The 144,179-nt window shown below is 44.3% G+C and overlaps 2 protein-coding genes and 1 long non-coding RNA gene across 8 annotated transcripts in view; all 3 read left to right on the forward strand.

Annotated features, from left to right (window-relative positions):
- Positions 1-15,629: 15,629 nt before the first annotated feature.
- Positions 15,630-25,053, forward strand: 9930111H07Rik (RIKEN cDNA 9930111H07 gene). The gene is made up of 4 exons (NR_108086.1): positions 15,630-15,678; positions 17,860-17,910; positions 21,802-21,888; positions 24,420-25,053. It is a non-coding gene; the product is annotated as an RIKEN cDNA 9930111H07 gene (long non-coding RNA).
- An 8,746-nt stretch (positions 25,054-33,799) lies between these two features.
- Cab39 (calcium binding protein 39) lies at positions 33,800-91,936 on the forward strand. Of its 6 annotated transcripts, none has more exons than NM_001355046.1 (10): positions 33,800-34,180; positions 35,716-35,832; positions 58,716-58,872; positions 75,682-75,846; positions 77,645-77,763; positions 82,557-82,725; positions 84,952-85,011; positions 87,769-87,834; positions 88,636-88,779; positions 89,392-91,936. In NM_001355046.1, the coding sequence occupies exons 3-10, from the start codon at positions 58,759-58,761 to the stop codon at positions 89,578-89,580; spliced, it is 1,026 nt and encodes a 341-aa protein (NP_001341975.1). In that variant the 5' UTR covers positions 33,800-34,180; positions 35,716-35,832; positions 58,716-58,758; the 3' UTR covers positions 89,581-91,936. The 6 variants fall into 6 exon arrangements, with proteins under 6 accessions (NP_001341975.1, NP_598542.3, XP_011246209.1 ...); XM_030243907.1 differs by lacking the exon at positions 33,800-34,180 and adding an exon at positions 34,258-35,333 and having other exon boundaries at positions 89,392-91,819; NM_001355047.1 differs by lacking the exon at positions 33,800-34,180 and adding an exon at positions 34,376-34,600.
- A 42,932-nt stretch (positions 91,937-134,868) lies between these two features.
- The window catches only part of Itm2c (integral membrane protein 2C), a 14,189-nt gene continuing 4,878 nt past the window's right edge, over positions 134,869-144,179 (forward strand). Inside the window, exons 1-2 of the mRNA NM_022417.3 lie at positions 134,869-135,148; positions 143,369-143,509. Coding sequence (NP_071862.2) covers positions 135,023-135,148; positions 143,369-143,509 — 267 coding nt within the window. The 5' untranslated portion in view covers positions 134,869-135,022. The remainder of the gene's footprint in view (positions 135,149-143,368; positions 143,510-144,179) is intronic.

Consider the following 144,179-nt stretch of genomic DNA (forward strand, 5'->3'; position numbering starts at 1 on the left):
GAGAGGAGAGGAGAGGAGAGGAGAGGAGAGGAGAGGAGAGGAGAGAAGAGAAGAGAAGAGAAGAGAAGAGAAGAGAAGAGAAGAGAAGAGAAGAGAAGAGAAGAGAAGAGAAGAGAAGAGAAGAGAAGAGAAGAAGAGAAGAAGAAGAGAATCAGAAACCCACTTGTTTCTACACCCCTAAGGTCTCTGTGAGTTCATATGAGCTTTGCTCTTGTTGGTGCAGAGGCCTTGCTTTCCTGGTGTCCTCCATCCCTCCTGGCTCTTACACTCTTTCTGTATCCTCTTCCATGGGGTTCCCTGACCACTGAGGGGAGGGAGTTGACAGAGATATCCCATTTCCAGCTGAGCATTCCAAGGCCTCTCACTCTCTAAATAAGGCCTGGCTCTGAGTCTCTGTGTTTGTTTCCATCTTCTGCAAAAGGAAGAAGCTTCTCTGATGATGGCTGAGCAAGGCACAGATTTATGAATATATATATATGATATGTACTTATAAATATATATGCATATTCATATATATTTATATTTTCATATATTTGAATATCATTAGGAGTCAATTTGTCACTACATTTTTGCTGTTCTTGTAGTTTTAGACCAGTGGCATTTGGTTTTTATTTTATCTTAGGTCCCTGGGATATCTAGCCTCTGGTCTTGGTCACTCCAAGTTTCAGGTATGGCTTCATCTCCTGGAGAGGACCTTAAGACAACTCAGACACTGGTTGGTCACTCCCACAAGCTTTGTGCCACCATTGCCCTAGCACATTTTGTAGACAGAACACTATTGTAGATCAAAGGGTTTGTAGCTGGCTTGGTGTTTACAATTCTCTTTTAGTGGCACGCAGAGTACCTTCCTATACCAAAGATGCTAGAAGGTCGGGGTGAAGGCTCTAAGTATGTGGGAAGCCACATGTGCCGTTGCAGAGTGGCGCTGACAACTGCTGGCCACCACGCATAAGTTTGGACAAACAACCAATGTGTACATATGCAGTAAAGTTTTTTGCAAAGACACTGCCTGGCCCGGGCATGATAATGAGGCTTTGAGAGTATAACCAATAAGACGTGAGACATGCAAATGAGGTATGATAATGAGGCTCTGTGAGGTACAGAGAGTAGCCAATCAGATGAGAAACATGCAAATGAGGCTTAGTGCATAACCAATCCGGGTGTGAGACATGCCTCTCCTAAGCCTATATAAGCAGCACCAGTTCTGGGCTCGGGGTCTCTTCGCCTCTGCAATCAAGCTCTCCCAATAAATGTGTGCAGACAGATCCTGTTGCAGCGTCATTCTTGCTGGTCGAGTCCAGCGCACTCAAGATATGTAGGCACCAGCTTGACTTCTCCATGTTCAAGAGTTGTATGGGTGCTGTCATCAGCAATGGAGCCTCGCTGTCAGTTTGTGGAAAGCAACCTGTACTCTTGATAACAACCTGGGTTGTTTTGGGCTTCCCATGAGACCCCTTTGACCAACAACTCAATTCGTAACTAAAGGTACTGGAAGCTTTGTTTGTTGACAAGAGATGGCCAGTTGGAAAGCTGTCTCCCCAATTGTTTGCTGATTTCACTTAGAAAGCTTTGTGTATATATTTTAGGAAGTTTCTGCTGTATTAGGCTTCCATGCTACCCCTCAAATGGCCCTGAATTTTAGCTGTCTCTCCATATCTTCTAGTTCCAGCCCTCCCCCATTCATCCACCCATAACTATCTATTCTGTATTCTTTTTATAACAAGAGGTATCTGTCCCCTCTAGTCCTTTACACTATACTTATGACCCTCCGTGGTTCTACAAATTATAGCTTAGATATCATTGACTTAGCAGCTAATATCCACATGTAATCAAATATCTACCATATTTGTCTTTCTGAGTCTGGGCTACCTTACTCAGGATTTTTTTTTTTTTTTACATATAGTTCCATCCATTTACCTGTAAATTTCATGATGTCTTTTTTTTTAAAGCTAAGTAGTGTTCCAGTGTGTAAAAGTACATTTTTAAAATCCATTCTTTGTTGAGTGACATCTAAGTTCTTTCCAATTATTATCAACAGAGAAGCAATGAACACAAGCAAGCAAGCGTCTTTGTGGTAGGATGAAGCATCTTTTGGGTATTTGCCCAAGAGCGGTATAGCTGGATCTTGAGGTAGAGCAATGCTCAGCTTCCTGGGGAAACGCCATGCTGATTTCCATAGTGGCTGTACCAGTTTGCACTCCCACCAGCAATGCATGAGCTGTCGCTTGTTCTGCTGATCTTAGCCATTCTGACACACATCAGCAGATCTTTAGAGACTTGACATTGACATCCTCCTTCAGGGACTGCCCCTCTGTTTCCATGTTGGCTGGGGCAGGGTAAAGCAGGGCCTCAGATAATCTAAAAATTAAAACCAGAGGCAGAGAGGGGATCCCCCAAGGTGGAAAATAGAAAATGGGGCTTTTATTAGGTGGCTGGAATGCTTCAGTGTTGGAAGAGCAAAAGAGTATGAAGAGCTATAAAACTGTACATGAAAAGATCTCTTTGGTCCATGCAAAAGAGGGAATGGGAGTACCCAGGCTAAAGCCCTGAAGGACCAACCAGAGCCAAGCGAGGTAGCACAAGCTTATGGGCTAGCAACTTGGGAAGTAGAGGCAGGAAGATCAGAAGCTTAAGGTTGTTTTCAGATACGTAGCAACTTGGAGCCAGCCTGGAGATCCCATCTTTAAAATAATAAACAAAACACCAGCATTAGTGATGGGGTACTCTTTGCTTTTCCTTTCCGGTTTAATCAATTTCCCTGCCTTCTTATTTGCAGAAGAAAAGAAAAAATGAAAACTAGGGTGTATCAAATGCTCCCTATTTTTGCTCAGTACCCTGTCCATCAGTGTTGGCTGTCTTCTCTCTCTAGCTGTATTTAAGGATTTCAAGAGTGAGCTGTAGACACTGGGACACGTCAGCGCCAAATATTCCGGCTGCCTCTCCTAAGAATCGTGCACTTCTACATAACCACAAAGCCACAGAGTCGGTGGTGGATATTTGAATTAAAAAAACAAAAAAACAAAACTTTCTAAGTAGTATTTCTTCTAAATAAAGACACTTTGCATGACTAAAAAAATAAAGGAGGGTCAGGGATTGGAGCTAAACCACACTAACCCAAACCCAGATCTTCTCTGAAAAACTTCTAAACTGGGTTCTCCTCGGAAGAAAACAAATGACTCTTCAGCTCTGCCTAGCATCTCCCAAGGAAGCTTCTAGAACAATTCATATTAAACAGCAAGCCCCCCAGGCACATACTTAGGCGTCCCACAATGGTGTTATGAGAGTTTTTCCATATGTGGGGGATCCTCACAAAGTAGGTGCTTACTAAATCCACATAAAAACTTAGCCTTTGTGGCAGCAGAAAAGTCCCAAAAATCTATGTCATCTGTGTCTGCTCGAGGCTAGCTCATCTTGAACAAACTCAAACTCAGCCTCAAAAAGATGGTGTTACTTAAGACAGGTCTTCTAGCCCCATCAAGGCCCTAACTCTAGCTGATCTGTGAAGGCTTCCCTGGCCTATCCTCCCAGTTTGCCTTCTGATACACATTTCTAGTTTATTTGTGCCTAGTGTATTAGTTCTTTTCTTGTTAAAATAACTAAGATATCAGAGGCTCAGTGTTGTATAAACAGAAGTTTGTGTAGCTTTAGAGTCCCAGAGCTTGCCTCTGAAAAGGATCATCTGGCTGTCCCATAACGCTGTAGGTGCCACCAGGGTGGGCCACCAGGGTGGGCAGAGAGCAGTCAGTGGCAAGGCAGGAAACAACCGGGCTTGAGGGGCTGGGCTTGCGCCTTACTGCAGTTCCATCCATGCAGGAGTGACCTAAACACCCACTACTGGCTTCCACCACTCCAGCATCACTACCAAGCACAGGCAAAACCACAAGACTAACCTATATCCAAACCACAGCAGCAATATCAGATCTCAGCTCCTGCTTGTCCACTGCTTTCCTCTGTGGGCTCCCCAACCGCAGCCTAAGCCCCGCCTCTTTTCATCCTGCCACGGAGCTTACAGAGTGTTGGTTGGTTCTAGACCGGGGCAATGACTGCAGCTTCTGCTGCTGTTGTTTCTCTCTCCTTCTCCTCCTTCCTCTTCTTTCTCCTCTTTCTGCTTGGTTTGGTTTGGTTTTTCCAGACAAGGTTTCTCTGTGTAGTCCTGGAACTCACTCTGTAGACCAGGCTGGCCTCGAACTCACAGAGATCTGCCTGCCTCTGCCTCCTGAGTACTGGGATTAAGAGCACCACCAGAGCCCACCCTGGCTTCAGTCTTCTGAAAGTCAGAATTACTCCAGAAGCCACTCTTGGAGTGGCAGGCACTGAGCTAAACACCTTTCAGACATAAACTAAACATAATCTTCATAAAAGATCATAATGCATATATGTATGGTCCCTAATTTACAGATAGAAGTGCTGGGACTTCTCAGAGATGAGCCAAAGTCACACAAGTTATGGTCAGTAGCTCCCAGTCGTATCTGCTTTCAGAGTAGTAGAGATGGACTGCAGGGCAAAGGGAGCCTGTGAGGGTTACTAAGCAAGTTAGTGGAGGTCAGGGAGAATATGGCACAAGGAGCCAGCCGTGATGGCCATGAACTCTACACTCCCCACCCCCGCCTCCACCCCCACCCCCACCCCCCAGACAGTGCCACCACTGAGCAGAAGACTCAATTTTCTCTTCCAGCCTTCTCCTTGGATGCCCTGTAAGCACTCAAGGACCTAGACAGGTAAAAAGAAATGTAATGTATTTATCCTTCTTCTTCCCCCACTATGCAGATGTCCAGACGGCAGAGTCTGGGGAATGCCACAGCCCCGCCATTAGCATCCCGTTGGTCTTTCTGCTGACTGAGACCAACTGTGAGGAAGGCACCTGCTCTTGCCCGCTAGAGATGTGTCCTGATATCCTGGCATTGTCTCCAGGGGAATAGGTTTGTTTTTTTTTCCCCCTACAACAGATGACCAGAGAAAGATAGATACCTCACATTCTTCCATAATACATAAGACAGCTGTGTGAGTTCCAGAGGGAGGCCAGAAATGGTGTGCTTGGGGTTGCTGGTTTCTTTAGAAAGGAGAGGAAATGAAGGGCTGACTTTAATAAGTTCCTTAATTGAGTTTGAAGAGCTCATGATGCAGAAAATATAGGAAGAAGAAACCAAGAAAGCTTGGTTCTTCTCAAATGATCAGAGGAAACTTTTTGTTTCTTTTAGGAAATCAAAATGCTGTGCTTGTGTGTGCAGGATGGATGAGTGGGAAAATGTACTTGCTCTGACCTAAGATCTCACATAGCCCATGCTGACCCTTACCTTGCTATGGAGCCAAGGATAATCTTGAACTGATCTTCTGTCTCCACTCTATCCATGCTAGGGTTGCATGCAAGGACCTGGTGTGACTTGGTGCGCACAATGCTGGGGCCCTGAATTCTAAGCCCTAGTATTGGATTTCCACCAGAGACTGGGGCCTGTCATCATGGTCCCGGCAGTTGACTGAGGAGTAAGGTCTCTTCAGGGGCCTTATAGGTCATATGAATGCTAGGTATGCAGTCTTTCAACCAAACAACATCCACAGCCCCATGGGTTTGAAAAATATTAATGAAACCTAGAAGCTCTGCCTTGAACCTCTGTTCCATTTTCTTGGGGATATTTTTAGGATGTATTGAAAAAGTTGAATTTAAGAAATGAAAATTAGGGCTAGTGAGATGGCTCATTGGTTAAGAGCACTGACTGCTCTTCCAGATGTCATGAGTTCAAATCCCAGCAACCACATGGTGGCTCACAACCATCTGTAATGAGAAACAAATAATAAAGAACTATGGGCTGGAGCGAATGGGGTTGGAGCGAGCAGGGCTGGAGCAAGAGGGAGAAAGAGAAGGGTAGAAAATACAAAGGAATGAAAATTAGCAGGACATAATGGTACATACCTTCAATCCCAGTATTTGGGAAGCAGAAGCAAGTGAGTCTCTATGAGATCTAGGCCAACCTGGTCAACATAGTGAGTTCAAGGACAACCAAAACTACTTAGTGAGACCCTGTCTCGAAAACAAATAAACAAAAGAAACAAACAAGCCAATAACTGGGCTTCTGTACAGGAAAAAGTTTTGAAGACAAAAGAGTTTATTTCATGCATAGTTCCACAGGACAGAGGCCTTGGAGGGATGCTGCTTACTGGCTTGCTCAGCCTGCTTTTTTTTGTTTGTTTTTTGGTTTTTCGAGACAGGGTTTCTCTGTGTAGCCCTGGCTGTCCTGGAACTCACTCAGTAGACCAGGCTGGCCTCAAACTCAGAAATCTGCCTGTCTCTGCCTCCCAAGTGCTAGGATTAAAGGCATGCACCACCATGCCCGGCTCTCAGCCTGCTTTCTTATTGAACCTCAAGACTATCAGTGTCCAGGAAAGGCACCACCCACAATGAGCTGGCCCTTCCCTGTCAATCACTAGTTAAGAAAATGCCTTATAACTGGATCTTAAGAGGCATCTTCTCAACTGAAGTTCCCTTCCCTCAGATAATTCTAGCTTAATTTGTGTCAAGTTGACATAAAGCTAGCCAGCACAGGCCTCTAAGGGGAACTTACTTCCCTGCCACTGCAGGGACCTTGAGGACTGGCCCCCACAGGCTTGGGTGGAATTCAGGGTTTAGTTTGTGGGCAGACACAGTTCTCTGGGAATGGCCTTCAGAGACCACAGCAGCTGAGCAAGGGGGGGCTGTAACTGAGCACTCACACCTCAACAGGCCAAGGGTGGGGTGCCTGGGCGGGTCGTGCTAAAAGCAGAACAGCCAGGCAGCCTCCCAGCAGAGAACAAGTGGGCCTTCTTCCTCTCAGAACCCCTTCCTAGCAGCAGCTCCCAGCAACAGGGGCCAGAGCGAGGAAAAACAAGAGTCTAACTCAAGTCCCCATCCACTCACTGACCTGCCAAGCCTTTGGACCATATCCCATGTCCTCTGGAGTGCTTCTCACCAGATCCTCGTTCTGACAGTCCCTATGCTGACCCCTCTCCTAAGCCTCTCTTCTGTTACAGAGCAAGTCATGGAATGCCAGCTAGGCTCTGTGGTCCGGTGTGATTGACTGCAAATTGATTTAGCTCTCCAGAGACTAGCACCATAAGCCACCATCTTCTTCCTAGCCCTTCACTAAGACCCCCTTGTACCCTCCCATGTTCAAGTACCTGTCAGTTCCTGCTTCATCCACATCGCCAAGCCTTTCTGTGCTAAGGGTTCTCTAGCATTGGGGGGGTCCGGGAAGGTGATCCTATATTCTAAGCACTCAGCTACACTGCCTTCTCTCCTCTGCATCTCCTGACCAATGCTTAGTTCCTCAACTTGGGCCACCCTAGCATCAAAAAACTATCTCTGAATCTCTAGTAAGAACTAAACCCCAGTATCCTGCCCTGATGTTGCTCTTGGTTGCTCTTGGTGTTTCATTCATTCATTCATTCATTCATTCATTCATCTAGTCAATCAACATGTACTGGTTGTCTGGTATGTACCTGTGCTGGGTACCAAGAGTACAGCAATGAACATGAGACAAAACATACATACCTCTGTCCCAGGGAGTTTCCATGTGGGAAGGAGAGTGACAGTAATGGAGGGCCAGCCTCAAGTTCACTGGCCATAAAGGAGATGGCAAAATGGATGGGGAATGCACAGCTACAGAAGACAAAGCATTCTGAGTGTTTCTCTTTGGGCCTCCTGACCAAGCCAGGCTCCTCATTGTACGTCCCCGGAAGCCCAGGGATTCCTTACAAGTCATTCAGAAGTAAGGGTTTAACAGGTCAAATCAAGGCTTCAATAGATTTCCCAGGCTGCCCAACAGATACCCACCAGCTCAGGTCTTTTTGCTTTTTTTTGGGGGGGGGGGGGCTGTTGTTTGTTTTTTAAATAGAGTTTCTCTGTGTAGCCACAGCCTTTGCTGTCCTGGAACTCATTCTGCAGTCCGGGTTGGCCTTGCACTCAAATATCTATCTGCATCTGCCTCCCTGAGTGTTGGGGTTAAAGGCATGCACCACCACTGCCCTGCCAACTCAGGCCTTCTTAAAGCTAGGTTGGAGGGACAAGCCAATGGCATGTATTCAGCCTTGAACCCCTAAAGAAGACTCCTGGAAACAAAGAAGCAATGGAAACAGAGCCCCAGTATTCAGCAGATATAAGGGTAAAAATGGAGCATTGACAGGTGGCTGAAAGATGACATCCCTGTCTGGGTAACAATAGAGGCATGTGCACTATGCCTGAGGCCTCCCTGATCCACTTGTTAGTTAATCTATTCAGGCATCTATCCCTGAGAGGGTCAGCTTTAAAGCTACTTTCAGAGAAGTTATTTTCTTATCTCTCCCTCTCGTTTTTCTTCTTTTTTTTTTTTTTTTTTTTTTGAGACAGAGTGTCATATCCCAGGCTGGCCTTGAACTCCCTATACAACTGAGACTTCTGATCTTCCTGCCTCTACTTCCCAAGTTTATACAGTGCTGGGGTTGAACCCAGGAAAACACTCTACCAATTGAAGTGCAGCTCCAGCCCCCATTTTCATATTCTTTTGTTTGTGGGTTTTTTGTTTGTTTGTTTTGTTTTTTGTTTTTTGTTTGGTTGGCTTTTTTGTTGGGATTATTTTGTTTTTAAGACAGGGCATTATGTAGCCCAGGCTGCCTTATGCCTGTTTGTAGTTGAAGATGATTTTAAATTCTGGCCCTCCTGCCTCTATCTCTGAAGCCTTTTCTTATTTGTGTGTGTGTGTGTGTGTGTGTGTGTGTGTGTGTGTGTGTGTGTGTGTAGAGAGAGAGAGAGAGAGAGAGAGAGAGAGAGAGAGAGAGAGAGTCAGATAAGGACCTCAGGTGTCATTCCCCCTCAAGTGCCATCCTGCTTGTCTCTTGAGACAGATCTCTCATTGTTTTGGGTCCTTGGTTCCAGGGTCTCTCAGTAGACTGAACTCAAGGTACCAGCTTAGCCCAGAGTCTCAGCGAAAGGCTCAGCTGGGAAGGGTCCACTTCCAGGCTCCCAGGATCCCAGACTTGCAGGCAGAACTGCTGACCTGAAGTTTCCATTCCTTATTAAGTGGATCTCTACAGTTCACTTCACCATAGCAAATGAATGAGAAGAGCCATGATAGACTGTAAAAGAGAAGACAGCAGCCATCCTTTTATAATTCATCTTGGTCTGTGCTCTTCCATTATGACAAGAAGGTCTGAGGGACTACAGAAATACATTCTTTTCCCAAAGCAGCAAATACCCTAAATCCACCATAGCTTTTTTGTATTATTTTTTATTTATTTGCTTTTAAGAGAGGATTTCCTGTCTGACCTGGCTGTCCTGAAACCCACTCTGTAGGCCAGGCTGGCCTCGAACTCACAGAGATCTGCCTACTTCTGTCTCCCCAGTGCTGGGATTAAAGGTGTGCACCATCATACCTGGCACTTCCATTCTCCATACAGATATAACCTCTTGCTGACTTGGAGCCCAAAGTGCAAGAGAAAGAGCTCAGTGCAATGTATCAGCTTCGGTTCCCAGTGTTAGGATAACTGGAAGCAGGCATGCTTGTGCAGTGAGTGTTTATCTGTTTACCTAAGTGCTGAGAATGCACAGGGAGGATTTAGATCATCTGGTCTGTCCTAGGAGCAGTTCAGGCCCCTCAGACTTGTTCACTTGTTGACCAAAACAGACCAAAATGAGGTTGGAGACTGTCATGGCTAGTTCTATGTCAACTTCACACAAGCTAGAGTTATTTGAAAGGAGGGAAACTCAACAGAAAAAGTGCCTCCTTGAGATCCAAATCTAGAGCATTTGCCTACTTAGCAACTGATAGGGGAAGACCCAGCCCCTTATGGGTGCTGACTCTGGGTTCTACAAGAAAGCAGGTTGAGCAAAACCATGGAGAGTAAGCCAGTAAGCAGCATTCTTCCATGGCCTCTGCATCAGCTGCTGCCTCCAGGATCCTGCTCTGCTTGAGTTCCTGCCCTCACTGCTTTTGATGATGAACTAAATAAACTTTTGCCTCCCCAAGTTGCTTTGGTCATGGTGTTTCATCACAGCAATCGTAACCCTAGGACAGAGATGGAGATGGATAAATGGGGTTGTAGCTGTAGACTTATGGAAGAGTGCTTTCCGAGCATGTGTGAGGCCCTGGGTTCAATCTCTACACAAGATAGACAGAGAGAGAGAGAGAGAGAGAGAGAGAGAGAGAGAGAGAGAGAGAGAGAGAGAGAGAGAGAGAGAGAATATGTGGTTCATACCTATAATGCCAGAACCTAAAAACTTGAGAGACTGATACAGGAGTATTGTCCTGAGTACAAGGACATCTTGGCCTACATAGAAAGTTCCAGGCCAGTATGGGCTATAGAGTGAGACTCTTTCTTTAAAAAAGAAAAGAAAAGAAAAGAAATATGCCAAAATAAATATTTCTTTCTTTTTTTTTTTTTTTTTTTTTTTTTTTTTTTTTGGTTTTTTGGTTTTTCGAGACAGGGTTTCTCTGTATAGCCCTGGCTGTCCTGGAACTCACTCTGTTGACCAGGCTGGCCTTGAACTCAGAAATCTGCCTTTTGCCTCTGCTTCCCAAGTGCTGGGATTAAAGGTGTTTGCCACCACCGCCCGGCTAAAATAAGTATTTCTCACAGTTCACATGCATAGATTATTTGTTACTTTGTAAAGTGACATTATGTTATCTCACTTAGCTCTCAAAAGACAGAGGATACCAGTAGCATGATAATTTGGGAGTTGATAACCCAGGTCATAGCTTTCAGCGCAGGCCTGGGAGGCCACAGTGAGTCAGAGGCACATGAACTTGGTCTTCACTTCCTTCCCCAAGTGGTCCTGGCTTTAAGTGTTCATGAGAGTCTCCCAGGGCTGCTTTATGAAAATGCAGTGTTGGGTCTGGATCTCAGGGGTTCTGACATGAAGATGCCCAGGAAACTGGACTTTCACAAAGCACCACTTGCTGCCGCAGAAGGTTCCCAGAACTCCACTAGGAACAGATCACGAGCCACTGGGATGAATCACCAACCTAGGGAACTTTGTTGAGATTCCTGAGCCTCTCCTGAGATCTACAGATCCAATACAACCTGACCAACATTCATTTATTCAGTTGGAAAAAAAAATGTTTAGGCTGGGGACAGAGAAGCAGAGGATGCCAACACGGAGAAAGTGAGAACCCCGAACCGAAATCATCTTATAATGACTAGCTCTGTTTGGTTCAAGCACACACATTTAATGGACCAGTTAGAACATTTCTGGTGAACAACAGAAAGTATCCTATAAATGGCTAGACCCAAGAGAGTCATTGTGCCACCGTGACAACACATCCACAGAGCCTGTTCCCTCTGCTTCAGGCATTGTGCTGGGGATATAAGATATCCAGATAGGGTCCCACAGTTCTTATCTTCAAGAACGTTCTCAAAGATGCCCTTGAGGTAAGCGTCCTCTCTGAGGCAGCACCTGAGGTGGGAACTGAGCGCGACTGAGAACCAGGCAGAGGAGTAGGAGGGAGATTCCACTGCTTTAGAAGAACTCAGCGGGGTGAGGCTTCAGGTCCTGAGTGACCAAACTGGCAATGAACATGCGGACAGGGCAGGATCCAGCCCTGAGGGGCACACATCATCTTGAGGAACTTGGTGGTCTGCCAGTGACACAATGTTTGCGGGGAAGCCAGAGAAGCAGTCCATGAGTTTCAGAGTTGTTGTCTTGTTTTTGTTTTCATCGTGCGTGCGTGCGTGCGTGCGTGCGTGCGTGCGTGCGTGCGTGCGTGCGTGCGCACATGCGCCCAATCCCCCTTTCCCCAACCTGGCGAGTCTGGGTTCCATTAAACCCAGCTTTTCTCTTGTTTTAGGACCAGAAATAATACAAGTAAAGAGACACTTAACATCGAACATGCATACACACTGTGGCTCATCAAGATCTGTGGCTTGAATTCCTAAATTTTGGGATCTAGGAACTAAAATTAAAAAAACAAAAACAAAACAACCACCACCATCTCTAGTCAAAACAGATTGCCCAATGATCAACTGGGGTCACTTGCTGCCTGCAGAGGACCTGGTTTCATTCCCAGCACCCACACTGAGCCTCTCAGAACCGCTGGTCACTCCAGGTCCAGAGTATCCAAGGCATATCTGGTCTCCTTGGGCACCGTCATACAGGCTCACAAACCCACTCAAAAACACGTAAGTAAATAATAAAGTATGTAGACAAAAATCCTTAAAGTAATTGTGAGTTGTTGGATGTTAGTTGTTAGATGAGAGTCTCCCTCAGACTCTGTACAGCTGTCATTCTGGACCTTGGATGTTTCCTTGTAAGAGTGAAGTGTGCTCCCTCGCCAGGTGGAGTGAGAAAATGGACTAGTGGACAGAGCCCAGAGACAGAAAAATAGAGGGAGTGATTGGACAGAGACTCATGGAGAGAGAGTCTCTCAGAGAGAAACAGAAGGAAACACTAAAGGTGAGTAGTATTCTGTCACCTTGTTGGACCTTTGACTGGTAAGGGAAGGTCAGGGCTGTTAGCTCCAAGCCTGCAGAAGTACAGATGAGTCAGACGAGGTTTCTGGATGCCTCTGCCAAGAGCAGAGGAGAGGAGCCAGAAGAAATATTCTTAGCCCCAGAGGGTTGGGGATGTGAAAGAATTGTTAGACTATGCATTCTTAGCATTGTAGAGTTGGAAGCCGAGTCTCTAAACCCCTTTCTTTATGTTTTAATTTGGAAATGCGGAGGCTGCTGATTAGTGCAAAAATAAAAGAGAAAAGAAATATAGTCATTAAGATTGAGACTGCAGCTGGGCAGTGCTGACTCATGCCTTTAATCCCAGCATTAGGGAAGCAGAGACAGGTAGATCTCTTGAGTTCAAGGCCAGCCTGGTCTACAGAGTGAGTTCCAGGACAGCCAGAGATACAAGAGAAACCCTGTCTCAAAAAACAAAAGAAATAAATACATAGAAGATAGATAGATAGATAGATAGATAGATAGATAGATAGATAGACCAATAGGAGGCAGACAGGCAGGCAAATAGATGATTTAGACTACAAAGCAGGTCATAGTGGCACACACCTTTAATCCTAGCACTCACAGGGAAAGCCAAACAGATCTCTGAGTCTGAGACCAGCCTTGTCAACAGAGTAAGTTCTAGGAAAACCAGGGCTATACAGAGAGACCCTGTCTCAAAAACAAAACAAAACAAAATGAAACGAAATTCCAGTAAAATGTTTTTAGTGCCTACCTGAACCACAGCTGTAGTTTTGTAGACTTTTTGCCTTTTTTTTTTTTCTTATTGGCCTTTGGTTTATTTATTTCAGTTTCCATTTTTTGTGTTCTTGTGAGGAGTTTGTGTGTTTCTTGTTTTACTGTTGTTTTTGTTTGTTTTAAAGAAATAGTAAAAAACAGTTGGGTGAGTAGATTAATGGGGAGGAACTGGGTGGAAAGCATGGTCAAAATATATTGTGTGAAATGTTTTCAAAACATATATGTGCATATATACATATAGATATAGATGATAGATAGATAGATAGATAGATAGATAGATAGATAGATAGATAGATAGATAGATAGACAGCTTTTTTTTTTTTCAAGACAGTTTCTCTGTGTAGCCCTGGCTGTCCTGGAACTCACTCTGTAGACCAGGCTGGCCTCGAACTCAGAAATCCGCCTGCCTCTGCCTCCCAAGTGCTGAGATTAAAGGTGTGTGCCACCATGCCTGATGCAGATAGACAGCTTTAAACTATCTGAAAGCTTAACCTTATCCTGAGCCTTAACATCTCCTCACCAGGCACTATCACAAGTCCTCTGTTCACTTTGAATTATTCCAATTTTGCTGTAAATTTGTTAGGAATGTGAGAATATTGGTATAAACTCTTGACTTCAATATTTGAAAGTCTGATTTGGCTCTAAAAATATATTTAATATGTACTGTTTATAAAAGTGGTTGGATTTTTTTTTTTTGAGGCCATGTATGATGGCACACCCTTTAATTCCAGCCCTCCAGAGGCAGAGACGGGTAGAATTCTGTAAATTCAGGCCAGCCAAGGCTACATCGTGAGACCCGGCCTCAAAAAAAAATTAAACTTTTAAAAGTATTGTATGGCTCAGTGGGTATTTCCAGTCATGCCTAACAATTGAAATCAGTCGTCAAGATTCAGATGAATAGCAGAGAGAAGTGATACCCTAAGGTTGTCCTCTGACCTCCACCCATCTGACTTGGTACCAGCACACCCCAACACATTAAAATAAATAAGTGTAACTTTAAAACAACTCTTAAGAAATCGGATCTGCAGAGGTCTAGAGGACTTCTGGTGATCAATGTCAAATGCTTGTTACTTTTTAGAGGCCATTATAAGAATAAGGAAGGGAGTACAAATATCTAGATAAATAAGCTTAGGCAAAACTCATGCAAGTATGATCCAGAGTGTTCATTATTTTCTGGGATGGGAAATATCAATGTATTTCTTAGCGGTAGAGTTTTCCATTATGCGTTACCTTTATGGCGGGATAAATCAAATGTGAAATTGCTTGGTTTTGCATGCAGCTCCACATAGGATTCGACTCAGGGTGCTTAATTCTGCTAAGTAGAAATTCAAAGCTGAGTGAAAGTCTTACAGTCGGAAAACCCAGATAATATGAAAATGCAGTACCAGATATTTTTATCATAAAATAGCTTGGCAAAAGGTGAGCACAGTAGCGAACGATGGTGATCATAGCATCTGGGAGGTGGAGGCAGGAGGATCAAAAATTCAAAGTCATTCTCAGCTATAGAGCAAGTTCAAGGCCAGCTCGGGCTACATGTGACCCTATTACAAAATACGAAGCAGACGATAGCTCTGCAATTACTCACGGGTTTATAAATATCTATGATATAATGTGTCTTTTATTTCGATCAAGATTCCTGTAGAGAATTTTGTTAGAGAAATCGGTACTAGAACTTCATTTGAATCGCTGAGTTCGAAACTTAGTTCTTTTAGTGAAATATTAATTAGAAACATTCATGCTATTAGGGCTAATTTGCTTGGTAATTTTAACCAGGGCACACAATGCTCATTGGTGAATTCATGGGGATTTTATGTTGTTGGTTTGTTTTTTAAGTGTCTCGTCTAGTTATAATCTAGCTTTGCACTCTGGGGGTGATTTATGGTGTAATCATCATAAAATAAGTCTGGGCCAATCCACACCGGTGACCAACTGGGATATAAAGCCCGACTGTAACGTTAATGAAGATGCTACACTGTTAGCACTTTACACTGCACGAAAGCAATTTTTACCTCTTTTAATCTGTAGCTCGTTTCTTGAACAGTCATTCTCTCTCTAGGCTGATTTCAGAAATGGCTGGGAATTTGTTGTAACAACCCTAGGGATCGTGGAAAATGTGTAGTCGGTGTAGGATGGTTATGGTTGGGGGCTCTGGGCTTTGAGGAAGTTGTGCTGACATTGAACATATAACTTCCCAGCCTGATTGAAGTCAAGTTTCCTTTTGAAGGCTTTGTTCCGGGCCACCTCCAGCATACTCTCTGTCCCTTGCATACTGTAACGTACTGTCTCCTCGGACACTGTGACAATACAAATAACATCTTCTGCATTGGGCCTAAAATAGCTGGAGACATTGCGGTTCCTTCTTATGCCCTGCTGGCAAGGACAGGCCAAGTCCTCTGTATCCTCACTGCGTCAGGCCAGGCATGAGTCATCCATCGCATGTTGACTTCCCAGCCCAGGCCTGGACTAGAGAGAGCCTGCCTGCACCTCCAGGTAGGTCTGAACAATCTTTTCTGGAAGCATCAGGGCTAAATCACAGAAGCTGGCAGCTTCCCTGGGCTCTCTTCCACTATAGCTTAATCATGAGGTGGCTGGACTCCAAGCCACAGCTGCCGCTTGAGCACCGAGGCTTGATGTCTCCCTCCCATTCCCTGCGCGGCCCTGATCCCTGGACCACCTTCTTTTAGAAGGTGGGTCACTGTGTATGGCAGCAGAGGTCAGGTGTGCCTGTCGTGGGGCTTCTCCCACTTGGAAGACTCAAATCATTGTCTCTCAGGTTTTCTTCTCAGTGGGGAAAAAACTGAGCAGAAGATGCGGGCTAATGAAGGCTTGCCTCCCTTTGCTTTCCTGACTAGCCCAGCAAGCACTTTTGGCCCAGACTGGTGCGCTGTCTGTCTACGTCTACGTGCTGTGCGCTTCATCATGCTCTGTCATCATGCTCTCTCTCATGTACGTTCGTCTGTATGTATGCATTCCCCCAAAACATACCCTTAACAAATGGACAGACTACTTGTACCACAAACACAAGGTTGGCTGGTTTGTTTGTTGTTCTTCTTTCTTTTTCTTCCTTCCTTCCTTCTTTTGTTTGTTTGTTTGTTTTTGTTTTTCAAGAAATGGTTTCCTCTATTCCTATCTTAATTTTTTGAGACAGGGCGTCTCACCAAATCCTGAGCTCGTTGACTAGGTTTAAATCAGACAGTCAGTGAGACGCGGGGACCCTCCTACCTCTGCTTCCCAGCTCGAGGACTGCAGGCATGCGCCACTGTGCCCAACTTAAAAGATAGTTTATGAGCTCAACCTACAGAATAAGGACTAGGAAGACAGCACTAACTGTCTGCGCACTGGAGAGACTCAAAGCCCAGCAACTTCTCAGTCTGGGAGGTTAGATGCCTTGACAGCCCTGCTCCCTGAAGAGTAGCTGGCATAGAGTCTTCATGGAAAGGCTGAAGAAGCTGGTATCTGGCACCAGCTGAGGAGAGCAGCGGCAGCAGCGGCAGCGGCAGCAGCAGCAGCAGGGATAAACACAAGCGCACTCTGGAAGCTGTAATGGCAAGCGACGCCCACTGCGTTTTCCTCAGAACTCTATAGCAGAGCCGCCCACTGGAAGGTGCCACCTGTGTTGAGAGTTGGTCTCCCCTTCAGTCATCCCTCCCTGGAGGTACCCTTTAGACACGCCCAGAGATGTATATTCTTGTCATTCTAAATTCCTTTGACAATCAAGACCAACCCTCATGCCTACGTTAGCTCCCTGCTGCTATGACAAAATATTTGAGAAAAGTCAATGTAAAAAAAGGAAAGGCTTATTGGAGTTCTGACCTCAATGACCGCATTTCCTTCCCACTAGGTCCCACTTTCGGGTTTTTTTTTTGGGGGGGGAGTGGGGGGGTTCAAGACAGGGTTTCTTTGTATCACCCTAGCTATCTTGGAACTCACTTTGTAGACCAGACTGGCCTCAAATCCACCTGCCTCTGCCTCCCAAGGGCTGGGATTAAAGGCGTGTGCCTCCATGGCCTGGCTTAGGTCTCACTTTCGTTTTTGTTTGTTTGGGGTTTTGTTTTGTTTTGTTTTGTTTTGTTTTGTTTTGTTTTTTTGAGACAGGGTTTCTCTGTATAGCCCTGGCTGTCCTGGAACTCACTCTGTAGACCAGGCTGGCCTCGAACTCAGAAATCCACCTGCCTCTGCCTCCCGAGTGCTGGGATTAAAGGCGTGCGCCACCACACCCAGCTTGGGTCCCACTTTCTACAGGTTACACCACCTCCTAATATGTCTCAGGCTGATGAGCAAGCTTTTCAAATCTGGATCTGTACATTTAAGATCAAAACTGTAACAATGAGTGAACTATGCAAATGGGCCAACATCTAAGAGAACCAAGATACATTGTTCTGCTTAATAGTAATCAAAACTCATCCCTGAGACCCAGAGCAGAAAACATCCAGCTATCTGTGGAGCTGTGATCTGTCACAGTAGATGATAGGGTGTTGGGGAGATTTCTGAACACTGTACCCCAATAGTATGGAGCAACAGGTAGCACAGTTGAGTCTTGACTCTGAGGTGCCTCAATGCCACCAAGAGAGAACCCACAGGTTTCTTTGACTGCCACCTGTATCTCCTGATGGACATCTGGATGCTGCTGGTGTCTCCTAACCAGAGACTCTTGGCCTCATCCTTACTTAGATACTTGGATGTGAAGCATCACCTGACTTCTTGCAACCAACATCATCCAAGGTAGGTATGCTCTACCCTGATTATACCAGGATAGCTAAATAGTCATAGCCATCTTTTGAAGTTCAGCTCTTCCATCCAAAGCATTGGGGGGTGTGGAGGAGGGGACTTACCAGAGTAATTAGCCAGTGTATAACCATGCCCAGCAGGTATCAGTGCCTTTGTAAAGAAAGAAAACAGAGAACTTTGCCTAAGTCTTAACTGCCTAGAATCAGAGAGGAGGAGCCCAAGATAGGAGGAGGCCATTGGAAGGGAAACTAGCGGCCTGATAGACTGCACATGCATCAATCCCATGTAGGTACTTAGATCCTAACACTCAGATGCAGGAGAATCTCCGAGTTCAAAGCCAGCTCAATCTACATAGCCAGTTCCAGGCCACTCAGCTGTTTTGAAACAGCTTATTGTTGGCTCAAAACAACAACAGGGGGTTGGAGAGATGGCTCAAAGGTTAAGAGCACTGGCTGTTCTTCCTAAAAGACCTGGGTTTGATTCCCAGCTCCCACATAGCAGCTCAGAACTGTCAGTAACTCCAGTCCCAGCGGGATCAGACACCCTCGCACAGTTATACATACATGCAAAGTGGGCAATGCACATTAATTAAATAAAAACTAATAACAACAACAATAACAACTCAGAGCCACCATTTTTCTCACCAGTGTCTAGACCTTGTCTTGGTACCCTAATCAGGCCCATCACAGTAAGAGACTGTCACTCACTGGTAAAAATTTTCAATTCATAACATCAGCACAGAGGATTCGGTCTATGAATAATACTGAACTTCTGAGACCAGACAGCTCAGGCGTGGACCTGTAGGTCAGTGAAGAGGCCCTTCCAGACACACTTGGGCCAAAACATGCTGTGCGACTCCTGAAGCCCAGACTCTGTCTTAGTTAAGGTCTCCATTGCTGTGAAGAGACATCATGACTACAGCCACTCTTGTAAATGCAAACATTTAACTGGGGCTGCCTTACAGTTTTGGAGGTTCAGTTCATTATCGTCATGGCAGGAAGCGTGGCGGCACACAGGCAGACATGGTGCTGGAGGAGCTGAGAGCTTACACCTTGATCTGAAGGCAGCAGAAGTCTGTCCCACACTGGGTGGAGCTTGAGCATGAGCCCTCAAAGCCTGTCTCCCACAGTGACATACTTCCTCCAAGAAGGCCACACCTCCTAATAGTGCTAATTTTTAGCCAAACATTCAAGCATATTAATCTATGGTGGCCAAACCTATTCAAACCACCACAGGCTCATTTCCAGATACCTGTTTATCGAGGTAGAGTTCTAAGTCATCAACTCTCTGGTGGCCTTGGTTAGCATCCCAGCCCTAAGGTCATAGTCCATGGCTTAGTGTGGGTTAATCTGCCTCTTTTATCTGTTTTCTTAAAATAATAAGTGACTTGGGTTCCTGGGAGCTTCCACCACTGTCAGATACTGCTCCTCTTCAGCCAGAATTCACTCTGCTCAACCCTTGCCTGCAATGCCCTAGTTATTAACTTTTGAGAAAATATTTTCAATATCACCCCTGGCAACATGACACACAATCAACATGACCTGTTCCCCTACCCATCCCTGCCCAGTTTTCCTGCTCTGTCACTCTTTTATGGTCCAGAAAATATTTCCCACACTGAGTTCAGAGTCCCAGTCGCCCTGACCAGCCCTGTGCTAGGCCCAAGGACACCACACAGGCTACCCAAGGATGCTAGGGATTTTCAAGGCTTCCTGGGACCTAGCTCCAAATATGCTTATATGCCCACGAGGAGACAGATGACAGCACACTTGCAGATGGCATCTCCTTTCGCTCACTGCTTTGAAAATTCTTGACTGCACACATTCTGTCCCCTGGGACCTTCTTTGCCAGCTCCCACTGCCCTTCCAAGAAAAACAAGGCAGTGGAGTTAGGCTAAAGTCTTACATGTCTTTTTATTTTTATTCATTTGGTTCTCTGAGGCTTCCATACCTCTAGTTTCTAAGCCTCCTCAAGGCTCACCCTAGTTCTTCATGCTAGTCATTAGGACCCTCGAGTGACTTCCACTCCTATCTAGCTCTGCTTCTGCATGGCCTTCTGCCCAATGCCTGTCCAAGCTAGACTTCTGAAGCCCAGATATGACTTCCTCCTTCTAACAGAAGAATAGTTGTGGGTTTTAACGCCATTTCAGGTCAGAGGAATCTCAGACCCCCAGCAGAATATAGAGAAGTTCTTTTCTCCCTTTTATGTGTGTGATGTGTGTACATACATACAGGTTCATTCGTGTGATGTACATTCACATATGTGCACAATTGTGTTAAGGCCAGACATCCACATTGGACATCCTCCTCCAACTGTTTTGTTTTGGTTAGTCAGGGTGTGGAGGCTTGAAAGAAAATTGTGCCACACCTCTCACAATTAGGAGGTGTGGCCTTGTTGAAGTGGGTGTGGCTTTGTTGAAAGAAAATTGTGCCACACCTCTCACAATTAGGAGGTGTGGCCTTGTTGAAGTGGGTGTGGCTTTGTTGGAGAAGGTGGAGGAAGGTTGGTGGAGGGAAGTTTGAGATTCAGAAGCTCAGGCCGGGCCCAATGTCACACTATTTCTTCCTGCTGCCTGCTGATCCAGATGTAGCACTCTCAGCTACTTCTTCAGCACCATGTCTGCCTGGATGCAGCCATGCTCCCTGCCGTAAATGAAAATAGACTGAACCTCTGAACAGTAAGGCAGCCCCAATTAAACATTTACCTTTATAAGAGTTGCTGTGATCATGATGTCTCTTCACAGCAATAGAATACTGACTGAGACACGGGGTCTCATATAGGTACAACTAGTCTCAAACTTGCTGTATTCAAGGATAATCTTGAACTGCTGATCCTCCTGCCTCTGCCTCCTAAGTGCTGGGATTATAGGCATCCACCATAAAGTTTTGTGTAGTACTAGGCATCAAACCCAGTGTTTCCTACGTGCTAAGCGAGCTCCCTAACAGTTTGGCTAGACTGGCTGGCCCGCCAGCCTCTGGGATCCTCCTGTCTCTGCCTCTCCAGCGCTGTGATGGCAGGTGTGCATCAACATGCTCCCGTTTTTCTCATGTGGATCCCGAGGATCCAACGCCAGCCACTCAGACTTGTACAGCCAGCACTTTGCCTGTCGAGCCATCTCCACAGCACCAGCACCTTCCTTCTCTGGTCTGTTTGACCCTGGGATTGTGAAGGGACTATGGTCCATAGAGTCAACCACAGGATGACTAAAAAGAACTCTAGGGAACAGATGGTTCACTCCAGCAAGACTGTCAGGCTGATGCATCGGCTACTGTTTAAAGCCGTCCTCAGCCTGGTGGTGGTGACACACATCTTTAATTCCAACACTCAGGGGTCAGAGGCAGGGGGATCTCTGAGTCTGAGGCCAGCCTGGTGTACAAAGTGAGTTCCAGGACTGTAAGGACTGCACAGAGAAACCTTGTGTTTAAAAAAATAACAGTCCTCAATGGCACTGTGATGGCCAAAATCAGGTGATAATTCAGGAGGTAGTTTTATTCAGGCTAGGATGATCAGACACCATTCTTTTTTCTTTCCTTTTTTTTTTTTTTTTTTTTTTTTTTGGTTTTTCAAGGCAGGGTTTCTCTGTATAGCCCTGCTGGCTGTCCTGGAACTCAGTTTGTAGACCAGGCTGGCCTCGAACTCAGAAATCTGCCTACCTCTGCCTCTCGAGTGCTGAGATTAAAGGCATGCGCCACCACGCGCGACTCAGACACCATTCTTTATTGAGGAATATGTCAAAGAGAAGCTGGGGTTTGTAGAAGCAAGTCTTAGAAAGGCACCACCCCTTCAGGCTACAGGAGTCACAAGGAAGGATGGAAATGGGGTTTCTGAGGAGAACCTTGAGATCTGTATGACCCTTTGTAGTCAGCTCATCATTTCTGTAATATTCAGGACCCAAGGCATTCCATCACCATGACTGCTGAAGCTGTGTAAGACTCCTAGAAAGCACTACACTGAAATGCTCAACTTCTGTTCAAGGTGAGTGCCTTCCATCAGTGAACATCTTCAGTGAACATAAGCCTCCTGCGTGACTTCATGGCCTGAGTTGAGTCTGTGTATTTGATTTCAGTTCTGAGGACTGAACTTGCAATCTTGAAACATGCCATCCTCCTGCCCCAGCTTCCCAAGTGCTGACATTACAGTTATGCACTAGCACACCCAGTTCTCTCTCTTGTTGCCGTGTCTCCTTTAAAGACCAGTTGAACTGTCTGTTGAGAAGTGAGTTGTTTTAAGGTCTTTGAGATGAATGCCTATCCGGGAGAGATGTCTCTTTCTATAATCCCAGAAATTGGGACACTGGGGCAGGAGGGACATTATGAGTTTGACACTACCCTGGGCTAGACACAGTCTCAAAAAAAAAAAAAAAACCCACATAATAAAATAAATAAAAGATAAATGCCTGAGATAGAGAAGTAATAATACAAAGGGTTGATTACAAGCTGGTATGATGGCTCTGAGGAGAAAAGTAGTTGCTATGCAAGCCTGGCTGCCTGAGTTCGATTCCTGGGACCTACAGTAGAAAGAGAACTGACACCCAAAAGTTGTCCTCTAACCTTCCCACCTGTACCATGGTGCATGCACACACACACAATTATACTAAAAAATAAAATTTTAGAAGAGGTACTTTACAATAAAAATCCTTTAGTTGGACCCTGAAAATTAGTTTCGTGGAGTTCAATATCAGCAGAAATAAAAATATCCCAGTAGCATTCCTTGTGTTCCCTAAAGCTGAGAGATGATGTTCTTGATGGTGTCCCTGGTCCAGCTTCTTCTATATGAGGACTTAAATGACCTGAGGCTTTGTCTAGACTCCTTAGTGGAACAAACAGTGACTTGTCCAGGGACAATTCTTACTTGACATTCATGGTCTGCTGAGGTGTTAACCCTAGACTAAAGTTTCAATTGGCACAACCTCCATGGTTCTGGGACATACATAGGTCAGCTGCAAGGCAACCTAAACTCTTGCTAGGGATCTAGGTTTTAATTCCTGAAGATGCCAGTCTAGGCTGGTTGTGGGGAAAGTAAATATTAAGTTAGTGAAGTATAAAAGAAAACTGGAGAGATGGACAATTTGTGCAAAAAAAAAAAAAAGATATAGTCCTTTCTTTTCTTTTCTTTTCTTTTCTTTTCTTTTCTTTCCTTTCCTTTCCTTTCCTTTTCTTTTTAATGTGCTTATTTTATTTATATGAGTACACTGTAGCTGTCTTCAGGCACACAAGAAGAAGGCATCAGATCCCATTACAGATGGTTGTGAGAGCCACTATGTATTGCTGGGAATTGAACTCAGGACCTCTGGAAGAGCAGTCAGTACTCTTTTTTTTTTTTTTTTTTTTTTTTTGGATTTTTGAGACAGGGTTTCTCTGTATAGCCCTGGCTGTCCTGGAACTCACTTTGTAGACCAGGCTGGCCTCAAACTCAGAAATCCATCTGCCTCTGCCTCCCAAGTGCTGGGATTAAAGGTGTGCGCCACCACCGCCCGAGTCCAAAGCTCTTTATGTAGTTGAGGATGAAGCCAAACTCCTAATCCGTCCTTCTGCTTCCCACATGCTCAGATTATAATTCATAATTAATATGCCCAGTTACTGAAAGGCTCTTGAGGCCTGAAAGCCAACCAATGAGTTGACATCAGACTCATTTCCAGAACCTATACATTTGAACACATTTGCCAGGAATACACCTTCCTAAGTCTCCTATAATGCTAGGGGCTCTATAAGCTCTATGTACCAAGTTCAATTTCCCAGGGCAACATTAAGCATTGGGACTATAAAGCCAGCCTCAGTTGCTTAAAAATGTTTGGTCATTTCTGACTCAATGAGTGTCATTCTCAAATATTATGATCCAGTCTCAGTCTCAAGGGCAGAACCATTGTCGCAAGCCTGTCCTGTCCACAAGGATGGCAGATTGTATCAAAACCACACAAATTACTATATTGCTACAAAATTAAGACTATTCAATGAGAGTAATCAAATTTTGGAGGTCAGGAAATATCATTTTGATATTCATAAATGGTTCACTTAACCAGAGCATGGTGTGCCAAATTGTTATGTTAGAGGTTGTTTAAGAGAAGGGAGAAACCAGTTCCTTACAAAGCCAGGAAATAAACCAATTTAAATATCACCAATATGTCAACCAAAGCCAATCATTAAGACTCACTCTAATTTCTGTGGCCTTGACAAAACACCCTCTCCAGAAACAACGCAGGGCAGAAGACTTTATTTCAGTGTACAGTTATGGGTGACGATCTATGATTACAGGTAAACCAAGACAAGAACTCCAGTGGCTAGTCACATCACATCTCTGATGGCTGTTCTTGGTGCTAACCTGACTACATCTGCAATTAACTAAAATCCAAAAATTGAGTGCAAACCCATGAGGAATTTTTGCTTAGTTTGAACATGCCTTTAATCCGGATTGAGTGGGGGTGGGGCGAGGAGAGAAGACACACCTTCTGAGCCACACCCTCTGCTAGCAGCCTATGTTTTGTTCTTTGCTTGTTCACACCTTGTTAGCAAGTCCATTCTTCACTGGCATTGCAGTCTACTTCTTCAGGATTCCAGTGTCTACTGAAGACCAGCTGAGGCATCCAGCCTTGTGGACTGAGAAACTTCTGGATTCTTGGTTTTTCTGCTCATAGCCAGCCATTGTTAGATTAGCTGGACCACAGCAAAACCCTATATATATTTACACACACACACACACACACACATTCTCTTTAAGTTCTGTTACTCTAGAACTCTGGCTAATACAACAATCATAGTCAATAGCAGAGAACAATGAATGCAGGCATGCTTCTTACTTGCCTGCTTGCTAACTTTGTCCACTATTGCACATTTCAGGATTCCATCTAAGGAATGGTGCTACCTTCAGTGGGCTGGGTTAATTAACAATCGAGACAACCCTCCTACAGACACGCCCACAGGCCAATCTATTCGGACAATTTTTCACTTGAGGTTTTCCTTTCAGGGACTCTAGACTATGGCAAGCTGACACCTAAAACTAACTACACTTACCTCATCAGCTCATTTAGTTTAAGGTAAAGATCTTTTTAAAAATTGGTTTGGGGGCGGGGGAAGGGTATGGGGGGCTTTTGGGATAGCATTGGAAATGTAATTGAGGAAAATATGTAATAAAAAATAAATAAATTAAAAAAAATTGGTTCCCGTCGGGCGTGGTGGTGCATGCCTTTAATCCCAGCACTTGGGAGGCAGAGGCAGGCGGATTTCTGAGTTCGAGGCCAGCCTGATCTACAAAGTGAGTTCCAGGACAGCCAGGGCTATACAGAGAAACACTGTCTCAAAAAAACAAAACAAACAAACAAAAAAAATTGGTTCTCTCTGTATAGCTCTGGTTGTCCCAGAACTCACCATGAAGATCAGGCTGGCCCCAAACTCACAGAGCTCTGCCTGTTTCTGCCTCCCAAGTCTGGGATTAAATGTGTTAGGTAAAGAATTTTTGCTCCACTGGATCTGGGAGTCACTTGTCACGATTACACACTGACTCGACCTTGCACACAGGAGCCAGCACACAAAGGTAGAAGCAGAGTTCATCAGCACATGGCTCTGAGATAACTTTTCTTTATGGAAGATGAAACACTATGGTCTGTAGTTGATTTCAGAACTGTTCAGGGAAGCTACAGAGTAAAATTGAAAACTATCTGTAGATGACAAAATAAAATGGCTGTGTTTAACCTGTTATTGATAATTTTAAAATGAGAAATATCCTCTGGGAGTTTATAACCAAACCTTGTTCCACTGATGAAGAAATGTGGCTATGTACTGTGGCATGAAAATCAAAAGACTAAAGTCTTTCTTAAAGTTTTAAGGCTGGTTCAATGGCTCAGCAGGTAAAGGCAGCTGCCACTAAGCCAACTACCTGAGTTCAATTCCCAGCACCCAACAAGATGGAAGGAGGGAGCAGACACTTACAAATCGTCCTTTGACCTCCACCTCTGTGCTGTTGAACATGTTCCTGCTCTCTGCCACCCCATAACCACATGTATTCACACACAATAAATAAATAGGACATGATAGTGCACGCCTTCAGTCTTAGCACTCAAGAGTCAGAAGCAGGAGGATCTTCATGAGTTCAAGGACAGCCCAGTTTACTTAGTGAGTTTCAGGTCAGCCAGGGCTACACAGTGAAATTCTACCTCAAAAATGAGTAAGTAAGAAAAATATTATAAATGTTTTAGACAAAAAAAAATCCCAGTAAACATAGGAGAAAAGCCTTATTTCTAAAGACAAACAACAAATATTAGTTCTCATTTGTTAAAATGAAAGAACACAATCTTTACAGAGGAAAATGTTTGTCTTAGTTAGGGTTTGATTGTTGTGAAGACATACCATGACCAAGGCAACTCTTATAAGGACAACATTTAATTGGGGATGGCTTACAGGTTCAGTGATTCAGTCCATTATCATCAAAGCAGGAGCATGGCAGCTTCCAGGCAGCTAGGAGGAAGATCTCTCAAAGCCCACCCCCACAGTGATACAATACACTTCCTCCAGCAAGGCCACACCTCCAAATAGTGCCACTTCCTGGGCCAATCATATTCAAGCCACTACAGTGTTCAAATATAACATACAGAAGTGCTGTGATCAGACCAAATATATTGTGAGAATAAACTAAGCACATATAGAGAACATCAAGGAAAGAGATTCTATGGATTTGGAGTATGTCCTAACCATAGCATTCTATAGGTAAGTGATACTAGTTCCAAACTGAAAACAAATACTTCAGTATTAAAAAATGCTAGATTAAAATAAATTGTATTAAATCACCGTTTTAAGGAACAGTGAAAACTGTAATCATAACATCATGCTGTGGTTGTCTAATATCAGGAAAAACAATAAATAAGCCTATCATGAGTTCAATGTCATGTCTCATATCTGTAATATCAAGAGTCAGGAGGCTGAGGCAGGAGGATTGTTGTGAGTTTGAGGCCACTGTGGGCTACATATTGATTTCCAGGCAGCCTGGGCTAGAGGGAGAGCCCATTTCAAAACAATATAAAAACCAACAAACTAAAAACTAAAACTATATCATGGACAATGAAGATTTTTTTTAGATATTTTTTATTAGGTATTTTCCTCATTTACATTTCCAATGCTATCCCAAAAGTCCCCCATACCCTCTCCCCGACTCCCCTACCCACTCCCACTTTTTGGCCCTGGCGTTCCCCTGTACTGAGACATATAAAGTTTGCAAGTCCAATGGACCTCTTTCCAGTGATGGCCGACTAGGCCATCTTTTGATACATACGCAGCTAGAGTCAAGAGCTCCGGGGTACTGGTTAGTTCATAATGTTGTTCCACCTATAGGGTTGCAGATCCCTTTAGCTCCTTGGGTACTTTCTCTAGCTCCTCCACTGGGGGCCCTGTGATCCATCCAATAGCTGACTGTGAGCATCCACTTCTGTGTTTGCTAGGCCCCGGCATAGTCTCACAAGAGACAGCTATATCAGGGTCCTTTCAGCAAAATCTTACTAGTGTATGCAATGGTGTCAGCGTTTGGAGGCTGATTATGAGATGGATCCCTGGATATGGCAGTCTCTAGATGGTCCATCTTTTTGTCTCAGCTCCAAACTTTGTCTCAGTAACTCCTTCCATTGGTGTTTTGTTCCCAATTCTAAGAAGGGGCAAAGTGTCCACACTTTGGTCTTCGTTCTTCTTGAGTTTCATGCGTTTAGCAAATTGTATCTTATATCTTGGGTATCCTAAGTTTCTGGGCTAATATCCACTTATCAGTGAGTACATATCATTTGAGTTCTTTTGTGATTGGGTTACCTCACTCAGGATAATGCCCTCCAGGTCCAACCATTTGCCTAGGAATTTCATAAATTCATTCTTTTTAATAGCTGAGGACATTGAAGATAATTAACAAGACTCCAGGAACTTCTCAGACAGTAAATAATTCTCAGATGCCTTTTCTTTCCATAGCCCCTTACTGTACAATCTAACCCAGAGAAGATTAGGTATCTAGAATTGACAGCTCTTTCTATGCACTCTGTCCACAGTAAGATATCAACCAAACTTAATTATTTCTAGCATTTACTCCCTTTTCAAAAGTTTCTTGTTATCCTGAGTATTTCAAGTCAGGACACAGTATTTTTTTTTTAATAAATGTGGGTAATAACATAATAAAGAATCCCAATTTTTCCTGAGATTGATTTTGTTCTCTTAAGCTACCAAAAAACCCCACAAAGTTAGCAAAAATTAACAAAGACGCAAGCTTTTTGTCCTTTAGGCAATCTACACACACACACAATTACCTTCCACAAACTTGTTTATTTCCTCTTGATGCTGCACCAAATCACTAGGTACCTACAGGCTCCAAACAACACATGCTCAACTGCATCTGCATGAGAGTGAATGGAGACCAGAAGACCAAGATCAGCTCCACTGAGCCAACAAGACAGACTACAGGCTCAAGACCCCCTCAAGACCCTCAACATCTACAAAATTTCTTTTCACCATATAGTGTCGTAGGCTTAGATTTTTTTTTCCAAAACCTACTTTATTTAGGGTTCTTAAATGCTTTACCCTTCCTTTTAATCCACCGATCAGAAGTAGGGGAAGAGAAGGTTAATAGGAAAAGGGTTTTGTGGCTCTATTTAGAAGAAGTAGTTCCTTGTGGCAATTCCACTCTTCATTGTCATGATACCAGTGGTTCCGTTCAATAGCAAACACCAAACACAAATCAGTAGGTTCATCAGGAAAGAGCTAGTCTCCAGTGAATTGGCACAAATCTGGATACCATGATAAGTACTTTGGCACATTTTTCTCTACAAAGTGAAGACCAATGAAGACCAGCAAAGACAAGCAAAACCCAGTGAAGACCAGCAAAGACAAACAAAGCGCAAGAGGGTCCTCTCACTGTTTGTGGGCTTCACTCATATTTTTTCTAACCATCATGTGCACTCTCAAGTGTCTGTTTTCAGCAAAGCATCACATGCGCTCTCACAAGACGGCATCCAGAAAAACATCATGTGACAAAACTGAGCTGTTAAAGAAACCAGAAATTTCTACTTCATAAGGTATCTTAAGTTTGAAGCGTTTAAGGCTTGGAAACCTTTGGAGGACCTCATTTAGGGAGAACCAATTCTTTTTTTTTTTTTTTTAAAGATTTATTTATTATATGTAAGTACACTGTAGCTGTCTTCAGACACTCCAGAAGAGGGAGTCAGATCTCGTTACGGATGGTTGTGAGCCACCATGTGGTTGCTGGGATTTGAACTCTGGACCTTCGGAAGAGCCGTCGGGTGCTCCTACCCACTGAGCCATCTCACCAGCCCGAGAACCAATTCTTACTCATTTCAACAGACATCCAAAAATTCTACCTTCACATCAGCAGATATGAGACTAAAGCCCATTTTACATTTTAATTTTTAAATTTTATTTTACGTGCACAAATGTCTTGCCTGTATGTATGTATGTGCAGCACGAGCATTTCTTGTGACCTTGGAGATCAGAAGAAAGCAATTTAGACCCTAAAGTTCCTTGTAAAAAGTCTCACAAAGAAAGTTGGTTGGATGGCTGGCTCAGTAAAGGTACCTGCCACCAGCTGGAAGATCTGAGCTCCACCAGGACTACTGTAATGGCAGGAGAGAACTGACCAATGAAAATTGTCCTCTGACCACTACCACATGTACACTACAGAAAGCATATGCTATAGTGACCTCCTCCTTCCTTAGAAACCCCAGGGAACCACCTGTGGGGAGTCTGCCATGTTCAAGCCTCATCTGTCTTCTAGAATCTTCTTAGGAAGTTGGTTCTCTTCAGCTACAATCCACTTTTCTCTGTGCTTCATGGTTTCACTGTTTCTAGCTTGACTTCTTGAAGTCACATCTGAGGTTCTCTGACTCCGGACTGCTTCTTCATTCCTTTTTTTTGTTTGTTTGTTTTTTGGTTTTCTCTGTGTAGCTCTGGCTGTCCTGGAACTCAATCTGTAGACCAGGCTGGCCTTGAACTCAGAAATCTGCCTGCCCCTGCTTCCCAAGTGCTGGGATTAAAGGCGCGAGCGCCACCACCCCCTGGCTACTGCTTCTTCACTCCCTATGTTCTCCAGGAAGCTGTTGCAGTTCCCAGCAGGTTCTCCTCAGGCCTCCTGCCTCTTACCCTTCTTTAGATTGCTGATTAGTCTTGCTTTCCTGGATTTCCTCCCGGCTTCTGATTGCTCCCAGATAATGCCCATCTAAGTAAATAGCTCTACCATCCAAACAGTTTCCCAGATCAAAGCCAGTTCTCTTCCCGGAGTCTTCCTTCTCTCTTATCTCCATTACATAGTTCCCTCTACAAATATCAATCAGATTCACGTTGACTCTGGAGGAGGTGCACTGTGGCCGACCCTAGCTCAGACCCTATTACCTCTTGCCTGACTTGAGAGTAGCCTCTTGCTGGTCTCACTGTCTGTATCCTGGCCCTCCTGTGGTTCCATGTATGTCTGATTAGAGAGGTGTTCTGCATTCCGAAGTACACATCTGAATGCGGTGTTGGACGACAGCTCTGTGGCACGGTGCTTGTCCAGCAGGGACAATGCTTTGGGTTTGGATTTCACCCTGAGCTCTGCACTGGGGGTGAGGGTGGGGGTGGAGTGACAAACAACAAAAACCAAACACTTGTGCACGCAGCATTCAATGACAAAGTTTCAATGTGTACCTACCCACCCTCCCAGAGCATCCATGCTGAAGTCCAGGCTCCTTAGCACTGGAGGACATAGGTTTTCAATGATTACAGCTTTGCTTATCTTTCCAATTTTATCTATTCCCTTCCTCCCTACCCCCAAGTCGCTTCACATACAGAAGTCCTTGCACATAGGCCGGTCCTCTAACTCACCATGCTTTTTGTGCTTCTTTCATGTTTCTCCTTAAACATGAACCCCATTATTCAACGTCCTAGGTCTCTTACAGGCTTCCTGCCTCCCTCTCCTGTAATTGCCCATTCGTGCCTGTGTCTTTCCTGGACGCTGAGGGGAGCTACCTATCAGCCAGTGCTTCGCTGCCATAATTCGAGGTCCTAGTTTACTCTCAAGAAGCACCTGCCAAATAAACAAATTTCTAATGAGATTTGGAGCAGGTTTGGTGAGTCTGAGGGTGTGGACTGGTGGGTGGATGGGAAGGGAGGCAAACAGGAGTGCTGGAGAGTTCAAACTTCAAGAGCAGAGCCATGGTGGAAACTGCAGTGTCCAGGGTGGGGCTAGCCTAGTGGCTGCTGACGTACAGTGGATGTGAAGGTCATTGGGATAGCACAGTAAAGGGACCGTATCCAATAGGGTGAGCTGCAATGATACAGCCAGGTGAATGAAGGCACTGGGTGGGGTGGGAGGGAAGCCATGAGTCAGGCTCCAAAGTCCTTTCCTAGAGGGTCTAATTAAGGGAGGGAAGTGCCTCCATCCGGTGGCCCAGCATCAGCAAGGAAGAGGAAGAGACGGCATGATGGGAGATTTACACAGGACCAGCACAGGCTCTAGGGAGACAATAACAGCAACAGCCCAGGCAAGCACAGAACCCAGTGTTCTGTGGCCACCACACAGGAAAACAAAGGCCCCCTGAGAATGTTTCAAAATGAAGATGCAGAACTTTCCAGAAAGTGGCATGGCCCGAGAAATAGTTTAGTAGAAACAGCTTTCCAGAGCCCTCCCGTCCCCAATAGAAGAATATGGAAAATAGCCCGATTCTGTAAGAGGCCATCAAAAGCTGTCTGGCATCTTCTCTCTGTAACTGTGGGTAGAAGGTAGGTGCAGCCTTTGGCCCTTTGCAAGGGAAATTTCACCAGTCTGGCTAGTTTCCCTAGAAGTGTTCAACATGTCCAAGATGAACTATGCTTGGTTGAATGGATTTTAAGTGTTAATATGCTAATGGTTTTGTTTGCTTGTTTCTTGACACCACATATCTGTCTGGTCACTGCATATCACCGAGAATGACCTTGAATTCTTCATTTTCCCCCCACCACTCCCAAGGGCTAGGGTTATAGGTGTGCACTACTACTATACCTGACTGACACATGCTTGAGCACACAGACACATACATATACGAACAAGATCACACAAATTAAAGGGGGTGGTGTGTTGAGACAAGATCTTGCCATGTGGCGCTAGAAACCTGGAACTCACTACTTAGATCAGGTTGGCTTCAAATTTACAGTCTTTGCTTTGCTAGAACTAGGATTATAGTGTAACAGGTTTCCAGACCTTAGCACAACAGATGCCATGATGAAAGTACCATTCAGGTCCTGAGACCCAGGATAGAGGCAGCAATACCTGCCAAAAACAAGAGAGAACAAAGACCTAATCCATCAAAGTCCATAGTTCCGGGAAAGTCCATAAAGGAACTAATCTTGCTTTTTGGCTTTTGTAGTTCTGCAACTAGACTGGATGACTGTTCTTGCTAACCGAGGTGTGACAAGCCAGGATATGGTTTTGTGTGTGTGTGTGTACTTAAAAAGGGGGGCGGGGAGAGCCATTGAGTTGTAAAATAAATAAATAAATAAACAAACAAACTCACCTGAGAAAGGCTCAGGACTATACTTGAACCCCAAACACCCAGAGTAGTCACTGGCTGGTAATAGAGACTTTCTATCGGCTTGAGCCCATGTCTGAGTGATCTTCTCTATTGTTATGGATACTTCATACGTGTTATCTTCTCTATCTCCCTCATCTTTGTCTCAGCTTTCTTTGTGTGCATACAAACTACCCACGACTGAATCCAGAATCTACCATAATTATAGTATAGCCTGAGCTATACCCCCGAGCCCTACTATAGGGTGTCAGCAACCCCCGTCTACTGTATTTGTGGAATTCCTCCGGCCCTTCACTCTGATCTTCATATCGCAGTAACAGTGATTACGACTTTTTTTTTTTGAGACAGGGTTTCTCTGTGTAGCCTTGGCTGTCCTGGAACTCACTGTGTAGACCAGGCTGGCCTCAAACTCAGAAATTCGCCTGCCTCTGATCACGACCTTTTTAAAACGCCAAAGCCTGGCCCTTTCCTGCTCCAAATCCTATGGATAGCTTGCTTCTCTCAAGTATTGAAGTTCTCACAGGAGGCTCACATCGCCTTGCTTCCTTCAGGAAACCACTTCCTTAGCACACTGTAGCTGTCCAAAATCCTGTCCCATTGTTAAGCATATAGCAAAGGAGCACACATGTAGCATTTTTGAGTTCCAGACTCTGTCATTAGATCTCTGTAATGCATTATTTTATTCCTCTGGGTGTGTGTTCATGGCACTTGTTTCTCTCTCTCTCTCTCTCTCTCTCTCTCTCTCTCTCTCTCTCTCTCTCTCTCTCTCTCTCTCTCTCTCTCTCTCTCTCTCTCTCTCTCTCTCTCTCTCTTTCTTTCTTTCTTTCTTCATGGAACTTGCTTCCCTATCTATCTATAGGCAGAGTTTTTCACACAGCCCGGGCTGACCTAAACCTGTGAAGTCTAGGATGACCTTGAACTCCTAATTCTCTTGAGTTCACCTCCCAGTGTTGGGATTACAGGCATGCACCACTAAAATCCACTTTGGAAAAAGTAGGATATGTACCCTTGTTGGATCTTGTTTCTTTGGAATATTTCATCACTTTTTTTCCCCTGTCAGGAGATGCCAAAGTGAAGTTACAGGTTCTGCCCAAGCATGAAAGAACCCATTTGAACAGTTTTGAGCCCTCCGCAGATGTAAAGTTTTAAGACTTGAGGAAGTGGACTGTGTTCCTCCAGGAACTAGCAAGTAAGGGGCGCATAGACGACGACTCCAGCTCCCCTTCTGCTTTTTCTCAGTGCCCCCAGCTCTTCAACTTGCCGGCGACTCAGGCGTCCCGAGTCCGCCCGGCCGTCCGGGGGCGCCCGAGTACGCAGAGGGCGTTGCGGCGCCGCCCGACGTCCCGCCTTCGGCGGCTGCGCAGTGCGCACGTCAAAGCCGGGCTCAGGCCGGAGCTGGGCGCGGGGCGCCAGGAGCCGCGCGGCCTGAGAGAGTCTGGGGCTTCAGTAGCCGCGCGAAGGCTGAGACAACCTCAGAGGCGAAGGCAGTGCGGGACCTCACGGCCACAGCCGCAGCCCTACCGAGCGCAGCACCGCGGCGGCCACAGCAGGAACCCCTGGGCCACCGTCCGCCCGCGCAGCCGCCGCCGCCGCCGCGGGAGCCCGTCGCCCGGAGCAGCTGCGGGCGGAGGACAACGGAGGGCCGGAGCGTCCGAGCCGCGCCGCGGGGACCGAGCGAGCAGCCCGAGGCGGCGGCGGCCGAGGACGGGGACGGAGACGAAGCAGAGAGGGAGCTCCCTGGCCCGGCCCAGCCCGGTGAGTGATCCCCCGGCCCGGCCCTGCTCGCGACGCGGACGCCCGCCGGCTTCCGCCCGACCCGCCTCCATTTTCCCGGGTGGCGGCGGCGGGAGCGGCCCGGAGCAGCCGGAGCTCCGGGCGCCGCCCTTGTCCTCGCCCGTACTAGGCTCCGGGGGCCTGCCGGCCGGGGCTACAACTAACCGGGGTAGAGCTGGCCCGGCCAGCTGTCACTCCCGCCGCTCCGGGGACTCCGAGCACCTAGCCCTGGGCTCCGCGTAGCCTCACTGTTAGCGGGACGCTGACACTATCTTTGTAGGGGACCTTTCAGGAAAATGCCTAACTGATTTCTGGCTAGGAATTGTGCGTTCGGCGCGTTCCCGGGTTCGGTTGGAGCAATCCAAAACGCCGACTGCGTGCCGGTGCCGGAGCGACTCCGAGGTGAACCCGGCCGGGAGGTGCCCTCCCCTGGGGAGCTTTAACGCGGTGATGTGAGAGATAAGACGAGTACACAAATAGCTAAGATACCAGGCAGGAGGGGGATAGATAAGTTCCGTTTAGGAACTACCAATTGCTAGAAAGGTGCTCCGGGGTGACTGGACCTGTCGATCGTTTCCGCCTTCCCACGAACCTGGGAGGCTTCCTGGGCGAGGCGGTGCTAAACCGGGTCTAGAAGACTCGATTGGATTCGGGAGAAGGGGGTTGCAGTGGAGAAGGGCGTGGAGGGGCAACAAAGCTGGAGGACAAAGGTACAAAGAGCATGCGAATGTTGCCAATTCCATCACCGGGTGCCGTGATAGGTGGGGTAGACTAAAGAGGCATTTGGAGTCAGATCTTTGAATGCTGTAGAGGAGCTGTTTGAACGACCTTCCACGGAAAACTTAGAACTCATTTTTCAGTGACTCATGAGGCCGGAAATGTATGCTAGGGCATATTAAAGGCGCTCTTGAGAAAGACAGGCGAGCAGAGAAGGCCACAGTCAGGACTTAGCATTGTTTCCTAAATATAATGCAGTTTGAGGTCGATTTTGACAGCTTCCGGGATATTTAAGTAAATCTATGTCCAAGCCAAGGAAAATACCTTTTGTAGAAAGTGTCACTAGATGCGTGCTTATCTGAAGTAATTAAAAGAGGTGCCTAAATTAACCTTCTCTACACACAAGGCATTTGCGTTGGTGAGTTCTCTAAAATTGCATCAGAACTTCTGGATCCCTGTGTTGGAATTGAACATTAAACTGTAGATTTATAAAAAAAAAAATAGTAATAAGAACTGAACTGTTAACAGTCTAGACAGACAGTTGGACACACACCATTTTTCTGGAAAAGTAAAAAATTTCTTGTTAATTTTTAGTTATGAAAATATTGGAGAGCCAGAAGTGAAAGTTTTTAAGCTCTATTTTACAGGTTTAAAAAAATTAGCAAGTAATTAGTAACTACTAAATGCTTACAATATATGATTTGTAAGAATTGCCTTAGAACTTACTATTGGTTTTGTAAGTGCTTATATGTACAAGGAAATCATACTTTTTTTCAGTCTTACATTTTTCTTTATCAAAGTAAGATCTAGCTGCTGCTGCTGCTGCTGCTGGTGGTGGTGGTGGTGAACGCTTTTAGCCTCTGCACTTTGGAGACGGAGGAGGGCCAGGCCAGGCCAGGCCAGCCGGCTAGATCACAGTAAGAGACTTTGTCTTTTTATTCTAATTTTTGTTTCTTAAAGTAAGACATACTCTTTGAAACATGGAAGCAGTAGTCCATCTCTCCTTTCTCCCCCACCCCATCCCCATCTTTTGAAACAGTGTAGCTCAGGTCTTCCAACCTGTCATCCTCCTGCATTGGGTTTCTAAGTGCTAGAATTACAAAATAGACTGGGAATTTTTTTTCTTTAAGTTTTCTTAATCTTATCACTTAGATTTTGTTTCTGTAAACATTTTTGCATATTTCCTTTCTGATCTTTTTCTGTGTATATTTTCCTAAAAATATATTAAGTACATTTATTTATATATTTGTTTATTTATTGGCATTTTGAAACAACCTCTTACTCTGGCCCAAGTTGTCCTGGAATTTGCTGTGGAGGCCAAGCTAGCTTTAAAATTCCAGATAGTTCTCCCGACTCAGCCTCCTAAGGGCTGGGCATGAACCAATAGAACCAGTCTGAAAGTTTTCTTAAATGTTTTATTAGGCTTTTACCTGTCAAGGTTGCATTGTTCCCTTAAGGCTTCTTGTTAGAAGTCTGTTTATTAGCTTCTCATCAAGGTTTGGTCCTGACTGCTGCTTATTGAATGTATTTTGGTTGGTAGAATACATTTATGTGATCGCCAGGAGTGGAGACGGGCACACAGACCTCTGCTATGTGAGCAGGAGTACTTTTAGTAGGCCACTGAGGGGCTGGAGAGGTTAAGAGTGTGACCTGCTCTTGCAGAGGACCTGAGTTCTGCTGTTGTTGGGTTCCCAGCATCCAGTTTGGTTCACAACTTCCTGTACAGCCCCGGCTCTATACACTCCTGTCCTCCACTGACACCTGAACTCATGTTCCCATACCCACATGTGTACACAATTTAAAAAGAAAATTAAAGAAGGACATGATAAAAAGAATATATTCATGGCCAATATAATCTGTTGTGGCCCCACCTACCCTTTGTTCTACTACTAAAAAATAGTCTATACTAGGGCTGACTACAGAGCTAATTACTTTTTGATCATGATATCAGAAGTCAGGCTAAATTTTTTTGTTGGTTGATTGGTTTGTTTGTTTGTTGTTTGTTTGTTTGTTTGTTTGTTTGAGATAGGGTTTCTCTGTGTAGTTCTGGCTATTCTGGAACTCATTTTGTAGACCAGGCTGGCCTCAAACTCAGAAATACTTGCCTCTGCTGGGCTTAAAGGCCAATACCACCCAACTTTGTTCCTGTAATTTTCTTTTTTTCCAAAACAGGGTTTCTCTGTAGCCCTGGCTGTCCTGGAACTCACTCTGTAGACTAGGCTGGACTTGAACTCAGAAATCCGCCTGCCTCTGCCTCCCAAGTGCTGGAATCAAAGGCGTGCGCCACCACTGCCCGGCTCTGTATTTTTGAGAAAAGGTCTGATTCAGTACCCTAGACTAGCCTGAACTTAACTTTGTAGCCTAGGCTGGCCTAGAATTTATGATAATCTTTCTGCCTTAGCCAGATTCTGGAATTACAGTTGTGTGCACCACATCCTGAAGACTTGAGTTTTCATACGATTACTATGAAATAGCTTAAAAAGTCCCATTGGGTTTGGCTTTACAGTTTGTCTTATGTGAATCTCTGTTGTATATTGCAAAAATATATACCCTCAAAGCCTTTCTTTTGGTCCATTATTTTTAAGTATAGATTTTTGTAGCAATTACTGTTTGTTAGTAAGAGTGTAATTTTCCTGAGAAAGTTGATCACTGACTGTTGATACTTGTTCTGCTGGCCTTATAAATATTTACATATAGACACAGGCACACAAATTCCCCCTCCCCACAAGCATAAAAGATAAACTTCAGTAGTAGATTAGAGTTTCAGGGAGTGTCTTCTGGTTACCTTTGGTGGTGTGCCTGGGTTCTCTTTTGTTGTTGGGTTTTGGGTTTGGTTTTTTGTTTGGTTGGGCGTTTTGGTTTTGGTTTTTTGAGACAGGGGTTCTCTGTAACCCTGGCTGTCCTGTAACTAACTCAAGCTGTAGACCAGGCTGTAGACTAAGGTTGGCCTTGAACTCATTCATTACCATCAGCATCCTGTGTGCACACATACATAGGTGTTGGTGTGTATGGTCCTTTGCTGTGCCATGTTTATCTTACAGAACTTACATGTATTACATAGTGTCATTTTAACTTTACCCAGGAAGAGGAAGATAGACTTGTGATCTATAGCAGCTGTGAATTTAAACTGACAGACAAGGGAGAATAGCATGCTGAGAATTGCAAGAGGTCAGTCAGGTGTGAAAGTAGCCCCAAAGGAGAGTGTTTGTAAAGCCTGCCCATGCCCATTGAGTTGGCTGTGTACAGCGCATACCTATTCCTTCATTATTTCTTCTAACTTTAGACCTTGTTACTCTTAATACTCAGATTCAGATCAAATTGTTTTTTAGCTGTAGTTTTATGTTTGCTTGTTTATGTGTATATTTTTTGGGAGGAATCCGGGCAGGGTCTCACTGTAGCCTGGGTTATAGTCTGTTGTAGCCCAGTTTAGTTTCCAGTGCATTGTCTTCCTCCCTCACTTTCCTAGGTACTGGCTCATGGGCATGTATCGCCACACTCATTTCTCTGTGTGTTATGTGTTGTACATTTTCAGGGCAGTTTACAAAGAAAGAAAACCTAGTTAACCAATGTTTAGTGGCAGCCTGGTTTTATTAAGTAATTATTCTTTGCAGCATTATCCGGTGGGTACATTGTTTAAGACCAAGGAAGTACAGTAATGTTAAAACATCACAACTCATCGATTAATTTTGATAAAATGTTTGCCTGAGAAACAAAACATAGGTTTTGTGGCTTGGTATTAAGTTTCTACTTTATAGCCTTGTCTAATGGCCAATAGCTTGCCTTCTAATAGGGTGCTGTTAATTATATTGGCCATAGTTCTTCCTCCACAAATTACAAACTTGCTATATTAAGCGCAGGGGAAAACAGCCTGACCAGGTTGTGGTTTACAAGTTTTTGTGGCCCATTCTTGGGTTCATGGGTTTGGATAGAGAGCAGGATTAATCTCGGGGTTAAGGCATTCTGTTTGGACTGGGATCCTTAATCTGCAGTGGGTTCTGTAACCCCAGGCAAGTTCCTGAGCTCCCTTTTAGCTTAGACTCCTGAGATGGGAATGACTTGATTGCATCTAAGAGGCTAGTAGGGGTAATAGACTTGTCATGTACTAACTATTCAGACATCATAAGTTTTGTAATGACAATAATAGACTGTTCTGGGTAGAAGAAGCTTAAGAGCTTCAGAAACAGTCTAGCCAGAATGATTCTTTCTACATATGGAAACCCTGAAGCCCACTGTAGCTGGAGGCAGTGTTTGGTTAACTCTGCAGGCAGTTTTCTGTAAAGTGCAACCACTTGTCCAGGGTTGCACAGCTTATGAGCTGCAGGACTGGGACTGGCGCTGGGGCTTTTTGTTCTTCATGTAGATTACTTGAGTGGAATTTTTGTAGTAATTTTTTTATGCTTTATGCAGTAATGTTGTTTGAGCCTGTTTTTTAAACATTGACAATTTTTTTCGGTATATATTAAATGGTCTTTAACACATAATAGGCATTTTGTTTTAGCATACAAATGTTCATAATTATGTTTGGAGTAGCAGTCTGAAGATTAAAGGTGAACTAGAGATCTGGGGAGATTAACAAAAATTAATACATAAAATTGACATGGCTACCATTGCATGTTGACATGTTTGACAAATGTCTGAGAGGGTAGTGCCATCCCACCATCATTACAGTTGGGAAACCAAAGGGAAAGGCTTATCCAAGGTCTACAAATACTGAAGTTGAGCTGAGGTTAGAAACCAGGTCTGCCTCACTTCAAAGCAGGAACTCTCTGGACTGTACACTACTTCATCATCTGAAATTGTTTTCCTCAGTAAGGATTTGGTTTCTTGTCAAGGATTTTTAAGTTAATATTTTAAAGTAAAGGTTTATAAATAAAGGGCTGGTGAGATGGCTCAGTGGTTAAGAGCACTGACTGCTCTTCCAAAGGTTCTGAGTTCAAATCCCAGCAACCACATGGTGGTTTACAACAATCAGTAATGAGATCTGATGCCCTCTTCTGGTATGTCTGGAGACAGCTACAGTGTATTTATATACATAAAATAAATAAATAATTCTTAAAATAAATAAATAAATGCAGTTGAGGATTTTTAATAGATTTCTAAACAATAGCCACATTTTATAATCCAAAAAAGATGGTTTGTTTTAAATGCTTTAGCTGTATAGTTATAATTGCTTAGTAGTTTATAGTTTATTTAGGCCAGCAGGTAGCATTTATTTTTTTATGTTACTCCTACTTTGAGGATGGGAGGTATGTGGGTAATATGCAGGGCTGGGTTCTGAATGGGGTGACTAATGTTATAGCTCTGGGCTTCAGTCATTGTTGATTCTACCAAGAGGCCTAGGTTGGAAGCCTCTAGAGTCTAGATTGCTCCTATTTTCTGTGACCATGTGTGGAGATGTGACTTAACCTTTGTAGCCTCTGGGGTTTTGTTTGTGGTCCTGAAGGCTGTTCCTTTATGAGAACTTAAAGGCACGTGACTACACTTGAACATTTTTTTCTTCCAGTTGGTCAGGTGCCTGGAGTTACTTCACACTATTTAAGTAGTCTGCATAAGGTAAACAAAAAATAAGTCTATTTTCTAATTCTCTACCTTTGTACTTACAAAATGTTGAGAACTAATGTTATATGGTAGTAAAGTAAGTACAAGTTCAGTAAGTCAGGTAGTGATTAACAAGTTCTAAAAGGGAGTAACATTGTCATTGTGGTGAAGTCCTATGAGCTGTCTGGGGAGAAAGGAAAGGCATGAACCAAAGGCACTGAGAGGAAAGGAAGGACCAGATCTGTAGAATCCAGTGGGAGATGGCCACATACTGCACTGCGTCTTGCCTTCTTAGGGTTGTAACTGTGGTAAAAGATGAGGGGGCACTCATTAAGTAACAACTCCTCAGATGACTTTTGCTTGATTTACATGTTATGAATATTCTGCTAAATATTGTTTTAAATGCCTGGCTTCAAGAAGTTGTTGATCTATCTAGACAGTTCTTTTCTGCTTTAATGGCAAAGTATCAGCCAGTTTATTTTCTGATACTCCTGATAGGCATGCAGGCAGGCATACTTGGCTCACCAGTATAGTCTATGCAGATTTTCTGGTTCTTACAGTCATAACTTTATCATTTGTTCAGCCTTTGAGTTATGCTTGCTATAAAAGTTGTTTGGAATTAAAAGGGTTGTTTGTTGTTTGTTTGTTACAGGGTTTCTCTATGTAGCCTTGGCTGTCCTAGAGCTAGCCCTGGAAACCAGGCTGGCTTCAGAGTTATAGACATTCACCTGACTCTGCCTTAGTGCTGAAATTAAAGGCGTGTGCCATCATTCCCTGGCTGAAAGTTTTTGGTTTTGTTCTCACTTTTGAAAAAACTTGTTAAGGTTTCTTCTTCAGTTTGTACTTTTAGGAAATAAAATGTTTCTGTAAATAATAAATGATCTGGGCATATGATATTGTGATAAAATTTTGCTTTAGTCAGTAGAGATGAACTGCTTAGCCAGAGTACGTTTTCCTGTTCACTTATCTATGTTGCATTTGTACATGAAAGGGATTTATTACATAAGAGAAGAGATTGTGATAGAAAGTTAAAGGGACCCCTACCCTTTTTCCTGGGAGTTTACTGAGTTGTGTTTTATGGAGTAGTCTTTTGATAGATCAGTAGCTCTATTATGAGTCTTTGGGGGTTGGGGAGTAGAGCAGGATCTCATGTCCAGGCTGACCTTGAATTTTCTGTATAGCTTAGGATGACCTTATATTCCTGATTTTTCTGCTGCTGATTTATATTGCTGATTTTTCCCAGGTGTTGGTTACAGGCATAAGCCAGTTTTTTGTTTGTTTATTTTGTTTTAATGATTGATCCCAGGACCTCATGCATTCTGAGTGGATGTTCTATCACCAGACTTTAGTCCTTAGCCCCAGGTGATCATTTTTCTGCAGAGCTTGTCAGAGAAAAATAGTGTACATTATGACCTTTTCCAGCGGCGCCAGAATGGGCAGTAGTACTTCCCAACTTGCTGATAAGGTTATTTGGTCTTGATGTCTCTTTCCCTGGGAAGACTGACAGAGACCTTAAAGTAGGTTCCATCGGAATAGGTTGTTAAATGTTCTCTTAGCACACTTACTGGTTTATTTTCATAGCATTTATTTTTCTGTTAACTTTTTATTATTATTATTATATGTAAGTACACTGTAGCTGTCTTCAGACACACCAGAAGAGGGCGTCAGATCTCGTTACGGATGGTTGTGAGCCACCATGTGGTTGCTGCGATTTGAACTCCGGACCTTTGGAAGAGCAGTCGGGTACTCTTACCCACTGAGCCATCTCACCAGCCCAACTTTTTTTTTTTTTTTTTTTTTAAATAGCAGTCTTGCTTTGTTCTTCTACCTCACCTGGAATTTGCCAGGTAGACCAGATTGGTCTAGAACTTTTGGCCAGTTTTGTTTCTTGCTTCCTGAGTGTTGTGATTACAGGTGTGTGCTACCATACCCAGCTGGGAGGCGATACCTTTTTATAGAGTTAAATTTGTTATTTTAAAATGGGTATTTTATCTGCATATATGTGTATGTATCACATGCATACCTAGAGCCCATGAAGGCCAGAAGGTGTCAGTCAGATCAGCTAGAACCAAAGATACAGATGGTGTGAGCCACCATGTAGATGCTGGAAATGGAATCCTGGTCCTCTGGAAGAGTACTGTACCATATCTACAGTGCATGAAGCAGTTTTTAAACCTTATTGTGTGTGATGTTTTCCAGTATTCTAGATTTGTTAATGCCTGTTATGAGCTATTAGCGATAACTCACCATGCTATTTAAGATACTCTCTTAGGTAACACTGATTTATAGTCGCAGGAAATAAAAGAGAAAAAGAAGCCGTACCAGAAAGATGGTTCTATAAATGAAATAGGTTAAAAGCTCGTGTTGTGTTAATAGAGCCATAAGAAAGGACTTAAATCCCCCTTATATGTTGCTGGGGATCATTTTGTATGCCCGTTCTTCCCTGACTTTCCTGTCTGTAAAATAAGAGTAGACTGATGTCTGTAAAGAAGTTGTAGAAGTTCAATAGGAAAATGCTGTGAATCTGGTATGTTCCAAGTTCCCAGTTCATGGTAGCTATGGTGACTGAAGCTCTCAGAGCTTTTCTTCTGTGCAGTCTGTACTTTGAGACATCTTTATGACTCTGGAAATGCTTTAAGTAGCCAGCAGTGAACCTGGACTCTGGTCTGTAGTTGAATGTGTCATTTGTTGTGATGTCAGCAGAAAGGACACACTTAAAAATTTTACCTCCTAGTTATGAGCTTTTTGGTACAGTATTGCACAATTAAAAATTTCTTTTACACAATTTCTTAAGTAAGCATGTAATTAGATACAAATGTATCCATATTAACCAAGCATCATGGCAAATGCCTATAAACATAGCTCTCAGGATGTTGAGGCAGGAGGATTATAACATTTGAATCTAGCCTGGGCTATATAGTGAGACCCTGTCTAAACAAACAATGTACATGCTTGCAGTGGAAGTTTCTTGTAGTTCTTTTTTTAAAAATGATTTTATGTGCATTGGTGTTTTGCCTTCACGTGTGTCTGTGTAAGGATGTTGGATTCCCTGGAATTAGAGTTAGCAGTTTGTGAGCTGCCATATTGAGAATTGAATCCCTGTTCCCTGGAAGATCAGCCAGCGCTCTCTCTCCAGCTCCTTTTATTTTTTTTTTTTTGTATTTTTAATTCACTAGAACAAAAATAAAAGTTGGTGTTTCTTATTCTTATTTTATCCCCATTTCTACAGGCTATTTTTAGTTCTCCTACTTGTAGGTATATATTTCTGCTGCTGCTAAGGGCTTACTCCAAGAAGGGAGACCTTTAAAGAGGTCAGTAATGGTGGGCCAAATCAACTAATATATTTATGTGACCCATGACATATTTGAGTTTTTCCCCTCTTGATTTTTTTCAAACACTTTAAAAATTACGTTTCATAACACCCCCACCCCACCTCACATAAAAAAGGCCAGGTGTAATAGCTTACTTCTTTAATCCTAGCACTAAGGAGGCAGGATGATCTCTGTAAGTTGGAAGCCCGCCTGGTCTCAGGAAAAAAAAAAATTATGTTTCAGCTCTAGTGAATTTGAATGAAGATGTGTGCACGTAAATTTAGGGGCTTCCGGAGAACGGGGTATAGAAAGCCTTGGACCTAGAGTTAAAGGAGATTTGAGTCACCCAACATGGGTGCTGAGAACTGAATTCAGGTTCTCTTCAAGAGCAGCAGGCCTCTTAACTGCTAGGCCATCTCTCCAGACCTCTGGTGAACAGTTTTTATGGGAGTTCTGGTGTACCTGAAAAAGGGCTTCTCTGTTAATTTTAAGTACAAGTAGTGTAGTGGCTATTCCTGATTGTCAACTTGACTATATTTGGAATGAACTACAATCCAGAATTGGAAGGCTCACCAGTGACCCTCATCTGGAGGCTTGGAGATAGAAGTTTCTGATCTGGATCTTGGTATGGAGATCTTGAGGCATAGTGGCTATGGATTCCAGAAGATTAAATCTCCGAGTTCAAGGTCATCTGGGATTAAAGGTGTGGTGGAACACACCTTTAATCTGGGCTACACCTTCTGCTGGAGACAATATAAGGACATTAGAAGAAGGGAGTCTGGCTCTTGCTCCTTCGCCTGCTTGCTGTGTGAGACTGAGTAACTGCTAGATCCTTGGACTTCCATTCACAGCTGCGACTGAACCATTGTTGGAATTGGGCTGCCGACTGTAAGTCATCAATAAATTCCTTTACTATATAGAGACTATCCATAAGTTCTGTGACTCTAGAGAACCCTGACTAATACAAGTAGTTAGTGAAGTCACTAGTCTAGAGTATGCCTAATAGAAGAGCTGTAGACCATGCCCTCTGTATATACCAACTCAGTATGAGAATAGCTTGTGAGTTCCGTGCTGGTGTAAGCAGGAAGAACAAGATTAAAAAGTAAATAATTGCCACCCTACACATGTTTACCAGTTTGTGGTCCATTGTCAAGACATACGGTTTAATCAGTGAAACGATAGTCTCAGTTATTAATCTAGAAAGGGTTCTACATTCAGAACTCTGGGGCAGAACCTAACTTTGTACATGCAGTAAGTATGTTTGTGTGTGTGTGTGTTCACAAAAGAATGGGTTGTAGACCCATCCTGGAGCATAGCCAAGCCAAGCCTCCTGGTCCAGCTGTGTGTGTGTTACCAAGTTAGTATCAGTGCTGGCTGAGGAGCGGGGAAGAAATGAACTCTTACAAGACGACGAGAAGTTCAGGTACCTGCCTTTCTCACAGGAGAGGTGAATTTACAAGTCTCAGAGCCCGCACTCTGTGTGATTGCTGGAGGCCTTAGCCGGGTGTGGATTCCTAGAAGCTCCGGACCATTGATTAATTTCTCTCTTTCAGCGTCCTAAGTAGGGAAAATATTCAGACTGTTTTAAGTTGGACTATTTTTGATGTCTTTATGAAGTAATTCTATTGTGCTAGTTAAAGTTTTGGGTGTTTTGGGTTGTTTGCTTGTTTTTGTTTTTGTTGGTTTGGTTTGGTGTTTGTTTGTTTCAACTTGTTATAAACTAGAGTTATTTGGGAAGAGGGAACCTCAACTAAAGAATACCCTCATCAATCGCATTGGCCTTAGTGTTAGTAAATCCTGTGGGGGTTTTCTGAATTCCAGACTTAGGCAGGGGGAATCACAAGGTTGATTGTACCCGGCCTTAGTTACAGTGAGATTTTTACCTCTAAAAAGAAATTCTTCTAATATTGCTATTCTCTCCCTTTACATACCATGCTGGCCAGGTAGTAGTCAGCAGCAGAGTTGTTTTCTAAGCACCCATGCTCAGGAAGAACTGTGTAGTTAGCACTCTCATCTTGGAGAATGCTAGTCAGAGAAAGCCCAAGGCTAAGTAGCCGCCCATGCCAGGCCCACCCAGGCTCTGTGGCTTGCATCCTAAAACTCCTGTTGAGTTTCTGTCTGTGTGACTAGAAGAACAACTTGGGCTTACTGTGAGATACACAGGTGAGGTGAACAGAACAGCGCACAGATATACCGGTTGTTACCCTCTTGAGTCCCTATTTCACTAAATTTGCTGGTATTTTATAGTTCTAGAGCCATTTTGGTAAGTGCTGGGATTATCAGCATGTTTCACTGCACTGTAAACTAGTAAAATCAAGTCAGTAGCCATATTTTATACAAAGATAGATACATGATTTCTTGTTAGATAAACTGAAAAAAATGAAATCTCTAAGAAATATTTGGGATCACTGGGAAAAAAAAACAAACTTTTAAGAAAGTATAAGGTCCTAAGAAAAGGTAACGAAAGAGTTCCTGTGTTCTCAACTGGGAAGACTATGAACAAGAAAATCTCTCATCAGTGTATTACTGTCCAGAGAGTACTCTTAAGGTGTTTTATTATTATTATTATTAAATTGAATTTATTTAGTGTACATACATTCATGTGTATTGTGTAAGTGCTTGGATGCACACATGCCAGGCCTGTGGAGACCAGAGGACAGCTTGGATAACTTGGTTCTCTTTCCATTGTATGGGTCCCGGGGATCAAACTCATGCTGAACCATTTCAGTAAAGCCAGCTTACGGAACTCAAAATATTTAGTAACTTACTCAATGGCTACAATCACAGTAGTGGGACAGAGAAAGGATTTGGGGTTTGGGGGAGAGTATGTGTTACTCTGGCTATTCTGAAACTCACTCTGTATATATAGGCTGGCCTCTAACTCAGATCCACCTGCCTCTGCATTACCAAGTGCTGGGATTAAAGGAGACCACACCTGGCCCCGAGAGAGTATTTAGTAAGAAACCTTTAGACAGTTGGTGTTGAAGAGAGACCATGTGAAGGTACTACTAGGCTTTGGAAAAAATGCAGTCAAGTCGGTGTAGATCTGAGGGCTCACAATAAGAGTGCTTGCTTAACATGCTTGAGACCCCGGATTCACTTCCCAGAGCCACCAGAGAAAAAGGGCAAATACCATGAGGAAAATAAAAATAGTAAGTGTGCCTAAAATGGCATTCAGTTCACCATCCAGGATGATGGCTGCTGATGGGAGATTGAAGATTTGGGACATGTGCCTCAAGGGGAAAATGTCATCCAATTTACCATTGGGGTGGATGGATGTTGATGAGAGATTGAAGAGTTCGTCATGGGAATGTTCTCCTGTAAACATAAGGAATTGTATTTGCCAAGGGAGAGTTGTCTTCCATTACTAAAAAATTCTTAGGCACTGGTGACCCTGTGGAGGTGCTTTGCTCTTGCTCGATAGGAATGTGAACAGAAACAGAGTGGAAGCATTGGTTGGCTAGATCAAGATAGTAGGAGATAAGAGATTAGTCAGAGAAGAGTATGACTTTGTGTTTGACTTCACACAGTGGCTCAGTTAATCTCTGTTGATTCCAGATTGTTCTGGTTTAGAGGACAGTATCTTTCTACTGTTTACTGATGCGAGAGTATAGCTGTCTCCACCTAGTTTGACTCTAAGGACTAATTCTGGAGTCAACTCACTCACAGGTCCTTTGACAACAAAGCAGTTTTTAGAAGATTGACTTTTCTCAGAATGAAAGCTGTAATGTCACAGTACATCTAACTATAAAATGTTCTGCCCAGCCAAGAGTCAGTCTTGAAAGGAGATATTCTAAGCAACTGTGCCTGCATTCTCTCTTCCTTTGACATTACATCCTCAGGAATTATTATAAAGAGAATTTGGGTGTTAAGTATTTTTGTTGATAGTTTTGTTTTTAATTTTGTGTGTGTGTGTGTGTGTGTGTGTGTGTGTGATATGTGTGTTTCTCTATGTGTGTGCATGTGTCTTTCTCTCACAGAGTTGAGGGCCATATGTCAGTTATAGGTGTCTTCCTCAGTCCATCTGCACTGTATTTCAAGGGTGGGATTGATTGATTGATTGATTGATTGATTGATTGATAATTGATTTAGAGGTAGGGTCTCACTATGTAGTCCTGCCTGGACTATAGTCAGATCAGACTGGCTTAATCCATTTTGTTTTGTTTTGAGAACGAGACTTCTCTGAGCCTCAAAGCTGAGTTCTAGGGGTCTGCCTGTCTCTCTCTGCCCCCACCCACACCCCAAAGCTTTGGGTTACAGCCTTTCACTATCAGTCCCAACTTTTCATAGTGGGTGCTGGGGATCTCTGCTCAGGTCCTAGTGTTTGTGTTTTTCTGAAGGAGCCATCTTCTTTCTTTCAAACTCCTGTTGTTCACCTTACCATAGAAAACAAGGTAAGGAACAGTAGAAAAACAGAAAAAAATTAACTCTTGGGTCAGGGTTAATACACAAATTAACATCTGTCTTGTGTACTGTCAGGTGAAATCCCACATTTGGTTTTGAATAGGGTAGCTAGAATAAGGAGTCAGTTCCAAGACTATGTAAAACACAGGCTGGCCACTTAAAGATGCCTGACATTTCCAGGAATTAAGGTCAGTATAGTGTCTACAAATGAGCTACTTAGTCTTAAGATATCTTTTATTTTTATGCCTAAAGATAATATTGGCCTGGAGTGCAGTATTATTAAATCATTATTTTTTTTAAAGATTTATTTATTTATTATATGTAAGTACACTGTAGCTGTCTTCAGACACACCAGAAGAGGGCGTCAGATCTCATTACGGATGGTTGTGAGCCACCATGTGGTTGCTGGGATTTGAACTCCAGACCTTTGGAAGAGCAGTCGGGTACTCTTACCCACTGAGCCATCTCACCAGCCCCAAAATCATTATTTTTCTGAGTGGTCTAAACCCACTTGGGATTCTTCCACTTTGACCTGGAGTTGTGGGATTGTAGGCATGTACCACTGTATCATGTTAAAGTCATTGATTTTCTGATGCTCTGGAGCTGTCATAGAGGCCTTGTAATAATGCCTCCAAACATCTGGAGACACCAGAAAGGTTTAAGGTTATAATCTCAGGTAACTGCTCTGGCTTTAACAATTGGCTAATCCTAGTGGACAGCACTAATAGCTGCCTCTGAAAAGTAAAGAGCTTACCCATGGCTTGGTGCAGCTCTGAGTACCTACATTTGATTTGGATGCCAGTAAAATGCCAGATGACTTGGCGTCTGCCAGTAATCCCAGTACTTGGGAAGCAAAGGTAAGAGGACAAGTGTGAGTCAGCTTGCATTACATATGACTTACAGATTAGGTTCTACCTGTGACATCCAAGTCCATTATCTAAACAGTAGGGACGAGGTGGTACGACTGGAGCAGACTCACCTCTTACTCCAGAACCCAGCTACCACAAAGTTTGAAAGCTGCTTTCATCACCATAGCTAATGCCATTTTTATCTGAAGATGCTTCTGCACTTGTATTATTCATCTCCCATGATTTTGAAACAAGTTCACCCTATTTGCTTCCCTCCAAGAACACTTGTAGGAATCCATCCAGTTTTAATCAGTATAACTTTCTGTTCAAACCACTGTGATTCTGACACTTCAGTTAGCAATACTCTCAATATTTGGAGGAGGTAAAAAAAAAATCAAGAAGATGCTGGGCATGATGATGTATGCCTTATATCGCAGCATTTTGGAGTCAGAGGCAAGTGCATCTCTGAGATCCAGGGAAATTGTGGGACTGTATCAAAAAAAACTAGAAAATAAAATAAGAAATTAGAAAATCAATCAAGATGAAAGATGTGGGGTATCTGCATCTGGGTGATATCTGTGTGGTTGAATTGTTCCTTTGTGTGCACGCTCGGGGATTCAGCCTCTGTAGTCACTTGGTAGCATTCCACTTTGGAAATAGTGAAGGAAACATTAAGTTCTATGTGGAAAATGTGTAGAGGACCGAAAGTTTTCAATGTAAGTAGCTCTTCCTGGTTGGGGTGTCTCTCAGCTGCTGTGCTCCCGTGGCTATAAAAAGCAATTGCTTCCTCATTTTAGATACAGATTTCAGATGAAAAGGCAGATTTTCCTGTTTGACTGTATTGTGCTATCAACACATCAGGAGTGAGTGGAATGTTCTTTGAGCAATAAAAAAAGGCATGTGGCCATTCTGTAACAGCACTTGGGCTTCTCAACTTTTGCCTTCCTTTCCACTCCATACTTTCTTACCCACAGAACTTGAAAAAAAAATTACAAAATAATTTGTTTCCATATCAGACTTTAGACTGTGCATACAGCTCTTAGCCAATTGTAATACATCTTCTGGTTTTCCCTTCAAAATTATCAGTGTCTAAGGGCCAGTTCAGGGAGCATCATCTCCTTGATGCCTGCCTGCATGCCTCTAGCATACAGTGTGCCTTGCCTGTCCTCTGAACTTGGTATTGATGAGGTTTTCATTAGGATAGATTTTAAGTCTGTTCTGTGTGTACCTATCTTTATAATCTACTTCAAATCATGATCTCATCTTTTTAGATCCATGAGCTGAGTTGTTGGTATGTGGTGGGAATCTTCATTCCCTCTAAAAGCACATGCAGCCACTTTCTGTATGATCCTGCCAGCTAGTTGACAGCTGCAGTCTAGTTGCTTCCCTGATGTTAAACACTATTTAGCCTCATTGTTTCATTGAGAGCTCTTTTCTCAACCTAAGACCAAGCCTTCATAAGCCAGTTAATGTGTTGACAAAGAGGCTAGAAAGGCTATGGTTTCTGGGTAGAAGAAAGGTCATCTTTCATAGAATGTTCTACATCAGTGGTTCTCACTATGGGTCACGACCCCTTTGAGGGTTGCATATCAGGATATCCTGCATATCAGATACTTATATTATCTAGTAGTAAAACTATAGTTATGAAGGAACAACAAAATAACTTTATATGGTTGGGGCCATCACAGCATGAGGAACTGTATTAGAGGTGTGCAGTGTTAGGAAGGTTGGGAACTGCTCTTCTACAGGACCCGCAGTCTGAAGTGCCATGCAGTTGTGCAGTCTGCCTCCAAATATTTCTGCTGAAAAAAGTTTATTTACACTAAATACTACTATTTGACAGCCTTTGGGCAGTTACAAAGAAAACAAACCTGCAAATCTCCAACTATGGTGGTGCAGCTTGGACTGGCTCTGCAGTCTGTTTGTGCTTTTGTGGGCGTTTGGCCAGAACAAAAATAGTAATGCCAGACCTTGAAGGAGAGTGATTTCCCAGGTTTATATATCTGATTCTGTAGACATTTAAAGCTGTGAGTTTAAATTTTTTTCAAAATATAGTTCTTTATCAGAGTAATAACTAAGGGCAAATTTAGAAATTACTTTTACAAATATAATTTTTTAAAGCCACCAAATTTCTAACACATCATTAGTTTTTCACCCTAAAGGGAATTTTCCAAAAGGTACCTTTGTCTGGCCATACTTGAGATTTGTGTCAGGTTTTTCTCTTCTGTTTACAGTTACAAGCTTGAATATTGCGTTCTTCTTCAGGAATTTGCTTTCTAAAGGGCAGGGTTGGCTATTTGCTTTTCTTATTTACAAAAATGTGGGTGAGACCATGGTGTTTGTTCATAATCATATGGACTGTGTTTGCACAGCCTTGTGGCAGAGCAAGTAAAGTTTACCCTCGTAGTTTCTTGAAGACTGATACTTTTTCATTATTAAAAAAAAAAAAAAACTATTTCTGTTCTGGTTTATTATATGTGTATGTATGTCTCACTTTGCACATGTCAAGGTCAGAGGACAACTTGCCAGAGTGAGTTCTTCTACTCTCTGGGTTCTATGGATTGCACTGTCAGGCTTGTTGGCATACGTATTTACCCACTGAGACATCTCATTGGCCCAGTTTGTCATACTTTTTTATTTTATGTGTACAAGTATTTTGCCTACAATATGTGTATGTACTGTTTGGGAGTCTGGTGTCTCTCGACACTAAGCGAGAGTGTCAAAACTCCCAGAGCTGGAGTTAGAGTCCGTTGTGAGCCAAGGTATGGGTACTGGGAATTAAACCTGGACAATCTGCAGGAACAGCAAGTGCTCTTAACTGCTGGGCCATCCATCTATCAACCCTGTTTTTCATTTTTAAATGTGAAAATTGGTTAACTTTTCTTATTAAGTTATACTTATTAAATTATTTCTTATTAAATTACATATACTGTTTGTAAATCGTTGAAATTCACGTTTTGAAATTGGTTCTAAAATTATAACTGTAGCTTTTAATTCTTTAATATATCTATGAATCATTTGAGATAGGACTAAAATGGTAAATCCATATTAATTTTAAAAGTTAGAGAAAGCAGTCAGTTATGTATTATAATTGCATATAAATAATAATTTGTAATATGTAACCATAATTTCCAATCTCAAGTTATATGAATTCTTTGCATTGTAACAGTTTGAGAAGTCTAGCATGTGAATAAGAAAGCTGTCAAAGCTTTTCAGATTGACTTATAAAGAAATTTTATTTATTTACTTAGTATAAGTATATATATGTTGTGTAACCTACAGTGTGCATGTGCCTACCACATGCTTATCAGTGTTCTGAGACCAGAAGATGTCATAACTCCCAGAGCTAGAGTCACATGGAGTTGGGAGCCTCCTGACATGAGTGCTAGGAACCTAGCTTAGGTTCTCTGAGAGGCAGCTGGGAAGTTTCTTAGTGTTCTGAGCCATCTTACTAGACCCTACAGATTAATTTCCAGCCTTTGTTTTGCTTATTGCAGGTCTCATCAGTAGATTGAAAAATCACTTTAGTGAATTACCACCAGCCTTTAGAAGGAGGGAGTACAGTGGAACAAAAAACAGAATGCAGAGTAATATGAGAAATTAATGAAAGTATACAGTATAATTTTACCAATTAGCAATAAGTACTGTTTGGTGATAATTGGTTGGTTGGTTAGGTTTTTGGTTGGTTGTTTTTGTTTTGTTTTGTTTTTCTCTTTTTAGTCTTTTCCAAGCTGACCTTGGAACTCCCTGGCTGAGGAGGATCTGGAATTCCTGATCCTTCTGCCTTTATCTCTCAAGTGCTAGAGTTACAAGTTTATGTCACTATACTCGATTCTTGTTCTTATTGTATAAATGTGTGATCTGTAAGCCTCCATTGGTAACAGGAATAAAGGTAGATTTCTTGGTCTTGTAGTTGTTTAAGTTACTACTGGAGAGAGATTGACTGTAGACTTTAGTTGGAAAGTTCCAGTATCGTGTCTTGCCTGGGTGTGTATCTTGGTTTTTTGGTTTTTGATTTTTTTGTTTTTTTGTTTTTTTGTTTGTTTTGTTTCCAAGACAGGGTTTCTCTGTATAGCCCTGGCTGTCCTGGAACTCACTTTGTAGACCAGGCTGGCCTCAAACTCAGAAATCCGCCTGCCTCTGTCTCTGCCTCCCTAGTGCTGGGATTAAAGGCGTGCTCCACCACGCCCAGCTCTGGGTTTGTATCTTTAACAGAAAGTAAAGGAAGATCTGTGTGATTTTACTCATCAAAGTTGTAGTTGGCAGGAATTGGATAAGAGAAACTAATAATGCAATAAATGACAGAATCAAGATTCAAGAAAAAATTACATTTTGGGGTGGGGGTGGCTCTGTGTGCACATGTCTGTGCCAATGTGTCTGTCTGCATATGTGGAGGACAGAGGGCAGTTTTGGAAGTCAGTTCTGTCCTACCACCAGCTCAGGTTGTCACTTTGGCAGAGGATGTCTTTACCTGCTGAGATGTCTCATTGTTCTCCCACATACATATACACACCCTAATTTAAATGTACTGTGTGTTGGATCTAAATCAGAAGAAATTTAGAAGTAAATGCTCCTTCCTACAGGCTTGTCCCAAATGGAGCAGTTATCAGGTGAGGATGTAGAACATGCAGGAAAGACTGGAGTAGATGGAATTGCTCAGGAAGTTTATCAGCTGCATTCTTTGACTATTGAAACTATCAATAAGATTCAAGACCAAATTTAATGCTTATGCTGGTCAGATTGCATGTGGAGTTGAGTGTTAAGTTTGATCCACCACACTCAGACAAACAGTTGAAGAACTCCCAATTGTGCCAGCTGCCTCTGCTCATTTTTACCAGACTTGAGCTGGATGGACTTTAGAGGAATTCTGTTGCTAGCTTGGCTAAATCTTGTGCAGATAGCATGTGCACACATTCCTGCCTTATTTTGTTTATTTATTTTCTCCCTGGGGTTTGAACCTAGGGCTTCGTACAAACCAAACCAGCACACTGACAATGTGCTATACTCCTAGCACCTTGTTTGTTTTTGAGACAAGATCTTGTCCTCTAACTTAGGCTGGCTTCAAATTCATGATCTTCCTGTCTTCTTCTGAATGTTGGGGTTACAGGTATGTACATTGTTCTACTGCCTCCTCCTGAGTGTTGGGGTTGTGGGTGTTTGCAGCCTACACCCTCCTCAAGGCCTTTTATTATTGGATGTCATTTGTACAGACGTGGATAGAATAAGAGAAAGCCATAGTGCTGGGGCTGAGCACTTATGCATACAATATGGGTCTAGCCTAGAAATGACAATGAGTGTAACTGAAGCCTAGAGTAAGGGGGGTGAGCCCAGAGAGGAACAGATCACAGGAGCCTTGTAGTCTCGGTGAAGAGTCAATTTTACTGAATGAAATGGTAAGTCATTGGGTGGAGATGGAGGTTGAGCAGAGAGGCAACAATGCTTTGTAAACTGTTTATAAGTGGTGCTACATTGTTTTAAATATTCCTGCTACTGTTGCCATTCCTACCAGCTTCCGTTTCTTATCTAGGCTGTAAAATTTTACTATCAAGTCTTTGATTAGCATTGGCCAGGAAAGAAGCCTGCCCTTGTGTGTGTGTGTGTGTGTGTCTGTGTGTGTGTGTGTGTGTGTGTGTGTGTGTGTGTGTGTGTGTGTGAGAGAGAGAGAGAGAGACAAAGAGGTAATGTGTATGTGTCTCAGAGGGGAGTCTCTCTCTCTCTCACACACACACAGAGTCAGAGAGAGAGAGAATGTGTGACATAGACAGAGAGGTAATGTGCACATGTCTCAGAGGGGAGACACAGAGAGAGAGAGAGAGGGAGGGAGAGAGAGAGAGAGAGGGAGGGAGAAAGAGAGAGAGAGAGAGGTAATGTGCACATGTCTCAGGGGAGACACAGAATGAGGAGGAGAGGTGTGTGTGTGTGTGTGTGTGTGTGTGTGTGTGTGTGTGTGTTTGCGCATGGGGGTGGGGGTGAGATTGGTGTGGGTCTCACTCTGCAGGCTGACCTCAGTCTCAAAATCTAACTACATCCACTTCTCAGAATTAAAGGGTGTGGGCTACCAAGCTTGGGCCTGAAAAGCCCTTGTTAATTACAAAACGCAGTCTACCCAGTGTCTCCTGAGGAGTTGGTATAGTTGGTTTAGAGTTATGCTTCTGGTGGCTTTGGTAATTAACCAAGGCTTCATCTGGCTTCTTAAAAGGTGTTCCTGGTTTAATTTTAATGAGGCTGAGTCATCAGATCTTATATGCAGTTGAGAGGGAAGGGCAGGCCTCTCTTCCATCCAAAAGCTGAATGGAGTTTTTTTAGTTACAGCACAAAAGCAAAGTATATACACTCTCACTTTATTGCATTGTTTAGTATCTAGTTATATAGACAATTACCCATTTGGTTTTATTCTGAAATTAGTAGTCATGAATCAATTTAGAGGCAAGGGTGGGTAGCAATCCCTTTCTATTCAAAATTTTCTATGTGCTTCGAACCGCATCTCAATGTGGTATAAATGAAAATACTTGAAACACAAGGTTTTACTTTGCACATCATGGTTTGGAGAGGTGAGCGAGAGATTAAGAACATGTGCTGTTCCTTCCAAGGACCAGAGTTCAAGTCCCAGCACATCATCAGGTGTCTCCTCAATTACCCTTGGCCTCTGTTGCATGTGCATTCATATACATACACCAAGGGATGCCATATCATTTACAATAATAAAATATCTACCTCAAATAGCTTAGTACTTAGAAACAGTATCTGCTTATTTGATAATTGTATAGATTAAATGGCATTAACATGGCAGTGTAGGGTTGGTCTTAAGTGTCAACTGAAAAAATAAACAGGTTTGTATGTACTGGGTTCACACTTTGCATGACTGCATACTCAATCAGGAACCCTGATGGACCTTGAATGCAATCATCTTAGAGTGTGTGGGCTTTTTGTTCATTTATATATTTTGCATTTGACCACCAAGTTGATGAGTCAGATTGAATACATGTGTTAATATAGAGTTTTAGGAAGTCAGCTGTCTAGGGATGTGTTGTCATTCCACAGTTTTCATTATTGTCTCCAAACACACACCCACATCCATGCATACCAGAATTTTGTGTGAAAAGCAGTCACTAGATGCCTTTAGTTTGTAGCATATATTATAACATGAGTGGCTGTGCCCTGATACTGACTTATGTGTTATCTGACTATTTTTCAGTGTTTATTAGCACTTGGGTGAATAGGAGTCTGGTGCATAAGCCAAAGCTATCCAGTTGCCAAAGTGGCACCTGTGATTCTTAACTTTAATGGTGTGGATATGCTGTTAATAGTGTTTTTAAACAGAAGTGTCCATTGCTAACATCCTCTCGTCTCCCATCTGTTTTAGAGAAGAAAGTAAGTACCAGTGTAAACAAGCACAAATAGAAAACAAGAAATAAAAAGAATATATCGACCCACAAATAGCCTCTCACTCAGGTTAACCTTCATGTCTGAATTTTGCAGAATGAGCAGAGCATTTTCTGTAAAAGCTAGGTGTTTGTAAGCAGTGGGCTTGGATATAGCAACAGATAGAAAATGTTCATTATTCTGACTTGTACCCTACCAATGAATGTGGAAATTTACAGGGTCAGGTTTATGTCTCCCAATCAGAAAATAGTGCTCTTTTTCCAATGATGGCAGTGCTGTTTTCATCCGTCATTGTGACAACCAGTATTTTTTCACCATCCTTGTCTTACTCTGTACTGCTATGACAAAAGCATAGTTAGCGTTAGGCGACAGCTCTGGAGGCTGGATCCCCATGAACAGGTTTCTAGGTTGAACAAGTGTTAAGGTCCATAGCCTCACATAGTGTAAAGAAAGGGAGTCAAATCTTGCAGGCCCTATAAAAAGACAGCATCAGCCAACCCACAAGCTTCCATTCTGGTGACAACCTCCAGCCTCTTGGTGCACGTGTTGAGATTAAGTTTGCAGCTTATGAATTTTCGTATCATGTCCTACAAGTACTACCCCTGGCTTATATAGAGAATGCTGAGTGTCCAAAAGAAAGAGTTGCGAAAGTGGCATCTGCTCTCATGGCCAAGTGTTCTGATGGAATGGAACTCTAGGAGTATGGCACTAGAAACAAGAAGTAAGACTTGGTTGAGTGGTGGTGGCACACCTTTAATCCCAGCATCTAGGAGGTAGAGGCAGGCAGATCTCTCTGAGTTCAAGGGTAGCAAGTTTCAAGACAGCCATGGATACCCAAAAAAAACTCTCTCAAAAACAAAAGATATGAGTTGAGGCTATCAGCAAATAAAAGGCAAGAGAGATAGTAACCCTGGAGCAAAGACATTGAGTTAATTTTAGAAAAAGTAACAAGTGTGCAAAGAAGGGAAGAAGGTAACTGGTGAAGAACAACGAGACCAAACAAGATGCATTGGGTACTAGTTCCAACTTGAGCTTTCAGTGGTCTAAGTATTTGTTGGAGCATAAAGTGGAGTGTTAAGTTATCCTGCCCCTTTTCAGGTCACCTTTGGCCTCCAGATTCTTAGGATTCAAGCACGTATCACTGATTACTATCACAAATAGGTCTCTAGACACGTTTACACTAACTTTAGTCTTAAAAACTTATTCATAGTCGTATATAAAGGAGGGGTTTGTGTCAATCGTGAATAAGTTTCCTTGTGTGATTGGCTCCTTCCTGGAATATCTAGTTGTTGTCTTGAGTACATTTCAGGGACTACTTATATCAGAGTACATTGGATTCGTTTTTATGTTCCTGTTGGGTAGATCAGTTAAGAAGAATGATTATGTCATAAACTTTCCTGAATAAAGGAATTTGATATACATGTTCTCCCTGGCAGCTGTGTTTTGTGTTGTAGCCAACATTCATAGGACCTTTTAAGTCTCCTTTAACCTGGCCCATCTGCACTGGGGAGAGTAGAAAGTCCATGATATAACTCTCTTAAAGGAGATTGATCCAGGGTTGTCGGGGTTCCCTCCAGCTCTGAAATACTCAGATGCTAAGGAAGTGCATGCATGGGTGTTGCAGGAGTGTGTAGGGGCAGCATGAGCCGTGGGGTAACAGCATGTTACTAATGTTATGTGGCCTCACTTTTGTCAACTGCAGAATAGACAGTATCAGTTGGGGGTATAGTATTGCAACTAAGGACAAGGTCAGTAGGAATTGGAGCTTGTTTTACCTTAAGCCAGATTGTCAACCTTACTAAACCTCTATAAGGAAGCAGTAATGACTTGCCAGGGTTGTCAGTGGGCCTGACAGTAGTAGTCACTCTGTGAGAGGTCCACCATGCTACCCATGTCAGCAGCATCCACATGCACCTGTTTGGTGGGTCGTTAGGGAACAGAAGACTGGGGGGGCGGGGGGGTGGATTAAAAATTAAGAGTGTTTCAAAGGGCCTCTCTGTCTCAACATTTTTACATATCTTAGTGGGCTTGTCAGGTTACTAGAACTTTGGACATGATGTAAAATGTTTTCTTGTGTGTATGGGATTTTGCTTGCAAGTGTGTCTATATACTTAGTGTCTGAAGAGGCAAGAACTCATGTCACAGAGTTGTGCATGCTAGGAACCAAAGCCCTGCTTTCTGGAGGAACACCAAGTGCTCTTAGCTGCTAAGATGTCTCTGGCTTCCAATCTGGCTTTCTTCACAGGTTATAATGTAAACGTGTGTCAGAATTCTGTTAGCCCTGGGGTCTCACATGAGCCTTGTACTGTGTTGCAGGTCAAGCAGGTAGAGTGCCGTGGAAGCCTCTGGCGCTGCCGTCATGCCGTTCCCATTTGGCAAGTCTCACAAGTCTCCGGCAGATATTGTGAAGAACTTGAAGGAGAGCATGGCTGTTTTGGAAAAGCAGGACATTTCTGACAAAAAGGCAGAAAAGGTATGCATCTGGACATATTTTAATTCCTTCATTGAGGACCAAATACACAACTTTTAAAAACTGATAAATTCCCATTTGGATGTAGTTGGGTTGTTGTTGTTGTTTTTGGTTTTTTGTTTGTTTTGTTTTTTTGCTTTTTAAAATCAGGTCTCATTCCATAGCTCAGGGTGGTATGGAATGTGGGAGTCTTCTGAGAACTGAGATGGGATTGCAGGTGTGAGCCACAGTGCCCAGAGTTCATTATTCCACTCTTGCAGTGCTAGTTACTTGATTCCTGAAAGCAGTGTTTCCATAGCCCACATGTGTGCCAGGCAAGTGCTCTGCCAGATTATAGATTACTTTAAACAAAGTTTTGCTTTCCTCTCAACCCATAGCATCTCCATCTACTTAATCACTACAGTCTAAAGCCTGGCTTGGATCTCACCTGGGCCTCACTCAGTTTTCTCAGAAGAATCCGATGTCTTTTGCTTCCTAAAAGGCTGTGAATAAAGCCCATGAGTTCCACTTTTTTTTTTTTTTTTTTTTTTTTTTTTTAGATAGGGTTTCTCTGTGTAGCCCTGGCTGTCCTGAAACTCACTTTGTAGACCAGGCTGGCCTCAAACTCAGAAATCTGCCTGCCCCTGCCTCTCAAGTGCCGGGATTAAAGGTGTGCGCCACCACCACCCGGCCGAGTTCCACTTCTTGACGACAATCCTTGTAATCTACCTCATGTGTATTAGCAGTTGTCCCAGCATTCATGAAGTCAGATAATCAAATAGACTGTAATGCCTTGTCTTGTTTTTCCATGGATTGGTATTCCCCACATCCATTTCCACTAAAGCCCTATTCATCTTTCAAAATTCTTGCCTATATATATTTCCTTTTGTTAGAAAGTATCTCAGGGTCTTCCTACTCATGCCCACTAAAACACACCTTCACCGTTTGGGCACCTGCCTTAAAATGTCAGAACTGCCACCATCTTGAGTTTGCTCTCTTGTATTTTGTTCCCCTTGCTAGACTGAGAGCTGGGAGCACATATGTTAATAGCCTGAATATGAGTGAGTTGTGGCATTGGGTTTTTCATCTTCTCTTTAGTTAAGAGATTATTTTCTTTATAAGGATGAAAGATAGGTTACTTAGCTACTTTGTTTTTTTAAGCAACAAGACTTTAAAGTTTATTTTTGTTTTTAGCTATAATATAATCATGGTTTGATATGAGATTCTTCCTCTCAAATATTATGCCACAGTATATTGTGGATGCCTTCAGGTGAATTTGTAGAACATGGGACTGGTTTTTGTGACTGGTTCTTTCTATTCTGAATGGTTCCAAAGTGGATTAGCATTAGCACTTGCTACATCCACATTTGCCTGTAACTCCAGCTCCAGGGCTTTGATGCCCTCTTCTGGACTCCATGGGTACCTACACTCAACCATGCACACACCCACATACATGCACACATAAGTAAAAATAACACAAATTCTAAATAGTCCCAGAAATGATGGTTCTGAACCATCATTTCTGTTCTGCTTTCCTCTGTTGCTTTGCCAGTGTCTTTCGGTATATGGCTGACTGATCCAGGCTCCTTTTCTTTTCTCATTTTATCTTATATTTTCAATGCCCTTTGAACCAGGAAACTAAACTGATGTAACATTTGTTTCTGTATCTGTCTGTCTAAGACAACTGGATAAGATAAATCCTAGTGTGTACACAAAATGTAATACTGTCCCAATTTATGAAAGTGGTTCATAAGATGTAAAAAATAGGGAAGCCTAGTTGCAGACAATGGAAACAGGTTTTCTCAGGAGCTCAGAGGAGATAGCAGAACCACAACACCACCTGCAGTTCACAGGATCTGGCATCAGATGGAAGTAACTATAGCTATCACGGAGCAGAACTGACACCCATGGCTGGCACATGAGCTGGTCCCCTGATCTAAGAAGGCACTGTGAAGGAGAACAGACCCCATAGAGGAGTGATTCATACCATAGGAATTGCCTCAGTGGCTGCTCCTTCATCCTGAATTGTTTATCATTGAAAGTCTGTGTGTCTCTTAAGATGATGATTCGTTTTTTGCCTGTGCCTAAAGATAACAGTCTATTCCTTAAATTCATTCTGTTCATCAAACTCTGTGTGTGTGTCTGTGTTAGTTATGCTAGGGATTGAGTTGGGGCTTTGCAAATGCTAGGCAAGTAACTACCACTGAGATACACTGCAGCAGTCTCATCAGACTTACTCCATTTTCAGCACTAGGAATACCAGACAAGGTCTCTTCTTCAAGATAGGGCCTGTGTAACTCTGACTTGAAATGTATTCTGTAGACCAGGCTGGCCTCAAACTTAAGTCACCCCCTGCCTCTCCCTCCCGAGTGCTGGGATGAAAAGTGTACATCACCACCTGGCAGTTTTTAAGTTTTTGTTCACAGGACCCCTTTATACTCTCATAACATTAAGACAAAAACAAAAAAACAAAACTTCATGTATGTGGAGTATTTATATTATCCCATTAGAAATTAAAATCAAGAAAGTTTTAAATAATCATTCAAAAGAAATACACATACTCTGGTTTAACAATAACATATTTTTATGGAAAATAACCATATCCCAAATGAAAAATTCAGAGAGAAGAGTAGCAGTTTTTACTGTGCTGACAGAAGGCATTGGATCCGCACTCCTGGGCTGCTATACGTCATGCTGGTAAAGAGAGGGCTAGGGCTGGAGAGATGCCTTAGCATTTGCTGCTCCATCCCCAGGACCCACGGCATCTCAGAACTGTCTGTGATTCCAGTTCCCGGAGCCTGACACCCTCTCCGTATCTCTGTTGTGTACTTCTGCATATATATGGTGCATATAAATTCATGCACATATATATTTTTTAAAGAAAGAAAGCTATTTTAATAGCATTTGAGATAATTTTGAAAATTTGTGGGAAGCCGTTGCAGAGTGGCAGTTGCAGAGTGGCAGTTGGCTACTGCTGGCCACCACACATGCATAGGCAGTGAAGGTTCTTTTGCCAAGACAAGTTAACCAATCAGATGTGAGACACGCCTTTCCTAGGCCTATGTAAGCAGCACCACTTCTGGGCTCAGGGTCTTTTCGCCTCTACAATCAAGCTCTCCCAAAAAATGTGTGCAGAAGGATCCTGTTGCAGCGTCGTTCTTCCTGGCCAGTCGATTGCGCACAAGAAAAATTGATACCATATAAAAATTTGATAATTGGCAGTTATGCGGTTTTTATTTTAACAGCCATATCTGTAAGGAACCAAACACACTTCCCATCTTTTATACCAAATTGTGTACTAAAAAAACAAAATTTCATAACATTAATGACTTTCTTACTGCTTTCTCATAGGTATTCCTTTCTTCTCTTTCTTTACCTTCTCTCTTAGCCTAGACTGAGAATTGTGATTCTCCACCTTCAAACTCCCTGAGTACTGAGATTATAGGAAGGTGCCATTGTGCACAGTTCTCCCGAGCATCCTTAGGTGAAACCTGTAGGTTCTTTTAAACCAAGTATGTGGTCAGACAGGGTTATATAACTGCTACGGTAGTGTGTTGGCACTGCCTTAGGTTGTGCTGGAGTGTTAGCCCCTTTAGGATAAATAGCATGCAGTGAGCACAAGGCAAATGATGTCCTGCCAATGATGTAAAACCTCAGTCTGGAGGAACCCAAGAGCCCACACTTTACAATGTACTGTGATAGTTCATAAGAATTATGACAGGGAAGGGACTGGCTTGAGAGGTGGAGAATATTCTAAGTCCTGTAACGTTACAGAGAAAACGTAAGAAGGTGGCTTGATGGAGGGAATAGAAGAAAGTGCTGGGATCTGTATCATCTGCTTGACTGGAAGAATGGGGGGTTTTGTTTGAGTCCACGAGCTGTTTTGTTCTCTTAGAGTACAGTTGGAATGCCAGGATCATTTTTGGTGGTAGCACTAGGGGGAAGGCGGCTACTGGCATTCAGTTAGTAAAGCCCGGGATTCTAAATATAGAACAGCAACAAAAAAGAATTACCCAGCAAAAATGTCATTAGTGCGGAGGCTGAGTACTCCCACTCCAAGCCAGCATCACACAAGCATGGACTTACTCTGAGTATAAAACACGGGGATTTCTGAAAAATAAATTTCAGTTCAAGGTGATAGGCCGCTCTGAAGAATTAACTAGTCTAACCAGCTTGGTCTAAGTAGTGAGTTTCAGGGCAGTCAGATCTACAGAGACAGACTTTGTCTCAAACAAATAAACAAAATGCAAAAGATGATAGGAAAAGTTAGGACTGCTCCATGAGTGGCACATCCAGCCTCTGTCAGCTGTAGAAGGTGTCTGTCTGTATCAGTGTCATCTGTCTGTCTCATTCACTTTAATAGAAGTACAGACTAGTCAGGATTACTTAAGCCTTTGCGTGTGCCCCTTCCACTTCTGTAGGATCTTCACCCTAGCTCCCTCTGTGGTTCACATGGGATCTTTTTTCAAGTCTTGGCTCAAATGCCACCTTTTCGTTCAGTTTGCTATTTAAGATGAAGCCCTGCTGTTCTGCATTCCGCCTCTTCCTCTCTTTTCTTGTGCAATATATGTAATTGTTTCTTCTCCAGTGGATTATAAGCCTTTCAAAGACATACCTCAGTAATAACTTGTATTTTTTGAAGATGGAATAGAGAGCAGAGTTAATGTGAACTGCTGCTACCTTGCTGTCATGCATCACCTATGACTGCTGAGTGTGAAAAATGTCCACATTGAGTGTCCATCTAACAGGAAGGAGCTGTAACCAAGTGACAGCTTAGAATGACTGAAGATGACCAAGAGCCATATTTATTTCTCTTTCAACCCTGTCACCCAGAGCTCTGTAACTCACTGCCCAGTTATACGTCTGTCCTGATGGCTGCACAGTTGCTGTGACATAACATCATAACCATGTCAGCTTATAAAGGAAAGCGTTCAGGCTTGTGGTTCTAGAGGGTTCAAGTCCTCAGTGATAGAGTGAAAGCTTGGCAGTGGGTGGCTGATGCAGAGAAGTCTCAAAATGGCATGAGTGTTTTAAACCTTAAGGACCACCCCCAGTGACACACATCCTCCAACCAGGTCACACATTCCAATGCTTCCCAAACAGTTCCACTAAGTAAAGACCAAGTATTCAGATATATCAGCCTTTGGGGGTCATTCTCATTCATACAGTGACAGTGACCATTTCTCCCCCTGTAGTTAAGGATAGTCAGAAAACATTTTCATGATTAGATAATCATGTAGAGTGATATGCCTAATAATAATCAGAGAGTTTAATCACAGGATTCCTGAAATCTTCTACAAAATATAGCCCTCAACTCTGAACTTAACATTGTGGTAAATTTATCTGATGGGAATCAAAGCTATAACTAGCAATTTGATTGGCAAGGAGAATAAAAACTTATGGGTGAATGAAATTAGTCACCAAAGAAAAATCAGTTAACACAGAGCTTTAGAGTGTTTAATACAGACCATATTTACTGTGCCAGAGCAACTGGGGCTGCTAAGAGCATGAGATGGTGTAGCCACTTTAGAAGACAGGCAAGTTCCTAAAGAACTGAATTAAATCAGCTTTGATAGAATCATGACACTTCTAAGTATATACCCAAGAAACCATGAAATATATATCCATAAAAGACTTGTCTAAGTGTTTGTAGAAGTTTCATGTAAAATAGCCCAAGTCAGGAAATAGCCAAATGCGTGAATAATCATTTTGGCCGCATTGTTAATAGAACACTATTAACAATAAAAGGATGAACTATATATAACAGTCAAATCTCAAAATACTTATGTTGCTAAAAGTAGCCAGTGTGCATGATTTATGCTTTATACAAAGCTCTAGGAAAGGTAATCAATCTATAGCTGCAGAATTCAGGCTGGTGGTTGCTTTGGAATAGAAATAGAGGGAGAAGAAATCAAGAGAAATGCAGAAGGGTACATAAGGGAGTTATGGCAATGATGTCTCTTTTCACTGTCTTGATGGGTGTAGACACCCATGAGCAGAGCAAATGTACACAAACTGTACTTAGTATGCTGTTCATCAACAATAACTTGAGAGAGGAAGAAGAGATGCTTGTTTCATGCATCAGCTGAGGCAGATGTGTCTTAGGAACCACATAGATCTGAGGGCATATGTGTGCCCCAAGAATAACTAATGTAATGAAGAACCCAAAGAGAATATTGAGGACAGGTTGCAGTAACAAGGGTATTATTTAAATTCTGTTCCATGTGGGCAAGTCCTTGCTTGAGGTTGTGGAATGATAACTGTGTTGCAAGGAGTAATTAACCTGACATGGCAGTTCAAAACTACTGTAAGTAAAAAAAAGTTAATTGAACCAGGAGTTAGATTTGAGCAGAGTGTCTCTTAAGAATACAGAGTCTCAGTGTAGTTCCTAAGCAAAATATTTGTAAGGAACCGCCTACTATAAAGCAAGGGTTAAACCTGCTTTATAGTAGAGACCTATGGGTGGAAGCCCAGTAGGCAATCTACTTTTGTCTTCATATTAGGTGACATAAAGTCCTCAGACGCTTCCTGCGTCTGGGGCATTGGCATTGGCATGGGCTTGGTGACCACTTGGTTAAGTGCTGCAGAAGGAGCTCTTAACTGTACTGTTGGCACATCTTACACCACCACCTTCTGCAAGGTGCTTCACAGAGAGGCCTCTGTTACCACTCTCAAGTGAGGAAAACTGCTTCCTAAGCAACTCATTATATGGGAATGGAATTCACAGTTAGCTATGCCAAGCCATAATAAAAGTGTACTCCTTCGTTTGCAGCCTCCTAGAGTTTTTACTTGTGTTCCATGGTGCATAGTTATTGTACTGAGGTTGTGTAGTAGGATACATACACATAGGTCAATCCCTTTTTAACTTTGCCACAGCCTTTTATTTATTATTTTTTTATTTTTATTTATTTATTCATTTTACAAAACCCCTTTCTTTATACAAAAAAAAAGAAAAAAGAAAAAAAAGAAAAGGCTTATTATTCTTATTTTAGGTAAGTGGCAGACAGGACTAGGGTGAAACTTACTCTACCACTAACAGCCTAACAGCTGTGCCTTAGTAACAACTATTTTCACATTCACCTGCCATATACAGAGGACAGAGCTACCACCCTCAGCTTATACTCAGTTCTCTTCACCAGCATGGATGCTAGTGTTCTGGGAGAAGTATAGGTAGGTGCCAGCATATATAAGAGGGGGGAAGGGAATATTCTTTTGATAGCATGGCCACTTAACAGTGACTTGTAGTTAGAGAAATGTTTCACACTAGGAATTACTAACAGGTTTTTCTTAGTTCACGTTCTTTTAGTTGAGAATAGTCAGATACTTTCTATAATGAATTGGGGAAGGTGAGCTTGAAAAAGCATTCAACACAGGAGTTAATATATTAATTGAGTCTTTTCATCAAATATTTACCACAACTATATTCTTTTTTTTTTTTAATTTTGTCTTTATGTGAGAGTAAGCACATTGCCATGGTACACACGCCTGAGACTAGAGAACAAGCCTCAGACGTCCTTGTGCACTGTGGGGCCCAGGGCTGCTGCTCAGGGTCTCAGGCCTGCACATAAGCTTCCCTGCCTGAGAGCATCTTTAGATTCCATTCTACAATTTTGTCTTGTCTTCATATCTTTCTGTATAAAAGCTTTGATTCTTCTTCCATTTTTAGACAGTCTTACTCTGTGGGTTTAGCTAGCTGTTTTGGAACTTGCTCCTTAGAAAAGGCTGGTCTTGAACATAGACCTGCCTCTGCCTCCTGAGGGCTGGGACTAAAGGGACTCACCCCCACACTCTCCTCTGTTTCACTCTAAATATTTGTTTTGAAATTGCTAATTCATAAGAAACCATTTTCCTGCTTTTATCCAGTGGACAGTGGCCTTATTCTGTCTTTCCTCTGTCTGCTTGATGCAGGTGGAGCACTAGCTCTGTGCGATTGACCACAGGGCAGCCTGAGCCACAGCAACACAGATGAGTGTTACAAAGATGTCAGGTTTAAGGCAGAGAGGCTTTCTGGTTTGGGAGGTCCTGAAATAGACCAGTTGCACCAGTGTTTTAGTTTCTTGAGTTACTTCTCCCCATCATGGACCCACGCACCCTCAGGTATATTACCCAGGCTGGCCTGAACTCCTGTACCTTTTGCCTTTGCCTCAGACTCCTAATTTATATTTAAGGGGAAAATCTCATAGCTAGGGTGCTACTAGGGGAGGTTGTGCTGGACACAATCATAAAGGCTAAAGAACATCCCTGAGTCCTCCTCTGGGTAGGAAAGAGGTTTTATTCTAATACTGTTGCCAGTGATACACACATTAGATATGAAAATTGAGATGCTAAGGCTGTCTACATTGATCTAATAACGTAAATATTTTAAAAAATAATCCCTAAAAGCTAATTAAAGTTCTCATTTGGTTGTATGTGGATGCTAGGGAACTCTCTCGTACTTCAGGAGTCACTTGCCTTCCCTCCAAGGGACTTAAGAGACTTGAGCTCTGCTCTTCTACCCCAGCACCTGAATTCCAGGGAACTAACATGCCCAGACTCTGTTCATCACAGGCACTTCTAAGCCCCGGTACATGCAGCTACTTCATAGGTCACTTCTCAGAAGTCCTAAGGAAACAACTAAGACCTTAACCACAGTCTTTTTCTCTTGTCACAGAGTAAGAAATGTGGAACATGGGACTTCATTTTCCAGTCAAATGAGTAGCTTGTCACAAGGGATACTCTTGACTAAGTATTTATAAACAGTTGGCTGCTGTTAATAAAGCAGTCTGCCTATGAAACCCAATATGAGGCTCCCTGGCCACGCAGGAACAGCATCTGTGTCTCAGAACACCATGTCCAGATGATGAGCACTCAAAGAGTGTTCTGCCAACTAACAAAATCATGAGGTCACTGTATGTGTAAATTGCTGTCAGACCCTGGAGTGTAGGAAACGAGAGGCACATGAGAAGGGCCAGCCTGCAAGGCGGGCAGCTGAAGAAGGCCTCGCTGCTGCAGCTGGAGCCCACCTGGAAGGGGAGGGGCGGAGTGTGAACACTCAGGCTTCACCTGGAGCAGAGATGAGGCTCTTCAGGGGTGCAAGATAAAGTATTCTTCACTAATGACACATACATATCTGTCCACCTTACATTTCGTAGTTGAGCTCCATTTGTTTGGACTCCATAGAAAAAAACTGCACCGAGAAACTTCTGGTGGAACACGCCTTTAAACCCAGCACTCGGGAGGCAGAGGCAGGCGGATTTCTGAGTTCGAGGCCAGCCTGGTCTACAAAGTGAGTTCCAGGACAGCCAGGGCTATACAGAGAAACCCTGTCTCCAAAAAAAAAAAAAAAAAAAAAGAAGAAGAAGAAGAAGAAAGAAAAAAAAGGAAACTTCTGTTGGTGTGCCAGTGGCTTCTTGCCACTTCTGTAACTCTGGCCGATTGGCAGAGTGATGTCAGCTTATACAGACTCAAGGTAGTTTTACTAAGACAGACTCACATACTGAGGCAAGACCCATGGAGGACACATGACATTTGGAGGAAGTATGAATAGGACTCAACAGACTGTGAGAGGGGCTTGTTTATAGAACTAACTTTACAACATGTCTTGGTCTCTCTGCTTCGCTAATCTTCACTTTATTTGAGAGAGACACGACAGAGAACTTCTGGAGTCCCTGACAGTCCTGTTCGGCTGAGACCTGGCTTTTTCTGCTAGGTTATGCCACTGCTGCTGCTATCCTGACACTACTGAACTAGACTGCTGGTATTTGCAAGTGGATTGAGCTGCTACTGCTGCTGCTGCTGCCCTGTGAACTAAACTGCTGATTTCCTGAGAATGCAAGAACCATTTCTAAACAGCTCCATCTCCCCTGTATCCTAATAACCTTTCTTTCCCACTACCTCTGGTGAGTGGTGGGCTAGAAGAGAGGTTAAAAACATTTTAAAACCATCATTAGTAGTAAGTCTTTAAACAAATTAAAACTTACATGCAGTGTGTGTGTGCGTGCAAGAGAGAGACCTTCCTCACTAGTTTGCTTGCTTCGTTGAAAATTGTTCAGGATAATAGGGATCAGAAATCACACAAGTAGTTGAAATAGTTAAAAGACTCTGCCTTTGATCCCAAGTGCATAAATAAATAATCAAACAATAAATAGATAAATAAATAAGCCATAAATTGATAGAACATTCATACAAGTCTGAAATAGAGTGAATGAAAAGTAAAGAAGCAAACAGTACTCAGTTTAGTGGAATGTTCTTTTAGAGCAGTCGTTCTCAACCTTCCTGGTGTTGTGACCCTTTAATGCAGTCCTCATGGATTGGTGACTCTCCAACCATAAAATTATTTTCATTGCTTCTTCATAACTAATTTTGTAATATAAATATCTGATATTGAGGATATCTGATATATGACCCCTTTGAAAGGTTTTCTGCATCCGCAATGGGATCACAACCACCAATTAAGAACCACTGTTTTAATCTATGTAGTTACAGGAATTAGGCTGTAAGTTGAGCAAAAGGCACACTTAACCTTTTAACTTACTAGTTTCCCATACAGAGTGATACAGTGTGGGTGAGCTGTGACTCAAGATTTCTAACACAGGCAGCACGGGACAAACTTCTTTTCAGCTAGTCAAGCACTAGGCACAGAACTGGTTCTCCTTGGTGTTAGCTTTGGGAGATGTCTGCACTATGACCATATGCACACCAGGATCCAAGTTTAGAGTACTTGGCCCTTAAGTAAAATGGCAGCCTTATTGAATTAGTCAGCCAGTTCACTTGTTTGCTCACACTGTACCTTGGCAAGCAGGCACTGCTGGAGTGTTGCTTCCCTCCCACTGGATTGCAGTTCCTTTCTCTTCACACACACTCCCACTCCTGATGTAGGTGATTTTTTTTTTTCTTTGCTCATCATAAAGTCAGGTTGGTTTTTTTCCAGGTGCCAGATACAATATTTGATTCTTAATTCTAGTAGCCACCATCTTTCCTTTATCAATAACTGAAATATTAGCTCAGTTATCTTGTGTTGTCTTTGTGGTAAACCAGCAGTGCTGGGGGGTCTGAATTTGGTGCCTTCTTTCTAGAAGTAAACCAGATGAGTTGCTCCTAGATATTCCTGTACCTCCCCCGAACTGTTTTGCATAATCTAGTCTGCTTTTGGGCTCTTTTAAGCACTTCTTTTGCCTTCTCAGTGGGGTCTTACAGGGTTGCTCTGCCCTGGAGGCCCTGTTTCTACTCTTAAGCTCTCAGTGTAGCGGAAGGGACCAGTAACTGGGAAATTACAAGGAACAGAAGAATCACACTCAACTATGAGAAAGAGTGTGAGGGAAAACTTAGCCATAGGTGAATGTGTGACAGAATTTTACCTAGGAAATTTTTGAAATTTTTTTTGAAAAAGCTATCCAATACTGAAGTAAGCACTGAAGAAAGAAAGGGAGAGTTGGCCATCAGGTGGGTGCAAAGGACACATGAGCATAGGAAACCACATATGTGTGTGTGTGTATATATATGTGTGTGTGTATATATGTAAGGCCTCTGAGGACAGACATGTGTCCATACATCGTGGGTAAGTAGATGTCATCGTGCAGGTCTAGGTTAGACAGTAGGACCAGACTTTGTAGGGGCCATGGTAAGAAAGATTTTGCACCATTCTAAGAGAAATAAGTAATCATTGGAGCATGCTAAACAGAATCTCTTCATCATTTGGGTTTGATTGGAAAAGAATGTACAAGTCCTGTACAAGACAGGATGTAAGGAAGTCAATAGGCTAGGTAGTAATTTTAGCAGAAGTTACAGGACTTGGGTTTTGGCGGCAATGGCACAGGAGACAGCAGATGGCAGGATCTGGGAGAGTAGAGACAACTTAGCCATTTGCTGGCTCAGAAGGAAAAAGAGCCAGTGATGACCCCTGAGTTTCTGAGGGCAACTGTACTGCTACCTGATCTGTGTGTAAGGACAAGGAAGAATAACCAAGCAGTGGGCAACAACGCGAACTCTCTTTTAGATAGATTGGGTTTGAGGTAGGTACCATACTATAGACATCTAAATACATTTTGTGTAGACTGCTGAAAGACAAAGCCTGGGAGAACTGAAGATAGGCATCTGTGAGGTATCTGCCTTTAGGAGTTAATTAAAGCAGTGGGCATGGATGAGATCACTTAAAGAGAAGCTGCAGAAAAACAAGAGGCAGGAAGGAAAACCTCACATCTGGCCTTGTGGGTTTAGTTAAGGAGGACCAACTGAAAAGGAGACCAAGAAGCACCCAGAGAGGTGGGAAAAGGTAAAAATAAGGACAGGGATGGGTGCAGTAAATAACAAGTACAAACACTACAGGTGCCCAGGCATAATAAAGACAGGTAATTTAATGGCATGTAAATCATTGTCAGCTAGCCAAAAGCAATAAAGTATTAGGTGCAGGAGCTGTGTGAGAATGGGAAGGAGACGTGGATTGTGACAAACATGAGTAAATATTCAAGAGACTTAGTTATAGGTAAAGTGTAGCAGAGAAGAATTTGTGATGTCTAGAAAGAGCATATTTGGTTCTGTTAAGGGGAACCTTGGTCATATGTAAAAACTGAAAATGGGCTGAGTTGGGACTTGGCTATATGAGAAGAGGAGATAATAAAATACATGGTTCTCAGGAGGGCAGGAGGGTATCAGAACCCAAAGCAAGTAAGCAGCAAGAGGTAGGTGCATCTAATTCCATTGTCAGTGCCTCCCCACCCTCACTGTGGAAGAGCCTGGCTTTCAGCTCAGAAGTAGAATAGCTGCCATTTTGTCCCTTCCTCTCTTGTGTCTTTTAAAGACAGCTTTATTGAATGTACATATCATGCAGTTCACCATTTAAAGTGTGTGATTCCATGTCTGTTAGTTTCTGCATGGATAGATGTGACCATAACTTGAGTCAGCTCTAGAACACTTCATCACCTCACAATGAAGCCTTGCCCTTTAACTGTCTCTCCTTTCAGCACCTGTTGTTGTTAGATGAAAGCATGAGGTTTGATCTGAATTGAAAGCTGAAAATCATAAAAATTTCAAAATTGATAAATTAAAATTTTCTAAGAGTGTTCAAACTTGAGTTTAACCAGAAAAGCAAAGGAGGGTGAAGAAGATCTGCCATTTAGGATCATGACATAACCACCAGGTAGCACAGTTAGAAACCCTATTAAGTCAGTGTCAGATTTTTTTTTTCTTGTCAGTGAGAATCACTTGGAATAAAGGAACTGAAAAAGCATTGCATATAAATAGATTATAATAGAATCTATCCCGCTTCTATTCTGTCTTGGTCCAGAAAAATTACATTTGGGGCACCTTATTGCATATGAGATTTTGGACTACTGAGAAATCTAAGCCTTATAGCCAATAAAGTGTATATTGGACCAGAAAAGGTGAGCTCTGCTGCACGCAGAGGTCTAAGGGTTTATAGGACTTACAAATCAGAATAGGTTTGATTTTTTTTTTTTTTTTTTTTTTTTTTTTTTTAAAAAGTCAGAGTTGAACTATATAGCCCTAACTGACCTGAAGCTTCCTGTGTAGACTAAGCTATCCTGGAACTCAAAAGAGATCTGTCTCCCTCTGCCAGGATTAAAGGCATACACCATTATACCTGGTCAAATGGTTTAATGAAAAGATTTTACTAAATTAACTTGTTTGATTTTTTTTAATAGTCAGAAAATATGAAATGATGTCATTTTATCAAGATATTAAATAAAAATCTTTACAAATATGATTTGCAAACCCAAGTAGCCATACCCAAGATTATTAGATCAAAACTAGGTGTTGGTAGCTCATGCCTTTAATCCCAGCACTTGAGAGGCAGAGGCAGGCAGATCTCTGAGAGTTCATGACCAGCCTGGTCTACAGAGTTCCAGAACAGCCAGGACTACATAGACATAGTGAAACACTGTCTGGGGGGTGGGGGGTGCGAAGGGGATATATATTAGATCATTACTGAAAGATATGATAGGCTCATTTTTGGTACTTTCCTGGTTAGCAATTTTAGCAGGCCGCAGAAGCATAACTAGATATGTGATGGAAATATAAGAGTAATGTGATTTACTGGATATCCTTTAGAACACAGAAATGTCTGTGCAGCCTAGGTGTTAGGCTGATGGTGAAATACAATTAAATAGGAGTTAAAGCCTTCAGTGTGGTATCATGACTTCAGTTGGCCATAGCACCCATGGAAGACGAAGAAATCCACTCCACTTTAAACTCTTTCTCTTGATTGTCTACACTACTAAGGATGACCTCGGCTGGGTTGGCATGTCCCATATGCAGGATCGTCTGTATCTGGAGCAGGGTTGGGCATTAGCCTACCTTTCTTGGAACAATAATTGAAAATAAAATTGAAAAGAAGTTTTCTGAAGATATATTTTAAAGGAAGACAGGTGTACTACCTCAGGCAGGGAGAGAAGTTACTGCTTGGGCCATCAGACAGTATAGGGAGGCCATAGACCCTCCAATACAGCAGTGCTAGAAGCAGGAGATACTCAAGAAGTTGTGTGACCATTTGGTAAGAAGCTTTGATGGTTGTAAAGGAATTAATGTGGACTGTTAAATTTGTTCTGAATACTGTCATCTGCTGATGTCCAATAGCAGGTCTTCTATATTTTGGTAGGTTAGGTTTTTTGTTTTATTTGCTTGCTTGCTTGCTTGTTTTCATGAGACGGCTTCCCACCATGTAATAATCAAAGCTGACCCTAAGTTCACTGTGTAGCTCAAGCTTGTCTTGCCTTGGGTTCCCAAATGGTGGGTGGGATCACAAACATTTTGCTACCACCTTTGTCTGCATGGAGGTTTTTTAAAATGTTTGGTCTAGGACTTAGGTTAATAACATCTCCATCTTGTACTAGTCTGTCTTGAGGGAGTCTGGTACTGCACGCTACACCTTACGCTATGTTCCATGACCCTCCATGACCCTCCTGAGCTACTGTTGCCATGCGTTTTCTTGTACATGCAGTCATCTTAGAGTATGCTATTTTTGCATCAAAGAGCCAAATTTTCTTTAATATTAAAGGAAAACGTTGCTTTTATTCAATTTTTCTCCTCATTTGTATCTTTTAGTTTTAATGCATCTCAAAAACTCTTCATGTTGTCTTATTCTGGGATTGGGGGCGGGGGGCATTTTCTTTTGAATCAGGGTCTCACTAGATAGCTTTGGCTATCCTGGAATTCACTATGTAGAATTATTTTTATTTTTAAAACATTTTTATTGGATTATAAAATTCTAGGATGATAGCTTAGTAGTTTGGTTTTCTTAGTAGTTTTAGCAGTTCCCTGCTATCTGCTGGCATGTATAGTTTCTGTCAAGAAGTCCCACTGGCATTCTTTGGTTTGCTTTGGCTGTGCTTCTCTCCGTACTGCCCCCCCTCCCCCAACGGCTACTTTTAAGATTCTCTCTCTATCATCAGATTTAAACAGTTCTTTGTTCTGAATCTCTGCATGGACTCCTCCTCTGTGTCTATATCTGCATGTGGGTACATGTGCATATGTGTATACGTGGAGCTGAGGAGGGTATTATTGAAGCCCTCTGAGGCCTTCTGAGAGTTCTAAGATCTGAATTCTAGTCCTTGTGACGGCACAGCAAGCGCTCTTCACCACAGCCATCTTTTTATATAATCCATTCTTATTTCTTTTCCTTTAACTTTTAAAAATGGGTATGTGTGTTTTGCTTGCATGTAGTCTGTTCATCAAATGCATGACTGGTGCCCAGGAGCCTAGAAGAGAGCATCATACCCCTTGTAACTGGGGTGACCAAACTGTTGAGAGCACACAAGTAGGGGCTGGAACTCAATCTGGGTCCCCCAGAAGACTAGCCAGTGCTTTTAAGTACTGAGCCATCTCTCCAGCCATCTTATTTCTATTTCTTACACGAGATTTATTTGCCTTTTACTAGTATTTTTTTTTTTTTTGCTTAGGACTTTTGTTTGTTTTTGAGATAGGGTCCCTCTATGTAATCCTCACTATCCTGGAACAACGTAAAGATAAGGCTGACCTCAAACTCTCAGACATGCCTAACTCCAACTCCCAAGTACTGGAATTGAAGGTGTGCACCTGGCCAATTCACAGTTGTTTTCATTGATCACATTGTCAAATTTTTTGTCTGTTCTTTCCTCTCTTTGGGGACTAACTATAGCTATGTATATTACTAAAGTTACCCTAAAGCTTATAAGCAGGATGTCCCCACCTACGTCATTCCCATGATTCATTTTTGTCTACTTGTTACTCTTCAGCAGCATTTTCTTCAGCAGGGTCTTACCTGCTGTTACATCCACCGTATCCACTTCAAACATCAGAGTTTCTAGTTCTCAGTCTGTTGTCTTTGGTGTCTCTGTTTTTTCCTTGGTTTTTCTTGAATGTGACACATACTGTTGCAGTAACTTTTCACATCTTCTTTAACCTACCAGTGCCATTTCTTTTGCTTGCTTGTGTTTCTAGTTTCCTCTCCCTCATTGCTGCCTTCTGCTGCCCCTTCTCCCTGATGCTTAGTTGTTAGTCTCACACACATCACCACCATCTCCACCCCCAGCAGCAGCAGCACCTCACATGCCTCTTCTGAAGAGCTTCCCCAAGCTTGAGGAGGAACCCAGTCTTGTCATTTGTGTTTCTACTTTACATTAGCTGGGTTTCCATTGTATATTCAGAACATGTCATCCTTTCTGAGGGAGTGCTTGCAACCTTCCCCCTCCCTCTTCCCCCCCCCCTCCTGTAGAGTGTCCAGCTCCTGAGGATGGAGTTGGAGCTTGCACATAGGTCTGAAGGTAAATACTATAAAAAAATGGATATTTAGCTAATAGAGCTATAATATGTGTTTGTTAAAATGAATTGTTTTTCTCTTCTGCACTTTCCTCCCAAAATCAGGCTACAGAAGAAGTTTCCAAAAATTTGGTCGCCATGAAAGAAATTCTGTACGGCACCAATGAGAAGGAGCCTCAGACAGAGGCGGTAGCTCAGCTGGCTCAGGAGCTGTACAATAGCGGGCTCCTCGGCACCCTGGTAGCTGACTTACAGCTCATTGACTTTGAGGTAAGAAACTCGCTTCTTAATTCTCAATAGCACTTGTTGTGGTCCTTTTCCATGCATTCTATTCTTTGGAATAATTTAAGATCCCTGTTGACTCAGGCCCCTGACCTACATTACACACATTTCACCACATTGCACGTGAAGGTTCTTGGGTGTTCATGATACTCTTTCATTTAGATTATGTTTCATAAACTGCTTCTCTCTGCGTCAAGGAATCAACAGTCTAGAGAACGTCATAGAATGCTAGAAGACCCTAAAATGTCTTACAGCAGAGATCATGTGTTTTGTGTTTACCTGGCACTGCTTTTAAATTTTTTATTTAGTGTAGTGTTGAAACAGATTTTATTCACAATTCTGAATTTCTGACTTTTGTAAAATTTATTTCTGGTAATACTGGGCCTGTACTCTGTGGCCCCACAGCTAGAGCGGAACTACAACCAAGCCATTCATTCTTGGACTAGCTGCAGATAGCACAGCTGGCTTCTCCTCTTAGGGCCTGCTCCCTCTACCCTACCCACATTGCCTCTGTGTATTCAATTGGATCAGGACATTAGGTAGATAGTGAGTTCATGAAGATAATGGCCCCTGAGTCCAGCCTGAGAAGCAGATACACAAAGTACTCTGTCTCCATGGTCATAAGCACCTTCCTCTTTCAATGTCATGAGTATGCTTTAAGTCTCAGTGTTTATCTGCCTGCGTAATTCGATATCTGTGTGAATTTTGGTGGAGAGAGGTATGGTAAAGTTTGAAGAAGGGATAGGTACTTCAATAATTCTTAAAGGAAAATAAACATTTTTGTCCTACTATGGAGAAGATAGAACTAGATATTTCCATTTATACAACTGATTTTGTGTATTTTTAATAATGTATCAAACTGTTTTCTCTGTTAACTTGAGAGGTGCAATTGGGATATCTGATCCTTCTCCGTCTCCACCTATTCTCTCAACTGAACACTGAATTTAATATTCATTTGAAACTTTAGAGGCATTGGTTTCTGTTTTTGTTTTTGTTTGTTATTTTTAAGTGTGTGCCCTGGGACTGATTTGTAAAAATTACCATTACTGCACCTGAGCCAGCACAGGCCCCAGAATGATCTGTCCATGGGCTTCAGTGCTCTCTGAGCTTTGTCAGCCTTGGGACGACAGTGTCTATACTGAAACATCTCTTGGGAGCCTTTTGTCAATTATTAATTTCTTAGGCAACTTTCTGATTGTTAAGGTTCACTAGATATGTCTGTGTTTTGTGCAGTGGTATTGTAAAGTACTCATCTCTGAACTTTGTAATACTTAGTGCTTTTATTATTTAATATGTATTTAAGTCTTCCCTAGGTGAGTGAATTTAATAGAGGAGTTTATGTACTTGCCAAAAATTCTCTAATGTCATCACACTGAGAGTATAATCTCCTTCCTTTCTGTTTCTGTAAAAGTGTACACTGTACTGTTCACAACAGAAGTATCCGCTTCTGTAAGGTTCAAATCCCTATAGATTGGAAGTGTGCTACCAACATCTGCTTCCCATAATCAAATCAGCATGCTTCTGAGAGTTAGAGATGGTTGAAATTACTTGTGGATTATAATGAGATTTCACTTTGTTGATAAAATTGTATTAAAATTGCACACTGTTAAATTTAAGAATTTGTCATTACAAATAGATAAAATTAGAAATTTAATGTCTACAAATGTTGTAAAGTCAGATATCCAGTCATAACTAATACACAGTGGCTCTTTGACTTTATATTGAGGGTGGATGGACATTTTCATACTTAGACAGGTAAATATTTTAATGATTGTATTCCTAATAGGGCAAAAAAGACGTGGCTCAAATTTTCAACAATATTCTCAGAAGACAAATTGGTACAAGAACTCCTACTGTTGAATACATCTGCACCCAACAGAATATTTTGTTCATGTTATTGAAAGGGTATGTACAATGTGATAAAGTTTATATTCTTAGCTGAAAAGAAAAAGAAAAGTTTGTTTGGGTGGGACAAGATAACCAGGTCGGTAAATGGGAAGATATTCTCTGTAGTTTTAGCTCACTTTTACGTAGATCTTGAATATACTGCCCATTAAAGTCTTGGCCTGTAAGCTAGACTAACACAAAAATACCCTGTGAATGCAAGCTTAAAATTGGGTGAGTTATGAGCCCTTAAGTTCACAAATCAAATACAACTGAAGGAAAGAAATAGAGCCAGTGTGGCCATACTTGTATTCTGTGAGATAGAAACCATTGAAGTCCATTGAAATCCCAGCCAAGTTGAGTCCAGAGATGCCTCCTCTGCACCTCAGCTCACCTCACACCTCACACAGCAGTGAAAGCCTTCTTGGGGTGCTGGGGGGTGGGGGCATGCATGCTGCTCACCCTCACTCAGGAGCACATGTGCTGCTAGGTCACTACACATCTTTCTGGAGTTATTCCTAGGCTAAGTAGGCATTTGATTTGGGTAGTTGTCCATTTCAGAAACAAAATCAAAACTTAGATCTAAACTAACAAAAGTGAAAAGACCCTCTTCGTTCTGAGCACTGAGCCTACCTGGCTGGCAGGGTAGGTAGTTGGTCAATTCCACACTACTATTGTCTGGTACCCCTTGAGCTCATTCCAGCATCGGCAGTGTTTGCTAAACCAGTGGGCAAGCATGTTTGCCCACTGCAGTGACTGACTGCTGCTGTGAACGACCTTGCTCCCTACACATTACCTCACTTGGTTTGTATCTATGGTTTAACACTTCCCCCAAGTTCAGACTTGTTTAGACAAAGCATGAGTCAGTGACATGTCACATGCCAGCTCCTCCTACTTCCTCCTCTCTGTTCCTACCCATCTGTGTTGCTTCTTCACCCGTTACTGTTGTATCGGTCCAGTGTCCCTGTGGAAAATATGCTATATGAATAGTCTGAAATCTGACTGTTCTTAGAACAGTGTGATACTGACCAGAATTTCCTTTGTTATAGAAACCAAAGGTTTATTGAAATCTAAACGTTAACACTTCCTATTACTTCATGGTAGCTTTGATGTAAATAATTTTTAAACAATGTATAGAATTAAAAACAACAACAACAAAAACCTTTGTATTCTCATTGTGTAACCCCTGCTGGTCTTGAACTTAAAAGATCTACCTACCCCTAATTTTTGAACAAAGTATTAAAAGCATGTGCTGTCACTGGAAGCTGAAATAAGATTTTTGAGAGAGAAAGCATAAAACTCTCTGGGCTGGTGAGCAGAGTCCTTGGCCGAGGAGGTAAGAAGGAAAGGCCTAGAATGAAGCTTGGCTTGGGACCTGAGACAGCAAGCCTGCCCTACCCACAACCCCACCTCAGCCATTAGCCTTGCATCTTTCCTGCTTTCTGAGGCTCCTCCTCTCTCCCTGCACACAGCTCGGCGAGGCTGCTCCCCGCGCTCCCCGTGTTCCTCATGCATCTGCCGTGTATGCACTGCACAGGCTTTTCACAGCTACAGTCTGGTGAAAGCCAGCGCCGTGCTTTAGTGCATTGGTGTTCTAGCCCACTAACTTGAATAAGGAGCGAATATATTGTTTGAGCATCATCGTTAACTCAAAATCTATATTGGATGTTATATTAGTTACTTTTCCTGCAATAGTCCTGACAAAAGCAGTCCAAGGAAGGAAGGGTTAACTTTGTACTCAGTTGGAGGGTGGGTGAGGGGGTCAGGGTGGACGGGCTGGTCAGGAGTGCTGGTAGTCAGTTCTCCGCTCACTTTTCCTTTCTGTTTTGTCCATGACAGTAGTTGTAGCCCGTGGGGTGATGGTATCATTGTTGAGGCGACCTTGCCTTCTCACCTTAACGAGCATGCTGAGGCTACCTAGGCTAGATTGTTCCTCACAGGTGTGCTGGGGAGCTTGCCTCTTAGATGATCCTCATCCTGTCAGGTTGACCGCCAGTATATAAACCAACACAAAGCTGGTTTAGCCCATTGTAAACTTTACTTTTCTATATTTAAGTTGTCCCACCTCAGGCCATTGTGTGCTCCTTTGTTCTTTTGGCAGAGCCCAATTGGTCTGTGATGGCTTCTTTGCTTTCTGACACCTTACTCAGTTCATACGATTCCTGCCTGACCTGGAAGGTGGCACTCTATAAAAAGCACTGTGAGCCACCTTTTAAGATATCTGTACTTGAGCTGATTAAATAGTTTAGATTACTTACGTTCAATGTGGTTGACTTATTAGGCTCTAAGTACTTTGATGGAAGCTTTTAGGGGTGGTACTGCTGATTCTAGTGTGTATACAGGAAGTACTGGCATGGACTGGATTTAGAAACAGTATTTTACTAGCTTTTTAAAATCTAATGTGATCCCCAGTCTAGTGTTAACAGGTTGAACAGCATAACTGTTTGCCTTGTATTCACTGGCTTATGGTTTAATTATTTAGACAAGCTTGAAAAACCTGCCACACTTGTAACCTAAACTTCATTACCCTTGTCTTGCAAGTGTCCTGTTTATAAGAGATAAGCAAAGATTCATGCTATGATCAGCTATCTGGTGAACAGACCTTTTAATCACATGAGAGCCAGTGTACATGCTGAGTACTGTGCCCTAACTGAGGCAGACGTGTACAACTAAAGGACAGGGGGTAGTGCTGCCAGGCAGAAAATCAAGACTTCAGGATTTCAGCAGCTAAGTGGGTTTGTAAAAAGGAAGCATTTTAAGGTTAGACTTGCAGAGAGCTTAGAATTTACATAGACAGAAAAAAGAAAGCATCCTGATGGGATATCACTGGTGAAAACGGTCCAGGAGCCAAAATGACTACCATGAGATAGGCAGCAGTAAGCTGCAGAACTGAACCCTATTATGACAGGCTAGGTGATGGCTTGTACCAGAGCAGCAAACCCAGGAGGACAGTGTGCCCAGAAGTTTGTTTGGCAGTAGTTTTGAACTCTAAGCTAGAAACACTGGTGGTAAACTTTGTTGGCTTAAGGTTAGGATGCATTTGCAGTTCTTACAGTGTGAGTGCAGGCGGCAGTGGAGATAGAGGAAAGGAAGTAGAGCTGAGAGAGAGACTTGAAGAGTAAAAGGCCCAGTGATTTCTAAAGTAGGAAGTGCTGAAAGCTGAAGATTTGCAGGGAAGCTAGTATGGTAGCTACTAACCATGTGTAATAATTTAACTTTAAATCATGGCTGTTCCATCCCTCATTTGCATAGCCACACCTGTGGCTTAGTAGCCACCATAATGGGCAGCATGGATGCAAAACATTTCCCCATGATGGCACGTCTGTGATGATAGGCGTCAGAGACAGAGCACTGGTGCCAAAATGTAGAGCCGAGGGGGTGGGAAGTTAGGTCTTGGTTTTAAGTGGCAGGGTTGAGGTTTCATCTTAGATATGCTCAACTTACATAGACCTTTCCTGAGGTTTTTCAGGTACTTTGGAAAATACCCAGCCACATTTCAGAAAGAGTGAACTGGGGAAAGGAAATTCAGTCACAGTGGGGGTTGTGAGATTGTGGGCTGTCCTTAGCAGGTAAAGACAACAGAAAGAAGGGGGGGAACACGGGGAAATAAAAAGGAGAACTGGGGGGACTTTTTTCTTCCCTATTTTTAAAGAGAGGGATAGTGCTGGGTTGTAGCTCAGTGATAGAATACTTGCCAAGTATTCACAATGCCTTGAATTTGATCAACCCTACCAAAACAAAAAGGCATAGATAGACAAGAAGAGAACCATCAGAGAACATTACACAGACAGATCTTGGTCAGTCCTGTTTTAGCCAAGAGGAAGTCTCTGCTGGCCAAATAATTATTTCACTAGAGTATTGGGAAATGTTTGACTACCAAAAAACACAACATATGTGAGCTTGTCGGTGGGAAAGAGGCAGAGCCAACATTGGTATCTTGGAACACGAGAGCAGCCTGTCTGAGCAGGTAGCAGTCTATGAAAAGGAAAGTCTATGAGAAGGGGAGATGCCTGCCCAGCTGAGAGATCTTCATGATGACAAAGGAAGAAATGCTGAGAGGAACTGAGAATAAAGGAAAAGGCAGCATTTGCAGAGTTAGTGAGGAGGTGCCAGGATCTTGGGATCCCCCGGTTCTCCATGGTAGAGATGCTTTGTAAAACCTTCAGAGTGAGGCTTGCAATTGTGTGAGGTTTACATGTCTCTGAGAATCTGGAAGTACTGTTTTGAGTGTCGAAACAGTGATGTATAATTGCTGTATATTTGATGGATGGACATGTTGTGTTTATACTGTCAATTTCTGAATTTGGAAAAATACTCTATTACTGTTCTTTTCAGGTTGTAGTTCTATTGGTTGTTGTGAGCACGGTAGGTAAGCTAAGGTCCTAGATATCATATCTCTTCTTTCTAGACTTTTCCCACCAGAACTAGTCTCATGGTCTCTGCCATAGTTTTCTTTTTCTTTTATTGGGGGGCAGTTCAAGACAGGGTTTCTCTGTGTAACCCTGGCTGTCCTGGAACTCACTTCGTAGACCAGGCTAGCCTCGAACTCAGAAATCCGCCTGCCTCTGCCTCCTGAGTGCTGGGATTAAAGGCGTGTGCCACCACTGCCCAGCAGAATTTTCTTGATTGAACGCAGCTGTCTACCTCTGCATGCAGCTGTAAGCTCCAGATCAAATGACCCTGCTGTAACGTGGCTGTAGTCACTTAGGAGTATCTGAAACTTCCATTGAGAAAGTTTGAAATGTTCACTTTTGCTGTCTTGAAAGAGAAATCATGTATGGCTTTTGTTTGTTTTGTTTTGTTTTGTTTTACAGGTATGAATCTCCAGAAATAGCTCTTAATTGTGGGATAATGTTAAGAGAATGCATCAGACATGAACCACTTGCAAAAATCATTTTGTGGTCAGAACAGTTTTATGACTTCTTCAGATATGTTGAAATGTCAACATTTGACATAGCTTCAGATGCATTTGCTACATTCAAGGTAACATTTAAAAACTGAAATTCTAAGCACACTTGCAAGTCAGATTGTTTCCCCATCTTTGTCTCCTCTACTCACACTGCCCTCTAGTGGAAATAGAGATGTGCTTTATACACATTTGTATGCCTCAGGTATTTGTAGTAAAACCACAAAAAAAATTGTAATGTAAAAAAATTAAATTCTCAAATCTTATCAGAAAAGCAAAAGTCCTGTAAGGTCAAAATTGCACTTTCCTGTTCAATTATTCACTAAGTGTGGCATAGATAATATACAGATTGTCCAACAAGCAGGCTTTCTCTTGTGATGAGGCACTCTGTAGTGCCTCCTTTGGCTGGCACTGGATGGGGTAATAGAATTGGCCTCTGCTCAGAGGCCATGGATTTTGGAATATATGTGTTATCAAATACAAGAACCACATTCAGGGTGGACAGCTATAAGTTGTTGAATTCTTGTTTAGTACATGTAGCTCACTCATACTCAGAAGCCATGAACACTAACACAGAATTGTCACTTTCCTTGTAAGAGCTCAGCTTCTTAATAAAGAGCCCCTGAGACAAGGGTGGCTCTGGGTAAAGTTCGTATGTAAGGGTAATGAATACGGTAGGACAGGAGGAAGGCCTGGGGACTGACAGTAAGGTTTCACCCTGACTAAGGCATTAATAGTACCAAGGATTTATTTTCCAAAATTAGTACAGCTTCTGCAGAAGCTTTAAGTAATTTCTCAGATAATGTGTGTACATGTCATGTATGAAGGAAGCAAACTGTAGTTAAGTGTCACCATGATGTCTCAAGCTCACCGCATTTGTGGGGTAAGACTCACGATTAGGATGCATCGATGGAAGGGAGTGCCCCATTCAGGAGCAGCAGCCCAGCATGAAGAGAGGTGTGGTATTGCCTTGTGTGAAAGAGGGCCCTTTGGCTGCACTTACTCAGATTGCCTGCAAGTATGATTCAGCCACAAAATTGAAGTGGCATCACCGTGAACAGATTCTGACATGCTAGTCTCCATCCATCCAGTTTCCGAGTGCCTGACTTGTTTCAAGCACTATTCTAGGGTCTGGGGATTCAGCAGTGGCCTGTACATAGAAGCCCTGTCCTTGTGGTACCTACTCAGGGGACATCAGCCTTTAACAAGCATGGTAGCAGGCTACAAGGTGGACATGCTCTTTGACAAGGAGGCTTAGATGCTTTCTCTGTTGGTAACTCCCTTGGAAGTAATTGTGTTCCTCTTTTGCATTGCAACCATTGATGCTTGAACTTTCCTTTCTGCCTGTGAAGGGGGTTGTAGCACCTGTCACATGCAGAGAGACCTTGTATGTGACATCCGCTGAGCAGCAGATGGTTACTGAAGGGTTCAGTAAAATGACTACTGCATCTCCAGAGAGGCCGAAACTTAATTCCAGCTTTTTTATTTCTCTTGTTTAACTCTCACAGTTAAGAGACTTGGGGGAACTGAGCAAAGTTTCTTGAACACCCTCTTTAATGAGGAAACACAGCACAAGCCCTGTGCAGCAGTGAACAGTGTGAATTCTTGGGGTGGGGTTAGAAGCTTTCTTAGACAGCATACCATGCAGAACATTGAGTATGATGCTTCCCCGAACACATCATCTAATTTTCCTCATCCATTCATTGATGTATTTATTAACACTAAGCCCTTGCTATGTACTAGGAAGAGTTTAGGTGCCAGAAATTCAAAAGTTGTAAATACCAGTGTGGTGTGGTCCTTGTGTTTATGGAACTGACAGTCTAATGAAGGAGAGAACTTACTAAATAATCCCACAAGCACATGTAGAATTACAACCATGACACATCAGGAAAAGTTTTCTGAGGAAGTGATGTTAAGTCAGAGTCTAAGGTCAGGAGTAGATGACTGGACAGACAAAAAGCTTCTGTGAGGGACATTTTTGGGAGGTGAGAGGCAGATCAACTCCCTGCATACCCAGATCTCAGTAATCTCCACAAAGGAGCTCAAGCTGGATTGGTGTCCATGTGTGTGACCTTGGGCCAGGGCCACCTGTAATGAGGCATAAACAGTTCTGACCAAGTGACACCAAGGTCATTTCATGGTCACTTTATGGTCCTGAGAAAAATTATGAAATATTAAGTAGCAACTGTGTGCTAATAGTTAACAACAGTTTATTAGGCAGTTTGGTGGATATTTTAGAATTCTCTTTCCTAAGAAAGCATTAATGGAGAGCAACTCTAAAAATACATGTTTTCTTCTTCTAGGATTTACTTACAAGACATAAATTGCTCAGTGCAGAATTTTTGGAACAACATTATGATAGAGTAAGTATGTGAAATATTTTAAATGATGTTTGTAATTTTTAACAAAAATTAACTTAAATGGAGATTTAAGTTAGATTTTACATCAGGATATTTGACTCTTTAGTATTTGTAAATAGTGCTATGATCACTTTACTGAAACAACATTGAGGACTACTAAGTCTGAAGCAAAATTTGACCTTGATTCATACATTGCCCTTTGCATCTTTTTTTTATTTATTTTAGAAGGGGGAAGTGGTCAGTTTTGCTCCTGAATGATAATCTAGTTAAGATGCAAAGAGAATTTAGTCTGACTTTTATACTTTTTCTTCCTTTTTCATCAGTTGCTGCACACAAGTAGAGAGAAAGAGGCAGCAGCTGATAGGATTTGAGCAGCGCTGGCCTAGTGGGCAGGACCCCAGCACTGCCCCTGCTTCGCTGCTTACTCCTTTGTGGCCATGGCCAAGGCACTCACTGCTTGGGGGCTTAGAAACCCTCCTTATTTGTAAAGTGAGGACATTGGACTAGCCATCGGTAAGGTTGCTTCCAGCTCTGTGTCAGTGTCAGTCAAACCCAGCAATGATGACCTCCAGAGAGCTGTCAGTGATCCCGGGTGCTTGATGACTTACTGCCCGTCAGCCACACAGCCACCCCAGGGCTACAGTGCCTGTGTTCACTCGTATACCTCTCCCTTCCTCTGGAGGGCTTCTCACAGTGCCACAGTAGGCCCCTATACACTACACTGTCCAGGCTCTGATAGGCACGTGTAGAGAACTTAGAATAATAACTTTCCACTTAAACTTCCCGTCCATGCTACAAGACTTGGCTTAATTTTTAATCCTTCCACTAGTAGTTTAAATCTTTGAAGTTTTAAATATTGTTGTATTTCATCATTTGCTTTCCTATCCCACTCCATTATAAGGTTCTGGAGGCAGAACCTGTGTTTCCTCCTCTCCTCGTATGTCCTTCTTGTTCCCCCTCTCCCAGCAGCAGCACAGCATGTGGCTAAGAAAGCAGCCTCATCAGTGGCTTAAACATTGACAGCACTTTATTTCCGCCATGAGTGTTTGGATGTGGGTGTTTCCTGTGTGTGTGTCTGGTTTGAGGTGGCAGCTTTTGTTTCTTTGGAGCAACGTAGGCTTTTTAACAGGGTGGTTCTCAACCTTTTGATATGACCCTTTTAAAAGGTCATACTAGATAGCCTGCATATGAGATATTTACATATGGTTTATAACAGTAGCAAAATTAGTTATAAAAAAGCAAGGAAATAATTTTATGGTTGGAGGTCATGACAACCTGAGGAACTGTAAAGGGTTGAAGCACTGGATAGTGGTAGTGCGTGCCTTTAATCCCAACATTCAAGAGGCAGAGGCAGGCTCTGAGTTGGAGGCCAGCCTGGTCTACAGAGCAAGTTCAGCCAAGACACACAGAAAAACCCTATCTCAAAAAAAAAAAAAAAAAAAAAGAGGGGGAGGGGGTAGGGAGAGAAAGGATTGCAGCATTAGGAAAGTTGAGAACCACTGCTCTAACATCAGAAGCCTGAGTCTGACTTCAAGTCCTAAGAGCAAAGGCTTTCTTTACTCTGGGACTTCTGCAGCCTCAGAGTAGCGTATGCCCACTGATAAGAGAGTGTGGCCTCTGATGCTAAAGCTCATAGAGACCGTGCTAACCATAGTAAGAGTTAGTCATTGTTAACCTACTTTATTTCCACAAGGCCTCAACTCTGTGACATCAGCTAACAAGATTTTAGAAAGACATTTTTACAGAAATGTTTGGAGTACAGTCAGATCTGAGGGAGAAGGAATATCAAGTCCTATCATAAAATATTTGCACTTAAAACTCCAACCACTTTGATTCTTTGTTTTGTTTGTTTGTTTTACCAACTAAAGCATAGGGGGAAACAATCAGTTAAAAGATGTGTGCTGGTGCTCAGAATTTTCTGTTAACATCCTTAACGGGGAGTTGGATTGCCTGCCGTGGGTTGACTTTAATTGTTCCTACTCTGGTGACATGTTCTTATTATCCCCACTTTGAAGCCATGGTAGGCCCTATCAGCTCTGATTTGCAGCTTTGCACTCCCCAGGTCTCTCAAACTATAACTTCCTTGTGCTTCTTCCAGGAATATCTTTTCCCTGCCCCATATTCTAAGTAATATTGCTCCCTTCCTTCACCTTTGATGCAAGTTCTCACCTTTCAAAACCTCCATCTACTTAACACACTAGGTTTCTCCCCCTCTCAGATTTATTTTCTCTCCTTGGTTGATACCTTGAAAGAACAGGTTCATTTTTCTCTTTGTGGTTTAGACAAATTGAGTTCCTGTTTATGAAATAATAGGAATTTTTAACACCAAGAAATGAATATGGAAAGTGTGAGGTGGTGTTAAGGCAGTGGTCCTCACTTATCGGATATTTACATTATGATTCATTACAGTAGCGCAGTTACATAATGTTACGTTGGGGTCAGCACATGTCTTAAAGGGCTGCAGCATTAGGAAGGTTGAGAACCACTGTGTTGGTGTTTTATGCACATGGAGTTAGGGTGTAGAGGGAGACTTGTCAGAGTCATCTCTGTAACTGACTGGAACCTGGAGGAGACCCGTCCCAGGAGCTCCCTGAATAGAAGTGGCATCACCAGAGGGGCCCAAGAGAAAGGAAGGTTTGACATCACATTATTGTCAGCAGGAGAGCACAGGCCTTTGTTGATTTCAGAGTCTGTCCTAAACTTTACAGTGTTATCTAGGTGTCTTTTCCCTATCCTGATGTATGTTTTCTGCTCTCCTAGTTTTTCAGTGAATATGAAAAGCTACTTCATTCAGAAAATTATGTGACAAAGAGACAGTCACTGAAGGTATGGCACATTCTCTTTTTCATGTCATTCATTTCTCTTCATTTTGTATTTGTGACTTGAACTTGGAGAATTGGGTGTTGGTTGTAGACCTTTAGGAAAAAGTACATTTGTGATTTGGGCGTGGTTGGGTTGTTTTGTTTTCAGGGTTCAGGGTATGGTGGTGGTCTGTATGCCCACATATAAGGTAGAGACACCAAAGGGGAATATGCCACTCAAGGCTACAGAGCTGAACCCAGGCAGGCTGGCACCAGGGCATGCTCTCAACTATCCACAAGGATAATGCCTGCTCCCAGCAGTGTATGTAGCTGCTACACAGCCTCAGCTAGAGCCTGGTGCAAGAGCAACCTGGAGGAAAAGTCCCAGCTAAGCAGTAACTGAGTAAACACTGAGTTTACGTGGAAGCGCTGAGGCCGGTGAAAGTGCCTTCAGCTCCCTGCTTGGTTTCTTACCATCAGGGCTGTCTTGAGGAACCACTGCCGAAGAGTCAGTGAGGCCGGTGTGAGAAGATGAAGCACTTAGCTTGTGCTTAGGTAAACACCCTTCATCCCGGAAAGCAAGTCCTGCTAAATAGAGTTTAAAACAGGAAAGAGATTACTTAATGTTAATAATCAGAACTTCCTAGTACCCTTTCCTTCTTTTGGGTAGTGGTAGTTTGTTACATTGTCCATTTTTATTTTTGTTGCTGTGTTTTGAAACTAGTCTCTTCTACCATCAAGTGATGACTATCAAATGGGTTGTTTAATTTTTTTTTATTTGCTTTAAGTTTTAATAATTTAAGAGTAATGGTCTATGTCTTCTCAGCTTCTGGGTGAGCTGCTGTTGGACAGACACAACTTCACAATTATGACAAAGTACATCAGCAAGCCTGAGAACCTCAAGCTAATGATGAACCTCCTCCGAGACAAGAGCCGCAACATCCAGTTCGAGGCCTTCCACGTGTTCAAGGTGAGCCGCCCGCCCGGGCACCGGTGCCAGCTTCTGAAACTGGTCACTGCAGTTACTAAACTAGTGCCTGTTTTGGTAACCAAAGTGATAACTCAGTTCAGTCAGAATGTTTAACAGAAGCGGGACCTGGATGGAAATGGGCTGTGCCCTTGTACAAGAGAATGGGATGGGAAAGTATAGTCAGAGAGGGTGTTACTCTCTTCAGCTTGCACAGAAGATAGTTGGAGACAAACACGACCCCTGCTGCCCTTCTCCCCCACCCTCCCCTTCACTCTTTCTGCAGATTCAGTGAGGGCTGGTGCAAAGCCAGAGGTAGTTTTAATGCTTTCCTGGGGGGGCGGGGGGGATCCTCTTAAATTTCAGTCTGACCTCTTATGCCCAGAAATAATTTGATTCTAAAAGTCAAAGTCGATATTTAGTCCTAAGTGCTGTGTTTCAGGGTTGGCAGAATGACTTGGCAATCTTTGTGCTAAACATGTAGTCATTATTATTACCCTCACTATCATATAAAAGTAAGTTCTTCTAAAGAAAAACCCCTGGTCCCTGCCTGCCCAGGAGCTTGCTGGATGGACACTGATGTCTTTGTGACTGGCGTGGTGTTCTCTTCTACAGGTGTTTGTGGCCAACCCCAACAAGACGCAGCCCATCCTAGACATCCTCCTCAAGAACCAGACCAAGCTCATCGAGTTCCTCAGCAAGTTTCAGAACGACAGGACCGAGGACGAGCAGTTCAACGACGAGAAGACCTACTTAGTCAAGCAGATCAGGGATTTGAAGAGAGCCGCCCAGCAGGAAGCCTAGTGTCTACTCAGCCCCGGTCCCATCCAAGCTCAGCACTGGCTGTCAGCTCCTCAGCATCAGGCACTCTCATCGGTTCATGGGGAGCACTACTGCTAATCTGCTGTTAAGTGAACGGTTTTTCATTTTACCTTTTTGTTTTTCAGTCCAGGTTGGAGAACGTAGCTGCTGCTGCTTGCACATTAGAGCGCACGTGGTCTTTCTTTCCCTTGATCTCTGTGTCATTTCAGAACTCACAGACTCCATTTGCTACAGGAGTTCTGAACATGGCTGGGTTCATGAAAGCAAATGAGAGTGAGAGTGGTCTAGGGAAAAGACGGTGATACATCGCTGACACCTGCCCGTCCATCGGCACTGCTCTCTGCAGGTCTGTGCAGTATGGCACGGGCATACCCACCATCTCTGCCGAAGGAAGATGGCGCATACAGGGATTGTTGGAGAACTGTATCCAGTGTGAGCTTTGGGGAGGATAAAGTTGGTGTGCAAATAAATTGATACTGAAGCTTAGCAACTTGTCAAGTGTGGAGCTTCATAAGGTCATAAGAAAGTGTATATATGCTTTTTCACAGCTTTCTAGAACTTTGTGACATTTGATTTTCTTGAAACTTGTAAACCTGGATAGGTTGAAGGGTGTTTTAATTTTACTTTTGAAGGTGTTTTAAAACAGTAGAGCTAGCAGCAACACCTTATGTTTCATTTCAACACTGCTTACAGGTTTCTTTTGTATATAATTCTTAGAATGCTCATTTCTTTTAAATCGTTTAATTTGTACAGCAGAGGAATGTTATTGTAGTAGTATGTAACTATTACCTGAGTTTTGCAACAAACAAAAAACAAAAAAAAGAATGCTCATATGTAATTGAAATACTTGAGATTACATGAAAATGCTGATTTTAACATTTAAGGATCACAGCATTAAAAGAAAAAGAACCAATCCCTTGTATTCAGTTACCCAATGGGGCGCCGTTGGCAGGCAGAACTACATACCTGGAACTCTGTCTGCTACATATTCTTGCAGAATATTGGCCTTATTCATTTAAAATGAGTCCTAAGGTTGCCATATCTATGAATGATACAGATTATGCTAAATAATGCTGGTTTTTTTGTTTTGTTTTGTTTTGTTTGTGAGGGACCTCCTATAGAGCACCGTTTCTTTCTTAGAGTAATATCCAGTACAGTAGCCGAGTAACTGAATAATTCTAACTTTGGCTTCTCTAAGGGAAAGAAGAGCCCTGGTCCTGATGTCCTGGGAGAGATGGATGGGTTTAATGTCCTTTTCCTTAATGCTGCAGATGATCAGTATTTATAAAGTAACCGATTTTGCACCACTTTTTGTGACTGTGACCACAGCAGAACAATGTCTCCTAGACTGTATCTACATAAAGTTACTAGAATGGTGTCTGTCTGTCTTAGTGACACACGGATCACAACTAACAACTTAAAATCAGAGTTTGCCCGATCCAATTCAGCATGGCTGTAGCTGACTAAAAAAATTTACATAATTATTCTTTGTTAGCCTCTCTTACTAACTGAATTATTCATTGGCCAGTAAAAGGAGCCTCCTAGCTGACGTTTTAGCAGGTTTTAAGGTTTCCTTCAAGGAATACAAGTCAGAAAAACCACTCCAGAAAATATAGGTCTGTTCTATTTCATCTAAATGGCAGTCTACAGTAAAGGGTTTCCAAGGCTCTCTTTACCCATGTGCGTGCGTGTATAGTTGATGGTCTCTAGTAGAGATAGAGAAAGCATTCAGGCTTCTGGACAAGGACATTCTCAGCTGGGTAGTGTGCAGACTCAGCTGTGCTAAGTGACCCAGTCCTTGCCACCGCGTTGTGAGTCAGGATTTGGTGACAGAGTGGCCATTTCACCAAGTGGAAGGAGTGTCTCTTTGCCAAGCTAGCTCTTAGAACTTGAGACAACAGAACAGTTTCCACTTGGGCTAACACAGAGAGCGGTGCTAGAGTCTTGCTGTGGAAGATGGGATGCAGTGTGTCAGGGAACTGTCACTCACACATTGGAAGCTGAGGGCTGAGAAGGCTTTCTGGATTGTTTTTAAACAGAACAATGTGAAAACATTCAAGATTGAAAAGTTGCATTTAAAGTGTGATCACTTTCTAGGTTCCTATTACCAGAACGATTATCCTGGGTGTGGTTTCTTTGGTGTTATAAAGGGTTAATTTTACTTAAGGCAGTTACTTAATGTGATTTTTTTTTTTTTAACCCTTAAAAAAAGTGGGAGATGTATACAATTGTTAATGACATGAAAGTGTTTCCTTTCTCCTGAGGAAAAGTGAATTTCTTATCAGAATATCTGGCTGGCCCTGTAATTTAAATTAAAATAAAATTTTGGAGAAACTGTCTTGTGATGTCCTTTAGACAGTCATATGTCACTGTGGAGAATTCCATCAAGAGACAAAAGCACGTGATTTGTCAGTGGGTAGGAAATAGTTAACACTTTTTTCCGTACTCAAGGTTTAGTGCGCCTGCAGTTTTACCCTTATCTTGCCCCTGTGTGAGGTGATTATTGTGTCACATAGCCCATTCTTGTCTCCAAGTTCAATATCAGTGGTACCATTTTATGGTACCTCTGCCCACCCCCATGGGAGTGTAGATGTATCTTTTGTTCCTTTATCAACAGTGGAGACTAACTGCTTGACAGGGAGACTTACAGGTCACCGGAGCATGTCCATGGTGAAGGTGAGACCTAGAAAGCCTAGTCCTCTGGCACCAAGGCCCATGTGGCCCCTATTCTGTCTCCAGAGGTGGCTCCTCGTCTATGTACAACCCTGCCAACACTTAACCTTGTCAGTCAATAAGCTCTCCATTTTGGGCCACAGAGCACAGGGCCTGCTCTTGCCAGCGATACTTCAGTAGAGTAAAAGCATCTTACTGTTCATCTGCCAGGCCAGAGTTACCTTCCCCGAAGCTCACATTCCATTCCCTACCCCCATGGTCTCCATGGGATCCTTGCAGTCTTCCAGCTGCATGCTGACCAGGCATCCTGGGCTGCTTATGTCCATCCTAACCTGCAAGGACTCATGGGCTCATGATCATTGAATCCCCAAGGGCTGCAGTGTTCCACAGTCACCCCAGGTCGTAGGGGATCCCACTACCCTTGCATTGCCCTGCCTCAACCTGGTTGCTCTGCCAACCATCGCTGAGCTGCTTCCTCATAATTCAACAACTAGACCTCAGGAGTGATCTGAAAATTTCCTACCATGTGTGATCATCAGTTTTCTTCTACTAAAGCTTACTTCTAGTTATCCCATGTACCTCCCTCCACGAAGCACTTAGGAGGCCAAGACTGTCTTGCTAAGGCCTGGAAGCTCCGGGCCTCCAGGAATCTGTCTCCCTGCACTCAACACTACCCTGAGGGCCAGTGACTGCACAAAGATGGAACTGTTGTGGCACCATCCCCTACAAGGACCTCAGAAACCCATGTCTGATTCCCTGTATTTGTGTCCCTGGAGAGCGCTCTCGCTCTCTCTTTCTCTCTCTCTCCCCCTCCCTCCCTCCCTCCCTTTCTCTCTCTCTCCCTTACACACACACACCAGGTTCCTGGATAAGAGATTACATCCTCTGCAGTTACCTGCAACTCAAGTACCTTGTAGGTGTCTATGGACATAATCTGCATTTGCACACAGGTGACAGGTTTTGTAATTTTAGCTGATCAAAATTAAAACTTCCCAGGCAATAACTTAACCACCTGCAACTCTGTGGTCCCTGGAATGTGTCTCAGTGACACTCTGTTGGGTGGAAATGGGGATAGATACATTTTGCAGTAGGTGGAGTTAGGTGGAGTTTCCTTTCTGTTGAGATGCAGATGTGAACAGTGGCCTCAGTGACTAGCAGGCCATTGGAAACTCCCAGGAGCCACTGGGGTCCTGGCCCTCTTGGAGTTTCTACCAGTGGGTAGAGCTGGATGCCAATCTGTAACTTGGACTCAGGACCATCAGTGTGCCTTGTACACTGCCTATATATGATGGCCACGGGGCCCTTCTCAGGACCCAGCAACTTCTCTGATGATGAATGACAACTGGCTCGTAGGAAAAGAAAAACTGCTTCTCAATCTGTCTGAAGTGTGTTCATCTGCCTTCTGGACTCTGAAGCAGGTCTGAGCCCCAACATCCACCATAATACCCAGCTTTGATCCTCACTGACCCAAGTGTTTCCCAAGACCTGGTCCCAAACATGATATTGCCTCATTGGAAGCTGTGTCCCAAGACTGTCCCAAACAGCCTGCCTAGCACCCCATCCCTGTAGCAACCCAGCCTCTAGGTGGCTGCACTGAGCTGCTTTTATGCTTTAAGCCCACTGGAGGGCAGTGTAGTTCCTTGGTTTAGTGCTGCAGATTTATCTGGGCATTGAAAAGACCTAGGAGTCCAGTTTTTGGGGGGGTTTTGTTTGTTTGATTTATTTATTTATTTATTTATTTTGGTTCTGGTGGGTTTTTTTGGTTTTGTTTTTTTTTTTTTTTGTATTATTTATTTAGGTTCTGGTGTTGGGCAGCCTGGAGATTGTTGGAGGGACTTCACTTTCAAACAAGCTGGAGTAGTTAGGTAGGGATAGAAACAGATGTGGGGAGCAGAGGAAGCCCTGGGTGAATGTGGTGTTGACATGAGTATGCCAGTGGTGTTTCTGCCTTCTGCACCAAGCAGGCAGACATTGTTCTTTGTGGTTCTGAGAGGCAAGCTCTGAAAGCCCCCCTTCATTCTCCAAGCCTTGGCCTGTTGGAAGCAGCACAGAGGGATCCAACATCTAACATTCTTTGTGGGCTACAGAACCTGTGGACACGCTCTACTGCTGGCTGAGGACAAGGCAGCATCTGAGACTTAATGTGTTCTCTTACTGAATGTCCCATGGCACCCACACTGAGATGTTAGCCTGGGATGGGTCCCCACAGACCAGGACCTGCTTGTTATGGATACCCCGTATGCCCTGCCTGCACCTCTAGAAGACCAGAGCCAAATCTCTGGGGTCAGGGAGAACATTCCAGGCATTGAAAGTTAGGAGGCTTATAATACACAGCATCTGAATGACAGCCCCCAGAGTCTCTGGGATCCTCGGAGGGCAGGAGGCACTGTAAGTGTGAGTGGGCTATCTGGGTGGCATTTTGCTCCTCATGGACTGTACGGACACAAGGGTGTCTACAGAGCACGTCTAGCGCACACCCTGTATTCTCCATGGAAGATGTGGAATTTTGACCCTTGACTTGTGGTTGGGAAGAACCAGGTGTTAAGGATTATCTCACTGAAAGGATCTGTCCGTTTCAATCTGGCTGTGGTTTTGACAACAGTAGAAGCAAAATGTCAAGTTCACCTGGAAGCAAACATAAAGGGCCAGGACAGAGCAGGGTTTCCAGTTCTCCCCAGCATGCCCTGCTTCATTTCTGCTCCCCCTGCTGGCCTTGCTGCATCTCTGTTCAAGATGGGGAGAAGAGTAAAAGCCAATTCTTAGGCTTTCTAGGGGGCCTGAGGAAAGTGCCCAGCACACAGTAGGTCATCAACACATGATGACTTGGGAAGCCCAGTGGAAAGGGATCCTATGTTCAGAATACGGGATCTGAGCAGCTCTGGCCTCAGTCTCTTCCAAGCAAGTTTAAGTCTCTGGTCTTGTGCTAATGAGAAGAATACAAGCAACATATGTCTTTCCACCCCATAAGAGTGGAGGCAAGGAGAACCTAAGAAATCCCCAAGGTGGCAGAGGACTTTACCTGAATGCCTTGCCTGGTAAGGGAATGAATGCTTCATGCAAACATTGAGAGATTGAGGGAGATGAGGGATAATCAGCAGGGCTCTGGGAAGCAGAGTTGGTTTCAGTGATAGAGCAGTGCTTCTCAACCTATGGGTCTCGACCCCATGGGGTCACATATCAGATATCCCACATATCCGATATTTACATTGCAATTCATAACTGTAGCAAAATAGCTGTATAGTTATGAAGTAGCAAAAAACAATTTGATGGTTGGAGGGGGTCACTACAACCTGAGTAACTATTTAGAGGGTCGCAGCATTAGGAAGGTGGTTGAGAAGCATTGAGTTAGAACCTGGAAGATCCCTGAATATAACAATAGGCCACTTGGCCCACAAACAGCTTCCTCCACATTTTGCCAGGAAAGCAGTGGTTGGGCAGTAGAAGGAACTGCAGATCCTGACCACTCTTGGCTGTTCTATTTTCTTTTTGTACAGGTCTTGCTATGTCATCCTGGCTGGCCTCAAATTTATTAATCCTCTAGCCCCCATCTCCCAACTGCTGGGATTACAAGTGTATGCTACCATGCCCAGTTTAGAATCTAGAGCATTCCTGAGGTGTGGAGATACTATGACCCTGCCAGAATCTGACACAAAAGTGAACCAAGAAGAGGGAAAGTAGGAACTGGTCAGCTCCAGGTTGGAGTCTAATACAAGGCTGGGTGTTCTGCAGACTCCCGGCCCGGGGCACCGCCAAGTTACAGCTGCCCCCTGCACCTCAGTCAAGATCACCTAATTATAATCTGAAGGTCAGTTTACAGTAACCCAACACCTTTGTCCAGCACATCCAAGACACTCAATGAACTCATAAGATCAGTGCAGAGGTCCTCAGAAAAGAACTCTACTTTGACAAAGCTACAAAGCTTTGAAACAAGAGCTACTCACCGAGCCAGAGCATTGATACCTGCTGCCTGCAGTTCCAACACTCAGGAGGATGGAGATGTCCAGCCCTGACTACTAAACTAAATAGTGAAACATTGTCTCAAAACAAAACAAAACAAAATCAGAATCAAACAACAAAACCTTTCAGGGCTACAATGATACAATTATTTCTCTCATTTAGAGGGATAAAAACCAGAGGAGGGTAAAGAAAGAAATAGTCTAGAGGAGAGAGAGAGAGAGAGAGAGAGAGAGATGTGTGTGTGTGTGTGTGTGTGTGTGTGTGTGTGTGTGTGTGTGAGAGAGAGAGAGAGAAAATCAACCAGGAATTCTATCTCTAGGAACCCTAGGTGATGTGGCTTAGCCAGTAACATCACTCAGTGCCCTGAGTTTGATCCCTGGTACCCACACAGTGGAAATATGACCGATGGCACAAGGGTACATGGAAATGAGTAAACACAACTGAAAAAGATGTCAGAGTAATATCTAATAAAGCTGACCTTCAAAAGTGATGGTGAAATGAAGGCATTTCCAAAAACACACAGACTGGGAGACTTACTGCTCACCGACCTCTCTCAGAGGAAGTCAATACTAGAGAAAGTTCTTTAGGCTGAAGATAAGCTGGTGCTAATTAAATCTACAGCAAGAAGTGTTCCAGATAAGGTGAATACGTAGGTTTTCAAAACAGATAAATATGCTTTTTCCTCTGACTTCCAAAAGACAAGTTTATATAAGACAAGTGCAGTGCTGTAGTGTTTTGCTAGTTTTGTAAGTAGGTTTGCTGTCTATGATGTAATGGCACACAGGAAAGAGGGGCAGAGCTGGCTTATGGCGGAGCAAAGGTTCACATTTTACCCCAGTGGAGTTAGCATCAAACATCAGTAAAGCCTGGTAAAACGCATACTGATACCTAGAGCAGCCACTTTTTAAAGGGCTGTTTAAAAAATTCAACAAGAGTTAAAATGATACCAAAAACATTTTTTGAGAACAGTAGTCAGATGCTTCTAATGAGAAAGGGGTTGGAAGAGAGATAGGAGCTACTGTACAGGCTCTGAACAGCTAATGTTGGTGACAATATTAAAGTCTACTCCAGCTGAAAGGCTTCTCCTATCTGACCAGTGAAAAAACACCAGCCAGATCTGGTAATGACGTTCTGTCTACGAGAGTCATTCCTCGGATTCAAAGACACAGATAAAGCCACGTGTGATAAAGGAGTTTGGGGCCAGCCTAGGCTACATAATCAGTTTCAGGCCTAATAGAATAGGACATTATCTCAAACAAATGTATAATATTAAATAAAGAAAAATTCACAAATAGTTGGAAATGAAGGGCTGAGGAAAGAAAATATGGAAAGAGTAAAACATGACCCCATTGTGGCCTTCGAGAAGGAAGTAACTAACATGTCTGGAAAGAGGGGCTCTCAACTGGGGAATTGCCTCCCTCGGGTTGACCTATGACTATTTCGGGGGGGGTGCATTTTCTTAATTCCTAATTGATGTGTGTGCGGGGGGGGGCAGATTCTAAGGAATCTTCTCAAGAAAATGAAAGTGTCATGTGCCAAGTGTCTGCAGCTGCAGTCTTTAGCACCACAGCCTTGAAGTAATCCAAGCATCCAACAGCTCTGGACTCCTGAACTAAGTGTGCCTGGTCCCTATAGGGAACACTGAGTCACTGATGCCTGCTGCCACATGGAGGGGCTGGAAGAACATTGTGCTAAGGAGGAGTCTTGGCACCAGAGACTGTATCTCAGCCACCGTTGATGTGACATAGCCTGTGTTTGGTGGAAAGTAGATCAGCAATGATTTCATCCCAAGGACAGGACCAGGAATGAGCTGCAAACGGTGAGAGGAGACATTTTGGAGCAAGTAAGATGCTCTGACTTTTTTTTTTTTTTTTCGTTTTTGGAGACAGGGTTTCTCTGTGTCGCCCTAGCTGTCCTGGAACTCCTGGACTCCTCCAGAAATCCACATGTTTTTGCCTCTCCAGCTCCGAGATTCCAAGCTCACCCAGCTTTATTGTGTGGGTCCTGGGGTTTGAACTCAGGTCCTCATGCTTACAAGGCAAACACTTTACCCACTGAGCTATTCTCCTAGCCTCAGTATCCTTATCTCTGTCACAATGATAAATTGCCAGATTTGTGCTAAGAAAATACATTATCAGTATTAGTTTCTCAATGGATTATATTTAGCCAGCAGAAAAAAAGTACAAACTTCCTTTTGATGCTAAAGCATGACCAAACTGACAGATGGATAGATGCAAATGATTCTTAAAAAAAAAAAAAAGTTTAAATTTGATGCTTTTTAGTAAATTTGTAGAATTGAGAAACTATTTTAAAAATTCAGGCCGGGCATGGTGGCGCACGCCTTTAATCCCAGCACTTGGGAGGCAGAGGCAGGTGGATTTCTGAGTTCGAGGCCAGCCTGGTCTACATAGTTTCAGACCAGCCTGGCCTATAGAATGAGACTAGCCTCTGTAGGTACCCCCACTCCCATACACACACATATATGTGTGTGCACACACAGAAGGCCCAAGGTTGTCCTCTGACCTCCACATGCATATATACACATGTGCCCACCCACATTCACACCAATGAATATACATCCTCACAAACGTGGACATAAAATAATATTAATAATAATTATAATCATATAATGTTATATAATAATTATTATTTTATATAAAAGTGTACCAATAATAATAATGTATTTATTTCTGTCATGCTGGATTTTTGGATGTTTGTTTGTTTGTTTTTGAGACAGGGTTTCTCTGTATAGTTCTGGCTGTCCTGGAACTCACTTTGTAGACCAGGCTGGCCTTGAACTGAACTCAGAAATCCGCCTGCCTCTGCCTCCCAAGTGCTGGGATTAAAGGCGTGCGCCCCCACTCCCGGCATGCTGGATTTTTAAGTGAAGACACCATAAAGACATTTCTGAATAAACCTTGGCTAAACGTATTGATAGCCTGGAGTTTGCTTGCTGTAACTGCCACAGAGAGCTCAGGACCCAGAGAAGATCCAGATGGAAACAGAAAGGAATGAAAAGAGCCAGAAGGCAAATGGGTGGTAAACATCAAAGGCAACTTTATCTTTCCTTAATTTCCCTAGAAGGCAATTCACTGGTCAGAGCAATAATAATAATATATCGTAAGAATCATAGCACTCGAGGAAGCACATTTATAACAGGTAAGGAAAGGTCTGGTTGTGTTTCAAAAGGTACTTGACTTCATCGAACCCCTGAATCAGCCAACTCCCCCGCAAAAGGCAAAGATGTATATAGAAAATATAAAAATCAAAGACCACAATATACCTCATAAATAAGAGAACGAGATGAGCCAGGATGGAAGAAAATGGAGACATAAATCAGCCAGCAAGAGAATAGCCAAATACTCCACCACAGCTGGACCTCCTCAAGTGAAAGCCAGTTAAGGCTCCAGGTCAAGGGCAGCAGAGAAGAACCTGGCTCTATTCTCTGTATGAGAGTATAGAGAATCCTCCTGCTCTTTAAATATAAAGACACAGACAAAGGTCTCCACCTGTATCTTTGGAGATGGAGATGGCTCAGCAGTTAAGAGCATCATCAGTTGCTCTTGAGGAGGACCCTGGTCCAGGCCTCCGCATCTACCACAGGCAGCTCTAACTGTAGTTTCAAAGGGTCTGAGTTCTTTTGGCACATGGTGTGCACATACATACATGCAGATACTCACATATACACATAAAAGGAGTATCTATATTGATGGATAGATGCACACATACATAGAGATAGATATATAGATATGTGTGTAAGTTAAAACAAAGGCTTAGATAAAAACATACAAACACTAATTACATCTGGTCTGCCCAGATGAATGCCAATAAAGCAGATTTAGAATAAGAACTGTTGTCACCAGAGTTGAATCTGGAATCTTCGTTTCTTCCTTGCTCATTATTGAAAGAAAAACAAAACACTTCACTCACGTCTTCCTTGGTGTTTAATGGGAAATTGGTCATGTGAGACAAAACCCACTACAAGGCCCCACACAGCCCCTCCTGCGTTCCTCCCTACATTCAAGACTCTGCTGCCCCAAGACTGGGGGAGGGGGAGGGGCGCTACAGGATCCCGTGGTGGGCAAGATGAGACCTCCGGAGGATCAGAATGAAAGATTTCATCCCGGGGAAAACAGGACCCCAGTCACATCCATTCAATGTATCCCTTGCCTGCCTCTTCCATCAGAATCAGCCACAGTCAAACCGACTGGTGTGGCCCAGGTGGAGCGTATCTTGCACTTCAGTGTGCTCTGACCTGTGGGTCCTGTCCACCTAAGGCCACATAATTTCTTCAAACAGCCATAATGCTCTGCTCTGGGTCACACTAATCTTAAAGACTTAATCCTATACTGTGCCTGCAACAATAAAGGGACCTTGGACCAGGTTCTCCCTCTCTGGGACCTTTGGGCATGGTGAAGGTGCCGGGATGGGGTTCATAGTTTCACTGACACTACTTTATGCAGGTAGAGACAGACTGGCCACTGGACTTTCTGCCTACCTAGGAGAAAGGCATAAAAGTTTTGGAAAATCAGTTTTGTGGATAACGACTAAGGAACCCTTGAGTCAACATTAATGGGTAGGGATGTGGCTCAGTGGGTGGAGGGTTTGCCTAATATTTATAGAATTAAAACTGGCTGTGGTGATACATGCCTATAATCTCAGCACTTCAGACGGAGGAAGCAGGAGGATCAAAAGTTCAAGGGCAAACTCAGCTACATAGTGACTGACCTACTTTGGCTTTTGTTGTGTGATAAAACACTGACCAAAAACAACTTGAAGCTGGGCAGTGGTGGTACATGCCTGTAATCCCAACACTTGGGAGGCAGTGGCCTTGAGGATGTCCGTAGGACATTTTATTTTCTCTTCTCTTCTCTTCTCTTCTCTTCTCTTCTCTTCTCTTTTCTCTTCTTTTCTTTTCTTTCTTTTTTTCTTTTTTAAAATTTTATTTATTTAATGTATGAGTGCTCTGATCCACAGGCCAGAATAGGGCATCAGATCCCCGTATAGATGGTAGTGAGCCACCATGTGGTTGCTGGAAATTGAACTCAGGGCCTCTGGAAGAACAGCCATTGCTCTTAACCACTGAGCCATCTCTCCAGGAGGGCCTAGCCCACAGTGAGTGTCATTACTGGGCACTTGGGTCTGAGCTATTTAAGAAAGGTGGCTGAGCAAGCCAGGGGAAGCAAGCCAGTAAGCAGGATTCTTCCAGGGAATCTGTTTCTGCTGGTTCCATTCGTGCTCAAGGGTCCTATGGTAAGCTCCTGCTCTGGCTTTTCTTGATTTATAGACTGTAAGCTGAAATGAAGTAGTTTCCTCTTCAAGTTGTTTTTCTTTTCTTTTGTTTTGTTTTATCTTTTTCTTTTTGTTTTTGTTTTTGTTTTTGTTTTTTGTTTTGTTTTTCAAGACAGGGTTTCTTTGTGTAGCCCTGACCGTCCTGAAACTCACTCTGTAGACCAGGCTGGCCTCGAACTTAGAAATCCACCTGCCTCTGCCTCCCAAGTGCTGGGGCTAAAACTGTGTGCCACCACTGTCCAGCTGGGGACAATTTCTTGAGTTGCCCTCCCCCATGCAGAGTTGTCACTTTTCTGTCACTGTGATAAAGCACCGTGACCAAGGCAACTTAGAGAAGAAAGGGTTCATTTGACAGTTCCAGGGAGGTGAGGCCATCACCATCACAGCTAGGAGGCATGTCAGCCAACAGGCATGGCAGCTGGACCAGCAAGCCACCCCATTCACACCTTAAACCACAGAACTGAGCCAGAGAGAATGAACTAGAAATGATACAAGGTTTCTGAAACCTCAAAACCTGCCCCCAAACAGGAACTTCCTCTGTAAGATCTCAACTCAATGTGTTTCTTAGGCCCCTAGAAACGAAGCCCAGCATGGAGTTCTTTGTTCTTTCACCTTCAGCCTGAGAGAACGATGACCACTGGGTGACCCACCCAGGCACCTGACCCATAGTGTAAGGGACCAAGAATGTTTGCCAAAGATAGCCTGTAACCTTTCTGTGAGAGATGAGCTGTAATTCACCATCCCCATTCTTACAATGTTTACTCAGCTTCCCCATTCTTTGTACTCTTATCCTCCCCTCACTTTCCGGTTTATTCTTTAAAAACCCTCAACTGCAACTGCTGGGGGTCGATCTCCTCTGCCCCTGTGCGGGTTACAAGCTCGGCCTCAGCATGCTGATTCCCAAATAAACCTCATGTGATATTGCATCAAGAACGGTTTCTCTTGAGTTATTGGGGCATCAGCACATCCCGGGACTTGAGCAAGGGTCTCCCCAAAACAAGGGTCTTTCAGTTGGGGGCTCGTCACGGGATTTTGCGGCCACCCCATTTCTCAGAGACCCCTGTTAGAGGTAATATTCTGTTTTTGTCTATGTCTTTGTCTGCCGGCTGTGTCTGAATTCGATACTTTCGGTTTCGGTTTGCAGTCATCCACGCTCATAAGAGCAATGAACTCCTTGTCCTGAACAGAAGGGAGGGTTATCGACAGACATGTCAGGGGATAACCGGCTGCCACCCTGGGAGACATCCCAGGAGGTCTGAGGGAGTTCCAGGGACACCTGGAGATTTACCATCTGGGTGCCATTGGAGCCTGAATCCCTCCTGGAGAGGAGAGATTTTCTGCCCACTCAGCCATCTGATTCTGTTTCTTGGTTTTGGAAGTCCCACAGGAAGCAGGTCCTGGTTTCAGTCTTCATAGTCTTTTTGTGTGTTTTGTTTCCCTGTACGTGACTTGAATGATGGGACAGACCATTAGTACTCCCCTTGGACTGACTCTTGACCATTGGACTGAAATTAAGACTAGGGCTCATGCCGGGCGTGGTGGCGCACGCCTTTAATCCCAGCACTCGGGAGGCAGAGGCAGGTGGATTTCTGAGTTCAAGGCCAGCCTGGTCTACAAAGTGAGTTCCAGGACAGCCAGGGCTATACAGAGAAACCCTGTCTCAAAAAAAAAAAAAAAAAAGACTAGGGCTCACAATCTATCTGTAGATGTCAAAAAGGAATCCTACCACTGATGCATTGGCCAAAAATCATGACCACCCCTCACACCCGAGAACTGACTTTGAGGTATGGGGATCCCCTCCGGAATGTGTGCGTGCCGGCCGGTGTCTCTGTTCTGAGTGTCTGTTTTCTGAAACGAACATGCGCTTGTTGTGTTGGTTTGTTTGTCTGTGTCTTGTCCCTTGTTTCTGAAGCACGGCGCAGCCTGAGTTTGGATCCATCTGAGTTTATTCTGATCAGCCTAAGTCTGGTTTTAAAATTGCCCTGGGGGATGCCCCGTCTGTGGGGACCTCCATCCCATCTGTATGTCAGTAGTGATACTGTAACCCTCTTGTTGAGAACCGGCCATCTGATTCAGCTACCCTCTGGGTCATTTCTCTGGATTTGGTGTTTGTTTTTGTTGACAGTTTGTGTGCTGTTTGTATTCTTTGTGACTAAGACGACGAGACAGACTGTGACGACCCCCCTAGTTTGGCTCTTAACCATTGGACTGAAGTTAGGAATAGAGCCCACAACCTCTCTGTGAAGATCAAGAAAGGACCTTGGCATAATTTTTGTGCCTCTGAGTGGCCAACTTTTGACATTGACTGGCCACCGAAGGGAACTTTTGACTTGACTAAGCCATTATCTTTCAGGAAGGACCAGGATCACACCCTGACCAACAACCATACATTACAGTAATGGCAAGACCTGGTTCAGAATCCTTCGCCTTGGGTCAAGCCTTGGGTGCGCTAGCAGAAGCCAGGCTCCCAAGTCCTGGACTTCCAAAAACCCATGAAAGAGAAAAAGAAAAAAATAAACAATTGGTCTTTGGAGCCCTGCACCTGTAGTTAGAAGTCTAGTGTGGCTGGAAAAGCCCTGCTAGGAGCTGATTGTCAACGCTGCTTTTAAAGGGACCAGCAGCTTCTCAAGTCTATGGTAAGGAAACTGATGGCTGTTTTTCCTACAAAATCTCTGAGCTTGTGATTATTGGATTCATCGGGTGACAAGGTGCTCCTCTCTTGAAATTACAGCTAGAAAAATTAAGAATTTTGTTTGGTTTAAATAAGCAAATGTATGCAGCCATTTCATTTTTGTTTCTGAATAGTTTTAAAGGTATAAATATGTTTTATATGTCTTGGTTATAGATTATTGGCTCATAAGTTATTGGTTATGATTAAAAATTTGTACCATTGGTAACAGAAAGTTGGCCTAAACTGGTAACTCTGGGTTGGAGTAATTTAGAACTACAACATGCGGCATGAGCCAACCCTAGGAAACAGGTCTCTAAAGATACGCCTAAATTGGGTAATACTCTATGTAATTCTTATCCTAGAAACCAGACTTATAAAAGATAGGATTTAGGGCAGTGTCTCTTTGAAGTATTGGGGGCTGCACCTTCTTGTGTCTGTGTGCAGGAACAGGCAGCCAAACTTTGTAGCAAGTAATGTTTTTGGTGTTGATTTTTAAATAAAATAGATTGTTTACACTGTTAAAATTGGGTTTTGCTTCCCAAAATTGTGGTTGTGCTCTGGTGTTACAAGAGAAATCGAAAGTGGAGGCTTCTCCCGAATGGGAGCCACCAGCTAATCCATTGGCTCCTCCAAAAATCTATGAAGCCTCCTGAGTGGCCTAGTCCCCTACCTCCCCCTTATCCACAGCCTCAACACCCACCACGGGCCTTCATGATGCTTTGTTTTAATTAAACAGTTGGATTCCCCTGGTCTGCACCAGTTCTAAGTCGGCTGCTAGCCACATGGAAAACCGCGGCTGGGGAGGTGGACCTGGCAGGGAAACACTGATGCGGAGGCCCCCGGATACTCCCATCCTTCCACCCAACCCCTCCCCCCTTCCCCCAGCCCCACCGAACCCCTCGGGGCAGCAGGAGGCAGACCTGCTGTGGGTACACTGAGCTGTTGAGTGCAGAGTCTGGATGGACTCCAGTGGACCCACCCAACCTTCAACCCCTTCAGGACTGGTCATTTTCCTCTGCTGATCTTTATAACTGGGAAACTAACCACCCCCTTTTCTCAGAGGATCCCCAATGCCTTCAGTGTTGGTGGAGTCCCTTATGTTCACAAACGAAGAGCGAGAGAGAATTCTGTTAGAGGCTAGAAAAAAAATCCCAGTAGCTGACGGGTGGCCTATACAGCTACAAAATGAGATTGACATGGGATTCCCTTTGACTTGCCCCGGTTGGGACTACAACATGGTTAAAGGTAGGGAGAGCTTGAAATCCTATCACCAGGCTCTGGTCTCCGAGGCGCCTCAAAACAGCCCACTAATTTGGCTAAGGTAAGAGAAGGTGTATTACAAGAGGGAGACAGTTACGTGATCTAGTAAAAGAGGCAGAGAAGGTGTAATGAGAGAGAGAGAGAGAGAGAGAGAGAGAGGCGGTAGGCAGAAGGTGGGAGGCAGAAAAGAGAGAGAGAGGCGGAAGGCAGAAGAAAGAAAATATAGGAGGGATCGTAGACAAGAAAGAAACTTGACTAGAATTTTGACCACAGTGGTAGGAGAGAAAGAAAAGACAGGACCTAGACAGACAGGGAACCTGGGCAACAGAAGACCAATGTGCTTAACAGAATAAGGTGAGTTGGGGTACCGCGAGCCTCAGCTAAAAAGGCTCAGCTATGTCAAACTGAAGTTACTTATTTGGGATACACCCTTTGAGACAGGAAGCGGTGGCTAATGGAAGCCAGGAAAAAGACTGTAACTCAGATCCCCACCCCAACTACACCAAGGCAAATAAGAGAATTCTTGGACACCGCTGGCTTCTGCAGGCTCTGGATACCTGGGTTTGCGACCTTAGCTGCCCCGTTGTATCCCCTAACCAAGGAAGGGGGGGGTGTTTGTGTGGACCACAGATCACCAGAAAGCCTTTGAAGAAATTAAAAAGGCTGTACTAATGGCCCCAGCCTTAGCCTTGCCTGATGAGAGAGCAGGGGTCACTGGAGGAGTCCTTACTCAGACTTTGGGACCTTGAAAAAAGGCTTACCTATCCAAGAAGTTAGACCACTGTTGCCAGTGGGAGGTTTTCTTCCTAAAAGCTATTGCTCTACTTGTCAATGACACTGATAAGCTCACTCTGGGACAGCAAATAACTGTAGTGGCACCCCACACTCTTGAAAGCATTATCCAACAGCCCCCTGACCTATGGATGACCGATGCTCATATGACACATTATCAGAGCTTTTTGTTGACTGAATGAGTGACCTTCACTCCCCCTGCTGTCCTCAATCCTGCTACCTGACTGCCCGAGACTTCACCTACTCATCACTGCGCTGACATTCTGGCAGATCTGAAGGATCAGCCTTGGCCTGGGAGTCCAAGCTGGTACACAGATGGCAGTAGCTTCCTCGTTGAAGGTAAGCGGAATGCAAGGGCAGCAGTGGTGGACAAGAAGCAAGTGATCTGGGCCAGCAGCCTCCCTGAAGGGACATCAGCCCAGAAAGCTGAACTTGTGGCTTTGATGCAAGCTCTACGAATGACAAAGGGGAAGTCTATCAACATTTACACTGACAGCAGGTATGCTTTCGACACTGCACGGAGCAATATACAGACAAAGAGGGCTGTTGGCATCTGCATAGAAAGACCTAAGATGTTATGGCTAAAGGGAATCAGATGGCAGACCTAACCACCAAGCAGGCAGCGCAGAGTGTTAACCTTCTGCCTGTAGCAGAAAAGTCCAAAACCCCAGGACCCGAGTGGCAGTACACCCTGGAAGACTGGCAAGAAATAAAAAGATAGACCAGTTCTCTAGGATCCCAAAGGGGACTTGCTAAACCTCAGAAGGGAAGGAGATCCTACCCTACAAAAAGGACTAGAATATGTCCAACAGATGCATCGTCCAACCCACCTAAGAACTAAACATCTGCAGAGACTGGTTAGAACATCCCCTTATCATGTTCTGAGATTACCGAGAGTGGCTGACTCGGTCAACAAACTTTGTGTGCCTTGCCAGCTGGTTAATGCTAATCCTTCCAAAATGCCTCCTGAGAGAAGACTGAGGTGAAGCCAGCCAAGTAGGGTAATAAGTATTTACTAGTGTTTATAGATACCTTTTCAAGCTGGGTAGAAGCTTTTCCTACCAGGACTGAGACGGCCAATGTGGTAGCCAAGAAGATCCTAGAAGAAATCTTCCCAAGGTTTGAGATACCCAAGGTAATCAGGTCTGATAATGGACCTGCCTTTGTTGCCCAGGTAAGTCAGGGACTGGCCAAGATATTGGGGATTGATTAGAAGTTACATTGTGCATACAGGCCTCAAAGCTCAGGACAGGTAGAGAGGATGAATAAAACCATTAAAGAGACCCTTACCAAATTGACAATGAAGACTGGAACTAATGATTGGATAGCTCTCCTACCCTTTGTGCTCTTCAGGGTTAAAAACATCCCTGGACAGTTTGGACTGACCCCCTATGAATTACTCTATGGGGGGCCCCCTTCACTGGTAAAAATAGCCTCTGTACATAGTGCTGACATGCTGCTATCTCAGCCTTTGTTCTCTAGGCTCAAGGCACTCAAGTGGGTGGGACAGCCATCATGGAAGCAGCTCCAGAAGGCCTACTCAAAAGAAGGAGACCTGTAAGCCCCACCTCTCTTCCAAGTTAGAGATTCAGTCTACATTAGATGCCATCGTACAGAAAACCTTGAGATTCAGTGGAAAGGCCCTTATCTTGTACTCTTGACCACCCTAATTTCTACTCTTATGGGACCCCTTTTGATTTTGCTTCTGTTTTTAATTATAGGTCCATGTGTGTTAGAGAGCAAGAATTTGCAGTGCAGCTTTTAGTTTTGAAACAACAGTACCATGCCCTAAAGGATTAAGTGCGTCAGGAAGAAGATAGTGTCTAGTTCTAAGATTAGAACTACTAACAAGTAGAAGTGGGGAATGAAAAACATAAAACAAAAAATTCTAGACCTTTAGACCCAGGCTTGAGAATATGACCTTTGTGACTCAATGCTCCAAGGTACGCTAATCATAAAACAGATAGCGACATTCCTCTACCCACCCGCTTCCTGGGTTCAGAGAATGTTCATTCAAAGAAAGTCACCCTGACCCACCCTGGAACCCACTTTGCAAATGTGCTATTTTTAGAGACTCTATGGCCAAACTCAGAGAAAGGTTAGGAAAATGATAATGAGAGCGAGAAGCTAATGAAGCATGGTTTGAAGGTTGGTTCACAAAATCCCCATGGATGACTACCTTACTATCTGCCCTCATGGGCCCCTTATTAGTTTTGCTTCTTTTATTTACTATAGGCCCCTGCGTAAATAACAAGATAATGGCTTTCTTCAGACAGCTGGTCAGTGCTGTACAGGTTCTTATGCTACGCCAACAATATCAAAAAGTAGAACAGGCTGATACGGGCTGTACTGAGTCAGAGGTTTAATTTTTCTAGTTCTATGATTAGAACTATTTACTAGAAGGAGTGGAGAATGTAAGACCCCAACTCAATGTGTTTCTTAGACCCCTAGAAACGAAGCACAGCATGGAGTTCTTCGTTCTTTCACCTTCAGCCTGAGAGAACCACTGGGTGACTCACCCAGGCACCTGACCCATAGTGTAAGGGACCAAGAATGTTTGCCAAAGATAGCCTGTAACCTTTCTGTAAGAGATGAGCTGTAATTCATCATCCCCATTCTTACAATGTTTACTCAGCTTCCCCATTCTTTGTACTCTTATCCTCCCCTCACTTTGCAGTTTATTCTTTAAAAACCCTCAACTGCAACTGCTGGGGGTCTATCTCCTCTGTCCCTGTGCAGGTTACGAGCTCGGCCTCAGCATGCTGATTCCCGAATAAACCTCATTTGATGTAGTCTCCCCTCCCTCAGCCTGAAACCTGCTTGCTCAGGGGTGGAGCTTCCCGTTCAATCGTTCTGCCATGCCCACTGCTGTAACATGCCACTTTGCTGTTTGGAGCCACACACATGGTCACCCTGCTACTGGATCCTGAGATTATTTGGCGGGAATCGGGCCCCCTTCCCCTGCTTTATAACTGCGTGCAGAACAGTAAAATTGACCTTTGATCAGAATGCCTGTCTTAGCTGCATCATTTTCTCTTGCCGCCTAGCCCCTCTTCTCTTCCAGGTTTCCAAAATGCCTTTCCAGGCTAGAACCCAGGTTGTGATCTACTGGCCAGACACAACAATGTGATATTGCATCAAGAACAGTTTCTCTTGAGTTATTGGGGCGTCAGCTCATCCCAAGATTTGAGCGAGGGTCTCCCAGAAATGGGGGTCTCTCACCTCCAGCAAGGCCACACTTCCTAAGCCTACCACCAACTGGGACCAAGTATCCTAGCATCTGAGCCTATGGAGGGCATTATTGGTTAAGCAATTCCAGGGACCCCTCCCTCCACATGTGTCAAGGTGACAAGAACAACTAACAACCCTGGCTCAGAACAAATAAACAAACAATCACCACAACAAAAACCTCTAGTGGAAACCAGATTCAAGATTAAATTACTGGAGGGTTAGGGCAGTAGTTCAGTGGTAGAACACATATCTAGCAAGCACAAAACCTCTTCAAGACTCACACACAGCCAGGCGTGGTGGCGCACACCTTTAATCCCAGCACTCGGGAGGCAGAGGCAGGCGGATTTCTGAGTTCGAGGCCAGCCTGGTATACAAAGTGAGTTCCAGGACAGCCAGGGCTATACAATCACTAGACATAGACCATAAGCCATTTATACAAAGCTTGAAATCAGTAACTCTTTACTTTGGCTTCAAACAGACATTTTAGGGAAAGTACACAAAGAGAAACAAAAACAAAAAAGCAAACAGCTTACAAAAAGCAGCCTTTAGAAAAATGCACCTGTAATAGCCTTCCTGGTGCAAAGGGGGAGAGAACCCTTAGACAGGATTAGGGGAGGCTTGGTGTGCTTGGTGTGGAAATTGTGACCTTTGGGGGGGGGTGCGGGGGATATAATCAAAGCAAGGTGAGAATGGATGGGCAAGGAGAAGAAACAAAGTATCTAGCCTGTGAGAGGCTGGTGTGGGGGAGGGAAGCCATTGGAGGCCTTGGGGTTGGAGATGGGGAAAGGCAGTGTGTGGCTGGTGGGAGCTTAAAACCAGCTATAATAAGCCACTTCAAAAATGGATGCCTCCCGGGAGGCATTTGAAGAAACAGGCAAGTCAAAGAGAGCCTTTAAAACCATTTAAAAGGCGCCAAATGTATATGAAATTAGCTGAAATAGCTGATGCCGTCTTACGTAAGTCCTGAAGGAGGTTCTGGTGGGGGTGGGTAACAGCTCTAGCAGGAACGTGGAGTTCTTGCTGGATGCAAGAAAAAGCATTGAATGCTCACCAGATGCCCAGTGGAGAGAGAATTTACCCTTTACTGCTGAAGGAAACGGATTCCAAAGCAGATGGTAAGATTAACCATGCCGGACACTCAGAGGACACAAGCCAACATTCTGTCAGGAAAACTTAGCCTAAGCATGGGCTGTTACTGAAGCCAGCCTGCTTCCTGTGAGGGAAGAAAATTCATGATGATGAACTGAGAAGCTCCGTGGGTTGTGAGAAACCTTGGTCATTTAAGAACAGTTACACCTTGGTCATTTAAGAATAGTTACACACCGGGCAGTGGTGGCGCACACCTGTAATCCCAGCACTTGGGAGGCAGAGGCAGGTGGAGTTCTGAGTTTGAAGCCAGCCTGGTCTACAGATGAGTTCCAGGACCTTCACATGCACAGAGGAGAAGGGAGGGGAAGGAAAGAAGGAAGAAATTAAGAGTACCTTGTAGCTTCCCCCAGCCTTGAGGAGGCTGACTCAGACCTGTTCTGTAGCTGTGAGACCACCTAGGGTGGAGTCTTTCAACCTAGATAGGTCTATTGTTCTACAACCTGCACTCTTCTCCAAAACAACCCCGCAGAGGCTGAACCTGTCTTCTGGAGATAAACAACAAGCCTGGCAAACAAGTGCTGACAGCCTGCACCAAGTGCTGACAGACTGGCAACAAAGCATCAAGAGCCTGGTGTGGCGGAGGATGGGCCTTCCCCCTTTATAAGCACAGACTGTTAGTAAACTCTTGGGCCTTGATCAGAATTTGTCTTGGTCTTGTTATTCCCCCACCCACCCCCTCCACCCCACCCCTCACCCCCGCTGCTTCCTCCCATATAGCTCCAGTCTCCCTTTCAGGAACCAGGTTCGTGTGGCCATGGGCGGCTACAGTACCTGCATCCCTTATGCAGCAAACAGTCCCTAGGCAGAAGCCAGTTGGGTTGCCAGGTTGAATACTGGTGCCCAATAAAAAATGGACAAACATACACTAAAAAGTTTCTGTTGTGTATCCGAAATTCAAATTTCTCTAGGCATTGTTTCAGGGAGCACCTGAGATCTTGAGTCCTCCGAAGATGCTTCTGAGAGATTGCCGTGATTAAATTAGCTGATGTGGGAGAGCCCATCTTAATTGTGGGTGGGGTTCCAGACCTGACCAGGGACAGCAAAGGTATGAAGAAAAGGACAGATACACAGAACACACGAGATGAACATAGGATCAGGTGGCTGGGGTTCTACTGCTCGTTAGGTACAACACATGAAGAGGAGGAGTCTCTGTAGGAGGTCTCTTCTGGGAGGAGAAAGCCGAAGTCACTTGTTTTCAAACACTAATCCATCAACGCTCATGCTCCAACTCCAGAGGAAAGCCTTTTTATGCCACTTAAGCCTGGCCCATATAAGTAATGGCTTTGCCAGTTTCCCACCCAGAGCCAATCGGTTTTGGAGTCCTTGAAAGGTCATGCCCAGGTCCAAATACACACTCCTGGTAATAGAGAGATGGATAAGTGGTTAGCACAGGTTGCTCTTCCAGAGGACCTGGGTTCAGTTTCCAGCACCCACATGGAAGTTTACACCTGTCTGTAACTCCAGTTCCAGGGAACTCAACACCTTCATACAGATATACATGCAAGCAAAACTCCAATGAACATAATATAAATGCACACACATCATATGTTATATTATATATAGTTACATATAGTATACTATATATAGTATTATATGTCATATATTGTGGGACTGTGAAAGGCAGTCTGTGTTTTGGTCAAGCAAGGCTTACTCCAGAGACCCAGTAGAAAATTCTACAAGGGACAGAACAGTGAGCTACGCCACCAGACACAAATGCCTGACACTATGAGCCTTCAAATCCATCATTCTGTGGCCATCAGTCACATAGGCTGTCCAGACTTCACTTCCACAGTTGCCTGGCAATAGCCAGGTATGCTCCTCCCCACAGTTATCCTGCAACAGCAAGATAGCCCAGCCCACTATAAAAGGGACTGCTTGGCCCCTCCAGTCTCTCTTGCTTCTCTTGCTTTCTCTCCATCCCTCTTGCTCCCTCTCTTCCCCCTCCCTTCTCCCCTCTCTCCACATGGCCATGGCCATCCTCCACCTCTTTACTGTTCTCTCTCTCTCTCTCTTCTTTTCTACAATAAAACTCTAAAATCATGGATTCTTCTTATCAGGATCTGCCGGGCTGGAGCAATAGAGCAGGTTTCCCTTTAACAGCTGTCTAAGCTCCCGCTGGGAGTCCTTCCTGTGCTCTAGCCACGGCCACCACTACCACCACCACCACCACCACCACCACCACCACCTGCCTACCAAACCACCTGCTGAGTTAGCAGCCTGAGCTAGCCAGACTCTTGCCCACCCGCCCAGAAACCACCCAGTGCCTTCCTCCCTGTCCTTTCTTCCTTTGGCCCCTGGGCTGACCAAGTTGCCCCCGGGGCCCCCACTTGTTCTCAGCTCTTCCACAACATCCCACCAGCATCTGGGATGCCCAAGACTGAGAACCTGTCTTCTCTGGCCTCCATGAGGCCCAGGGACCCCGGAGCCAGCTCTTTCACAGTACCCAGCATTCTGTGGTGCCTGAGAGTTGGAGTTCAGACTGCGCCTTCCAGAACGGGCTCTGGCAGACTAACACGGCCCCAAAGCCCATCCTGTGTCAGTTCCATGGGGTCCTGTGGCAGTCTCCTGCATCCTCTCGAACAGCCTCCCCAAGCTCTGGAGGGACGCAGGTTCCCCCCCTCCCCTTGCACTTATTTCCCCACATCCAGCGCCCGACAATATATGTCATGTATATGATATGTATGTATGTATGTACATACACATTTATGAAGGAATTCACTCACTCAGGGCATCCTCTCCTCCCTCCTCCCAACATACATCCCCAGATGCTAGCTCCTCCCTCTGCTTTTCACCTTGGTGTATCTTCCCAGAGAGGTCTATCCAACCACAGCTGCCAATGCCACTACACCCAGTCCTCCTGTCTCTGTCACTCTTTTCTGTCCTCTAGGCACTGAGCACTCTCAGAATTAGTTGTTTATGTGCTTATTTTTGTCTCTTTTACTAGAACATAAATGCAAAGGAGCAAGCAATGGGACACTCATAGGTCACAGCTCACATCCAAATGCCAGTGCCTGACCAACAAAATGCACCAAGCTAACAGGTGATGGATGGATGGGGAAAATTCCCACAGATCTAAGAGTAGATTTGGCTTCAATGTAACCCTTTGAACATTCATCTTCTAAGTTAAAGTTACTTTCCCCCCAATCCAAAGTCTTGACAAGCATATAGCTTCCCTCACAGAAGGAAGCTTAAACATCTAAGCAAGGAAGGAGAACCAAGAGGGAGACAAAGTGGGACTGTAGGATTGAAGGTTAGCACAAGCTAGTCCCCAGAGGTGCTAAAAGGGGGTGATACCCATTGTGGTGGTTTGAATATGCTTGGCCCAGGAAGTGGCACTGTTAGGAGGTTTGGACTTGTTAGAGCAGGTGTGGCCTTGTTGGAGGAAATGTGTCACTGTAGGGATGGGCTTTGAGACCCTCCTCCTAGCTGTCTGAGGACAGTCTGCTCCTGTCTTCCTTTGGATGAAGATGTGGAGCTCTCACCCATGTCTGCCTAGATGCTGCTGTGCTTCCTGCCATGATGCTTATGGACTGAAAGTTTGAACCTGTTAGCCAGCCCCAGTTAAATGTTGTCCTTATGAGAGTTGTCTTGGTCATGATGTCTCTTCACAGCAATAAAACCTTAACTGAGGTTAGAGTTAATCCCATTAATCACCCGTTAATCGCCGGCAAGTCTGGTGGGTACCCGTGTGCTGTCTAGAGGCTCCAAGAGGCTGCCCTAGAGGCTGTCTGCCCTGCCTCCAAGTCCGTTGTCAGCAAAGGTGTCTCCACTGACTAGGTGCCCTGATAAATTACAAAGGACAATGATAATGATGATGGATTCTAATAAATAAAGCCACAAAGATTTACCAAGGGTCCTAAAGTTTAGTAGATTATATTAATGATTTCTGGGTCAGTGACCAAAATTCCTGACAGAAAACAAACAAACAAACAAACAAAAAACAAAAACAAAAGGATGGAAAGATTTATTTTGGCTATTGTTTCTCAGGCCTCAATCCATGGTCACTGGGACCATGTTTGTGGGCAAAACATCATGGCAATGAGGGTCCTAACCAAAACTGTTTGCTTCTTGGTAGGAAGAAACAAGAAGAGGGATAGAGGATGAGTCTGGAGCAGCCACAGAGGGCAAGCCCCAAGTAGCCTATCTCCTCCATCCAGGCCCCACCTCCGACCTCTCAGCACTTCCTGAGAATGACATCTGATCACAAATCTCCTGACTAAATAGATTAAACTGTTGAGGAGGCCAGAGCCCTCATGATCTAGTTCTTTCTGGAACCAGCATCACTGCCACAGACACAGACACAGACACAGACACAGCAGAAACTTATCTAATATCTTAGGCACTTCTCAAGTCAAAACTAGTCAGCACACAAACTCACTCACATACACACACTAATTCACACACATACACACATGCACACACACACATTCATGCTCACAGAGGCACATAATACACATATTCACACACTCATATAAACACATTCACCAACATGAACAGTCACACACACTATGCTCACATACACATCGACAGTCATACTCGCACACGCACATTCATACTCACATACATACATGCATATTCATACAGAGAGGGGGGCTTGACAAAGATAAACCATATCTCTAGATGAGAAACTTACAAAATGTGAATTGTTCCCTGAATTAAGCCAAATTCGAAACCGGCCTGGGCTATGTAATGAATTCTGGGGTGGTTCTTCAGAAACACGGGGTGATGGCAGTGAACAGTCAGGATGAAGCTCCTATTTTAGGGGCTTACATTTCAAAGACACAGAGCCTGGAGAGAGACAGGTAACCAAATCAAACGAACACATCTGAGGACAAAGAGTGATGAAAAGAAAAAGTCTCCCTGGGGGTGGCTTTTGTTCAAAGGCCAGAAAGGCAGAGACCTCCATGATGTTACAGACCCAGACACAGATCTGGAATGAGTGCCCTTTGCTGCCTGTGCAATGCCTAAGCAGGACAGGAGAGACCGGTGTGTGCAGGAGGCAAGAGGTAGTTGGAAGAAGGTTGGGGTTAGCAGGGTCTGACTTGACAAGATAGGGTCTGGAGCCTTCTGGCTGGGGCTTAGAATTTATTCTGAAGGAAATGAAAAGGCAGAGTGAGATTTAGGCAGAGGCAAGACCTGACCTGGCCCAATTTACGTCCGTCTTATTATTAATTAATCAATGTATGTGTGTCCAGAGCTAATGTCTCACCAGCAAGAACACACTCAGACAACCGGATTCTTCTGCAGCAAAGCTTTATTGCTTCATCAGGAGGAAGACCCCGAACCCCGGAAAATAGTGCTGCTTATATACACCTCAGCGTGGCGTGTCAGCACCTGATTTGTTGCTCGCCCATCGCCTCATTGCTACGCTCCGGGATGGGCAGTGACTTGGCACGAATTCACTCTTGCACCTGCGCACATTGCTTGTTTACCAGTTCGGCACAGCAGAAGCCAGCACCATCTTGTAATGGCAATTGCTCACAGCTCTCCACATCTCCCCCTTTTTGTTTTATTAAAGTAAAAGTTTGTTTTACTAAAGCAAGGCTAGTCTAGGCCTGAGTTGTTGATCTGCATATCAGCTGTGGCTCCTGTTTTAGGTCATTCCTCTAATGCTATGGCCTTACCCATCATAGGGAAACCTTATCGCCACCAGGCCCCATGTCTTAGGTTGGTCCGCACACAAGGAAGTTTGCCCGTCTCTGGATACCACAATACTTATGCTATGGTTAGAATTGGCCTAGGGCGAACTCTATATCAGAGGCTAGCCAAAGCAAAATGTGATGAGGAAGGAGGATCCAAGACCACCCTACCGTGTGCAATGAGGAGACCTCAGCGGTGTGCAAGGGCTGATCATGATGTTCCTAAACTTATCACCACAACATTAATTATTTCAACATAGATAACCAGATTTCGGGGTAGGCCCCTTGTTCAATGGCCGCAAGTGCTTGAGCAATGACGACCTTGTCACGTTTTTGTTGGGCTCTGAGCTTGCAGACCAACCAGAGCATGAACACAAGCCCACAGCAGATGGCAGCACCAAATAAAACTACCCCCACCCATTCCTTAAAATAAGAGAATGCAGAAGAAATCCAGGAGGAGAGGCCCTCTGTAAATGACAGGTCCACTCGCGTCGAGTTGATCCTTAGAACTGCCGCTCTCAGTGCCTCAAGAGTCTCATTGAATCCTTCGGACCAATTTCCTGCAAGATACAAGGAAAGCTGTCTAGACAGATTAGCTGCACGAGTAAAATTTTTATATTGAACACTGATAATACACAGAGCGCCCAATTTTCTTTCACAACCTAACTGGGCCAACTGGTATAGGACACCTATCTGTTCCTCAACCAGATCAAGGCGCTGATTCAAAATCATCAGCCCTCCCCTCAACTGGGCACTAGCAGAAGTTTGGACATTGATGGCATCAGTCACTTCGACTGAAAGCTGATTTAATTTTGTGCCTGTTTGGACCATACCAGCCATAGCGAACCCTGCAGCTGTAGCAGCAACTGCACTGGCTGAAATTGCTATGATCACAGCAGCAGTAATGCCAAAATCTCTTTTTTGTCGAAACAGGGATAAGGTGGAGGGTGTTTCCACTGGAACAGGGATCCAACGTGGGATCCGGGCCACCATGGCGCGGGTGTCCTTTGTTGCATCCCAACATTGAGAAATCCAACAGGAATCATTTACGCAGTTTTCAAATGAATCATTAGATAAAATAAACAAAAAGGGAGGATAGACACATACTGGAGTTGATATATAGCTGGTTTGATTAATGTGTGTCTTATTTAAACTAGAGATTTCTTCAGTATGAATTACATATCTCATTGGTTGTCCATCTACCCCAATCCTGGTATAATTGGAGACACCAGTGTAAATGGCCTTTCCTACAGCACCTCCCTTTAAGAAAACAAGGGGATTAAGATCTGTACAGCTTCCATTAATCCCTCAAAGTAGCCATTTGTGGTAAGGGCTCATTCTGCGGTCCTGCAAGAAGAGGCCCGTTCTCATTACAAACTCTTCTTCAGTCCCAAACAACATATTGGGGGAGAAGGTAAAATATTTGTGCTCATCAATCCATCTGGCTACAGATGACTGGCAGTCTGACCATGGCGGCAACTCCCCTTCATCCTCTCCACCACAATGGGGAGCAATTCTGGGTTGATGAGGACGCTCCGTGTCATTCCAATTGGGAGACGGGAATGTACTGTTTAGCCAGACTGTCGATTGCCACCAAAACCAGGTAACATGAATAATACTATTATTTCCTTTTCCTCAGGTTTGGGTGAGATTTACAGTCCCACTATCCTTAACTGATCCTAACATACGGATACTGAGCTGAATACAGTCCCCCTTTTGCGATAATTGAAAACATAGGGAACCCTGTTCTTGGAGGGAGCGATTTTCTCCTAACGGGACCCGTAAAGGGTCAAATGGCAAATATGGTAAATCCAGTTTTTTGTTAGTAGTAAAGAATTTTGGGAAAACTATAGCATCATGGTGAACTGGCATTGGTTTAGGGAAAGCCGAAAGAATGGCCCATCTCTGTTCGCCCATCATACTAGGAACCTGAGACAAATTCAGCATTGTCAGAATCAGAAGCAATCCTCGGGAGGTCAGCTTCTTCCACACCATCCTTGATTAATATCTTGCGGGTGAGTAGTTCAGGCAGCCAAAATGGGTTGTCTTCACTCTGCGGAAAAACACAGACAGCTCCCCTGGATCTTATTAAAATAGGATCCGGGCCTTTCCACAGACCAGATAAGACATCTTTCCATTTCACCATTTCTTTTGGTCTATCAGGGTCTGAGCTATGTCGATCAGCTGTAGAGTGACCTTGCTCTTCAAGATTCAAAAAATTAAGTGTGAAGAGTGCCATGGAGACAGCTACTCTTGGCACTGAGGGCAGAGTCTCATCAACTCCCCCTTTTTGTTTTATAAAATAAGACTTGAGTGTACGGTGGGCACGTTCCACAATGCCTTGTCCTTGAGGATTATAAGGAAGGCCAGTCAGGTGAGTGACATCCATTTGATGACAAAATTGCTGAAATTTAGTAGAAGTATATGCTGGCCCATTATCAGTTTTAAGGATTGTGGGCTTGCCCCAAGTACTCCAAGCTTCTAAACAGTGCTGTATAACATGAGAGGCTTTCTCACCTGTTAAAGGTGTAGCAAACATAACACCAGAGCAGGTGTCAATGGAAACATGTAAATATTGATTTCTTCCAAAGGAGGAAACATAAGTGACATCCATTTGCCTGACCTGTAATGGCCTGATGCCTCGGGGGTTTACCCCTACATGAGGAGTAGGCAAAAATTGACAACAATTTTGACATTGGGTGACAATGTCACAAGCTTCTTTCCTTGTTAAAGTGAAACAGTGGCACAAAGTTTCAGCCGTCACATGGAAGCGTTTATGAAACTCCCTTGCAGCCTCTGCCTGTGAGGACAGAGCAGCAGCCACGATTCTAGTGGCTTTGTCTGCTAAGTAATTTCCATGAGACATGGGGCCAGGAAGGCCAGAATGATCCCTGACATGAGTAATATAAACAAGATGTCTTCTATGTAACAGGGCAGACTGAATTTGCTGGAAAATGTGAGCAAGCTTGCTAGAGGGTCTAATTAAACCAGCAACTTCAAGCGTATTAACTGCATTAACCACATATAAGGAATCAGATACAATATTGAGCAGTCCTGGGAAAGTTTTAAGGACCTCCAGTACCACCAAACACTCTACAACCTGGGGTGATGTCTCATTATATTGTTTGGATGTTACTTGGCCATTTACTACATATGCACCTATGCCAGATTTGGATCCATCTGTATACTCCACCACCCCATCCGCAAGTGGTTGTTTGGCTGTCATTACTGGAAACACTATGGCTTGGCTTAAGGCAAACTGTAAGATTGGATGTTTTGGATAATGATTATCAATTTGTCCTGAATAGGAGGCAACCAAGACTGCCCAATCATTAGTTGTTGCTGCCAGGGTTTGAACTTGAGCAGAAGTATAAGGCACAATTAGGTTCTTTCCCAAAATGAGTAATGGCTGCTTTTATCCCCCGAAGTGCAAGTTGAGCAACTGCATTAGGATACCATTCAATGATTTTTGCAGAGGAAGCATTAGGGTAGACCCACAATAAGGGTCCATTTTGCCACAAGACTGCTGTTGGTAACTGTGCGATTTTTAATACGCACAATTCAAATGACTTCGACTTGTCAATGCATTGTAATTGAGCATCTTGTAAGGCCTTTTCTATAGTTTGTAAAGCTTGACATGCAGCTGGGGTAAGTGCTCTGTGGGAGGAGATGTGGGTATCTCCCTCTAATATATCAAATAAGGGCTTTAATTCTACTGATGGAATTTTCAAAATTGGTCTCAGCCAATTAATATCTCCCAGCAATTTTTGGAATTCATTCAAGGTATGTAGTTGATCTTTGCGAATCTCTAATTTTTGAGGAACAATTTTGTCAGGATAAATGAGTGACCCTAGGAAGGTTCCCATTCAAGCAACTTGCACCTTTTCGGTGGGCAACTGCAATCCCCATTGCCCTAACGTTTTTATTAATATAGGGTATGCATCTTGCAATAACTGTGAATTTTTATGGCAAATCAAAATATCATCCATGTAAAGTATCAAAAGTAATGATGGAAAATGATTTCTAACTGACTTAAGTGCCAATTGCACATACAGTTGACACATGGTGGGGCTATTTGCCATCCCCTGAGGTAGGACCTTCTATTGGTATCTTTGATCAGGCTCTAAATGATTAATGGCTGGGATGGTAAATGCAAATCTTTGCCTATCTTGAGGGCATAAAGGTATAGAGAAAAAACAATCTTTAATATCTATAATTATAATTTCCCAATTTTTGGGTAGGGCAGAAAACAATGGTAGCCCTCGCTGAACTGACCCAAACAGGTGCATTTGTGCATTAATTGCTCTAAGATCATGTAATAAGCACCATTTGCCAGATTTTTTTCTTAATTATAAAAATAGGTGTATTCCAGGGTGAGGTAGAGGGCTCTAAATGACCCAAGCATAGCTGTTCAGAGATCAGTTTTGTGGCTGCTTCTAATTTTTCAGATGAGAGAGGCCATTGAGGAACCCATACAGCTTCCTCCGTAAGCCATAGTATGGGCATGGAGCCCTCAATGGCCCCTAGATAAAACCCAAACCTTGTCTCCCATTATTACCTTCTTGAGGGATATATTCAAGTCTACCCTGCTCTCCTTTCCCTAATCCCCTTCCTTCTTTATAGCCCATTTTCTTCATTATTTGAACAGCTTGTGGCGAGTATTCATTAGTCAAGGTCATTCCCATTGCTTGTAAAATGTCTCTCCCCCAGAGATTAACTGGGAGTGGTAAGACATAAAGAGTGAATCGTCTCATTTGACCTTCAGGTGCTTGCCAGCTCAAAGAACGGGAGCTAATAGTGGGGCAGGACTGATAGCTTAACCCTTGTAAAGAATGTGATGACTGAGTGACGGGCCAGGCTTTTGGCCACCAGTGGGAAGAGACGATACTTTTATCTGCTCCTGTATCTAAAATCCCTTTAAATTGTTTCCCTTCTATAACTAATTCTAAGGATGGCCTGGAGTCAAGAGGCATTATTAAGTAAGCAGAATCATTTCCAGTAGAGCCAATCCTTCTGGCAGCTCGAGGGACACCAGAGGAAGGAAAACAGCCATGTAGGCTTGGCAAAATTATTAGCTGAGCTATTCTATCCCCTTGTGAAATAGAAAAGACACCCTGAGGGCAGGAACAGAAAACTTGAAGTTCCCCTTCATAATCTTGATTTACAACTCCAGGGTGAACAATAAGGCCTTGTAAGGTAAGGGAGGCCTGGCCCAGTATTAGGCTGACACTTCCGGGTGGCAGAGGCCCTTTGTAGTCAGTAGGAATGGGCTGCACCCCCATTTGGGGCATTAGCATGAATCGGGTGGTGGCACGGAGGTCCAATCCTGCTGAGCCTTCTGTTGCCCTGTGGACTGTGGGGTTCACCTGTTGCCTGCCGGGATCCCATATGTTTTGGGGCCCTGAGACCTGGGACCCTGATACCCGTTTTTTGGAATGCCCTCGTTCTCTACTGCTTGAGGAAGTCCTGGCTGCAGGGGCCTTGACTGAGCGACAATCTCTGGCCCAATGATATCCTTTCCCACACTTAGTACACAACCCTGGCGCTCTCCTTTTGACAAGGGCTCTGCAGTTCTTTTTTAAGTGTCCTGGTTTGCCACAATTATAGCAGAGTTTGAGCTCAGCCATGTCAGGGCGCTTCTGCCCTTGTAGAATGGTGGCTGCCAAACCGGCATTAGTGAGCGGCCCTCCAAGCTCACAGCAAACCTTTAACCAGTCCTGCAATCCTTTGTTCTTTCTGGGTGTAATAGCTGCCCTGCATTCCTGCGTAGCCTGTTCATAGACCAACTGTTCAATTAAAGGCATAGCTGCCTCTGGCTCTCCAAAGATTCTCCCTGCCGCTTCTGTCATTCTAGCCACAAAGTCTGAGAACGACTCCTGGGCGCCCTGAATGATCTTTGTCAAATGTCTGCTTGCCTCTCCCTTCCTAGAGAGTGCCTTCCATGCCTTAACGGCGGCAGCTGAGATCTGGGCGTATGCTCCCCAATGGTAATTTGGTTAGCAGCGTGTTGTCCCTGACCCGTAATCAACTCAAAAGTCAATGTTCTTTGGTCCCCTTCAACAGCGGCATTAGCTCTTGCCTGTGCTTGGCAGGAATCTTGCCACAAATCTTTCCATTCTAGATACATTCCCATATTAGGGGCTGCAGCTTTCACAACAGCCATCCAATCCCTGGGAGTCATAGCCAGAGTAGCAAGCCTTTCAACTTGCACTATAGTAAAATTGGCGTTGACTCCATAGTTACGGACTGACTCAACAAGCTCTTTAATCTGTATATATTCCACCGGAGCGTGAACACGTCCACCATCGGCGCCTTCAAAGACTGGAAACGCTTGCTGCACTTTTCTCTGTTCCTCTTTTGGAATGAATGAGTCTGAATGGTAGCTCTCCACATAGGGCAGAGGTGCACTAGGACCCAGAGGTCGAGGGCCCAGAGACCACGCAGCGAGCTGACTTTTGTCTCTAGCTACTTTTGTTTTATTCTGTGACTGATTAGCTCGTCTTTCATCTGGATGGTATCTTTCTTCCTCATATCAAGCCGCCTCTTCCTCTAAGTCTATTTCCTCAGAGGGGCCAAGCTCCTCATTTGATTCTGAGCTATCAAAACCTAGAGCCTTAAACTCATCTAATGGCAGATAGAGGCTCCTCTCCCTAGGGCCCTCCCCAGCTCGATCTCTCTTCCTCTCTCCCTTCCCATCCCTTTTTCTAATCTCTCCCAGGGCATACTTTCCCTTGATTCTCTCTTCCTCGGGCTCAAGGTCCACAGAAAGGCCTTTTTTCTTAGGTGCACCTCGTTTTCTCTGAACTCCTAACCTCTCTCCCCACTCTGTCTCTGATAGACTGTCCTGAACCTCCTCCAGTACCCTCTGCCCCGCCTTAACCATTTGTTGACATTCCTCGTCTTTTAAGCACGATCTTACCAGCTTCCACAACAGCATGGTCACTGCTTTAAGTTTGCCGTTCTGCTGTTCCCTAACTAGATCTCCTTTCAGTTTCTCCCAGGAGGCGATAGTTAAGGACCCTGAGCACGCATATCACGGCGCTATGCGATCTATCTCTTTAACAAAGCCCTCTAGAGTCTTAGTGGTGATCTTCAGGCCATGCTGCCTCAGGACCGACTGTAAGGCGGTCACCACCAAGTGGGAAGTTCCCATACTGCCCTTTTATCTAACTGTGCCTGACTGCAACTGAGAACCAGTCAGCAGTTCCATGGGTGGAAGCAGAACGCAACCAAAGAAAAAGAACGAGCCCCCTGAAAACAATCAAAAAGGCCTCTAACGCTGGAGAAAATTCAAGACCGAACATACCTTACAGAGCTTACCTCATCCTGCAGTTCTGAATCTGCCCCGCGAATGGAGGGTCCCCTCGGCACCGGCAATGGTATGGCGTTCCCGGGTTCTCGGCGCCAATTGTCCCGAGCTAATGTCTCACCAGCAAGAACACACTCAGACAAACGGATTCTTCTGCAGCAAAGCTTTATTGCTTCATCAGGAGGAAGACCCGGAACCCCGGAAAATGGTGCTGCTTATATACACCTCAGCGTGGCATGTCAGCACCTGATTTGTTGCTCGCCCATCACCTCATTGCTACACCCCGGGATGGGCAGTGACTTGGCACAAATTCACTCTTGCACCTGGGCACATTGCTTGTTTACCAGTTCGGCGCAGCGGAAGCTGGCGCCATCTTGTAATGGCAATTGCTCACGGCTCTCCACATATGTGTTCATGTGAATAGGCACATATGTTTGTATGTGCATGTGGAGAACAAAAGACAACCTTGGCTGCCCACGTTGTCTTTTGTTTAAGGCAGAGTCCCTCATTCATTAGCCTGGATTTTGCCAGCTAGACAAGGCTAGCCCACCACTTAGCCTCCTGGGCTCAGCTGATCTTTACTTCCCACCTTGTCACTGTTGGACTTACAAGAGTCTGTCATCTGCCCAGTTCTTTATGTGGGTACTGGGTGATTCGAACTCAGGTCTTCATGCTCACTGGGGTGAGAGCTCTACTGACTGAGCTATCACACAACACTGAATTACATTTGTTTGTTTGGTTGGTTGGTTTTTTGTTGTTGTTGTTGTTGTTGTTTGGTTTTTCGAGACAGGGTTTCTCTGTATAGCCCTGGCTGTCCTGGAACTCACTTTGTAGACCAGGCTGGCCTCGAACTCAGAAATTTGCCTGCCTCTGCCTCCCGAGTGCTGGGATTAAAGGCGTGCACCACCATGCCTGGCACTGAATTACATTTTAAAGTGAGCCCCAGCTTTAAGGAGAACAGGTCAGGGGTGTGTTACAAGAGATGGTCCAAAAGAGATGATGGAGCAAGACCAAGATGTGAACAGTGAGCAGCTCTGGATGGATGGAGGAGGCAAGGTCCAGGAGACAGGAGGAAATTCAGCAGAGGGTGAGACAGAGGCAACAAGAGTGATGTCAAGGTTTGGGTCTCAAATGTTAGAGCAGCATTGGCCCATGAACTGGGGAAGGTGGAGACAGGAGCAGTGTCGAGGAGGGAATAATTCAATGGAGAAAGTGTGGTGGGGCGAGCCATTTGAAGAACAGGCCATTGGCACCAGTCAGATACTTCACAAGGCACGTGCTGTATTGACGTCTCTGCAACATTTGCTACCCAAGCATCTTCATTCTGTTTGGCCATCAGCTTAAATTTTTTCCCACCCCTCTCCTTCTTACCCCAAACCCACATGCTCAGCCTCAAAGCCTACTGGATTTCAAGATAACAGTCCTGGCAGGAAAGAGGTTTCTGTCAGCTTGCTTCAAACCACCTGGTCTGAGCTTCAAAATCTCTTGGCTTACGTTCCCCCTCCTGGACCTCAGGAAAGCCCAGGTTACATCTCTGTAGGGAGCCATTCCGGACTTCCTGGTCAGCAAGATGGAAGTCTGTTCCAGGTAGTAAACAAGCCCATGTTTGGTGGGTGGCCTGCCCTTAATCCCTGATTGGCTGAGCAAGCCTGCCTGGTGAGGTGATGTGACCTGTGGTGATTGGTGGGGGCGTGGTTGTGGCTGGAGTGGAGAAAAACACTTGTAACTAGAGAGGCTGGGGGATTTTGAAGTAAGTAGCTGCCTGAGTAAACTGCTTAAAGAACAACCGGTGGTTGCGTCTTTCTTGCTGGTCGAGTGGGACGCGACACATCTCTCATGTGTTCTCTGACCTGTGTATGCACACATGATATATCTCAGTGGGCACTGTACATCCCAGAACCTATAAATAATACAGTCTTCATTCCCATTTTGCATTGCTCCTCATCACGAAAGGGAGGTCTCTCCATCTTGAAGATCCTAATTTAAAACCTAGGCCATCTAAAACAGTTGGCCCATGAGCAGCCATTTAACTGGTGGGAAACCAGCAGGGTAGGGAAAAAGGACTATGGCAGGTTCATAGACATCTCCACAGCTGTACCGCTTGTTAGAGAAAGCATTTGGGAGCACGTAGACACTTCTCACGAAATAAAATGCAGTATATCAAAAGGCAGAAGCCTGAGCACCCATCCAGATAGACTCCACATTTGATGACATAGAAAGTGTTCAGAACATTTTGTTAAGTGACAAAAGCAGGTGGAGGCACCTAGCCAGGCCAGGTACATGGCTGTAATCCCAGCACTCAGGAGGCTGTAGGTGGGGAGAGAAGAAAGGAATGATGGGAAAGAAGAAGTGAAGGAAGAAACTGTATGGTTTCTTTTTTTTTTTTTTATTTATTTATTTATTTATTTATTAATTATATGTAAGTACATTGTAGCTGTCTTCAGACACTCCAGAAGAGGGAGTCAGATCTCGTGATTGGATGGTTGTGAGCCACCATGTGGTTGCTGGGATTTGAACTCCTGACCTTCGGAAGAGCAGTCGGGTGCTCTTACCCACTGAGCCATCTCACCAGCCCCGTATGGTTTCTTTTATACAGTTTCTTTCAACTAAGTGGGCATAGACGTGTGTAAATACCCAGCAATTGCACCGCATGACTGCTGGCAGATGTTTTCCTAGGGAGTAATGCAGTATGTTGACTGTGTATGTCCTTCTGAACACCTGCATTCTATGCTTAAGTCCTGATCCCCAGGACCTCCAAATGTTCTAGAACAAAGGTTATTAGCGATGTCCGTCCTTATTTAAAATGTGGTCATCAGAGAGGGCCTGAACCCACCCTGAGGTTCTTGAGAGGATGAGAGAGCATGTTGCAGACCCACACAGGGAAGAGGGAAGATGGAGGCAAGGGGTTCACACCAACACTACGGACTCACAGTAGGGCAGCAGCAGCTGAGGGAAAGGCCTGGGAGAATATCCCCCAGAGGCATTTGAAGGACCTCCCTGCTTACACGGAACTCCAGAATGGAGGCAGACTCTTGTCCGCGAACTCGTGGACTTCTTGTAACAGTTTAGCAAGACGAGCTGACTTTCCACGCAATCCGAAAAGCCTCTTCTATATCCACAGAAAAAGAAGTCGCTTCCATTTTAAATATAAATTTTAATTTAAAATTGAATCACTTGAGACACACAAAACAACAATATAAAAAATACCAAAAAACAAAAAACAAAAAAAAAAAAAAACCCACCACTTGTCAAATGTATTTTAAATTTCCATACCTCTCGGTGATATTTTTGTTTTCTGAGTAATATCTAAAAATTGCAGGTGTTCCTTTTTAAAAAATGTTTCAAATTGGGAAAGAAAATCCACAGCACTACTGAGGACCCATAGGAAGGAAATTCCAGTGGCGGCGGTGTGGGTGGGTTTTTCCAGGACGCCCTCCGTGAAGGCTGCTGAGGCTGTACGTGGTGATGTTGTCTACAATAGGGAAAGTCGGAAGCTGTCCAGACACCGACACAGGATGCTACTTGGATTATTATTCCTCCAGATTCTATGCTGTTTATTTTTTAATTTTCCTTCTTTCTTTGTAAAATATTTTATTATATTTTTTGTTTGTTTGTTTGTTTGTGAGGAAGGCGCAGGGTGTGCAGATGCCCTGATGCACATACGCAGATCAGAGGACAGCTTGCAGCAGTCAGTTCTCTCCTTCTACCATGCAGATTCTGGGGATTGGGCTCGGCATCCGGCACCTTTGCCTGCTGAGCCATCTCTTAATGCTCTACTACTAGTTAATGCTAATACTACTATCTCATGAGATAAGATGTTTTCTTCAAACTGTAAACAGACTAGAACAAAAAAAAAGTATAGATTTTTAGGCAGAACTGAAGTAAAACAGAAAAAAAACCGGTTTTAAATAAGAAAGTACATATAATCTGTAAGTATCTGACACTTTAAATATTTTTCATTAAAAAAAAATAATGAAGTTCAGCTGGACATGGTGGTGCATGCCTTTGATCCCAGCAGAGGCAAGCAAATCTTTGTGAGTTCAAGGCCAGCCTGAATTTAACTCTACAGAGTGAGAAACCCTGTTTCGAAAACAACAACAACAATAAAACAAAACATAGCAAAGTATCGTGATACCACAGATAAGGGTGTTTGTTTGTTGGTGACACCAGCTCACACCTAAGGCTTGCACATGCTAGGGTGTCACTAAGTTGCATGGCTGGCTCTGGACTCACTCTGTAGTACACGCAAACGCTTGAACTTTCAGTTTTGCCTCAGTCTTCCACAGCAAAGGACAGTTTAACCTTTCAGATCGAAAGGCATGTTTTGACCCGCCCTATTTCTGACCTTTCGCTTCCTCACCCCTCCTTAGGCAACCTGCTGTTCCTGACTCCCAGGAAGCCCCACTACATGGATGCAGGTCAAGACCTCCTACCTGAGCCCAAGGCTCAAATAACCTTCCCAACTCAGCCTCTCAGGAGGTGGAACTACAGGGACACCCCCCCCCCAAAAAGCACATTTTCAATTATGTCACTTCCTATTGATAAGGACGTGGAGTAGCTGATTCTCTCAACTGTGGTGATAAGCTAAAATAACAGCAATAAGAAAGACTTCTGAAGCTGAACATGGTAATATTTAATAAAAAGCCTGTGATGGGCCTTGAGTTTCCCAGGATTCAGTGAGTAGCCTCTGGCCACACTTGGATAACTGCGTGTCCCAGCCCTCACCTGCTGCATCCATCTCTACTTGAGCAAGGAAGCATGGGGCCCTCAGGTGTCTCCATTCTGCCTTCTGGCTTGTCCTTCACTGTGGTCAGAGGAGCTTCTCTGCCTTCAGGGGTATATGTGGTAAGAGTGGACACACACACACACACACACCACGCATGCACACACAAACGCACACACATGCATCTAGAGTAGGGTACTCTCCTGTTAAACTTCTTGAGTAAATGACATCCATAGATTTCAACCACATTAGGTAACCAGCTCTCAGGCTCCAGAGAGTGTAGTGCGAGCATCCTGGCAGAGAAGGCATCTGGCAAGCACCAGGGAGTGGGAAGGTAAGGGTCACAATGACACAGACAATGAAGAGACAGTTTACAGAGGAAAGGACCAAGATATTGACCCAAGTTCCTTGACCTTGGAGCTATTGACATTTTAGTCTGAATGATTCTTTGCTCTGGGGACTGTCCTGCACATTATGGGGTGCTCAGCAATGTCCTTGGCCTCTGCCTATGAGGCAAGTAATTCATACTACACCCTAGCTGAGACAACGGAAATGTCTAAATCTGCCAAGTGCATCTTTGGGGGAGATAAAAATAGCGCAAGCACACACACACACTATAGAACTACTAAAAAACAAACTGCAAATACAGGCTGATGGGGAGAGAAAGAGTTAAAAATATTGGCGAGGGCTGAGGAGGTAGCTTGGTGGGGAGAATGCTTGCCTAGTGTGCAGAAGGTCCAGAGTTCTATCCCTAGCACCGCATAAAACCCAGCGTTGTGGCACATGCCTGCCATCCTAACATTCAACATCCTAACATTCAAGTGGTAGAGAAACAAGAGGTTCAAAAGTTCAAGGTTCGGGTTGAAAAGATAACTCAGTGGTTAAGAGCACTGGCTGCTCTTCCAGAGGATGGGGTTCAATTCCCAGCACCTTTATGGTGGCTCCCAGCATCTGTAACTCCAGTTCCAGGGAATACAGCGCCCTCCTTTGGACTCTTCAAGCACAGGCATGCACAGGCTAAACATTCATATACCCATATACATAAAATAATAAACATGTTTTAAATGCTTTAAGTTCATGATCACTCTATTTAGCAAGTTTGAAGACAGCTTGGGCATATGCAACTCTCTCTCTCATTTTAATTGGGAAATAATGAGGTATTATAAACAGTGCTATTATGGGTTTTATTATAATTGCTATTTCTTTCCTTTAGACTTTCTCGTGCCTTTCCAGATGAATACCTATTATGTCGAATCACTGGCTTGCAAAGCCACTTCTCCCCTCTCAGCCTTTCAAACCCTAGGTGCGTGGCTGTTTTGGGAGGACACCTGTCTAACGCCCCTCCCTGTTCCCAGGACTGGAATAGAGACCTATTCCTCGTGAGGCTGCTGCTTTTCTTTGTCATTTGTCAGAATTTTATGTCAGAATGTATCTTTACCTAAAACTAATTGGCACACAAGTAGAAAGAGCTGTTCCTTTCATCTGAGAGAGGCGTCCAGCTAAATGGCTTGCCTGGTGAGAGCCATTTGGGGGAGATGATTGCCTGAGAATGTGTTTCAGCAGTTCCCTTGATTATAGGCCAGTGTAGTTTTCTACTTATTCCCTAGTCCATTTTGGCCATTTATACTTTTCTGAAAAAAAATTCATTTTATAATGTTTATATTTTCTAGAGAGGAATATATGTAAAAAGACCATATAATTTGTATCATCTACCATGCCCATGGTTTAAAACCATTCTCCTTGTATCTACATTTTTCTCTTGTTATTAATTATATTTTTAAAGATTATCTCTTTTTGTTGATTCTTTCAAAAGTACCCCCGTCTTCAATATACTTATGAGTTCTTCCAGTTTTCCATTGTTTCTTGTCTGTCTTGCTTTTTTTTTTTTTAATCATTATAATAAAATACCAGAGGCAGGCTAACTTAATAAAGAAAGGCTTATCAAGCTCGTTTTCCAGGAGGATACTGGGCATGGCACTGATATTACTCATGGTGAGGGCTTTCTAGTCACCTCCACATCTTGTAAAACCCAAAGCCAGAGAGGCTGAGGAGAGCCAGGCCCTGCAACATTGTCACACTGAGGACCAGACCATCATCATATGAACCTTTAAGCCACATCTACACTGTATCAACCACACTCCTGCAGAGTGCAAGTACTATTCAAGGTATCTTCAGATATATAAGGTTTTCAAGTGTCTACCACTAGCTCCTGTGAACTTGGAAAGTCCCCCAGCGCTTTCTCTTCTCAGCATTTCCTTCTCACACCATTGCTTTGGTTGTCTCAGCATCTCCAGCCTTAATACTTCTGATTTAGTCAGGGTTATGTAGAGGAACAGAACTGATATAGATATACACCAGTTTTTATGTGTGTACATATATATGTATGTATGTATGTATGTATGTATGTATGTGTGTGTGTGTTGAGATATATATGATACATGTATCGCATATAATAGGAAGAAATATATATATATATATATTTCTATATATATATATGATTTATTAGAATGGCTTACAGGCTGTATAGTTCAGAGAGTCCAACAATGGCTGTCTACTAGTCTGAGAATCCAGTTGTTGTTCAGTCCAGAAGGCTGTCTGTCTCAGCTGGTCTCCAGTATACGACAGAATCCCAAAAGAAGTAGGCTCTAATGCAGTGAAGGAATGGGCTGTCCAGCTAGAATGGAAGCAAGCAGAGAATGTCTCCACCATTAATGCCCTTTATATATAGGCTGACAGAAGAAGGTATGGTCCAGATGAAACATCGATTTTTCTGCTTCAAAACATCAGGATTAAAAGTAGGTCTTCCCACTTCTTATGACTTAATTAAATCCCTCCCAGGCGTACCCAGCCACTTGCATTTTAGTTAATCTCAGATGCAGTCAAGTTGACAGCCAAGAACATGCATCACAACTTCCTTTTCACAGTGCTTGCCAACTGACTTTTCAAGACAGAATTTCTACTCCCAACCCCTAATCTTTTAGGGTTTTGAGCACATCTGCTTTACTTTGAGAGAGAGCTGGCAATTTTATACTCTTCCCATCCAAGAATGAGGCCTTTCTCCACTCACTTGCATCATAAACCCTTGGTGGAATTTTGTGCCTTTTGAAAATTTGGCTTATAAAGTTTATTCCTGGATCTAAGGAGCTGGCTCAGTGGCTAAGAGTGCTTGCTGTGAAAGCACAAGGACCTGAGTTCAGATCCCCAGGACACATGTAAATGCTGCCTGTGTTTGTAAACCCAGCATTTGAATGGAGGAGGGGGCAGAGGCAGTAACTCCCGAGAACTCACTAGCTAGCCAGCTAGCTTCAGGCTTAGTGAGAGATTCCATCTTAAAGGAACAGGGAAGAGCAATAGTGGAAGATATCAATTGCTGGCGTCTACACACACTCAAACTACATACCCTATATGCATCACATGTGTGTGCATGCATGCATGCATGCGTGCATGCGTGTGCCACACCCCCACATACATCACTTATTAATAAAATAAATTCTAACAAATGTTACATTATAGTCACCATTGCAAAGGGAACAAGCCGTTTGCCTGTGGTCTTTCTAGCTTTCTGGTACTGAAGGTATAGAGCAGTGATGTCAGTGTGACTGTCTCCTGACATTGCTGCAAGCCAGCCTTCTGGTGAGATTACGAAGCTTGTGTGAGGGGGACCCTGTGTCCAGATTGATGCAGAAAAAGATCTGATCTATCTCCAGGCAGCCACCATATCCCCCTTTCTAAAGCCTTTTCACTAAAATCGTTCAGAACCACGCAGCTCCCTCTGCAGATAAGCTCCGAGTCCAGATGGCAAATGAAAAGTTAGAGCTGCCTAGTTTCAGCCAGGGACTGAACACAGTCATCTGTCAATAAATCGAAAGCTACATATCACAAAATGAGAGGTTCTCAAGAAAGTGCCCCATAGTGATTTGTCCAGGCGTTGACTGACAACTGGGGCCAGAACGGCTGTGGTGGCATTTCTGTGGTAGCTTCAATCCAAATTCCCCTGTTCTGGAATCTAGAAACAAACTGTGGAACACACTAGAATGTTACACAATGAGAATGACCGGGCTTACAATTCCCACCAGGGGAAAGACTCCCACGGTCCTAGTGTTCAGGATCCAAACGCACACACAAAGGATTCATGTGTTGAAGTGTGTGTGTGTTTCATAATCAAGGCTCATAACGTGCAGGAAGTGAGCACGGTGGTTATACTTGGGTCACAAGCTGTGACAGATAGAAAGATGATGGTCTGTGGGTCTGCTAATGTTCTCCTATCTCTTCATCGGGTGCCTTGCTAAAACAGCCCTAAGGAAACTCAGAAAGCCACACACAGCAACAGAAATATCTGGAAAACGCATCACTAGTGAATGTAAGTTCACTAGTGCGAACTTACTCAAATTACAGTGGTGCCTGTGGCAGACTGGAGAGAAGAGTAGGGTCTTGTTTACTGAGGATTCTCCACAAAGCAGACTCTAGGAGTGACCAGCTGCATCATCACAGCCTCTTTCTGGGACAGCCCAGAAGACATCAGGGAAGGGAAATCGTCATAGCGGGCAGGACTTCAGGCAGCGCACTAGGTTGTACGTTTTGTTTGGGAAGAGAAATGTCCAGATATGTGCTTGTTCACTGGCTCATGGGCTGTAGCCAATGGATTGTCTGGACAGTGAGGGATCTGAGAAGTGCATGATGGAAAATTAGTGAGAAAAAAACATCTGGGGAAGAAGTATGTGGTTAGATCTCTACAGAAAGGCAAAGGATGTTGTGGGAAGCCACATGTGCCATTGCAGAGTGGCACTGACTACTGCTGGCCACCATGCATAAGTTTGGACAAACAACCAATGTGTACATATGCAGTAAAGTTTTTTGCAAAGACACTGCCTGGCCCGGACATGATAATGAGGCTTTGAGAGTATAACCAATCAGATGTGAGACATGCAAATGAGGTATGATAATGAGGCTCTGTGAGGTACAGAGAGAGAGAGAGAGTAGCCAATCAGATGAGGAACATGCAAATGAGGCTTAGTGCATAACCAATCCGTGTGTGAGACACGCCTCTTCTAGGCCTATATAAGCAGCACCAGTTCTGGGCTTGGGGTCTCTTCACCTCTGCAATCAAGCTCTCCCAATAAATGTGTGCAGAAAGATCCTGTTGCAGTGTCGTTCTTGCTGGTCGAGTCCGGCGCGTGCAAGAGGATGTGACATGCCTGTGTACTATGTAGTGCTCATCAAAAGGTGACTTCAGCAGGGGAGGAGTCCAGTATTCCAGTAGACAGATGGCCCGTTCTGTGGACAGTCAGCCTCTTTCCCCAGCCATCCCTGTCATTGTCCAATGGGCCTATGAACAAGCGGCCATGCCGATAGAGATGGAAACTATACCTGGACTGGCAATATGGACTTCCACTCATTGAAGTGATCTGGTAACAGCTGCAGCTGAGTGCCAGATCTGCCACACCAGCAGTGACCGTCACTGGCCACCATTCCCTGAGTTGGCCAGCCAGCACCCTGGTGGCAGGTCACCTACATTGGACCGCTTCTTTCATAGAAAGGGTAGTGCTTAGTCCTTACCAAAGTAAGCATCTACTCTGGTAATGGATTTGCCTTTCCTGCATGTAATGCATCTCTCTATTCTCTCAATTCCTGCAGTGCCAGTGGCCTTCGCACCATTTACATCTTTTACCATTATACATTTTACCATTTATATTCTACTGCCTTAAGCTATGTATCTCCTGGACTGCCTGGTTCATACAAGATCTAAACCGAGATACAATGGTCTAGTGCCTAAGGCAACTCTGTCCAAGCCGTGACAGGTAGGAGAGGGCAGCAGAGCCTACTGGACTGTCCTCAATACGCCAGCAGAATGCTCGGCCCCCATTACCAGCACCTTTGTAGAACTGACGCCAAGCACGGCAGGCTCGGTGCTATCACAGCCTGGATTGGGAACAGCGAGGAGAGATCTAGGACTTTGTTGTCAAGAGATGGCCCTGCAACATAAATCTTGGCTTCTTCCTAATACCCGGTGATACACTGCAGGAGCAGAGTCCTGACTGGAACCCAAAACCTCTGGCCCAGCCCCCCGTAATTCTTGTCATATTTTCCAGTCACGATTCCACTCCTGCAAGGTATTGTAGGTCTTATGCACCTCAAGTTACCCACCTCCACTCCCTGAAGGTTTTGCAGGATGAAGGATAGAGAAAGATGCATGGTGGAGAATGAAGGCGGTGGGGATGGATTTAGAATTCAGGATAGAGGCAAGCAGTTAGGCGTCTGGAGTTGATGCCCCTTTCCAGCCTAACACATGTTGGAGGAGGAAAGCTTAGAACAGTTAGTTACTCTGCGTCTTCTCTCAACATAATCAAAGATATCGAGGAGGAGGGAGATGCAGTTTGTTAGAAGCACGTTGCCAGGCAACGTCGTGTTAAACTACATGTGAGGATGCTAGTCATGGGCAGGGAGAAGGAAGGGGTCCAAGCTCTTGCGCGACGACTGAATGAATGAATATAAGCAAGAGGTGGAAGGAAATCTCAGCATTCTTCAGCTACAGTGCTGCCCGGTGCAGTTCGGCGCAGGCGTCAGGTCCTTCCTTGGAAGGCGGGGCGGGACGCGTTCGGGGCGGGGACAGAGGCGAGGACTCCGGAGCCATCCAAACTTCCGGTGCCTGCGGCGCAGCAAGAAGCAGGCATTGCGATCGAGGTTGCACTGGCAGGGGCTGCAGGGAGCAGGCGCAGGTCAACGCAGCCATGGTGAAGATCAGTTTCCAGCCCGCGGTAGCGGGCATCAAGGCTGATAAAGCGGACAAAGCAGCGGCGTCTGGTCCGGCCTCGGCATCTGCCCCGGCCGCGGAGATCCTGCTGACGCCGGCGAGGGTGAGAGGCTCCGGGTCTCAGATGGGGGCGGGGCGGGGGTGGGGGGTCATCGAGGGACCTAGGCATTCCCCAGTGGCCGCCACGACCAGCGGTACCTCAGAGTCACGAGCGGAAGCGGGATGAGAGGTCTGAAAAGGCTGCTCCATCCGCATCTGGGAAAGGGTCTCAGGACCTTCCCCACAGCGGTAGTCGAAAGCAGAACTGGTCCTTAAGTGGGAACGCACACAGGGTCTTTTCCAAAAGTGGGGGCTTCTGGGCGCGAAGTTCCAAGATAAGGGAAGGTGGCGGACCCATGAAAGTTTGGGGAATGTTGGTGAAGGTTTGCGTCTGGTTCCAATCAAGGGGCAGGGGCCGGGAAGCCAGTCCCCGAGTGGGGGAGGGGAGGAGGGTTGAACGTAGTTTCCCCCAAAGCGGGGCCGGGAAGGGGGGAGGTGATGAGGCCTGATTGGTTGGGGAATTTGGTTGGGGAATCTCTGGTTAGTAACGAAAGGGAGGTGCCATTGTTTTGGTCCTCAAATGGGGTCTGTGGTGGGTGGAGGTTACTGTTGGAACTGGCAGACCTAAGTCAGTGATGAGCCTTCTCCCATTTCACACCTGCGGGCCCTACTTCTTAGCTCCTTCTCTGGCTTCCAGCTACGTTGTTACCATCTGCTGAGTGGGCTCCTTACTGCCCCAGTGCCCTAGACATCCCTATAGTCACTCAGTTGGCTTTGTGTGGACTGGCCTTGGTGTGCCCCGCCTTCCCCTGGCTGAGGGGATCCAGGTCATTTCCGCCATGGAAAACTATGCTATGTGGAGTGTGTCGGGGAGGACTCGTGGCAGTCACTGACTGGAAGGACTGGTGACGGAAAAGCGGACCCAGCCGAGTTTCATTTTGCTTCAGTAAGGGTGTTTTCATGGCCACTGTCACACGCCCCCCAGCGGTCCTGGGGCGCACCAAGCCGGGCCTTTCGATCCAGACCGAACCTAAAAAAGCCCCTTCCACTTCCTCCTCCCGGATCAAGTTTTGAAGCTCTGATTCTGCCTTTGCCTGGGCATATATGAGGAACTCGTGGGGAATGATCTGGAAGAGGGGGTCATGCAGTGGGCCAGTCTGAGCAGAAACGGTGATGCCAGGGACTCAGGCAGCTCTGTTCTAGTCACTACAGCACCGAGCAATTCAGACACCAACAAGAATTCATTGGCCAACCAGGTGGGGGGGGTTGAAGGGTGTCTGAAGCCTAGGTGGAGAGGGACACCCCATACTTGACTTTGTTTTGCAGTTTGAAAAGTTTGCCCTGGGGTTAAGTTTCCTTATTACTTCCAAGAAGGTCCCTCCTCTCTTCTTCTTAGTCTGGATATGGGGGCCCAGGAACTGATAAGTGGCAGATTGTCTGTTGGTACCCAGTGAAGATATAGAACTGGAACCCAGCTGCCTAAAGCCATGGGTCTAAGGGTGATCTAAGGAGCCGGAAGGACTAACTTGAACAACTCAGGAATATCATTATCGCCCCCTTAAGAAGGAAGTCCCAGCAGAGTCAACGTTGACAGGGCACACACTAGGGCAGCTGGCTGATGGATGGTGTCGGATAGGAGGGCTGAGCCCAAGGGTGAAGAAATTATAATTTTTCTCATTAGCCTTGGAAGACTTGGTTATATAAGTCTAGGCAATAATGTGACAGTATACAGATTAACACAAAACACATACTAATAACGAAGAAACCAGACAGAGACTATGAGCCTCAAAGGACCAGGCAATTGATTTTTGTGTAGTAGAAGAGATCAGAGGGGACGAGAGGTGCCCCAGAAACAAAAGAGGTTTTATTATGCAAGCAAAACTTCCCCAGCAACAGCCCTCTAAAGACCAATGTCTGTCTTCGTGGGCCAAGTGCTCAACCTTCAATCTCTTCTTCTGTTGAAAAGAGCTTTCCTTCATAGTTTGGGGGTGGGGGTGGCTGCTTGCCTGCATCCCTGAAATAGCTGTTTATATAATTTTTTTTAGTCCCCGTGAGGATACTTTTTCACCACTATTCACATCCCTACCCCTTCTCGGTAGCCATTTCTGAATAGGCAGAATGTTTGACGGTGGCTAGTTTTGTTCTCTGCCGCCAGTACAATGTGAGTGATAACCATCATCCAACTTCCTGCTTTTATCAGACTCTCAAAGCTAAGCAGCGCGTCCTGCCCTCCCCCAGCGTGAAATGGAAATATCAACTTTGTCTTGCCATGCGTGCTGTTAGTTATGGCCTAGGGCCTGCTGAGCCACCACCCTTATCACCATTGGGTAGTAAGGAGCTCAGGGAAGCACACTTGGCAGTCAGGAGGAGGGATTGAAATACCTACAGAACCGCTTGTTGGCTAACTCACACGACACAGCTTGCCTAAGGTCTGAGTTGGTGTGAAGGGGCCTTTGGTGGTGTGTGCTGGCTTTGCCTAGCCCAGCTGCAGTTAGGACCGTGTAAGACAGTTGACTTCTGCAAGTCTCTTCTTGCTCTACAATGCTGCCAGGCATATTTCCTCTTACCCAGTGCCTGGCTTGGCAGTAAGAGTGGGTAGAGACCCGTTATACAGCTAGTTCAAGACAGAACGTGAGCCATTGTCAGGGCACTGAGATACAAGCCAAGAAGCTAGCAGGATAGGCAATTTCATCAGAGGCCTGGGAGCTGTTTTATGCAAGGTCTCTTGGATTTAAAGGTTCTCTTTTAACTGGGAATGACCCTGGAGTCCCTCCTGGGTTTTCTGTCTGACTAACCTGTGATTCCCCAGAAGGACCACTCAAACAGATGACAGCATTGGGCTATTGCCAACCTGTGTCCTGGCCTGGTGTGTGTGTGTGTGTGTGTGTGTGTGTGTGTGTGTGTGTGTGTGTGGTGTGGTGTGGTGTGGGTAGGGGAAGGCTGCAGCTAACCAACCTTCTTCAGGGCCTGCCCCTAGTTCTGGGCAAATACTGAAATAAGATTTGTCCCCCAGACCTGAGACTGGAAGGAAGTTCCTAGGAAAACTGGGTAAGGGGTGGAGTTGGGGAGCCAGCTGGGCTTACAGTGACCCAACATCCCACGTGTTAGACGGTGATAATGAGGAACCTGCAGCCCCCCCCCCCATGGCCCCTGGTGGGAAGCTAGTCACCGAAGCCTGTGTTCAACACCTCTCCTACCCCTGCATCCCCCACCCCCAACCCCCACTGCAGCATGCAATCAAGTGGCTATCCCCCATTCTCATCCCTCTTCCCGTTAGCCGTCTGTACACACATACGCTCACACAGACAGGCCCCGGGGCTGGGGGTGGGGGCAAGGGCGTAAGAAGCAAACACATTAAATTCAGTAATCTCAGCTCTGTCATTTTCTCATTGACATTTGTCTTTGATTAATGGCCCTTGAGTATCCCCCTCCCTCAGCCCAAATACCTGTAGATCAGATTTCACTCGTGTGTGTGTGTGTGTGTGTGTGTGTGTGTGTGTGTGTGTGTCTGTGTCCATGTCCTCAGGTTCTTGGTAGGAGGACCTGCACGGAGAGGATCTGTCTCTTGTGGGCTAGGAGAGCTGGTTTTCCTGCCTAGGCTATAATGACCTTCAAAGAGGCAGCCTAGCCCCATCCATGTCTCACATTCTCTCTCTCTCTCTCTCTCTCTCACACACACACACACTCACTCACTATGGTTCCTTATCCTTTCTGTTTTCCCCTGGCTCCACTCTTCAAGGCAGTCAGAAGGCTGCCAATGAGGAGTTTCTCTTCCCAAGGAAAAATGTTTATGATTAAAAGCTCAGCCCCACAGCTGGGCTTTCCCCTCTGTCCTGGGAGGTTCCAATTCTCTCTCTCTTTCTGAGTGAGAGCTTCTCCCGGCCTTGTTTCTTTCTGCTTCAAATCCTTTCTGAGCCTGTGTTTTCTGGAGAAGCCTGGGCTGTCCAGGATGGAGGAGGAGAGAGAATTCTGGGTGCAGCCAAATGCAGTGATCTGCATAGCTACAACCTGTCCCCAGGATGCCTCAGGCTGGTGCCGGGAAGGTGGGAGGGATCACTAATGGGACACCCTTGGCTCATGTGTGGCACGAACTCAGGTGAGGTGATGTCATTGCTTTTTGGCCACTGTACACTGTCGTTCTGGGACAGAAAGCATTTGCCAGCCTTCCACCCCCAGCAAGGTCTTACTCAGTCTGTAGGTCTAACATACACACACACACAAACACACACGCGCGCACAGACACCCTTTGGCATCCTTGCCTATGTGAATTGCATCCTGCAGCCTAGGAAAGAAAAGATGCCAAGGATAGGAATGGGGTGGGGAGCACTTCAAAGTCTGCCTGTGTCTGTCTTTGTCCTTCCCTGCCTCCTACTGAGTAGCCTGTAATTGTAGCATAATCCGAGCTTTTTTTTTTTTTTTTTTTTCCTTTTTCTCTTTCTTTCTTTTTGGCATTGTTACTGAGGAACGGTAGCTAAAGAGCTGTCATCCTTTGGGCTGTATCTCAGCGAGCTGTGTTTCAGTTGGTGGTTTCCTATGCATTCTGTCCCTGGCTTTGCTAACTATCTCGTGCGCACCACTGAGAGCCCTAGGAAAACCTGAAGGCTGAGACCCAGGGCCCTTTCAGGTCCCCAGATGTCTGCCTTGCGTGCTTAACTTGAGTGTGCAGAGAGGCAGTTTGCTCAGAGGGCCTGTTGCCTTAGAAACAGTATGCACCATCCTCCCACTTTCTAAAGGGGGAAGTTCTCCCAATCCCTGGCTGTTGGTAACCATTCCATGGGGGAGGGGGAGCAATATTTCTCTGGTCTCCAGCAGGATGGTGAGTAGCCAGAGTGGAGGTTATCCCCTCAGGAAGGCAGACTAGCTATCCACCCACCTTCACTGCTGCCCCACAATCCTCAGACCCCAAAGGTCTCAGATTGCAAGAGGTCAGAGCCTGTGATGGCCCCCTAGTGGGAGACAGTAAGGAAAGGAAGGTAAGCTTTGGCTTTGACTATGTCTCACAGGCAAAAGCAGTGCTAGGGCCTCTGTCCTCAAGAGGGGACATCCTAGATTTCCTTGCCAACCTCACTTCCAGCCTTACTGCTCCATCCTGTGCTTCTGAGGGTTGGCTGGGTAGCAAGCCAGTAGAGCCCCCAGCTTTGTGCCTGGGGTTGTCAGTAGAGCCAGAGCCATGGTTAGCGTAGGGAAGATTTAGTTTTCCTTCTTCCCCTTTGAGGACTTTGATAATTTTAGACTAGATAAATTTTCCTGAAGTGAACTGACAGGAAACAGATCGACAGAAAAAAAAAAACAAAGTAAATTTTGTATACAAATCAATGCAGGAGCCATATACAAAATCTAAGACTTTAAGAAAAGGCCAGATAGCTGAATATACATTGTATAATGAACTGTAGAAGAAACGGGGGCTTGAGGCTGCTGTCGAGGGGGCCATGCTGGTTGTGGAGTGCTGATAATGCACAGGGCAAGATTAACATCTTCAGAGAGTGTTTCCCAGCTAATGATTACCTGTGGGGAGACTACTGGGGCAAGCTGTGTGTCTGTGTCTGAGGGACAGGACCTCTGGGCACTCCTCGGTTACAGATGGACGCCAGTTCCTTTCACACACACACAAAAAACCAGCTTTTAGAAGGAGCTCAGATCTGCAGAAGCCTGCACTTTCTCTATAACTAACAGGGAACCCATCAAAGAAATATATTTAGCGTGGGCTATTTTGATCTCCCTAATTATTCAACTACTCAGTGTGTACAGTTACCACCCCAGCTGGGTAAAGTGAGGAGATTCCCCAGTCAAGGGTCCTGGCCAGAGCTATGCATGACCTCTTTTCTGCACCTGGGGTCATTGCAGTCTCGACTCTTGCTTGCCATGTCCTTGTGGGCCTTTCCCACCACCCTTCGAGAAGCCTCTGTGCCCGGCACAGAGCTCCCCAGGCTAGCAGAAATTGGCCGCTGGTGCAAGACTGGAAGGCCTCAGCTTGGCCGTGATTTTTATGTGTCTAGCAGGCTCTGACTTGCAGTTTGCTTGGGCTCCCTCCCCCAATCCTGTTTCATTTCCTCAGTGGCTCTTCCAAGCTAGCTTTTCTGGTTTTCCAGAAGCACAAGAGCAAAAGAACAGCCACCGTGCAGCCTCAACAGCTGGCCACAGGGATGGCCCTAAAGGGAAGGCCCGCCCCACAGATCTGCTATTTTTACCCCATACTTTGTCCTCTACAAAGAGCTTTTAGGTTCATTGTCTCTTTTAATCCCTGGAGGCTGGTCACCTCAGATAACCTCAGGATGAATGTTCTGTTGTGGGGGGCTGTGGCCCATCTCTACTCTAGAGCCAGTGGCTTCACCAACCCCTAGAAACAGTGTGGCTTGTTCATGGAGGGAGCCTGGACATTGATGTCACCACACAGGACCTATTGCAGGGTGTAGTTGCAAAGCCACTGCAGTCCCCTGCCCCTCTGGCTAACAGCTGTCCTTGACCAGTTGTCTGAAGGCCAGACCTAGGAGAGAGGTACAAAGTGGCCAAGGTTTGATCTTGTGTATGTGTGTGTGTGTGTGGGGGGGGTCTCCACTACAGATATGGGAACCCAAGGCATTTTCTGTCCTTTTCCTAGAGGTTGGGTTGGAGAGTGAGTGCCAAACACTGGGAAATCAGACTCTCTTATAGGGTTCACCCCTACTCCCAAAGCCCAACGACCCCTTTGCTGTGCTGAGATAAAGATAAAGATTTGTCTTTGGGTAACTAGACAGAGCTCCCAACGTCTCTAGAATGAAAGAGAGAGAAGTAAGATCAGTGTCTGGCTGGAAGTGGAGGAGGGGTCAGTCACCTGCTTATTTAAGGCCTGTGGAGAAATTTCATTCCCCAATATGCTTCATCTTCTCAAGGCTGGGGAGTTCTGTGGATATTGACATTTGACCTCTCTTGGCCATGTCTGAACAGTATAGAACAGGGGAAGTGGTGGGCACTAGAGCAGAGGAAGGAACAGGCCTGGGGACATCTGTAGCATCAGCAAGAATAGATAAGGGCCATCCTGGGCTATGGTGAGAGAAAGGAGGTCATGCAGAGAGATAGTCAAGAGGTGGCCCTCAAGTCAAGTTCCAGGCAAAGTCCGCACACACCATCCACCCACCCACCCAGACCTGCGTGGCCTGACCCCACAGAGGAACAGTTGAGCACAGTAGACTGCAGGCCCAGGGCTACTTGGTTAGAGATAAGCATCAGGCCCACATCCTCTGGGCCTCCCAGAGCCCCTGCCTCCCACAGTCAGTGACCAGCTTGGTCGAGCACAGCAACTTCCACACCCATCTGTGTTTGGCTAATTTCCCTTGTCAGCCTGATTAGATTGAGACACACTTGGGAGTGTTAATAAAGCATATCTTTGCATGTGTTTGTGAAGGTTTTCCCAGAGACGGAAAGCGGGGGGGGGGGGGGGGGATCTACCCTGAATGTGGGCTGCACTGTCCTTTGGGCTGATGTCCCAGACTGAATAAAAAGGAGAGCGGAGGACGCTGGCTGAGTGCCAGCATCCATCAGCCTGCCACTTGATCTCCCCCTGTGAACATGTGCTGTGTAAGTCCACACCCGGGTGGACTGTGAGCTAAAACAAACCCTTCCTCCAGCTTACCAGGGGTCACAGCAATGAGAAATGTAACTAATACACACACCCATCACCCGAGTCCTCATCCTGGTCCATCCTGTGCCTCCAGCTGAAGGGTTAGGTCATGCCATTCTCTAGCTGTGCTCGTCCTTGGCTTCCTTTTGCCTATGACAGTGGCACCTCCCTACCAGATGCATCCTGGTTCCCATGAACTCCTTGGTCTAATGCCATCACTCAGACCATCCCATATGCCCTGTTTTATGTTTGAATGACTAGAGTAGTGGTTCTCAACCTTCCTAATGCTGTGACCCTTTGAGTCAGTTCCTCAAGTCGTGGTGACCCCAACCATAAAATTACTCTTGTTGCTACTTTGTAATTATAATTTCACTACTGCTATGATTTATGATGTATAAATATTTTGGGAGATAGGGGTTTGCCCAAGGAATCGAGAGCCACAGCTGGAGAACTGCTAAAGAGGGTGGTCAGGCTCGTCCAAGAACAGGATCTAAATTCGGGCTGATTGTTTGGAGCTTCCAGGCAAATCTCTATTTCTCTCTAACAGAAACTTGGGCAAGACAATCTGTATTGTCCTTCTGGCCCCCCAAGGCCATCCCCAGGGGATAAATTTACTTAGAGGAGGAGGAATTCAGAAGAGTGGTCCCCTCTGAGGCATCTCATTGACCATAGTGCTTCTGTCCACAGGAGGAACGCCCCCCTCGCCACCGCTCCCGGAAAGGAGGCTCCGTGGGCGGCGTGTGCTACCTGTCCATGGGCATGGTTGTATTGCTCATGGGCCTTGTGTTTGCCTCGGTCTACATCTACAGGTACTTCTTCCTTGCTCAGGTGAGGAGCCAGGCAGATGGGTGGGGAAGGGGTGGCTCCGAGACAAGGGGAGAGGAGGTCTGCTGAGGGTGTGGAAGCAGTGGGGAGCCAGAGCCTGAGGCCCCAGTGAAGAGAGACAGTAAGAATTCCCTAACCCAGGCACGCGCAGAGAACAGCCCTCCTTCCTTCCCAGTGTCCCCTTGCCTGAGCTCAGGCTACCTCGGCCACAGCACTTACTCTGGAGAGCCAAGCAAGGATCCAGGTGACTGCAGCCAGGCACCCCCATCCCTATCCTACCAGTGACAGTGTCACTCTGAAGCATCGTCACCAGGAGCTCTTAGGTCTAATAGAGAAGTTGGGAGTTTACGATTCTCTCTGGGGCTCAGACTTCAAAGATGGCCTAACTATTCCTGGCATGGACATTTGGGTTTGAGCCCTGGGCAGGTTACACTTGGTTTGCTATGACCTGCTTCCGGGAATGGTAGGTCTACAAAGCAGCTCATTTGTCTCCCCTAACATACACCCGCTAGAGAGCTAGACCTAAAGCTGGACTGCCCAGAGCTGGGAAAAGGGAGGGTCACCATACTTGAATACTGAACTCGGTTAAGTAACTAGTTTGAGAGATTAACCATGACTGTATCTACAGGGAATCTCAGAGTGACTAAAGGCTAGAGTTTCCAGTCATTGTGGA

This window comes from Mus musculus, chromosome 1 (assembly GCF_000001635.26).
Source record: "Mus musculus strain C57BL/6J chromosome 1, GRCm38.p6 C57BL/6J".
Taxonomy (NCBI): domain Eukaryota; kingdom Metazoa; phylum Chordata; class Mammalia; order Rodentia; family Muridae; genus Mus; species Mus musculus.

Excerpts from the sequence above, each read along its gene's own strand:
- Cab39 (NM_001355046.1), top strand. The coding sequence starts at position 58,759 with ATGCCGTTCCCATTTGGCAAGTCTCACAAGTCTCCGGCAGATATTGTG. Across the intron at positions 82,726-84,951 it reads ATGCATTTGCTACATTCAAG|GATTTACTTACAAGACATAA; the intron begins GTAACATTTAAA and ends TTCTTCTTCTAG. Across the intron at positions 85,012-87,768 it reads TGGAACAACATTATGATAGA|TTTTTCAGTGAATATGAAAA; the intron begins GTAAGTATGTGA and ends CTGCTCTCCTAG.